This window comes from Nycticebus coucang, chromosome 17 (assembly GCF_027406575.1).
Source record: "Nycticebus coucang isolate mNycCou1 chromosome 17, mNycCou1.pri, whole genome shotgun sequence".
In the NCBI taxonomy this organism is placed as follows: Eukaryota; Metazoa; Chordata; class Mammalia; order Primates; family Lorisidae; genus Nycticebus; species Nycticebus coucang.
Window position 1 is genome coordinate 52,184,267 of NC_069796.1, and position 144,179 is coordinate 52,328,445.

Sequence of the window (144,179 nt, forward strand, 5' to 3'; positions counted from 1 at the left end):
TGGGGAAAACATTCATTCAGCAAATAATTCTGAAACAGAACTGGTTTGGTTTGAATTCTTGCTCCACCATTTACCTTTGGAAGAAGCTGGGCAGGTTGTTTGACTTTTCCGGTTCAGAGTTCCCCTATCTGTTGACAGAGAAGAAGTAATAATAGTAGCTACTTTATTAGAGTAGTTATTAGGAGTTAGTAGTGGAAAGTGCTTAGAACCAAGCTTGGCACATTGTAAACACTGAGGAAATGTTGGTTATGTTACTGCTATAGTACTATAATGGAGCAGAGGGTGGTGCTTGGGCACATGGACTGTGGGATCGTGGAACATGGAAAGCTCCTCTAAGAAAGTAGCTGTTGAGCTGAGACTTGCAGGGTGAGGAGGAGGTGGCCAGTGAAGAGGAAGAAGAGAGAAGAGAGCAGTTTAAGCAGAGAAAACAGTATGTGCAAAGGTCCTGAGGAAGGGAAGGTGCTTGGCACATGGTAAGAGCTGAAAGAAAGCCAATGTGGGTGAAGCTTAGCTAGTGGGCAGTGAGCAGCAGAAGATATGGGGCCTGAGTAATTGAAAAGGACTGTGTGGGGCAGGATTTCATAGGTCATTTGAAGATCATGTGGCTCTTGTAAGAGCAATGACCAGCCACTGAGAGGCATTAAGTTGTAGAGAAGCAAGAAAAATAATTGCCTTTTATAATCTCTCTGGTTATTTGATGGATTCCGAATACATGGAATTTTTTGAAATCATCTCTTTTAATTTGTACACATTATTCTTGTTAATACAAGGATCACATTTGCTCGTTAGGTGGTTTTATACAACCAGTGGGTCATATCCAGGGTCTCATTCCACAAGGCCTTGCTTTTACCTACTAGTCTTCGAACTCCCTAAAGAATTACACAGTAAAAGCTTAAAGTATTATCCCATACAGAGGAATGAAAATCCTTTAGGCTGGAGATCTTTAGATTACAAGAGCACAAACCCCAATAGCATGGTTTTGGGCATTGTAATAGCTTCAGGCCTGGGACCTACGAATAATCCGGAAATCCCAAGGCAGTCCCAGATTTCTGCTGTCTAGGCACAGACGCCCTGCCGTAACGTGCCATTTTGGCACACTCACAGAGTATAACAAGACCTTTAAACCAATACTTGGGTGGAGTGATTCTTTCTGAGGCATCATGTCCTCATTGCTTTCCTGGAAGCTAAAGTGCTGCTCTGAGTCTCTCCTCCTCTCTTTCATCCATGACACTAAAATAACAGGGCGAGAGTTAGGTGGATTGTGAGTGACCTGCTGACATCAGAGTGACAGATCAAATAATTGATTTTCTTCTAAATCCGGATTATGCCCGCTGTAGCTCCAAGGAACTATTTTTAGTGCCCATCAGTCTTATTCTAGTTGTGAGCCTTGGTTGGGGTGTGTACAGAAACACACATGCAAATGCAAGCAGATATGAGCGCTTATGAACAACCTCAGTAGTGGATGATGACATGTCCAGGTCCTCAACTCACAGTGTCTCAAGTTTACTTACAGACTCCTATACAGGTTTTTTCAGTTTTATAGAAGTATAATTAACAAATAAAAGTTGTATATATTTAAGGTATACAATGTGATGTTTTGATATATGTATACATTGTGAAATGAGCACCACAATCAAGCTAATTAGCATGTTCATCACCTTACATAGATTTTTTTTTTAGCAAATTTCAAGTATAGAACGCAGTATTGTTAGCTATAGTTACAGTGATGTACATTAGATCCCCAGAAGTTATTCGTCTTATGTAACAGAAGCTTTGACCAACATCTCATTTTCCCCTCTCCCCAGCCCTGGCAGCCACCATTCTACTCTGTTGGACTATCAGTTGGACTATTTTAGATTCCATACATGAGTGGGGTCATATAGGATTTGTCTTTCTGTGTCTCGTTTGTTCACTTCATATAATATCGTATAGGTTCATCCATGTTGTTGTAAATGGCAAGATTTCCTTTTAAGGCTGAAGAATAATCAGTTGCATATGCCACAAATTTATCCATTCATCAATTGACAGACATTTAGATTTCTATGTCTTGGCTATTGTGAATGGTACTGCAATTATGGGAGTACAAGTATCACTAAGATCCTGACTTCGTTTCCTTTGGATATACACCCAGAAGTGGGAATGCTGGATCACATTATAGTTCTACTTTTAATTTTTTGAGAACCCCCCCATACTGGTTTCCTCAAGGCTGTGCGGTTTACATTCCTACCACCACTGCAGATGGCTCCCTTTTCTCTACAAACTCACCAGCACTTGTTGTCTCTTGTCTTTTTGATGATAATTCTTCTAACATGGTCAGAAGCACTTCTAACACACCCTGTGCTTCAGGTATGGTCATTCTATGCTTTGCTTTCTTTTCTTTTCTTTCTTTCTTTTTTGAGACAGAATCTCACGATGTCACCCTTAGTAGAGTGCTGTGGTGTCACAGCTCACAGCAACCGCAAACTCTTGGGCTCAAGTGATCCTCTTGCCTTAGCCTTCTGAGTAACTGGGACTATAGGCACCTGCCACAATGTCCGGCTATTTTTAGAGAAGGGGTTTCACTCTTACTCTGACTGGTCTTGAACCCATGAGCTCAGGGCAATCCACCTGCCTCAGCCTCCTGGAGTGTTAGGATTACAGGCGTGAGCCACCATCCCAGCTTTGCTTTCTTTTGGTTCCTGGTTAATTGCTTGACAAGTACCCAAGATCTTGTTCTTGATGTCAGTGGACCACCAGCAGCATCACTAGGTTGGGGGTATGGTGGGGTGGGCTCCTAGAAATGCAGAATCTCTGGCCACAGCCCAGAATTCCTGATTTAAATCCTGACTTTTAACAAGAATCAGGTGATCTGTGCCTGTGTAGTCTAAGAAGCTCAGGTCTAATGTATTTGCCTCCCTTGGCAAACACAGAAGCACCTCCAACCTGAGGAGCTCTGTGTTTATGTTTCATGTTAATGGTTTCCACAGAGGATTTTACTGGAAGGAAGGGCTCCCTTGCTACGACAGTGTGTGAAAACTGCTGCACCACACTGTGCTGGCTTCCAGGCTTGGAGGGTCTGATGTCCTCTAGAACAATGTTTTCCAACCTTTTATTATCTCAGAACATGCTTGAACATGCAGTTAAACTTCCACGGCACACTTAAATTATGTTGATCAAAGAAAAGAATAAAAAAAGAATATACTTAACTATGCTTTGAACTTCTTTCAAAAATAGTTTAATTAATGATATTTACAAATTTTTGCAGCACATCTAAGATTCTCTCATGGCACACCAGTGAGCCTCGGCACTTCAGTGGAAAATCATGGCTTGAGCTCATGAGTTTGAGACCAGCTTGAGCAAGAGTGAGACCCCATCTCTAAAAAAAAAAAAAAAAAAAAAAACTAGCTTGGAGGGTGGAAAAAGATGGTGGCTGAGTAACAGCTTCCCTGAAACTGGGCATGGTGAGTCTGGGGAGATAAGACTCCAGGCATCTCTGGCTGGTGGGATCTGCCTGTAATTATCCCTTTGAGGATACAGGGAGTTAGCAAGGGACTTCTGGACCCCAAGAGGAGGACAAAAACAGTGGAAAACTGGCAAGTGGTTGCATGTGTCCAATCGACCTAATCACTCCGGCAAGCGTAAGTACAAGCGGCAGTGAGACTGCAAACCGGAAAGGCCTTACCTATGAACTGTTTTGGTGTTTTTGGACTTGGCACTGAGTTGAACTGCCTTGGGGAGAGCTTGAGCAGAAGTGCAGAGAACTTTGGGCATTGTCTAGGGCCCCAGATTGAGCTGCTGAGCTGGACGGAGCTAATAGTGTTCAGCTGTGGGCTGCAGGGAGTGATTCTGAGAAAACTGCCCCAGCAAGCTCTGCTGTCGGGGTCACAAAGCAAGGATCTGGAGGGATCTAGTAACCTAGTGACTGAGTAGCCTAAAGGTGGGGACTGAGCTGCCTTACAGCCTTAACCCTCAGGGGCAGAGTGAGACCAATTTTGGCACACTGGAGCCTCAGGCTGTTGCCCTGGGTAGAGTGCCGTGGTGTCACAGCTATAGGGTGATGTGTTATTTGGGTTGAGTTGTGCTGGTTGCTATAGCAACCTCAAACTCCTGGGCTTGGTGCCACCTAGACCTCCATAAGAGTGGTGCCACGACCCCCAACCCGCAACCCATTCCCTACAAAGATCAAGCAACAATAGAGTGATCCCGCTGGGGTCTAATCTTGGAGAGACACCTCCCCAACTCTGAGGATGGCCAGAGGCAACAGTGAAAAACAACTATGAGGAAAAATCAACAAAAACACTCTGGCAATAGAGTAGATCAACTCCCCCAGGGATCAATGGGGCAGACACAAAACAAGATCCCATGCACAAACAAATAGCTGAGATGTCAGAAATCGAATTCAGAATTTGGATAGCAAATAAGATCGAATTAGAATTCCAAGCAGTGACCCAAAAGATATCTCAAGAATTCAATGAATTCAAAGACCAAATGACCAAAGATTTTGACACATTGAGACAAGAAGTTGCAGCCCTCAAAGATCTGAGAAACACAGCAGAATCCCTCAGTAACAGAATGGAGCAAGCAGAAGAAAGGATTTCTGACATTGAAGACAAAGCTTTCGAACACTCCCAAACTCTCAAAGAGGAAGAGAAATGGAGGGCAAAAACAGATCACTTTCTCAGAGAGCTCTGCGATAATTCGAAGAAAACCAATATTCGTCTTATAAGGATCCCCAAAAGCGAAGAAGTGGCTTCATAAGGCACAGAGTTTCTTCTCCATGAGATTATGAAGGAGAACTTTCCAGACATGCCAAGATTCTGAAATTCAGATAGCAGACAGTTTCAGAACTCCAGCACAACTCAACCCAAATAACACATCACCCAGACACATTATAATCAATTTCACTAAAGTTAATATGAAGGAGAAAATTCTGAAAGCAGCCAGACAAAAGAAAACCATCACCCACAAGGGCAAGAATACTAGAATAACTTCAGATCTCTTTGCTGAAAACTTTTAAGCCAGAAGAGGATGGTCATCAACTTTTAATCTCCTAAAACAAAATAACTTTCAACCCAGGATCCTGTACCAGCTAAACTGAGTTTCATTTATGGTGGAGAAATTAAATATTTCAATGACATTCACATGTTGAAGAAATTTGCCATAACTAAACCAGCTCTTTAGGATATTCTCAAACCTATCCTCCATAAAGACCAGCGTAATCCTCCACCACAAAAGTAAACCCACCCAGAAAATTTTGATCAAATTCCAACTTCCATAATTGCAAAAGGATTAAAAATGTCCACCGGACTCTCAAAAAGTTTATCAATATTCTCAATTAATGTGAATGGTTTAAATTGTCCTCTAAAGAGGCACAGGTTGGCTGACTGGATACAAAAACTCAAGCCAGATATCTGCTACATACAAGAATCTCAATTTACATTAAAAGACAAATATAGATTCAAGGTGAAGGGATGGTCATCTATACTCCAGGCAAATGGAAAGCAGAAAAAAGCAGGCATTGCAATCCTATTCACAGACACAATAGGCTTTAAACCAACTGAAATAAGGAAGGATAAGGATGGACACTTCATATTTGTTAAAGGTAATACTCAATATGATGAGATTTCAATTATTAATATTTATGCACCAAACCAGAATGCACCTCAATTTATTTTTTTTCTCTTGTTTTATTTTTTTTTTATTAAATCATAACTGTATACATTGATATGATCATGGAGCATCATACACTCGCTTCATAGACCATTTGACACATTTTCATCACAATGGTTAACATAGCCTTCCTGGCATTATCTCAGTTACTGTGCCAAAACATTTACATTCTACATTTACCAAGTTTCACAAATACCCCTGTAAGATGCACCACAGGTATAATCCCACCCATCCCCCTCCCTCTACCCACCACCCCCCTCCCTGCCCTCCCTTTCCCTCTTCCCCCTATTGTTAGGTTGTAACTGGGTTATAGCTTTCATGTGAGAGACCCAAATTAGTTTCATATTAGGGCTGAGTACATTGGGTAGTTTTTCTTCCATTCTTGAGATACTTTACTAAGAAGAAGATGTTCCAGCTCCATCCATGTAAACATGAAAGAGGTAAAGTCTCCATCTTTCTTTAAGGCTGCATAATATTCCATAGTGTACATATACCACAATTTATTAATCCATTCGTGGATCCATGGGCACCTGGGCTTTTTCCATGACATAGCAATTATGAATTGGGCTGCAATAAACATTCTGGTACAAATATCTTTATTATGTTGTGATTTTTGGTCTTCTGGGTATATGCCCAGTAGAGGGATTACAGGATTGAATGGCAGATCTATTTTTAGATCTCTGAGTGTTCTCCATATATCTTTCCAAAAGGAATGTATTAATTTGCATTCCCACCCGCAGTGCAGAAGTGTTCCCTTTTCTCCACATCCACGCCAACATCTCTGGTCTTGAGATTTTGTGATGCAGGCTAGTCTCACTGGAGTTAGATAATATCTCAAAGTAGTTTTGATTTGCATTTCTCTGATGATTAAAGATGATGAGCATTTTTTCATATGTCTGAAGGCCATGCGCCTGAAACTCTAACAGACATGAGCAACTTGATTTCCTCCAGTTCCATAGTAGTCGGAGATTTTAACACCCCTTTAGAAGTGCTGGATAGATCCTCCAAAAAGAAGCTAAGCAAAGAAATTTTAGATTTAAATTCAACAATTCAACATCTGGACTTAACAGACATCTACAGAACATTTCATCCCAACAAAACTGAATACACATTCTTCTTATCAGCCCATGGAACATACTCCAAAATTGATCACATCCTAGGCCACAAATCTAACCTCAGCAAATTAAAAAAAAAATAGAAATTATTCCTGGCATCTTCTCAGACCATCATGGAATAAAAGTTGAACTCAATAACAACAGGAACCTGCATACCCATACAAAAACGTGGAAGCTAAGCAACCTTATGCTGAAGGACAGATGGGTTATAGATGAGATTAAGAAGAAAATCACCAAATTTTTGGAACAAAACAACAATCAAGACACAAATTACCAGAACCTCTGGGATACTGCAAAGGCAGTCCTAAGAGGGAAATTTATAGCACTGCAAGCCTTCCTAAAGAAAATGGAAAGAGGGGAAGTTAATAACTTCATGGGACATCTCACACAACTGAAGAAGGATGAGCACTCCAACCCCAAACCCAACAGAAGAAAAGAAATAACCAAAATCAGAGCGGAATTAAATGAAATTGAAAACAAAAGAATTATACAACAGATCAATAAATCCAAAAGTTGTTTTTTTTTTGAAAAGATCAATAAAATAGATAAAACTTTGGCCAACCTACCAGGAAAGGAAGAGTAAAATCTCTAATTTCATCAATCAGAAATGGTAACAATGAAATAACAACAGACTCCTCAGAAATTCAAAAAATCCTTAACGAATACTACAAGAAACTCTACTCTCAGAAATATGAAAATCTGAAAGAAATCAACCAATACCTGGAAGTATGCCACCTACCAAGACTTAGCCAGAATGATGTGGAAATGTTGAACAGGCCTATATCAAGTTCTGAAGTAGCATCAACTATACAAAATCTCCCTAAAAAGAAAAGCCCAGGACTGGATGGCTTTACATCAGAATTCTACCAAACCTTTATAGAAGAACTAGTACCTGTATTACTAAACCTCTTCCAAAATATAGAAAAAGAAGGAATACTACCCAACACATTCTATGAAGCAAACATCACCCTGATGCCCAAACCAGGGAAAGACCCAACAAGAAAAGAAAATTATAGACCAATATCACTAATGAATATCGATGCTAAAATACTCAATATGATCCTAACAGAATCCAACAACACATCAAAAAAATTATACACCACTACCAGGTGGGATTTATCCCAGGGTGTCAAGGCTGGTTCGATATACATAAATCTATAAATGTAATTAAGCACGTAAATAAACTAAAAAATAAGGAACATATGATTCTTTCAATTGATGCAGAAAAAGCTTTTGATAATATCCAGCATCCCTTCATGATCAGAACACTTAAGAAAATCAGTATAGAATTGACATTTCTTAAACTAATAGAGGCCATCTGCAGCAAACCCACAGCCAATATCGTATTGAATGGAGTTAAATTGAAATCATTTCCACTTACATCAGGAACCTGGCAAGGCTTCCCATTCTCTCCATTGCTCTTTAACATTGTAGTGGAAGTTTTAGCCATTGCAATTGGGGAAGAAAAGGCGATCAAGGGTATCCACATAGGGTCAGAAGAGATCAAACTTTCACTCTTTGCAGATGATATGATTGTATATCTGGAAAACACTAGGGATTCTACTACAAAACTTTTAGAAGTGATCAAGGAATATAGCAATGTCTCAGGCTACAAAATTAACACCCATATATCTGTAGCCTTTATATACACCAACAATAACCAAGCCAAAAATACACTCAAGGACTCTATTACTTTCACAGTAGTGCCAAAGAAGATGACATATTCGGGAGTATACCTAACAAAGGACGTGAAAGATCTCTACAAAAAGAACTATGAAACTTTAAGAAAAGAAATAGCTGAAAATGTTAACAAATGGAAAAACATACAATGCTCATTGCTGGGAAGAATCAACATTGTTAAAACGTCTGTACTACCCAAAGCAATATATAATTTTAATGCAATTCCTATTAAAGCTCCATTGTCATATTTTAAAGATCTTGGGGTGGTGCCTGTGGCTCAGTGAGTAGGGTGCTGGCCCCATATACCAAGGGTGGCGGGTTCAATCCCAGACCCGGCTGAACTGCAACCAAAAAATAGCCGGGCATTGTGGCAGGCACCTGTAATCCCAGCTGCTCTGGAGGCTGAGGCAGGAGAATCGTGGAAGCCCACGAGGTAGAGGTTGCTGTGAGTCCTGTGACATCATGGCACTCTACTGAAGGCGGTAAAGTGAGACTCTGTCTCTACAAAAAAGAAAAAAAATTAAAAAAAAATCTTGGAAAAATAATACTTCATTTTTTATGGAATCAGAAAAAACCTTGAATAGCCAAAACATTACTCAGCAATAAAAACACAGCAGGAGAAATCACGCTACCAGACCTGAGACTGCACTATAAATCGATAGTGATCAAAACAGCATGGTATTGGCACAAAAACAGAGAAGTAGATGTCTGGAACAGAATAGAGAACCAAGAGATGAACCCAGCTACTTGCCATTATTTGATTTTTGACAACCCAATTAAAAACATTCAGTGGGGAAAAGATTCCCTATTTAACATATGGTGCTGGGTGACCTAGCTGTCAACCTGTAGAAGATTGAAACTGGACCCATCCCTTTCACCATTAACTAAGATAGACTCTCACTGGATAAATGATTTAAACTTAAGACATAAAACTATAAAAATACTTGAAGAAAGTGCAGGGAAAACTCTTGAAGGAATCGGCCTGGGTGAATATTTTATGAGGAGGACTCCCCAGGCAATTGAAGCAGTATCAAAAATACACTACTGGGACCTGATCAAACTAAAAAGCTTCTGCACAGCCAAGAACATAGTAAATAAAGCAAGCAGACAGCCCTCATAATGGGAGAAAATATTTGCAGGTTATACCTCTGATAAAGGTCTAAAACCCAGAATCCACAGAGAACTCAAACGTATTAGCAAGAAAAGAACACGTGATCCCATCTTAGGGTGGGCAAGGGACTTGAAGAGAAACTTCTCTAAAGAAGACAGATGCACAATCTGCAAACACATGAAAAAAAGCTCATCATCCTTAATCATCAGAGAAATGCAAATCAAAACTACTTTGAGATATCACCTAACCCCAGTAAGAGTAGCCCACATAACAATTCCCAAAACCAGAAATGTTGGCGCGGATGTGGAGAAAAGGGCACACTTCTACACTGCTGGTGGGAATGCCCACTAATACGTTCCTTCTGGAAGGATGTTTGGAGAATACTTAGAGACCTAAAAATAGACCTGCCATTCGATCCTGTAATTCCTTTACTAGGTTTATACCTAGAAGACTGAAAAATCACAATATGACAAAGACATCTGTACCAGAATGTTTATTGCAGCCCAATTCACAATTGCTAAGTCATGGAAGAAGCCCAAGTGTCCATCAACCCACGAATGGACTAGCAAATTGTGGTACATGTATACCATGGAATATTATGCAGCCTTAAAGAAAGATGGAGACTTTACCTCTTTCATGTCTACATGGATGGAGCTGGAACATATTCTTCTTAGCAAAGTATCTCAGGAATGGAAGAAAAAGTATCCAATGTACTCAGCCCTGCTATGAAGCTAAATTATAGCTTTCACATGAAGGCTATAACCCAACAATAGCACAAGACTATGGGGAAAGGGCCAAGGATGGAGAAGGGAGGGGAGAGGTTAGGGTGGAGGGAAAGTAATGGGTGGGGCCATGCCTCTGGTGCATCTTAGAATGGGTACAGGCAAACTTACTACAGGCAGAATACAAATGTCTACATACAGTAACTAAGAAAATGCCATGAAGGCTACGTTGAACAGTTTGATGAGAATATTTCAGATTGTATATGAAACCACCACATTGTACCCTTTGATTGCACTAACGTACATAGCTATGATTTAACAATTAAAACAAATAAACAAAAAAAAACTAGCCGGGTGTTGTTGCAGGCACCTGTAGTCCCAGGTTCTTGGGAGGCTGAGGCAAGAGGATTCCTTGAGCCCAGGAGTTTGATATTGCTGTGAGCTATGATGCCATAGCACTCTACCCAGGGTGACAAAGTGAGACTGTCTGCATTAAAAGAAAAGAAAAATCACTGCCTTGGAGCCTTCTGTCTGGTTACGTTTTTTCTATCTAGACTCTTTTCATCTTGTTTGCTAGAACTTTCTTTCCCACCTCCCTCTCTTTGCCTGAAAAATGTTGTACAACTTTAGAGCTCTCTGAGTTCACAGGGAATGTCTCTTTCCTAAAGCTGAGCACAATTGGAATTACAGACTTCAGTAAGAGATTGTAAACTCTGTGAAGTATTGTTATCTGGCTCAGAGGATATTATCAATCTTGATTTTGTTCTTAATTTCCATGAGTAATTTCTCAGGCACAGATATTGATTTTTAAAGAATAAATCTTCATGCTTCAATCTCTCTTTTTAACAATGGTTTTCTATTTCAGTTTGTTTTGGGGGCAGGTTTCCTATTTTTTTCTTCTTCCCAGAGTTCATATGAAGAATAAATGCAAATATAAAGATAAAGCAGGAGCCTGAATAAGGAAGGCCTTTGATAAGCAGGGAAGTTTCTTCTTTTTCTCCTTCTGTCTATTCTGTCTTCTTGCTTCCTTTCTGCCCCCCTTCTCTCCTCCTTTTCTCCTTTTATAGGTGCTGGAAAGTCACAATAGTCTGTCTTTGCACATGTAGTGTGGCAAACTGACAAATAAGCCATCACAGCAATGTGGGAAATATGCTTGGATGGGAAAGGAAAGTTGCCCTGGGAGCACATAGCAGAGATATCTGCCCTACTGCATAATTGTGTGACTTCCTGGAGGAAGCAACCAGGAAGTTGAGAGCCAGGGGATGAATACGGGTTAGGAGGGATGACAGACTTGAGCCCAATGGGGTGGAAGAAAGGAGTGACTCTGAGTGGTTGGGCTGTTTCAGGTAGAATACAGCACGTGCAAAGACCCAGGGCACAGCTTACTGGGGGAACTCAGAGAAGAGGAGAGGGCAGGGTGTAGAGCTCAGGAGGAGAGATTGTGGTAGGGATGGGAGAGGAGGGGTTGGGGAGAGGCATTGACCTTATGTTGCAGGACTCTAAGTTATTTGGACTTGATCTTGGGCAAATGGGGAGCCAATAAAAAGCTGGGGAGTGACATGATCAGACTTGAATATTGGTAAGGTTGCTAAGTGGAGAGAATACTCCTGGGATGAGCCTGGAGGTAGGGAAACTAGTTCAGGGGCTGCTGCTGCTCAGGTTAAAGGTGATGGTGTTCTGCTTATCCTACTGAGCAATGCGGACTGTGTTTCTGGAGTCTGGCCTCAACAGTGCTGAAGGCCACCCTGAGCCTGGCCAACACTCAGCAGCCTTGGTGCTGTGCCTGTGCTGAGTGCTTCCTTATCTCACTTGATCTTTGTATAGTCTTGCCAAGTATGTTTTATCTCTAGCTGTCAAAAGGGGACAAAGAACCACACCTTGTGTTTCTCTTGGGGGGCGTCTAGTGACTACCAAAATGAGATGCTGTTTAGAAGAGGTTTCTGAAAAATGTAAGCTGTACACATAAGAATGATTATATCTGAGAAGTGAATTAATAATTTAACATGACTCTGGATCACACTGGAGGAGGTCCTGAAATAGGCATATTAGGGGTAGAGGATCTCAGAAGCCTCAGAATGGTTCTCTACTCCCAACTACTTTGCCTGTCACCCTCTAGATATCTAAAATTCTACCATTGAGCCCTTGGCTCAAATTCAAGTCCAAGTGAAACTCTACTATTAAGTTAAAGGATAATGAATGCGTTTGCATTGCATAAAAACTCTGTTCATACATGGCATGGCATTGATTCCTGCCTTGTTTTTATGGCCAGTAATACAATTTTTTATGTTTCCTCTCTCAGTGATGTACACTTCTTGTAAAACCCATCAGAGGTAGCTAGCGAGGTCTGAGAAGATTACTTTCATATAAGGTGAGGAAACAGAGAAAGGCTCTGGAAAGAAAGTGACTTGTTTGAGGCAAATGGCAGACCTAAGATTAGGACCCGGAATATTCTGATTAGAGACCATGAGGTTTAGATCTAAGCCCAGAGTTACCTGAGCCAACCTGAGACTGAAGGTGTGAGCAGAGGGCAGGAGAGGGAATGAGAGGAAGGGCACAGGCCTCCAGCAGGTGGGATGGCTTATGTCTGAAACTTTGTTGCAGGACTGTTAGTTACAACCTGCTGGAGGTGATGACTTCTCCTCCTAAACCAGGGAATTTCCTGGGGACTCATTAGTCAGATTTGCTTTTTCCTCTGCCAATGGGAAAAAGAAAGTCAAGAAGCTTTTGCTATAGGCTTTTATCTTACTCACTTGTTTTAGATGAGTGAATAAATCAAGGGGAGAGTGTGGGGCCAGGAGAGAGGGATACAGGGAATATCACTGAGATAATATTGGCAGAGTCTTCAAGAGGCTTTTAGTTAAACAGGGCCAATAATAACATCATTAAAAATCTTCTGGGTCATAGAAACACTTTATGGCTCACAAAATGCTTGCATCTCCTTTATCTCTCTCGACCCCTTTCTTGTACTTTCCTGGTAGATCTGTTGAGATAATGACATAAAGCAGGGAGTAGAATATCACAATGAATACTTGTCCTCTTCTTTCTCCTTTATGTTATTACATTAGCTATGATGTTTAGTGAAAACATTAAAAATTGCTTCCATTTATTGAGCACTTATTATGAGCTAAGCACTATGCTAAACTCTTTACAGGCCTTGCCCCATTTAATCTTCATAATGGTCCTCCAAAGAAAGGGAATATGACTCCTCTTTTATAGCTGACAGCATGAAGTTCAGAGAATATAATTGCTAGTTAAATAAGCAGTTACCACGTGGAAGGGCTGGATTCTGCGTCCGGGCTGTCTCCAAACTCCTTGCCAATAACTTTTCAGCCTCCTCTGAGTATTATTTCCTTTCTCACACACAGATCTGTCTAGGTTCCTTCTACTCACACCCTTTCCCCTAAAACAGGGGCTCTCAGCCTTGGCTATGCATCCCATTGTATTACCAGGAAAGCTTTCAGAGCACTGATGCTGGGGCTCTGGCCCAGAGGTTCTGGAGTAGTTGGTCTGAGGTGTGGCCTAGATCTTGGTATTTTTAAAATCTCCTCAGGTAATTCCAATGTCCAGCCAGGGCTAAGGCTCAAAGCTGGAAAGTGTTGATAATATATTTACCTTTCATACTTTTCACAGGGTCTCTGGGTTTTTGCTTAATCAAGGGAACTTAGATGCCTACAGGGATCAGGCAGTAATGTAAAAACAGTTTAGTAGTTAAAAAATAAACAATAGTGAAAGCATGTTAATAAAGGCAATTGGCTTCGACCTTAGAATTGGGAGGACATCAGGGACTGGTGGAGGGAATGGCAAATTTGAGAGCCCCTGGCCATCTGAAGAGGAGCCCCAAAACTCTAATCAGTTATTGCCACCTGGGGCCAGTATGGCCAAATCTTATTACATTTTCTTTCAAGAGAAGATGGAAATCAATATTTATTAAGGGAAATCTCTCAATTTTTATTTTCTTTCTTTTCTTTTTTCTTTCTTCAATTTTTAAATGTGGGAAATTACTTTTAAAATAATAAAATACCAGATGGATTAAAGATGTTTAGAATTCAAACGTACATTATAGGCCACGAATTCATGTTCTCTGTCTTAATTATTTATCTCTATAATCTTCTCAGAACCATGGTCATTTAGGGGTTATTTATCTAATTACCACAAACCACTGTATGTTATTAATTTACATTGACTAACATTATTTTTAAATTGATAAATATAATACACATGTTCATTATAGAAAATACAAAACATGTACTAAAAGAACACATAAAAATTGTCTACATCTTTTATAACCAGAAATAAATGTGTATATGCTTTTAGTATTTCTCTATCATCTACAGATCCCTGGGTTCCATTCTTGGGCTGATTCAGTAGATCTGGGGTGAGGTCTGGGACTCTGAATGTGTAACATGTTTTGAGATGATTATGATACACAATTGGAATTGAAATGCTCTTTTCTTAGAAAATAAGCTTTAAAGACAAGCTGTAATGAAACTTTTCTTACTACATTTAGTATTCTATATAATGCTTTTCTATTTCATCATTTGAATGTATTACAACACATCGTACATTATTGTTGGACGTTTACAGTCTGAACAGTGTTTTATATAATAATACTACAATGACCATCCTTCTAGTTTTATATATCTACTTCATTAAGATAAATTCCTACAAGTAAAATTATTGGATCAAAGACTATATACATTGTAGGCTTCTTATGTAAATGGCCAAATTGCCTTCCAGAAAGTATTAAAAAAAAAAAAAAAGCTACTGATTTATGAGTGTTGATTTTGTAACCTGAAATGCTGCTGTATTCCTTAATCACTTCTAAGAGTTTTGTAGTAGAATCCCTGGTGTTTTCCAGGTATACAATCATATCATCTGCAAAGACTGAAAATTTGATCTCTTCTGACCCTATGTGAATACCCTTGATCACCTTTTCTTCCCTAATTGCGATGGCTAAGACTTCCATTATAATGTTAAAGAGCAGTGGAGACAATGGGCAACCTTGCCTGATTCCTGATCTGAGTGGAAATTATTTCAATTTAACTCTATTCAATATGATATTGGCTGTGGGTTTGCTGTAGATGGCCTCTATCTGTTTAAGAAATGTTCCTTCTATACCAATTTTCTTAAGTGTTGTGATCATGACAGGATGCTGGATATTATCAAAAACTTTTTCTGCATTAATTGAGAGAATTATATGGTCTTTGTTTTTTAATTTGTTTATGTGATGAATTATATTTATATATTTACCTATATTGAACCAGCCTTCAGACCCTGGAATAAAACCCATTTTGTCATGGTATATAATTTGTTTCATGTTTTGCTGGATTCTATTTTCTAGGATCTTGTTGAGTATTTTTGCATCAATACTTATTAGTGATATTGGTCTATAATTTTCTTTTCTTGTTGGGTCTTTTCCTGGTTTGGGGATCAAGGTGATGTTTGCTTTATAGAATGTGTTGGGTAGTATTCCTTCTTTTTCTATATTTTGAAAAAAATTGAGTAATATAGGTACTAGTTCCTCTTTAAAGGTTTGGTAGAATTCTTATGTAAAGCCATCTGGTCCTGGGCTTTTCTTTTTAGGGAGATTTTGTATTATTTTAAAAGTAATCAAGAGATGAACCCAGCTACTTATTGTTATTTGATCTTTGACAAGCCAATTAAAAACATTCAGTGGGGAAAATATTCCCTATTTAACAAATGGTGCTGGGTGAACTGGCTGGCGACTTACAGAAGACTGAAACTGGATCCATACATTTTACTATTAACTAATCTCATTGGATTAAAGATTTAACCTTAACTATATTTTAACCTGAAACTATAAAAATACTAGAAGAAAGTGCAGGGAAAACACCTGAACAAAATAGGCCTGGGAAAATATTTTATGAGGAAGACCACCCGGGCAATTGAAGCAGCATCAAAAATAAACTACTGGGACCTGATCAAACTAAAAAGCTTCCACAGCCAAGAACACAGTAAGTAAAGCAAGCAGACAGCCCTCAGAATGGGAGAAGATATTTGCAGGTTATGTCTCCAACAGAGGTTTAATAACCTGAATCCACAGAGAACTCAAATGTATTAGCAAGAAAAGAACAAGTGATTCCATCTCAGGGTGGGCAAGGGACTTGAAGAGAAACTTCTCTGAAGAAGACAGGTGCATGGCCTATAGACATACAAAAAAAATGCTAATCATCCTTTATCATCAGAGAAATGCAAATCAAAACTACTTTGAGATATCATCTAACTCCCGTAAGATTAGCCCACATCACAAAATCCCCAAACCAGAGATGTTGGTGTGGATGTGGAGAAAAGGGAACACTTCTACACTGCTGGTGGGAATGCAAACTAATACATTCCATTTGGAAAGTTGTTTGGAGAACATTTAGAGATCTAAAAATAGACCTGCCATTCAATCCTACAATTCCTCTACTAGGTATATATCCAGAAGACCAAAAATCACATTATAACAAAGATATTTGTACCAGAATGTTTATTGCAGCTCAATTCATAATTGCTAAATCATGGAAGAAGCCCAAGTGCCCATCAACCCATGAATGGTTTAATAAAGGGTGGTATATGTACACCTTGGAATATTATGCAGCCTTAAAGAAAGATGGAGACTTTACCTCTTTCATGTTTACATGGATGGAGCTAGAACATATTGTTCTTAGCAAAATATCTCAAGAATGAAATAAAATTATGCAATGTACTCAACCCTGCTATGAAACTAATTTATAGCTTTCATATGAAAGCAATAACCCAATTATAGCCCAAGCATATGGGGAAAGGGGAAAAGGAAGGGAGGGGAGAGTATGGGTGGAAAGAGGGTAATTGGTGGGACCACACCTATGGTGCATCTTACACAGGTACATGTGAAACTTACTAAACGTAGAATATAAATGTCTTAACACAATAACTAAGAAAATGCCAGGAAGGCTATGTTAACCAGTGTGATGAAAATATTTCAAATTGTATATAAAACCAATGCATGGTACCCCATGATTGCATTAATGTACACAGCTGTGATTTCATTAAAAAAAAAAAAAACCTAAGCAATTTACATGTTTGTCTTTTGTAGAGAGCATCAACTTCTCTATAACTCTGTTAAAACTGGGAATTCTCATCTAATGTATTTGCTCAGTAAGAGCAAATTTGAATTTTGTTTACCACGTGCTGAGAAGGTGAACATTTTTGGTACATTTTAATTTTCATTAGTTATTGTCCATTTTTTACTTATTTTTATTTATATTAAAATATATCTTTTTCTGTTATGCATATTGAAATCATTTTTTCCCAACATTTAAATTTAATTTGTAGACATTTTTATAGTGAACTTCTGATACAGTGTAGTCAAGTCCATAGATTTTTTTCTTTTTACCTTTTTTGGATTCTGTATTTACTTATATGTATGAAGGTTTAGATCTCAAGTTGCAAAATTCACATACATTTTCTTCTACTTCTTTTAAGAACTAAATTTTAATTTAATTCTTTAAACTACTGTATATTAATCTTGGGATATGATGTAAGATGTAGGTCAAATTTTTATTTCTCTTTTTTTTTAAACATAACATTTAAATTTTTATTTCAATTCCTTCTTTGGCTATTTAAATAGATAAGTTTCCCTATGTCTGTTAATAAATTTTGTTAATTTATCTTTCCTACAAAAATTATTTCAATGAGATTATTGAAACTTATTGTCCTACAGTTGTGCACAGTGTTCTTTACAGTAAAAAAGAAAATCTTTATAATTTCTAAGATTTTTTATTTACTTTGGTGTTTTCTCTGTTAGACTTTTATAAAATATTTTTAAAAATTTAATGATTCCTTGGATAATTTATTTAAATTTATTAATCTTTGATTTTGGATACATTGCTTTTGAATCTTAGTTTATTCTTTTTCTAACATCTTGTCTTCAATGCTTAACCCAATTATTTCACTTTTTTGTGGGAGTAAGGAAGCACATGAAGTTATTAATTTTAATATGTATATAGCTTTGACTACATCTCATGCAACATGATATAGAGTAGGCTCAAATTTTATTCTTGAAATAATTTATGATAATGATCTTTATTTCTTTTTTTTTTAATTAAATCATAGCTGTGTACATTGATATGATCATGGGGCATCATTCACTAGCTTCACAGACCGTTTGACACACTTTCATCACACTGGTTAACATAGCCTTCCTGACATTCTCTCAGTTACTGTGCCAAGACACTTACATTCCATATTTACCAAGTTTCACATATACCCTTGTAAGATGCACTGCTGGTGTAATCCCACCAATCCCCTTCCCTCTACCCACCTCCCCCCTCCCTCCTCTCTCTTTCCCCCTATTCTTAGGTTGTAACTGGGTTATAGCTTTCATGTGAAAACCCTAAATTAGTTTCATAGTAGTGCTGAGTACATTGGGTACTTTTTCTTCCATTCTTGAGATACTTTACTAAGAAGAATATGTTCCAGCTCCATCCATGTAAACATGAAAGAGGTAAAGTCTCCATCTTTCTTTAAGGCTGCATAATATTCCATGGTGTACATATACCACAATTTATTAATCCATTCGTGGATCAATGGGCACTTGGGCTTCTTCCATGACTTAGCAATTATGAATTGGGCTGCAATAAACATTCTGGTACAAATATCTTTGTTATGATGTGCTTTTTGGTCTTCTGGGTATGTGCCCAGTAGAGGGATTACAGGATTGAATGGCAGATCTATTTTTAGATCTCTATTCAAAAAACCTCTCATTCAAACCTCTTTCCAAAAGGAATGTATTAATGTGCATTCCCACCAGTGGTGTAGAAGTGTTCCCTTTTCTCCACATCCACGCCAACATCTCTGGTCTTGGGATTTTGTGTTATGGGCTAATCTTACTGGAGTTAGATGATATCTCAAAGTAGTTTTGATTTGAATTTCTCTGATGATTAAAGATGATGAGCATTTTTCATATGTCTGTAGTCCATGTGCCTGTCTTCTTCAGAGAAGTTTCTCTTCAAGTCCCTTGCCAAGCCTGCGATGGGATCACTCGTTCTTTTCTTGCTTATATGTTTGAGTTCTCTGTGGATTCTGGTTTTTAAACCTTTTTCGGAGACATAACCTGCAAATATCTTCTCCCATTCTGAGGGCTGTTTACCTGCTTTACTTACTGTGTTCTTGGCTGTGCAGAAGCTGTTTAGTTTGATCAGGTCCCAGTAGTGTATTTTTGAAGCTTCTTCAATTGCCTGGGGAGTCCTCCTTATAAAATACTCTCCCAGACTGATTTCTTCAAGGGTTTTCCCTGCATTCTATTCTAGTATATTTATGGTTTCATGTGTTAAGTTTAAATCTTTCATCCAGTGAGAGTCTATATTAGTTAATGTTGAAAGGTGTGGGTCCAGTTTCAGTCTTCTATTTTTAGGTTGCCAGCCAGTTCACCCAGCACCATTTGTTAAATACGGAATCTTTTCCCCACTGAATGTTTTTAATTGGCTTGCCAAAGATTAAATATTGGTAAGTAGTTGGATTCATTTCTTGGTTCCCTACTTTGTTCCAGACATCTACTTCTCTGTTTTTGTGCCAGTACCATGATGTTTTGATCACTATCGATTTATAGTATAGTCTGAGGTCTGGTAGTGTGATTCCTACTGCTTTGTTTTTGTTGCTGAGTAATGTTTTGGCTATTTGAGTTTTTTCTGATTCCAGATAAAATTAAGTATTATTTTTTCAAGATCTTTAAAGTATGACAGTGGAGCGTTAATAGGGATTGCATTATAATTGTATATTGCTTTGGGTAGTATGGACATTTTAACAATGTGGATTCTTCCCAGCCATGAGCATGGTATGTTTTTCCTCATTTATATATTTGTAATGTATGTATTCTAATTTATTTTTGCAATATGAGTTATTTATTATAAGGCAAATTTTCTTTCTTTCTGTGAATAATATGGAAGAGTAATATTTGGAAAAATGAAATCAAGCCAGAGTTGTTGGGATTAATACATCAATGTATAAACCTTATTTCTAAGTATTAATAAGAATATTAATTTTCACAGTCTCTTGACATTTACTAGAATGATTGAATAATTTTTTATCTTTAAAATATATTTTTATTTTTTAATTAACTCATATGTATTTATGATGCACAGTGTGATATTTTGATACCTGTATATAATGTATAATGATCAGATCATGATAATTAGCATATCTGTCACTTTAAACACTTATCATTTTTTTTGTGCTTTGGTCACTCAAAAATTCTCTTTCATAGCTATTTGAAAATATTCAAGAAAGTATTTTTGACTGTAGTCACCCTATAATGCTGTAGAACACTAGCACTTATATCTCTCCTTTGTTATTGTTTTTAATCCACTAACTACCTTTCTTCTATTTCCCTCCAACCCACCCTTCCCAGTCTCTAGTAACCACTTTCATATTCTCCATTTCTATGAATTCAACTTTTTTTAGTTTCCACGTATGATTGAATATTTATTTTCCTGTGCCTGGATTATTTCACTTAATATGTTTTTCAGCTATGTTGTTACAAATATTGGGATTTCATTCTTTTTTCTTTTAGTAGCTGATTTTTATTGTTCATTAAGATGTTGATGGACACAGGTTGATTTCCCATCTTGGCTATTGTGAGCAGGCAGTGCTGCAGTAAACATGGGAGGGCAGATGTCTCTTTGGCATAGTCCTTTTCTTTACTTCAGATATATTCTCAGTAGTAGTAGGGTTGCTTCATTATATGGTAGTTCTATTTTAGTTTTTGAGGAACCTTCATACTGTTATACATAATGGCTATACTAATTTATATTCCCCCCAGTAATTACCCTTTCTGTACATCTTCACTAGCATTTATTGATTTGTTTTTCCTTTTGATAATAGCCACTCTAACCAGGATGAGATGATATCTCATTGTAGTTTTAATTTTCATTTCCATGATGATCAGTGATGTTGAGCATTTTGTCATATATTTATTGGCCTTTTGTATGTTTTCCTTTGAGAAATGTCTATTTAGATCATTTGCCTCGTTTTAAATCAAATTATTTGTTTTTCTACTGTTGTTTGAGCTCCTTGTATATTCTGGATATTAATTCTTTGTTGGATAGGTAGTTTGTGGTGAAAATTTTTTCTCATTCTGCTGGTTGTCTCTTCATTCTATTGTTTCCTTTGCTGTGAAGAGCATTTTTAGTTTGATACAGTCTCATTTTTGCTTTTGTTGCCTGTACTTTGAAGTCTTCTCCACAAAATCTTTGCCCAGACCAATGTCCTGAAGTATTTTCCCTATGTTATCTTCTATGGATTTTATAGTTTTTGTTCTTACATTTAAGTCTTTAGTTCATTTTATATTGATTTTTGTATCTGGTGAGAGATATGGGTCTAGTTTCATTCTTCTGTGTATGGTTATCCACTTTTCCTATTTATTAAAGAGACTTTCTTTTCCCCAATGTATAGTCTTGGTGCCTTGTAGATTATCAGTTGGCCGTACTGTATGTCTGGTTTCTTTATTCTGTTCCATAGGTCCAATATGTCTATTTTGTTGTTGTTGTTGCTAGAACAACTCAGCAAAATAAAATTCTAGTTTATTGTTGGACAACATTACTTCACACATACTTTGAACAAGCCAAAAATAAATTAATAAATAAACAGCAACTTCATAGACAAAAAGAAAAATAAATCTTTTATCTTTGGCCTTTTTAACTATCTCATACAAACCAACTACTTATATAGTACACCTAAATACATGTACAAAAAAAGTTACTGAAATGCTCGGAATAAGATTGTTTTTTGTTGTTGTTTTTGCTTTTTTTTTTTTTTACAAGGGTTTTTCTCCTTTGAGATTATAATGAACATGGTCACACCACAAATAAAGTCAGGGTCAGAAGTAGGACAGAGACCACTCTGAAGGCTGGTTTGGTCATCCGAGATCATTAAAAATGGCTGACCCCTAACAATATATACAAAAATATACAATATAGATAAAAAATACAAATTTCCTTTTTAAGTACTTTTAAGAAAAAAAGCAGAGCTTTGGAAGTTTTGGTTCTTTTCCCCCTGACTGTTGCAAATTCTCGAGGTTTTGGCTGGGTGGTGAATAGCGAGTGTTACCTGCAGGTGGCGCTGCCTGCAGCGGGGAACCCAGCAGATCTCTCAGCAGGTGACCGTGGTTAGAGTCTGAGATGCGAGGTGGAGGGTGAATAGCTCACGGTGGCAGTTTTTTTGGTTTTGAGTTTAACTTTTCCTTTTTTGCGGTCTAATCATCCTCCTCAGTCTTCTGCTTCTTGGTATCAAAATCATCATCCTCATCATCTTCAGCTCCCTGTTTGCCCATGGTGGCCTCAGCTTCCTGATCTTCATCTCTATCTTCTTCTTCACCATCACTTTCCTCTTCCTCTTTCTCCCTGCCTTCTTCCTCTTCTTCATCTACTTCCTTGTCAGCCTCCTGCTCCCCATTAACGTTCCCATTAGCAGGGGCATCTCTTCCATTCTCTGCCTCGTCCACAACTTCCTTCTCCTTTAAATCCTTGGTGGTGATCTTGAAGCTGGTGTCCACCACTGCGTCTGATCTGGTGGGACACGTTGGTGATCAGACTGGGGAGATGGAAAAGAAAGTGGGAGTTTGGGGACTCTGGCTATAAAGCTGTGGAGTCCGCAGTGGTAGCAGTTATGACCAGGAGTAACCCGACCCAGGAGCAATGCAAAGATGGCTTTTCAGAACCGTCAGTCCCATATGTCTATTTTAATGCTAGTACCATGCTATTTTGCTTACTATGACTTGGTAATATATTTTGAAGTAAAGTAATATGATACTTATAGCTTTATTCTTTTTGCTCAGAATTGATTTGACTATGTGAGACCTTTTGTGGTTCTATGAGAATTTTAGGATTGTTTTTTCTAATTCTGTGAAAAATGTCTTTGGAATTTTGATAAGGATTGCATGGAATCTGTAGATTACTTTGGATTATATGTTAATTTAACAATATTCTTCTAATCCATGAACATATCTTTCCATTTATCGTGTCCTCTTCAATTTCTTCTATCAGTGTTTCATAGTTTTTATTATAAAGATCATTCACCTTATTGGTTAAGTTTATTTTATTTATTTATTTTTTTTAAGTTTTTTTTTTTTATTGTTGGGGATTCATTGAGGGTACAATAAGCCAGGTTACACTGATTGCAATTGTTAGGTAAAGTCCCTCTTGCAATCATGTCTTGCCCCAATAAAGTGTGACACACACCAAGGCCCCACCCCCCTCCCTCCGTCCCTCTTTCTGCTTTCCCCCCCATAACCTTAATTGTCATTAATTGTCCTCATATCAAAATTAAGTACATAGGATTCATGCTTCTCCATTCTTGTGATGCTTTGCTAAGAATAATGTCTTCCACTTCCATCCAGGTTAATACGAAGGATGTAAAGTCTCCATTTTTTTTAATGGCTGAATAGTATTCCATGGTATACATATACCACAGCTTCTTAATCCCTTCCTGGGTTGGTGGGCATTTAGGCTGTTTCCACATTTTGGCGATTGTAAATTGAGCTGCAATAAACAGTCTAGTACAAGTGTCCTTATGATAAAAGGATTTTTTTCCTTCTGGGTGGATGCCCAGTAATGGGATTGCAGGATCAAATGGGAGGTCTAGCTTGAGTGCTTTGAGGTTTCTCCATACTTCCTTCCAGAAAGGTTGTACTAGTTTGCAGTCCCACCAGCAGTGTAAAAGTGTTCCCTTCTCTCCACATCCACGCCAGCATCTGCAGTTTTGAGATTTTGAGATGTGGGCCATTCTCACTGAGGTTAGATGATATCTCAGGGTTGTTTTGATTTGCATTTCTCTAATATATAGAGATGATGAACATTTTTTCATGTGTTTGTTAGCCATTCGTCTGTCATCTTTAGAGAAAGTTCTATTCATGTCTCTTGCCCATTGATATATGGGACTGTTGGCTTTTTTTTTTTTTTTCTATTGTTGGGGATTCATTGAGGGTACAATAAGCCAGGTTACACTGATTGCAATTGTTAGGTAAAGTCCCTCTTGCAATCATTTCTTGCCCCCATAAAGTGTGACACACACCAAGGCCCCACCCACCTCCCTCCTTCCCTCTTTCTGCTTCTCCCCCATAACCATAATTGTCATTAATTGTCCTCATATCAAAATTGAGTACATAGGATTCATGCTTCTCCATTCTTGTGATGCTTTGCTAAGAATAATGTCTTCCACCTTCCACGTCCATCCAGGTTAATACGAAGGATGTAAAGTTTCCATTTTTTTTAATGGCTGAATAGTATTCCATGGTATACATATACAACAGCTTGTTAATCCATTCCTGGGTTGGTGGGCATTAAGGCTGTTTCTATATTTTGGTGATTGTAAATTGAGCTGCAATAAACAGTCTAATACAAGTGTCCTTATGATAAAAGGATTTTTTTCCTTCTGGGTAGATGCCCAGTAATGGGATTGCAGGATCAAATGGGAGGTCTAGCTTGAGTGCTTTGAGGTTTCTCCATACTTCCTTCCAGAAAGGTTGTACTAGTTTGCATTCCCACCAGCAGTGTAAAAGTGTTCCCTTCTCTCCACATCCACGCCAGCATCTGCAGTTTTGAGATTTTGTGATGTGGGCCATTCTCACTGGGGTTAGATGATATCTCAGAGTTGTTTTGATTTGCATTTCTCTAATATATAGAGATGGTGAACATTTTTTCATGTGTTTGTTAGCCATTCATCTGTCATCTTTAGGGAAAGTTCTATTCATGTCTCTTGCCCATTGATATATGGAATTGTTGGCTTTTTTCATGTGGATTAATTTGAGTTCTCTATAGATCCTAGTTATCAAGCTTTTGTCTGATTGAAAATATGCAAATATCCTTTCCCATTGTGTAGGTTGTCTCTTTGCTTTGGTTATTGTCTCCTTAGCTGTACAGAAGCTTTTCAGTTTAATGAAGTCCCATTTGTTTATTTTTGTTGTTGTTGCAATTGCCATGGCAGTCTTCTTCATGAAGTCTATCCCCAGGCAAATATCGTCCAGTGTTTTTCCTATGCTGTCTTGGAGGATTTTTATTGTTTCATGCCTTAAATTTAAGTCCTTTATCCATCTTGAATCAATTTTTGTGAGTGGGGAAAGGTGTGGGTCCAGTTTCAGTCTTTTACATGTAGACATCCAGTTCTCCCAACACCATTTATTGAATAGGGAGTCTTTCCCCCAAGGTATGTTCTTGTTTGGTTTATTGAAGATTAGGTGGTTGTAAGATGTTAGTTTCATTTCTTGGTTTTCAATTCGATTCCAAGTGTCTATGTCTCTGTTTTTGTGCCAGTACCATGCTGTTGAGCACTATGGCTTTGTAGTACAGACTAAAATCTGGTATGCTGATGCCCCCAGCTTTATTTTTGTTACAGAGAACTGCCTTAGCTATACGGGGTTTTTCCCAGTTCCATACAATACGCAGAATCATTTTTTCCAAATCTTGAAAGTACGATGTTGGTATTTTGATAGGAATGGCATTGAATAGGTAGATTGCTTTGGGAAGTATAGACATTTTAACAATGTTGATTCTTCCCGTCCATGAGCATGGTATGTTCTTCCATTTGTTAATATCCTCTGCTATTTCCTTTCTGAGGATTTCATAGTTTTCTTTATACAGGTCCTTCACCTCCTTCATTAGGTATATTCCTAGGTATTTCATTTTCTTTGAAACTATGGTGAAGGGAGTTGTGTCCTTAATTGGCTTCTCATCTTGACTGTTATTGGTGTACACAAAGGCTACTGACTTGTGGACATTGATTTTTATATCCTGAAACATTACTGTATTTTTTGATGACTTCTAGGAGTCTTGTGGTGGAATCTTTGGGGTTCTCTAAGTATAAGATCATGTCATCAGCAAAGAGGGAGTGTTTGACCTCCTCTGCTCCCATTTGGATTCCCTTTATTTCCTTGTCTTGCCTAATTGTATTGGCTAGAACTTCCAGCACTACGTTGAATAGTAAAGGTGACAGAGGACAACCTTGTCTGATTCCTGTTCTAAGAGGAAAAGCTTTCAGTTTTACTCCATTCAGTAAAATGTTGGCTGTGGGTGTGTCATAGTTAGCTTCAGTCAGTTTTAGAAATGTGCCACCTATGCCTATACTCTTCAGTGTTCTAATTAGAAAAGGATGCTGGATTTTATCAAATGCTTTTTCTGCATCTATTGAGAGGATCATGTGATCTTTATTTTTGCCTCTGTTAATATGGTGGATAACGTTTATAGACTTGTGTATGTTAAACCAGCCTTGCATCCCTGAGATGAAGCCCACGTGATCATGATGAATGACTTTTTTGATGATAAGCTGTAATCTATTGGCTAGGATTTTGTGGAGAATTTTTCCATCTATATTCATGAGTGAGATTGGTCTGAAATTCTCCTTTTTGTTTGGGTCTTTTCCTGGTTTAGGTATCAGGGTGATGTTTGCTTCATAGAATGTGTTGGGGAAGATTCCTTCTTCCTCAATTTTTTGGAATAATTTCTGCAGTACAGGAATAAGCTCTTCCTTGAAGGTTTGATAGAATTCTGGAGTGAAGCCATCTGGACCAGGGCATTTTTTGGTTGGAAGCTTTTTTATTGTTTCTTTGATCTCAGTGCTTGAAATTGGTCTGTTCAGGAGCTCTATTTCTTCCTGGCTGAGTCTAGGAAGAGGGTGTGATTTCAAATATTGATCAATTTCCTTCATATTGTGAAGTATCTGGGTGTAGAGTTTCTGGTAGTATTCAGAGATGATCTCTTGTATCTGTGTGGGAGCAGTTGTTATTTCCCCTTTATCATTTCTGATTGAGGTTACTAGAGATTTTACTTTTCTCTTCCTCGTTAGTCTGGCCAATGGTTTATCTATTTTATTTATTTTTTCAAAAAACCAACTCCTTGTTTCCTTAATTTTCTGAATGATTCTTTTGTTTTCAATTTCATTGATCTCTGATTTGATTTTAGGTATTTCTTTTCATCCACTGAGTTTAGGCTTAGATTGTTCTTCTTTTTTCAATTCCATAAGATCTCTTGTGAGATTGTTGATGTGCTCTCTTTCTGTTTTTCGAATGTAGCAATCTAAAGTGATGAATTTTCCTCTCAAAACTGCTTTTGCAGTGTCCCACAGGTTTTGGTAGCTTGTGTCTTCATTGTTGTTATGCTCAAGGAAGTTAATGATTTCCTGTTTTATTTCCTCCTGCACCCATCTGTTATTCAACAGAAGATTGTTTAATTTCCATGTCTTTGGGTGAGTTCGAGCTTTTTTGTTAGAGTTGAGTTCCACCTTTAGTGCCTTATGTTCTGAGAAAATACAAGGTAAAATTTCAATTCTTTTGATTCTGTTGATATTTGTTTTGTGTCTCAGGATATGGTCAATTTTGGAGAATGTTCCATGGGGTGATGAGAAGAATGTATATTCTTTATCTTTGGGGTGGAGTGTTCTATATGCGTCTGTCAAGCACAGTTGTTCTAGGGTCTCATTTAAATCTCTTTATTTAATTTCTGTTTAGAGGATCTGTCCAGCTCTGTAAGAGGATTGTTAAAGTCCCCTGTTATGATGGTATTATCAGATATCATATTGCTCAGACTGAGTAAGGTCTGTTTCAAGAATCTGGGAGCATTCAAATTGGGTGCATAGATATTTAGAATTGAAATGTCTTCTTGTTGTAGTTTTCCCTTGACCAATGTAAAGTGACCATCTTTGTCTTTTTTGACTTTAGTTGCTTTAAATCCACATGTATCTGAAAATAAGATTGCAAATCCTCGTTTCTTCTGAATTCCATTTGCCTGAAAAATTGTCTTCCAACCCTTGACTCGGAGCTTTAATTTGTCTTTTGAAGCCAGGTGTGTTTTTTGCAGACAGCAAATGGATGGCTTGTGTTTTTTAATGCAGTCAGCCAATCTATGTCTCTTCATTGGGGAATTCAAGCCATTAACATTTATTGAGATAATTGATAAGTGTGGTAGTATTCTATTTGTCTTATTTGGTGAGAGTCCATTGCTTAGTTTTATCTTTTGCATCAGTGCGGAGGTTAGGTTCTGACCTTTAATTTCTGAGTTCTTACTTTGCTGCTGATCCATTGTGGTGGTCAGTGTGCAGAACAGGTTGAAGTATTTCCTGTAGAGCTGGTCTTGTTGTGGCGAATTTCCTCAATGTTTGTATATCCGTAAATGATTTGATTTCTCCGTCAATTTTGAAGCTTAGCTTAGCAGGGTACAGAATTCTGGGCTGGAAATTGTTCTGTTTAAGTAGATTAAAGGTAGATGACCATTGTCTTCTTGCTTGGAAAGTTTCATTAGAGAAGTCTGCGGTCACTCTGATGGATTTGCCCCTGTAGGCCAACTGGCGCTTACTCCTGGCAGCTTGCAGAATCTTTTCTTTTGTCTTGACTTTGGACAGGTTCATCACAATGTGTCTTGGAGAAGCTTGGTTAGAGTTGAGGCGAACTGGGGTCCGATATCCCTCTGAAAGCAGTGTGTCAGAATCTTTGATGATATTTGGGAAATTTTCTTTTATGTATTCTCTAGCATGGCTTCCATTCCTCTGGGGCATTCTTCTTCCCCTTCTGGAATTCCTCTAACTCGTATGTTGAAACGCTTCATAAAGTCCCGTAATTCTGACAGTGAACGTTCTGCTTTCTCTCTCTTCTTTTCTGCCTCTTTTACTATCTGAGTTATCTCAAGAACTTTGTCTTCCACCTCTGAAATTCTTTCTTCTGCATGGTCCAACCTGTTGCTGATACTTTCCATTGCATCTTTAAGTTCCCTAATTGACTGTTTCAGTTCCTTCAGGTCTGCTATATCCTTTTTATATTCTTCATATCGTTCATCTCTTATTTGATTCTGTTTTTGGATTTCCTTTTGGTTATTTTCCACTTTATTAGCAGTTTCCTTCATTGTTTCCATCATTTCTTTCATTGTTTTCAACATGTGTATTCTAAATTCCTTTTCTGTCATTCCTAACATTTCTGTATAGGTGGAATCCTCTGCAGTAGCTACCTCATGGTCCCTTGGCGGTGTTGTTCTGGACTGGTTCTTCATGTTGCCTGGAGTTTTCTGCTGATTCTTCCTCATGGGTGATTTCTTTTATCTGTTTCCTTGCCCTAATTTTCCTTTCACTTCCTCTTGCTCTTTAAGTTCTCGTGCCTGTGGACTAAGGGTTACAGGACCAGAGGTGTGAGAAGGTTGAAGAGCAAAAAAGGGATGAAAGAAAGGAGGACCGAGTGATAAGAAAAAAAAGTACAATAGAGAAAGGAGAGGGGTTGGGTAAAAGGAATATTGACAAAAAGAAGAGAGGCACAGAAAGAGGGAGACAGAACAATATAGGTGTACAGTAGGGTACTTTGACAGAACCTTAAAAAAACCCCACCTTCTGGGGGTGCCCAGTTGGGTGGTTCCCTTGAGGTCAGCAGTTTTTGCTAACCTGATCAGACACAGTACCCCACCTCCACCCAGTAGGGAGGAAAGACAAAAATGTTATAAATCAAACCAAAAGAAGCAAACAGAAAACTTTACGGGATAAAATTGGGTGTAAAACCAGATAATAGCAGTAGAAACACTAGCAAAAATGAAGTTCTTTTTTTTTTTTTTATTAAATCATAACTGTATACAATGATATGATTATGGGGCATCATATACTCACTTCATAAACCATTTGACACATTTTTATCACAGTGGTTAACATAGCCTTTCCGGCGTTATCTCAGTTACTGTGCCAAAACATTTACATTCTACATTTACCAAGTTTCGCAAATACCCCTGTAATATGCACCACAGGTGTGATCCCACCGATTCCCCTCCCTCTACCCACCCCCCCTTTCCCACTTCTCCCTATTGTTAAGTTGTAGCTGGGTTATAGCTTTCATGTGAGAGTCCCAAATTAGTTTCATAGTACGGCTGTGTACATTGGGTATTTTTTCTTCCATTCTTGGGATACTTTACTAAGAAGAATATGTTCCAGCTCCATCCATGTAAACATGAAAGAGGTAAAGTCTCCATCTTTCTTTAAGGCTGCATAGTATTCCATGGTATACATATACCACAATTTATTAATCCATTCGTGGATCGATGGGCACTTGGGCTTTTTCCATGACTTAGCTATTATGAATTGGGCTGCAATAAACATTCTGGTACAAATATCTTTGTTATGTTGTGATTTTTGGTCTTCTGGGTATATGCCCAGCAGAGGAATTACAGGATTGAATGGCAGATCTATTTTTAGATCTCTGAGTGTTCTCCATATATCTTTCCAAAAGGAATGAATTAATTTGCATTCCCACCAGCAGTGCAGAAGTGTTCCCTTTTCTCCGCATCCACGCCAACATCTCTGGTCTTGAGATTTTGTGATATAGGCTAGTCTCATTGGAGTTAGATGATATCTCAAAGTAGTTTTGATTTGCATTTCTCTGATGATTAAAGATGATGAGCATTTTTTCATATGTCTGAAGGCCGTGCGCCTGTCTTCTTCAGAGAAGTTTCTCTTCAAATCCCTTGCCCAGCCTGCGATGGGATCCCTTGTTTTTTTCTTGCTGATGCGTTTGAGTTCTCTGTGGATTCTGGTTATTAAACCTTTGTCAGAGATGTACCCTGCAAATATCTTCTCCCATTCTGAGGGCTGTCTGCTTGCTCTGCTTACTGTGTTCTTAGCTGTGCAGAAGCTTTTTAGTTTGATCAAGTCCCAGTAGTGTATTTTTGAAGCTGCTTCAATTGCCCGCGGGGTTCTCCTCATGAAATACTCACCCAGACCAATTTCTTCAAGGGTTTTCCCTGCATTCTCCTCTAGTATTTTTATAGTTTCATGTCTTAAGTTTAAATCTTTAATCCAATGAGAGTCTATCTTCGTTAATGGTGAAAGGTGTGGGTCCAATTTCAGTCTTCTGCAGGTTGCCAGCCAGTTCACCCAGCACCATTTGTTAAATAGGGAATCTTTTCTCCACTGAATGTTTTTAATTGGCTTGTCAAAAATCAAATAGCGGTAAGTAGCTGGATTCATCTCTTAGTTCTCTATTCTGTTCCAGATATCTACTTATCTGTTTTTGTGCCAATACCATGCTGTTTTGATCACTATCGATTTGTAGTAAAGTCTGAGGTCTGGTAGTGTGATTCCTCCTGTTTTGTTTTTATTTCTGAGTAATGTCTTGGCTATTCGAGGTTTTTTCTGATTCCATATAAAACGAAGTAATGTTTTTTCAAGATCTTTAAAATATGACAGTGGAGCTTTAATAGGGAGTGCGTTGAAATTATATATTGCTTTGGGTAGTATGGACATTTTGATAATGTTGATTCTTCCTAGCCATGAGCATGGTATGTTTTTCCATTTGTTAACATTTTCAGCTATTTCTTTTCTTAGAGTTTCATAGTTCTCTTTATAGAGATCTTTCACGTCTTTTGTTAGGTAAATTCCCAAATATTTCATCTTCTTTGGCGCTACTGTGAATGGGATAGAGTCCTTAACTGCTTTTTCAATTTGACTGTTGTTGGTGTATATAAAGGCTACCGATTTATGAATGTTGATTTTGTAACCTGAGACGCTGCTGTATTCCTTGATCACTTCTAGGAGTTTTGTAGTAGAGTCCCTAGTGTTTTCCAGATACACAATCATATCATCTGCGAAGAGCGAGAGTTTGATCTCTTCTGACCCTATATGGATACCCTTGATCGCCTTTTCTTCCCTAATTGCGGTGGCTAAAACTTCCATTACAATGTTGAAAAGCAATGGAGACAATGGGCAGCCTTGTCTGGTTCCTGATCTGAGTGGAAATGATTCCAATTTAACTCCATTCAATATGATATTGGCTGTGGGTTTGCTGTAGATAGCCTCTATCAGTTTAAGAAAAGTCCCTTCTCGACCAATTTTCTTGAGTGTTCTGATCATGAAGGGATGCTGGATATTATCAAAAGCTTTTTCTGCATCAATTGAGAGAATCATATGGTCTTTGTTTTTTAATTTGTTTATGTGCTGAATTACATTTATAGATTTACGTATATTGAACCAGCCTTGAGACCCTGGGATAAAACCAACTTGGTCATGATGTATAATTTGTTTGATGTGTTGCTGGATTCTGTTTGTTAGGATCTTGTTGAATATTTTTGCATCTATATTCATTAGTGATATTGGTCTATAATTTTCTTTTCTTGTTGGGTCTTTTCCTGGTTTGGGGATCAGGGTGATGTTTGCTTCATAGAACGTGTTGGGTAGTCTTCCTTCTTTTTCTACATTTTGGAACAGGTTGAGTAATATAGGTACTAATTCCTCTTTAAAGGTTTGGTAGAATTCTGACGTGAAACCATCTGGTCCCGGGCTTTTCTTTTTAGGGAGGTTTTGTATAGTTGATGCTATTTCTGAACTTGATATGGGTCTGTTCAACATTTCCACTTGATTCTGGTTAAGTCTTGGAAGGTGGCGTGCTTCCAAGTATCGGTCTATTTCCTTCAGATTTTCATATTTCTGAGAATAAAGTTTCTTGTAATATTCATTAAGGATTTTTTGGATTTCTGATGAGTCTGTGGTTATTTCGTCTTTGTTGTTTCTGATTGATGATATTTGGGATTTTACTCTTTTTTTCCTGATTAGGTTGGCCAGAGGTTTATCTATTTTATTGACCTTTTCAAAAAACCAGCTTTTTGATTTATTGATCTGTTGTATTATTCTTTTGTTTTCAATTTCATTTAATTCTGCTCTAATTTTGGTTATTTCTTTTCTTCTACTGGCTTTGGGGTTGGAATGTTCTTCCTTTTCCAGTTGCGTGAGATGTCCCTTTAAGTTGTTAACTTCCTCTCTTTCCGTTCTCTTGAGGAAGGCTTGCAGTGCTATAAATTTCCCTCTTAGAACTGCCTTTGCAGTGTCCCAGAGGTTCTGATAGTTTGTGTCTTCATTGTCATTTTGTTCCAAAAAATTGGTGATTTCTTTCTTAATCTCATCTCTGACCCAGCTATCATTCAGCATAAGGTTATTTAACTTCCATGTTTTTGTATGGGTATGCAGATTCCTGTTGTTACTCAATTCAAGTTTTATTCCATGATGGTCCGAGAAGATGCATGGAATAATTTCTATTCCTTTAAATTTACTGAGGTTAGACTTGTGACCTAAAATGTGGTCAATTTTGGAGTAAGTTCCGTGGGCTGATGAGAAGTATGTGTATTCAGTTTTGTTGGGATGAAATGTTCTGCAGATGTCTGCTAAATCTAAATATTGGATGGTTAGGTTTAAATCTAAGATTTCTTTGCTCAGCTTCTTTCTGGAGGATTGATCCAACACTGCCAAGGGAGTGTTGAAATCTCCAATGATTATGGAGCTGGAGGAAATCAAGTTACTCATGTCTGTTAGAGTTTCTCTTATAAATTGAGGTGCATTCTGGTTGGGTGCATAGATATTAATAATTGAGATCTCATCATATTGAGTATTACCCTTAACAAATATGAAGTGACCATTCTTGTCCTTCCTTACTTTTGATGGTTTAAAGCCTACTGTATCTGCAAATAAAATTGCAACACCTGCTTTTTTCTGATTACCATTTGCCTGAAATATGGATGACCATCCTTTCACCCTGAGTCTGTATTTGTCTTTTAAGTTGAGATGTGACTCTTGTATGCAACAAATATCTGGCTTGAGTTTTTGTATCCAGTCAGCTAACCTATGCCTCTTTAGAGGACAGTTTAAGCCATTCACATTGATGGAGAGTATTGATAAGTCTGGTGGAATTTTGGGTGTCGAGTTTTTCAAAGGTCCAGTGGACATTTTTAATCCTTTCGCCAGTGTGGAAGTTGGAGTTTGATGCGAAGTTTCTGGGTGATTTTACTTTTGTGGTATAGTATTGGGTTGGTCATTGTGGAGGATAGGTCTGAGAACATCCTGAAGAGCTGGTTTACTTATGGCAAATTTTTTCAACATATGAATGTCATTGAAGTATTTAATTTCTCCATCATAGATGAAACTCAATTTAGCTGGATACAAGATCCTGGGTTGAAAGTTTTTTTGCTTTAGGAGATTAAAAGTTGATGACCAGCCTCTTCTTGCTTGAAAAGTTTCAGCAGAGAGATCTGCAGTAATTCTAATATTCTTACCTTTGTACGTTATAGTTTTCTTTCGCCGGGTTGCTTTGAGAATCTTCTCTTTCATGTTAACTTTAGTGAAGCTAATTATGATATGTCTGGGAGATGGCTTATTGGGGTTGAATCGTGCTGGGGTTCTGAAGCTGTCTGCTATCTGAATTTCAGATTCTCTGGGCATGTCTGGAAAATTTTCTTTCATAATTTCATGTAGAAGGGCCTCTGTGCCCTTGGCAGCCACTTCATCGTTCTCCGGAATTCCTATAACCCTTACGTTGTTTTTTTTCGAATTATCTGAGAGTTCTCTGAGTGAGTGATCCGTTTTTGCTCTCCATTTCTGTTCCTCTTTGAGAGATTGGGAGCGTTCGAAGACTTTATCTTCAATGTCAGAAATCCTTTCTTCTGCTTGCTCCATTCTGTTACTGAGGGATTCTACTGTATTTTTCATATCTTTGAGGGCTGTAAGTTCTTGTTTCAGTGTGTCTAAGTCTTTGGTGGTTTTGTCTTTAAATTCGTTAAATTCTTGAGACAATTTTTGAATTTCTCCTCGAATTCCTAATTCTATTTTATTGATCTTGTCTGCAAACCAAATTCTGAATTCGACTTCTGACATCTCAGCCAGTTGTTTATGGATGGGATCTTCAATCACATCTGCCGTATCTTTTCTTGGGGGGGTTGATCTATTCTGGTTATTCATGTTACCAGAGTTTTTCCGCTGATTCCGCCCCATGGTTTACTCCCTTTGGTTTTTCCCCTGGGGTTTTATCGAGGGCCCGTACAGTGTTGTGGGCTGAGAAACTGGGGCCCTGTCTGGTGTGGTGGAGCAAAGTGGTTCTGTCTTGTTTTCAGCTGGTTTCTGTTCGATCCTATTGCAACTTCTACTCTGGCTTGAAGTCTCAGCTGTGTGGAAAAATCAGCAATTAAGTCACCCCGCCTGCCCACCTCTGGCCCCAGTTGGAAAAGGAGAATCAAACCTTCCTACAATCGCACACCCAGGGCACCGCCTGAAAAGTCCTCAGTCTATTAGCCCAGTTCAAAAGGTCCGAATCAACTGTCTCAATCGGCACTTGTCTTGGGTGGAAGGGTTCAAGAGGTCTCTGGGAACTGGATCACAGGGGCCTGGTGACTCCTCTGACACAGTTCACCCCAGTGCAGCGTGGAGTCAGGAGGAGCCACCCAGCAAACAGAGCAGTCTAGGAAGGTTGACGTCTCCTTCCCCACTTTGCCCCTCCGTCGGACCCAGTCACTGGTATCTCTGCAGATGGCTAACCCAGTTGCCTGCAGTGAACAGACACTCCAGGGATTTGCACCTGCCTGAATCGCAAGGAAGTCTGCCAGGCCCCCGCAGACTGCCGCTATCTAGCAGGAGGAGATGGGGCCTGACATCTTTGAGTGTTTGATGCAGGTGATGGGAAGGAGGTGTTCACTCAGGCTTAGCCCCGTCCCTGATGGATGCTGCTAACAGAACAGAACAGAACAGACAACTTTGTGAGGTTCTGTCTCTGTTCCTGTCGTCGCCTACAGAAGACGGGCTGTTTTGAGTTCAAACGTCTTTGCTGCTGGAGAATTGCGTCTGAACACCTCTCTGGGTCGGCCCCGCCCTGGAAGCTTCCCGGGTTTGTGAGCCGCGTCACCCGGTGGCCTCCTCTGGTTGCCCAGGGAGACAGGGGGTGTGGCCTCAGAATATCCAGAAGTGAGCGTTCTGCCGTTAAAGAAAAAACGGCTGTTGATCTACCTCCAGGGAACTGCTGCTCTGGTGTGGGCACTCAGGCGACCCTTTTCTCCTCTGTCCCGCACCCCAGAGTCAGCACTGAGTGGCCGCAGTTTGTGCTGGGTTCACACCCCTTAAGAGATCCCCCAAGAATCAGAACTCTTGGGGGATGGGCCCCCAGACCCCGATTGGGAGTGGGGCGGGGGGAAGCTAGAGTTTCATTCAGTTTTACGCAATACTTCGGTCCGGGGAGGGCTCCTGCACTGCACCGCAGGGAAGTGCCACCAAGGCTTGATTTCCCCTCAGCAGAGTGCCCTCTCCTCGCTCACGTATCCCAGAGTCAGCGCTGACCTGACGCAGCTCAGGCACTGTGCTCTCCCCTCGAGAAATCACCCAAGGAGCCGAACTCCTGGGGGATAGGCCCTCAGACCCTGAGTGAGAGTAGGGGTTCTCAGCTCTCAGCGGGGAGGCCAGAGTCTTATTCAGTCTTGGGCCCGTATGCCCGGGGAGGGTTGCCGTACTGCACTGCAGGGAAGTGCCGCGAGGCGTGACTCCCCCTCAGCCCGGTCCCCTCTCCTCACTCGCGCGCCTCAGAGTCAATGCTGACCAGTCGCAACTCGGGGACTGTCCACTCCCCTTGAGAAATCACCCAAGGATTCGAACTCCTGGGGGATAGTCCCTCAGACCCCGAGTGAGAGTAGGGGCTCTCAGCTCTCAGCGGGGAGGCTAGAGTCTTATTCAGTCTTGTGCCCGGGGAGGGTTGGTGCACTGCACCGCAGGGAAGTGCCGCGAGGCGTGACTCCCCCTCAGCCCCGTGCCCTCTCCTCACTCGCGCGCCTCAGAGTCAATGCTGACCAGTCGCAACTCGGGGACTGTCCACTCCCCTTGAGAAATCACCCAAGGATCCGAAGTCCTAGGGGACAGGCCTGCAGACCTAGTGGGCGGGAGGGGAGCGCCGGGGATTCAGGGTTGCCGGCAAAGGATTCCCAAAGTTTTATTCAGCCCTATGTCCGGCAGGAGAACGCCACGGCACCCCAGTAGGGGAGGTAGGTCCAGTTTTTAGAAGGTCTCTCCCGTGGAGTGTAGTGGGAGGGCCTTTAATTTCTGCCCGCTTGTTCAATTTTGGGGCTCTTGAGCCGGTCTCGTGGGGGAGGGGGACTCCTGTCCGCTTGGTGGTGGATTTTGTACCTTTTGTTTGCGTCCTTGTGATCACAGCTTGCCTCAGCGGTGTTGATGTGCGTTCTTCAGCCTTCTCTCTTGGTGAGGCTCAAGTCCACCAGGATACTTACTAAATTCCTGTCCCTTAACTCTCCTTCTGGACGGGAGCCTTTGTTGAAAGCTGGCTTCAGTCCGCCATCTTGTCTCCCCTCCAAAAATGAAGTTCTAATTATTGAAAAAGACAGCAATGGGAAATTATAATTAAACTAGAAAAATTGAGAAAGAAAAAGGATCTGTATGGAAAAGGTTGAATTTATAAAACAAAATAACATCAACAACATCAAAATAAACAAAAAAAACAACCAAACCAAAAAAAGAAAAAAAAAAAGAAAGAAAAAAAGACAACCAAAAACAAAGCAGTATGTATATGTTATTGAATATTGTCTGGGCAACACGTGGTGTTCTGGGGTATGAGATGTTAATCACAGTTCTGGTACGACTGGAGGGTGGTGATTTCTCAAACCCCAGCAGGTAGACACCCTAAATCTCTCTTCGGCCCACTTAAAAGGCACTTTGAACTTGTTCACTTGCTGAGCAGAAGCTCTCCCAGGAAAGTGCTTTTCCCTGGAATCACTGCTGAAGTGGCTATCCACTTACCCAGCGTGACAAAACTGGTTTCACTCTGCCCCTGAGGGTTAAGGCTGCAAGGCAGCTCAGACTCCGCCCTTAGGCTACTTGGTTGCTGGGTTAGCAGCTCCCACCTAATTCTAGCTCTGCAACCCTGAGGGCGGAGATTGCCGGGGCAGATCGCTCACAATGGCTCCCTGTGACCCAACGCCAAACACCATTAGCTCCATCTGGCTCAGCGGCTCAGACTTGGGCCCTAGAAAACGGCCAAATTTCTCCACACTCCCACTCAGGCTCTCCCCAAGGCAGTTCAACTGAGTGCCAAGTTCAAAGACACCAAAACAGTTCAAAGGTAAGGCCTTTCTGGTTTGCAGTCTCGCTGCTGCTGAACTTACAGTTGCGGGCGGGTTTAGACGGATTGAACACACGCGACCACTTGCCATTTTTCCACTGTTTTAGTCCTCCTCTTGGGGTCCAGAAGTCTCTCGCTGACTCCCTGTATCCTCTCAGGGGTGATGATAGGCAGATCCCACCAGCCAGAGATGCCTGGAGTTCTATCTCCCCAGACTCACGGTGCCCAGATGCAAGAAAGCTGTTACTCGGCTGCTATCTTGCTCCGCCTCCCAGTTAAGTTTTTTTAGGCATTTTATTTTTGTAGTAGCTATTGTAAATAGGATTGCTTTCTTGATTTCTTTTTATCAGTTAGTTATTGATGTATAGAGATACTGGGGTGAGGTGACATCTCAAGGTGATTTTGATTTGCATTTCTGTGATGCTTAGGGATGATGAGCATTTTTCCATGTTTGTTAGTCATTTGTCTGTCTTCCTCAGAGAAGGTTCATGTCTCTTGCCTAGTGATAGATGGGATTGTCTGCTCTTCTTTTGTTGATTAATTTGAGTTTCCTCTTGTTTACTTCCTTATCCTACTTTTTCCTTCTCACTACCTCCTTCACTTTAAATTACCTTGTCTCAGAGCATAGGTGTTGAAGTTAAGAGAAGAGTAAAGATCTAGAAGAAAGAAAGAAGAGAAGAAAAAATAAAGAAAGGGGTGAAAGAAAAGAAAAAGAACAACAGGAGAAATGGTGTTGTTTTTTGCTGGGTGCTATGTCCACATTGGCAACTCTAGCAATTTGTGGTGCTAGACTGGCAGGAGCCAGTGTCAGGAGCTCCTTACCAGCCTGGACAAAAGTGAGACCCCACTTCTGCCAAATATGGAAAGAGAAAAAACATTCAGCATTATGTCACAGTGGAGACCTGCCAATACTGTCTTTACAAAGACCAAAGCTAGAAGGACACCCTAGACTGTGAGCTAATGACCTCCTTGAGCCAGACCTATGCTGTGACTCCTTAGCACTCAAAGAAAATAAAAATAGAGAAAGGAAATTAAAAATACAATCATAAAATACATCTTTATAAGATAAAGAAAAAAATAGAGGGATATCTTAGCTGTTGTATGAGAAATTTGTGTGGGAAAATTGAAGAAAGTAAAGAAATCTCTACCAAAAGGGAGAAAAGGGGAGAGAAATAAAAAAGAAAGAGAATAAAAGGGGCTGAAAAACTGTAACAAAAATTGAGGAGCCATTGCTATTGAAGAAAGTAAAAACGAAAAAATAAAAATACAATTAATCAAGCAAGAAAACAACCCCCCCAAGAAATACACACATATACAAATATATATCTGTATATATATGTATAAATATATTTATATATGTATAAATATGTATATATGTATATATTACCTGGACACCAGGTGGTGCTGTGTGTTAGGAGATGGAGAACATAGCTGATTTGCTGTGAGAAATTAGGGCTGGAAGCCACCCTTTAGTTGCAGAGTAGATTGGGTCCTGCCCTCCTGATTTAGTTGCCCTGAGGGCTTGCTTTCTCAGCATTAAGTTCCTGTGGGATTGGGTCCAAAAGTTTTCACTAGATTCCTTAGTAGACACATCACACAGTGCTCCTTGATAATTGGAGCCGGGAGTGGATGCCCGATCTCAACAAGTGCACCAGAACAGCTGTGCACTAGGACCCTGCATGCTGTTTCTCACACATGGCCTTCCCAGAATGGCAGTGACCACCTAGCAGCCACAACAATGGGAGATCCACTCCATGCGGTATTTAATCCTGGCTGCTGGATACTGTTTGAGTCCACCCACTTTTTTAAAAGTCTTCCCAACCAGCTCCAGTGAGCAGTTTAGCTCAAAATGGGAAAAACAAACAAAAAACCCCTGTAAGACAGCCTCTTCCTGACCCCAGTACTCCTCAGGTGGGCTGGCCGGCCATTCCTTGCCCATTCTCTAGCACTTGCCTTCTGCGCTGGTTTTCCTTAGCTCCAGACTGCTTTGCTGGATCCTGTAGTCTACCGCTGCTTCACTGTGCCCCCAGAATGATGTCCCTGCATAGGTTCCCCCAGACAGAGGTGGTTGGAGTTTTCTTTTTTCTCCTTCGTCACGGGTGTCTGCAAAGGCGATGTTTCTAGTCTGATATCTTGCTCTGCCTCCCTGTATTTCTTGTATACCTAATTTGTTGAAAGTTTTTGACATGAGATGTTGAATTTCATCAAGTGCTTTTTCTTCATGTATGAGACCATTGTATGGTTTTGTCCTTCATTCTATTGATGTGATTGATATATTATATTTATTGATTTTCATATGCTAAGCCATTCTTGCATCCTTAGGATAGATCCTACTTGATTATGGTGTGTAATTTTTTTAATGTGCTGTTTGATTTGTTTTACTACTTTTTTTTTTTTTGGAGGATTTTTTGTCTATGTTCATCATGGATATTGCCTACTGCAGGCGTCCTCAAACTTTTTAAACAGGGGGCCAATTCACTGTCCTTCAGAGCGTTGGAGGGCCAGACTATAGTTGAAAAAAAAAAAAAGACTATGACCAAATTCATATGCACACTGCACATATCTTATTTTGAAGTAAAAAAAACAAAATGGGAACAAATACAATCACACCATCTCATGTGGCTTGTGGGCCACAGTTTGAGGACCCCTGGCCTACAGTTTTCTTTTTTTTTCTTGTTTACCTGTCTGATTTTCATGTCTGGATAATGCTGGCATTGTAGAATGAGGTTGGAGGAATTTCCTTTCCTTCAATTTTTCTAGAATAGTTTGAGAAGAATTGGTATTACTTGTTCTTTGAATGTTTGGTAGAATTTAGCAGTGAAGCCATCTGATTCTGGGCTTTACTTTATTGGGAATCTTATTATTATTATATTTTATTACTTAAAAAATTTTTTTAGGTTTCTCTTTTTTTCTTATTCAATCTGGGTAGGTTGTATGAGTCCAGGATTTTTTCCGTTTCCTCTAGATCTATCATCTGTATTTCTGTGGTTTCAGTTATAGCATTTCTTCTTTTTGTTTTTGATTTCATCTATTTGTATCTTGTCTCTTATTTCTCTTTATTTAGTCTAGCTAAAGTTTTTTTTTGAGTCTCACTATGTTGCCCTTGGTAGAGTGCTGAGGTTGCTCACAGCAACCTCAAACTCTTGGGCTTAAGTGATTCTCTTGCCTCAGACTCCCAAGTAGCTGGGACTACAGGCTCCTTTCACAATGCCCAGCTATTTTTTTTTTTTTATTTTTTTGGTTGCAGTTGTCATTGTTGTTTGGCAGGCCCAGGCTGGGCTCAAACCTACACCTGCCAGTCTTGGTGTATGTGGCTGGTGCCCTACTCACTGAGCTACAGGCTCTGAGCCTAGCTAAAGTTCATTTTATTGAACTTTTATATTTTTTAAGACTCTGATGTTTATTATTTCTTTTCTTCTTCTAACTTTGGATTTGGTTTTTCTTACTCTTCTAGTTCCTTGAGGTGCATATTTAGGTTGTTTATTTGAAATATTCTAATTTTTTGACGTAGATGTTTATTGCTATAAAATTCCCTCTTGGAACTGCTTTTGCTATATTCCATAGGTTTTTTTTTTAAGACCTAATGATCATTTATTTAATAAAATGATAGTAAAGAAACAAATGATTGAAAATTCTGTTTAGGTTTTTAGGAAGTCCAGCTGCTTTCAAGATTAATATCTCCACACTCCTAAGAGGAGACACTGGCAAATCTAATTTCCTTATTTAAGACACATATTTATTCATATTCTTCCCAAATGTGATGAAGTATAATAGTTTTGTAGTAGTCACATGATAATGACAAAAATGGAGTTTTCATTTCCTTTCAGTTTTGAAAAATTAAATTGTATCCCCAAGCCCTAAATACTCATTTTAAGAAAGTGTCCTTTTCTCTACCATCACTATTTAATCTATCTATCACCATTATTTAATCTTTTTCTTTTCTTTCTTTGAGGAAGAATTTCACTCTGTTGCCCCACGCTGGAGTGCCCTAGCATCACCCCAGCTCACAGAAACCTCAAACTCCTGGGTTCATGTGAGTTTCCTGCCACAGCCTTCCAAGTAGCTAGGACTATAGGTGTCCACCACAATGCCTGGCTAATTTTTCTATTTTTTGTAGAGATGAGGTCTCACTCTTGATCAGGCTGTTCTCAAACTCCTGAGCTCAGTATCCTTCTGCCTGAGCCTCTCGGGGTGTTAGAATTATAGACATAAGCCCCTGTGCCTGGCCTGTTTTGTTTTTTCTTATTTTATTCAATTTATTAAACTTTCTCTTCTCTAGGCTAAAATGAATGATTGCCAGTTCTTTACCAACTGTAGCTTTATCTCTGCTCTATAGATTTGAGGCACTGGTTGGGTAATTTGGTCTACTAAAGTAGGGGCTGACTAGGGTGAGTGCTGTCAGAAAGCTGGGGGGAAGTCCTTTGATTTATCATATCCCTAGGTTTTGTTATGTTGTGTTTCTGTTTTCACTTGTTTTGAGAAATTTTATTTTATGTTATTTTTTAAAATTTCAGATGGGACGTTTGAGGGTACAAATGTTTAGATCACATTGTTTTTGCTGCTAAGGTAAAGTTCAAGTTGCAGTTGAGCCTTTCACCCAGGGGATGTGCTATATATCCTTACATTGTGCACATTAGATGAGAATTTGCCAATCAGCCTCACTCTTGTTTTGAGAAATTAAAAATTTTTCTTCTTTGCAAAAAGAAATTAAAAAATTTCTTCATTGAACCATTGATTTGTTCAGGAGCATGTATAATTTCCTTGTATTTGTATACTTTTCAAAATATTCTCTTGTTGATTTTTAGTTTTATTTCTTTATGGTCTGAAAATATAGTTGATATAATTTTGATATTTTAAATTTGTTGAGGTTTGTTTTGTGGTCTAACATGTGGTCTACTTTGTGGAATGTTCCATGAGCTTGTGAGAAGAAAGTGTATTCTACAGTTTTTTTTTTATTTATTGTTAAATCATAGCTGTGTACATTAATGCAATCATGGGGCACCATACATTGGTTTTATATGCCATTTTACATATTTTCATCACACTGGTTAACAGCCTTCATTCTACAGTTTTTGAATGAAGTGTTCTGTAAATGTCTGTTAGGTCCATTTGGTATGTAGCACAATTTAAATCAGATGTTTCTTTGTTGACATTTTTCTAGAAATAAACTTTCCAATGCTGAGAGTGGGGTGTTGAAACTCCCAACTTTTATTATATTGGAATTTTTCTCTCTCTCTTTAGAGTTAATAGTATTTACTTTATATATCCAGGTTCTCTGATGTTAGGTGCATATATATTTACAATTGTTATGTCCTATTGCTGAAGTGATCCATTTATCATAGAATTATCTTCTTTGTCTCTTGTTACTGGTTTTGACTGGATGTGTCCATTTCATCTAATATAAATATACCTATCCCTACTCATTTTTGGTTTCTACTTACATCAGATGTCTTTTCATCTCTTCACTTTTACTATATATGTATCTTTACAAGTGAAGTGACTCTGTTATAGGCAGCATATAGTTGGATCTTGGTTTTTATTCATTGAGACAGTCTTTGTCTTTTAATTGGGGGATTTAATTGGGGAGTTTACATTCAAGATTATTATGAGTAGGTTAAGACTTACTCCTGTCACATTTTAGTTGTTTTCTGGTTATTTTACATATCCTTTCTTTCTTCTTATCTTATTATTTATTTTTGAAGTTTGATAGTTTTCTGAAGTGATGTGATTTTATTCCTTTCTTTGTCTAATTTGTGTGTCTAGTTTACCACTGAGTTTTATGCTTTTGTGTGTTTTCATAATGGTAGACATTGTCCTTTTACTTCCAGATATGGAACTCCCTTGATCGTTTCTTTTAAAGGCTGGTCTAATGGTGATAAATTTTCTCCATTTTTGTTTGTCTGGAAAAGACTTTATTTTCCCTTCATTTCTGAAGGATAGCTTCTGGGCTCACAGGCCTTTTTGTTTTCTTTTAGCGTTTTGAGTATGTAATTTCATTCTTTTCTGGCCTATAAGGTTTCTACTGAAAAATCTGTTGTTGGTCTAGTGGAGATTCCTTTATATGTCACATAACACCTTTTTCTTGCTACTTTTAGGATTCTGTCTTTTTACAGTTGGACTATAATTTGCCACATAGAGGGCATTTGGGGTTGAATCTACTTGGGGAGTTTTGTGTTTTCTGTGTCTGGATGTTCATATTTCTTTCATCCTTGGGAAATTTTCAGCTATTATTTTATTAAGTAGGTTTTCTGTACTTTTTCTTGCCTTCTGGAATTTTCATAATGTTAAAATTTGTTTGCTTAATTATGTCCTATAAGTACCATAGATTGTCTTCATTTTTTATGCTTTTGGTATGACTGGGTTATTTCAAAACTCTGTCTCCAAGTTCAAAATTCTTTCTTTTGCTTGATCTAGTCTGTTGACAAAATTCTCAATTGTATTTTGTATTTCATTCATTGAATTTTTCAACTTTAAGATTTGTTTAGTTATTATTATTTTTTCAATTTCTGGCCAGGGCTGGGCTTGAACCCACCACCTCTGGCATATGGGACCACGGCCCTACTCCTTTAAGCCACAGGCACCACCCTGTTTAGTTATTTTAGATAATATCTCTGTTGAATTTCTCATTTAGGTTATAAATTATATTTCTGATTTTATTGAATTATCTATCTGTATTCTCTTGTATCTCACTGAGTTTCTGTAAAATCATTATTTTGAATTCCTTTTCAGGTATTTTACAGATTTCCCTTTCTTTGGGGTCTGCTACTATGTTCAGTTGGTGGCATAATGTTTCCTTGCTTTTTGATGTTTCTTGTGTCATTACATTGATATCTGCATGTCCGGTTGAACAGCCACCTCTCCCAATTTTATGGAGTCACTTTTACAGGGATAGGCTATTTCTTATAGATGTATCCTATCCTGTTGATTGAGTAGAATGCTTTGGCTTTGATTCTGAGTATGCACAATAGCGTAGTCATTGAGTGATTTCTTTGACGATTGTGTCTGTGTCGTCTATGAATGCTTCTTTGGCCTAGACTGTGGGTGGTTGTGAAGGCAGTTGTGTGACTTTGCTATGAGCAGGGACTTCCAAGGGGAGCAGTTCTCAGGTCCTTGGGGTGTGTATACTGGGTTGTGGCAGTTTTTATAGCTGTAGCAAGTGCTAGGTGGGCCAGTCTTTGGGCCTAGATGGTGACTATGGTGTGTGGCAGCTCTAATGTGGTGGGATTGCTGGTGGCAATCAGAGATGGGCATGATGGTCTTTTGACCCTGAAGGGTGCATATGGGAGCTCTTCTGGTTAAGAGAACAGTATTCCCCTATTTGTGAGTTTTGGGTGAGCCAGTTCTTGGACCCTGGGTAGTGGATACGTTTGTCTTTCCCATTTTGGAGTGACCTCCCTCCACTCTCCAGGACCACCTAGTTCTTGGAGCTCATCAGGGTGCCGAGTGGGGTTGGATGCCAGGTCACAGTTATACCTCCTGGTCTAGCCATGTTTGTGTCATTGCAGCCCTTTAGGTGGATTTGATGGGAGAATGTTGAGGCCTCTGAAATGTGGAGAATGTGGGTTATTGGTCCTCAGGTAGAACACACTCTAATAGTGGGTCTACTCTCAAAATGGTGCTGGACCATAATAGCTTGGGTCCCAGAGAGTAAGGAGAACCAGTGTGAGTTTCTTCTCTGGAGCAATGTCATTGCATTGATGTGGTTTGGATGTATGGTCCCTCCAAATCTCATGCTGAAATTTGATCCCTAGTATTGAATGTGGGATCTGGTGGGAGGTGTTTAGATTATGAAGGTGGATCCTTCATGGTTGGTTTCACAGCTTCCCTGTGATAATGAGTTAGTTCTTGCTTTTCTGGTTCACACAATAGCTGGTTGTTTAAAAGCACCCAGCACCACCACCTTCTCCTCTTCTTGCTCCTTTTCTCATCATACCTGGTTCATCTATGTCTTCTTTCTTGATTTGGAGCTCCATGAAACTCTCACCAGAAGCACATTCTAGTGCTATGCTCCTTGTTAAGTCTTGAGAGTCAAAGAAACATCTTTTCTTTATAAATTACCTGGTTTTATACACTACTGGGACCTGATCAAATTAAAAAGCTTCTGCACAGCCAAGAACACAGTAAGTAAAGCAAGCAAACAGCCATCAGAATGGGAGAAGATATTTGCAGGTTATGTCTCCGACAAAGTTTTAATAACCAGAATCCACAGAGAACTCAAACATATAAGCAAGGAAAGAACAAGTGATCCCATGGCATGCTGGGCAAGGGACTTGAAGAGAAACTTCTCTGAGGAAAATAGGGCACGGCCTACAGACATATGCAAAAATGCTCATCATCTTTAATCATCAGAGAAATGCAAATCAAAACTACTTTGAGATATTATCTAACTCCAGTAAGATTAGCCCATATCACAAAATCCCAAGACCAGAGATGCTGGCGTGGATGTGGAGAAAAGGGAACACTTCTACACTGCTGGTGGGAATGCAAATTAAGACATTCCTTTTGGAAAGATGTTTGGAGAACACTTAGACATCTAAAAATAGATCTGCCATTCAATCTTGTAATTCCTCTAGTAGGCATATACCCAGAAGACCAAAAATCACAACATAACAAAGATATTTGTCCCAGAATGTTTATTGCAGCCCGATTCATAATTGCTAAGTCATGGAAAAAGCCCAAGTGCCCATCGATCCACGAATGGATTAATAAATTGTGGTATATGTATGCCATGGAATATTATGCAGCCTTAAAGAAACATGGAGACTTTACCTCTTTCATGTTTACATGGATGGAGCTGGAACATATTCTTCTTTGTAAGAATGGAAAAATCTCAAGAATGGAAGAAAAAGTATCCAATGTACTCAGCCCTATTATGAAACTAATTTATGGCTTTCACATGAAAGCTATAACCCAGTTATAACCTAAGAATAGGGGGAAGGAGGAAAAGGAGGGGAGGGAGAGGGGAGGTGAGCAGAAGGAGGGTGATTAGTGGGGTTACATCTGTGGTGCATCTTACAAGGGTATATGAGAAACTTAGCAAATACAGAATGTAAATGTCTTAACACAATAACTAAGAAAATGCCAGGAAGGCTGTGTTAACCAGTGTGATGAAAATATGCCAAACGGTCTATAAAACCAGTGTATGGTGCCCCATGATCACATTAATGTACACAACTATGATTAAAAAAAAAGATAAAAAAATAGTAATGCAAAACTGACTAATACATACATGGACTTTAGGCAGCTTCCTTTAGGACTTAGGGTCCATGACGACTGTGGAATTCTTCTGCAGCTAGGATTTTAGGTGTCCATGGTGGTAATGGGGATTGCTGGGGATCTCCCACTTAACTTTTAAACACATGGAAAGTCCCTCTTAGCTCTGAGTTAATCACAACTGGATGCTTTGTGTCCTCTCTAAGATGGCATCCCTAGTTTCTATGCCTTAGAGGGTTTTCATCACTTTATTGATGAATCTTAGTGTTCTCCCTTAGATACTACATTTGACATATAATTATTTATTCTTTGTTTTGGTCTCTCCCCATGGAGAAAAGAATTGGGTTCATCTAGTCAGTCATTTTGATAATATCTAGATTATTTTGTGTCATTTTATACTTTTTGATTTTATTGCTGGGTTTTATGGAGCATATTTATTTTTTCCTGGCATTTTGAATAGTTATATTCTATTTGTGATTACTTCAAATGTTTTGGAGAATCACATTTCATCTATATATATCTAATTTTCAGTCAAGAGCAAAATTGTATTTACTTTAAAACGGTTAGTGCACTTCAGGTAAACTTATTTCCTGCATGAATTTTTGAAACATTCTATTTAATAATATTTTTCACATTATCTTATTCAGTTATAATTATTGAAATTTGTTTCTGTGTAACCTGATTTTAGTGTTGACCCTCAATATTTTTATATCATCAATCTTCTATTTCTGATATATTTCTTTTATTTTAGTTTCATTTCTTTGCTCTATGGGGGTATACTTTTAAATCATTTTTAAAAGTCAATATGAATAGCATGTTTTCTTACCTAGTATGAATTGGGTTAGTATATAATTTTTGGGTTATAACTCATTTCAGAGGAAAAATATAAGACCTGCTTGTTTTTTGTTCCTTCACAGAAATTCTATTTTTCTTTATTATATTTTTTAATTAATTAATTAATTTTTGAGACAGAGTCTTTGTTACCCTGAGTAGAGTGCTGTGGCATCACAGCTTACAGCAACCTCAAATTCCTGGGTTCCAGTGATCCTCTTGCGTCAGCCTCCTGAGTAGCTGGGACTACAGGCATGCACCACTACACTTGGCTAGGTTTTTCTATTTTTAGTAGAGACAGGGTCTCACTATTGCTAGTCTTGAATTCCCGAGTTCAGACAATCCACCTGCCTTAGCCTCCCAGAGTACTAGATCAAAGGCGTGAGCCACTGTGCCCAGCCATATTTTTCGTTCTTTTAAAAATATCTTTGTGCATGTTGAAATTATTTTATTTATATAATTTTTAAAAAGATCATGTTATTTTTGTATAAGGATGGATTTTAATTGAATTGATCTGAAAACCCTTGGGCCCTTTCTCTGTGTGTATGCATGTCTTTTTCATCTGGGTATATTTTGTTTTTAGTTATTGCTTCTGTTTCTTTTTGTTCTAGTGACATTTGTAGAAATGTTAACTATCTACATATTATCATTTTATTTTCTTTCAATATTCTCTTATGGTTTTCTCTTTTCCTTTTCCCTTTGCAGGCTGGGAGAGCTTCTCACATTAATGTTGTGATATTTTGTTTATTTACTGCTTCTCTTGTGTATTTAATGATTGTATTTTTGGTTTTCATTAAATATTAAAAATGTTCACTTTTATTACATTATTATTTTTTCATTTTTTATTTTTTATTGTTGGGGATTTATTTTTCATTGAAGGTACAATAAACCAGATTATACTGATTGCATTTGTTAGGCAAAGTCCCTCTTACAATCGTGTCTTGCCCCCCAAAGGTGTGGCACACAGCAAGGCCCTAACCCCCTCCCTCCTTCCCTTTCTCTGCTCTTCCTTTCTCCACACCTTCCTCCTTCTTTCTCTCTCTGCTCTCACCTACCCCCACTGTAACCTTAATTGTCCTCATATCAAAATTGAGTACATAGGATTCATGCTTCTCCATTCTTGTGATGCTTTACTAAGAATAATGTCTTCCACTTCCATCCAGGTTAATACGAAGGATGTAAAGTCTCCATTTTTTAAATAAGTGAATAGTATTCCATGGTGTACATATACCACAGCTTGTTAATCCATTCCTGGGTCGGTGGGCATTTAGGCTGTTTCCACATTTTGGTGATTGTAAATTGAGCTGCAATAAACAGTCTAGTACAAGTGTCCTTATGATAAAAGGATTTTTTTCCTTCTGAGTAGATGCCCAGTAATGGGATTGCAGGATCAAATGGGAGGTCTAGCTTGAGTGCTTTGAGGTTTGTCCATACTTCCTTCCAAAAAGGTTGTACTAGTTTGCAGTCCCACCAGCAGTGTAGAAGTGTTCCCTTCTCTCCACATCCATGCTAGCAGATGCAGTTTTTTTTTTTTTTTTTTTTTTTGTAGAGACAGAGTCTCACTTTATGGCCCTCGGTAGAGTGCCGTGGCCTCACACAGCTCACAGCAACCTCCAACTCCTGGGCTTAAGCGATTCTCTTGCCTCAGCCTCCCAAGTAGCTGGGACTACAGGCGCCCGCCACAACGCCCGGCTAGCAGATGCAGTTTTGAGATTTTGTGATGTGGGCCATTCTCACTGGGGTTAGATGGTATCTCAGGGTTGTTTTGATTTGCATTTCTCTAATAGATAGGGATGATGAACATTTTTTTTCATATGTTTGTTAGCCATTTGTCTGTCTTCTTTAGAGAAGTTTCTGTTCATTTCTCTTGAATATATCAATATTCACCATTGATGTATGAGATTCTTGGCTTTTTTCATGTGGATTAATTTGAGTTCTCTATAGATCCTAGTTATCAAGCTTTTGTCTAATTCAAAATATGCAAATATCCTTTCCTATTGTATAGGTTGTCTGTTTGCTCTGGTTGTTGTCTCCTTTTTTTTTTTCGACATGTAAAAATTTTTAATGTAATGAAAGAAAAATTTGTAAAAGCTTTATAACAGACCAACTACAGATTCATTCTGAAATTCTTAATAAACCTAGCATATTCTTTATTGAAAATATTTAATATTTAAACCATCAATTCTAAAATTCCTTTTGACTTTAGCAAAGAATATTCAGCCACATAAAAAATTCTAAGCTTAGGTTTTAGAGTTTCCCTAGAAGGTTCGTTATTAAACTAAACACTTGATTCCTTACTCTCGAAGACCTCACAAGCTAATAAATTATCACTGAAATGGTTTGGATTTATTCCCACAAAACATAAAGCAGTGTCACTGGGGTAGTAGAGGACTCACATCTTTCCTATTTATTTTATTTTAAAAACCACATTTATATAGTCAATGGACAAAGAAGTAAGGCAGTGAATTGAATTGTGGTAAGAGGAATCACTGACAAGGAGGATGGGGATTAAGACTAAAGTGGATCATAGGGGAAAATCAGTTTTTCAAAAAGAACCACAAATAAAACAGAAACAAGCAAAATTATAAAATCATTTACTTTATGCTTTTCCCTAAGATATGGGCAAGTGTTTTTCACAGTGAATACAAATGCCTGATATAGGGAAAACCTTTGTCAGTGATTCCTGCATGGCTCAAGGACTTTGCCAACATCATTCCAATCTCGCTTTTCTAAATCTCATCTCTCTTCCTACATTACAGCGTGTACTTTTATATTGCCTGGTCCTGGTTGGTTCCCTTCCTCACAAATCTCTATCTTATTTCCTTCTCTTCCTGCAGATGTGTATTTATTTTTCTGTACCTGGCTCTAACCTCACCTTTCCCCCAAAATGTTCATGACCAGTGTCTGAAAATTTTTCATGACTGAGAATTAACTGATTCTTCATTGTCTCTTAACTCTTAACTCCATACCTTTCTTACAGCATTTATTATGTTGAATGACAGTAAGTTGTTTATGTTTCCCAAGCTGGACTATGTGTTCCTCAAAGACAATGACAGTGACTGTGTTTTAATAATATTTTATTCCTAGAACTAAAAACATGCAAATATACAATAAAAACATCACTGACTTCCTGGGTGTTTTGCACTAGAGTGGCTGCAACATATCCTAGATCTTGTAAAAACAATAAAAAAATGTGGAGGTGATCATAGCTTTCTGCAGACTTCTCTTCTGCTCTAGCTCCGTCCATTCTATTCAACTGTGAGAATCTTTGAGAAAACAACTGCAACAGCAACTACCATCACCCCCAGAACCACTACCAAATAAGATTTTCCTAATGCATTTCATCTCTTTCTTCTTTTCTTTTCTTTTCTTTTCTTTTTTTTTTTTTTTTTTTTATTGTTGGGGATTCATTGAGGGTACAATAAGCCAGTTACACTGATTGCAATTGTTAGGTAAAGTCCCTCTTGCAATCATGTCTTGCCCCCATAAAGTGTGACACACACTAAGGCCCCACCCTCCTCCCTCCATCCCTCTTTCTGCTTCCCCCCCCATAAACTTAATTGTCATTAATTGTCCTCATATCAAGATTGAGTACATAGGATTCATACTTCTCCATTCTTGTGATGCTTTACTAAGAATAATGTCTTCCAGTTCCATCCAGGTTAATACGAAGGATGTAAAGTCTCCATTTTTTTTAATAGCTGAATAGTATTCCATGGTATACATATACCACAGCTTGTTAATCCATTCCTGGGTTGGTGGGCATTTAGGCTGTTTCCACATTTTGGCAATGGTAAATTGAGCTGCCATAAACAGTCTAGTACAAGTGTCCTTATGATAAAAGGATTTTTTTCCTTCTGGGTAGATGCCCAGTAATGGGATTGCAGGATCGAATGGGAGGTCTAGGTTGAGTGCTTTGAGGTTTCTCCATACTTCCTTCCAGAAAGGTTGTACTAGTTTGCAGTCCCACCAGCAGTGTAAAAGTGTTCCCTTCTCTCCACATCCACGCCAGCATCTGCAGTTTTGAGATTTTGTGATGTGGGCCATTCTCACTGGGGTTAGATGATATCTGAGGGTTGTTTTGATTTGCATTTCTCTAATATATAGAGATGATGAACATTTTTTCATATGTTTGTTAGCCATTCGTCTGTCATCTTTAGAGAAAGTTCTATTCATGTCTCTTGCCCATTGATATAAGGGATTGTTGGCTTTTTTCATGTGGATTAATTTGAGTTCTCTATAGATCCTGGTTATCAAGCTTTTGTCTGATTGAAAATATGCAAATATCCTTTCCCATTGTGTAGGTTGTCTCTTTGCTTTGGTTATTGTGTCCTTAGCTGTACAGAAGCTTTTCAGTTTAATGAAGTCCCATTTGTTTATTTTTGATGTTGTTGCAATTGCCATGGCAGTCTTCTTCATGAAGTCTTCCCCCAGGCCAATATCTTCCAGTGTTTTTCTTATGCTTTCTTTGAGGATTTTTATTGTTTCATGCCTTAAATTTAAGTCCTTTATCCATCTTGAATCAATTTTTGTGAGTGGGGAAAGGTGTGGGTCCAGTTTCAGTCTTTTACATGTAGACATCCAGTTCTCCCAACACCATTTATTGAATAGGGAGTCTTTCCCCCAAGGTAAGTTCTTGTTTGGTTTATCAAAGATTAGGTGGTTGTAAGATGTTAGTTTCATTTCTTGGTGTTCAATTCGATTCCAAGTGTCTATGTCTCTGTTTTTGTGCCAGTACCATGCTGTCTTGACCACTATGGCTTTGTAGTACAGACTAAAATCTGGTATACTGATGCCCCCAGCTTTATTTTTGTTACTAAGAACTGCCTTAGCTATACGGGGTTTTTTCCGGTTCCATACAAAACGCAGAATCATTTTTTCCAAATCTTGAAAGTACGATGTAGATACTTTGATAGGAATGGCATTGAATAGGTAGATAGCTTTGGGAAGTATAGACATTTTCACAATGTTGATTCTTCCCATCCATGAGCATGGTATGTTCTTCCATTTGTTAATATCCTCTGCTATTTCCTTTCTGAGGATTTCATAGTTTTCTTTATAGAGGTCCTTCACCTCCTTCGTTAGGTATATTCCTAGGTATTTCATTTTCTTTGAAACTATGGTGAAGGGAGTTGTGTCCTTAATTAGCTTCTCATCTTGACTGTTATTGGTGTATACAAAAGCTACTGACTTGTGGACATTGATTTTATATCCTGAAACATTACTGTATTTTTTGATGACTTCTAGGAGTCTTGTGGTTGAGTCTTTGGGGTTCTCTAAGTATAAGATCATGTCGTCAGCAAAGAGGGAGAGTATGACCTCCTCTGCTCCCATTTGGATTCCCTTTATTTCCTTGTCTTGCCTAATTGTATTGGCTAGAACTTCCAGCCCTACGTTGAATAGTAAAGGTGACAGAGGACAACCTTGTCTGGTTCCAGTTCTAAGAGGAAAAGCTTTCAGTTTTACTCCATTCAGTAAAATATTGGCTGTGGGTTTGTCATAGATAGCTTCAATCAGTTTTAGAAATGTGCCACCTATGCCTATACTCTTCAGAGTTCTAATTAGAAAAGGATGCTGGATTTTATCAAATGCTTTTTCTGCATCTATTGAGAGGATCATGTGATCTTTATTTTTGCCTCTGTTAATATGGTGGATAACGTTTATAGACTTGCGTATGTTAAACCAGCCTTGCATCCCTGGGATGAAGCCTACTTGATCATGATGAATGACTTTTTTGATGATAAGCTGTAGTCTATTGGCGAGGATTTTGTTGAGAATTTTTGCGTCTATGTTCATGAGTGAGATTGGTCTGAAATTCTCCTTTTTGTTTGGGTCTTTTCCTGGTTTTGGTATCAGGGTGATGTTTGCTTCATAGAATGTGTTGGGGAAGATTCCTTCTTCCTCAGTTTTTTGGAATAATTTCTGCAGTACAGGAATAAGCTCTTCCTTGAAGGTTTGATAGAATTCTGGAGTGAAGCCATCTGGACCAGGGCATTTTTTAGTTGGAAGCTTTTTTATTGTTTCTTTGATCTCAGTGCTTGAAATTGGTCTGTTCAGGAGGTCTATTTCTTCCTGGCTAAGTCTAGGGAGAGGGTGTGATTCCAAATATTGATCCATTTCCTTCACATTGTCAAATTTCTGGGCATAGAGTTTCTGGTAGTATTCAGAGATGATCTCTTGTATCTCTGTGGGATCAGTTGTTATTTCCCCTTTATCGTTTCTGATTGAGGTTATTAGAGATTTTACTTTTCTATTTCTAGTTAGTCTGGCTAATGGTTTATCTATTTTATTTATTTTTTCAAAAAACCAACTCCTTGTTTCATTAATTTTCTGAATGATTCTTTTGTTTTCAATTTCATTGATCTCTGATTTGATTTTGGATATTTCTTTTCTTCTACTGAGTTTAGGCTTAGATTGTTCTTCTTTTTCCAATTCCATAAGATCTCTTGTGAGATTGTTGATGTGCTCTCTTTCTGTTTTTCGAATGTAGGCATCTAAAGCGATGAATTTTCCTCTCAAAACTGCTTTTGCAGTATCCCACAGGTTTTAGTAGCTTGTGTCTTCATTGTTGTTATGCTCAAGGAAGTTAATGATTTCCTGTTTTATTTCTTCCTTCACCCATCTGTTATTCAACAGAAGATTGTTTAATTTCCATGCCTTTGGGTGGGCTTGAGCATTTTTGTTAGAGTTGAGTTCCACCTTTAGTGCCTTATGGTCTGAAAAGATACAAGGTAAAATTTCAATTCTTCTGATTCTGTTGATATTTGTTTTGTGTCCCAGGATATGATCAATTTTGGAGAATGTTCCATGGGGTGATGAGAAGAATGTATATTCTTTATCTTTGGGGTGGAGTGTTCTATACGCATCTATCAAGCATAGTTGTTCTAGGGTCTCATTTAAATCTCTTACATCTTTGTTTAATTTCTGTTTAGAGGATCTGTCCAGCTCTGTAAGAGGTGTGTTAAAGTCCCTTGTTATGATGGTATTATCAGATATCATATTGCTCAGACTGAATAAGGTCTGCTTCAAGAATCTGGGAGCATTTAAATTGGGTGCATAAATATTTAGAATTGAAATGTCTTCTTGTTGTAGTTTTCCCTTGACCAATATAAAGTGACCATCTTTGTCTTTTTTGACTTTAGTTGCTTTAAATCCACATGTATCTGAAAATAAGATTGCAACTCCTCTTTTCTTCTGAATTCCGTTTGCCTGAAAAATTGTCTTCCAACCCTTGACTCGGAGCTTTAATTTGTCTTTTGAGGCCAGGTGTGTTTCTTGCAGACAGCAAATGGATGGCTTGTGTTTTTTAATCCAGTCCGCCAATCTATGTCTCTTCAGTGGGGAATTCAAGCCATTAACATTTATTGAGATAATTGATAAGTGTGGTAGTATTCTATTCGTCTTATTTGGTGAGAGTCCATTGCTTAATTTTATCTTTTGCATCAGTGTGGAGGTTAGGTTTTGTCCTTTGATTTCTGAGTTCTTACTTTGCTGCTGATCCATTGTGGTGGTCAGTGCGCAGAACAGGTTGAAGTATTTCCTGTAGAGCTGGTCTTGTTGTGGCGAATTTCCTCAATGTTTGTATATCCGTAAATGATTTGATTTCTCCGTCAATTCTGAAGCTTAGCTTAGCAGGGTACAGAATTCTGGGCTGAAAATTGTTCTGTTTAAGTAGATTAAAGGTAGATGACCATTGTCTTCTTGCTTGGAAAGTTTCATTAGAGAAGTCTGCGGTCACTCTGATGGATTTGCCCCTGTAGGTCAACTGGCGCTTACTCCTGGCAGCTTGCAGAATCTTTTCTTTTGTCTTGACTTTGGACAGGTTCATCACAATGTGTCTTGGAGAAGCTCGGTTAGAGTTGAGGCGACCTGGGGTCCGATATCCCTCTGAAAGCAGTGTGTCAGACTCTTTGGTGATGTTTGGGAAATTTTCTTTTATAATATTCTCTAGTATGGCTTCCATTCCTCTGGGGCATTCTTCTTCCCCTTCTGGAATTCCTATAACTCGTATGTTGGAACGCTTCATAAAGTCCCATAATTCTGACAGTGAACGTTCTGCTTTCTCTCTCTTCTTTTCTGCCTCTTTTACTGTCTGAGTTATCTCAAGAACTTTGTCTTCTACCTCTGAAATTCTTTCTTCTGCATGGTCTAACCTGTTGCTGATACTTTCCATTGTATCTTTAAGTTCCCTAATTGACTGTTTCAGTTCCTTCAGGTCTGCTATATCCTTTTTATATTCTTCATATCGTTCATCTCTTATTTGATTCTGTTTTTGGATTTCCTTTTGGTTATTTTCCACTTTATTAGCAATTTCCTTCATTGTTTCCATCATTTCTTTCATTGTTTTCAACATGTGTATTCTAAATTCCCTTTCTGTCATTCCTAACATTTCTATACTGGTGGAATCATCTGCAGTAGCTACCTCATGGTCCCTTGGTGGGGTTGTTCTAGACTGGTTCTTCATGTTGCCTGGAGTTTTCTGCTGATTCTTCCTCATGAGTGATTTCTTTTATCTGTTTCCTTGCCCTAATTTTCCTTTCACTTCCTCTTGCTCTTTAAGTTCTTGGGCCTGTGGACTAAGGGTTATAGGACCAGAAGGGTGAGAAGGTTGAAGAGCAAAAAAAGGGGATGAAAGAAAGGAGGACCGAGTGATAAGAAAAAAAGAAAGATAGAGAAAGGAGAGGGGGTGGGTATAAGGAATATTGACAAAAAGAAGAGAGGCACAGAAAGAGGGAGAGAGGGCAATATAGGTGTACAGTAGGGTACTTTGACACAACCTTAAAAAACCCCACCTTCTGGGGGTGCCCAGTTGCGTGGTTCCCTTGAGGTCAGCAGCTCTTTGCTAACCTGATCAGACACAGTACCCCACCTCCACCAAGTAGAGAGGAAAGACAAAAATGCTTTAAATCAAACCAAAAGAAGCAAACAGAAAACTTTACAGGGATAAAATTGGGTGAAAAACCAAATTATATCGGTAGAAACACTAGCAGAAATGAAGTTGAAGTTATTAAAAAAGGCAGCAATGGGAAATTATAATTAAACTAGGAAAATTGAGAAAGAAAAAGGGATCTGTGTGGAAAAGATTGAAATTAAAAAAACAAAAGAACATCAGCAACGTCAAAATAAACAAACAAAAAAAACAACCAAACCAAAAAAAAAAAAAGAAGAAAAAAATACACAACCAAAAACAAAGCAGTTTGTATATGTTATTGAATATTGTCTGGGCAACACGTGGTCTTCTGGGGTATGAGATGTTAGTCACAGTTCTGATACGACTGGAGGCTGCTGATTTCTCAAACCCCAGCAGGTAGACACCCTAAATCTCTCTTCAGCCTACTTAAAAGGCACTTTGAACTTGTAAACTTGCTGAGCAGAAGCTTTCCCAGCTTTCTCGCTGGAATCGCTGCTGAAGTGGCTATGCACTTACTCAGTGTGCCAAAACCGATCTCACTCTGCCCCTGAGGGTTAGGGCTGCAAGACGGCTCAGACCCCACCCTTAGGCTACTTGGTTGCTGGGTTACCAGCTCCCACCCGTTTCTAGCTCTGCGACCCTTAGGGCAGAGCTTGCCGGGGCAGATCACTGACAATGGATCCGTGTGACCCACCGCCAAACACTATCAGCTCCGTCTGGTTCAGTGGCTCAGACTGGGGCCCTAGACAACGGCCAAAGTTCTCCGCACTCCCGCTCAGGCCTTCCCCAAGGCAGTTCAACTCAGTGCCAAGTCCAAGGACATCAAAACAGTTCACAGGTAAGGCCTTTCTGGTTTGCAGTCTCGCTGCTACTGAACTTACAGTTGTGGGCGGGTTTAGACGGATTGAACACACGCGACCACTTGCCGGCTTTCCACTGTTTTAGTCCTCCTCTTGGGGTCCAGAAGTCTCTCGCTGACTCCCTGTATTTTCATAGGAGTGATGATAGGCAGTTCCCACCAGCCAGAGATGCCTGGAGTCCTATCTCCCCAGACTCACGGTGCCCAGATGCAAGGAAGCTGTTACTCGGCTGCCATCTTGCTCCGCCTCCCTGGTTGTTGTCTCCTTAGCTGTACAGAAGCTTTTCAGTTTAATGAAGTCCCATTTATTTATTTTTGTTGTTGTTGCAATTGCCATCGCCGTCTTCTTCATGAAGTCTTTCCTCAGGCTGATATCTTCCAGCGTTTTTCCTAAGCTTTCTTTGAGGATTTTTATTGTTTCATGCCTTAAATTTAAGTTCTTCATCCATCTTGAATCAATTTTTGTGAGTGGAGAAAGGTGTGAGTTCAGTTTCGTCTTTTACATGTGGATATCCAGTTCTCCCAACAAAATTTACTGAATCAGGAGTCTTTCCCTCAAGGAGGTATATTCTTCTTTGGTTTATCAAGATTAGGTGGTTGTAAGATGTTAGTTTCATTTCCTGGTTTTCTATTTGATTCCAAGTGTCCATGTCTCTACTTTTGTGCCAGTACCATGCTATCTTGACCACTATGGCTTTCGAGTACAGCCTAAAATCTGGTATGCTGATGCTCCCAGCTTTATTTTTATTACTAAGAACTGCTTTAGCTATACGGATTTTTATCTGGTTCCATACAAAACGCAGAATCATTTTTTCCAAATCTTGAAAATACAATGTTGGTATATATATATATATTTTTTATTGTTGGGGATTCATTGAGGGTACAATAAGCCAGGTTACACTGATTGCAATTGTTAGGTAAAGTCCCTCTTGCAATCATGTCTTGCCCCCATAAAGTGTTACGCACACCGAGGCCCCACCCCCGTCCCTCCATCCCTCTTTCTGCTTCCCCCCCATAAACTTAATTGTCATTAATTGTCCTCATATCAAAATTGAGTACATAGGATTCATGCTTCTCCATTCTTGTGATGCTTTACTAAGAATAATGTCTTCCACTTCCATCCAGGTTAATACGAAGGATGTAAAGTCTCCATTTTTTTTAATGGCTGAATAGTATTCCATGGTATACATATACCACAGCTTGTTAATCCATTCCTGGGTTGGTGGGCATTTAGGCTGTTTCCACATTTTGGTGATTGTAAATTGAACTGCAATAAACAGTCTAGTACAAGTGTCCTTATGATAAAAGGATTTTTTTCCTTCTGGGTGGATGCCCAGTAATGGGATTGCAGGATCAAATGGGAGGTCTAGCTTGAGTGCTTTGAGGTTTCTCCATACTTCCTTCCAGAAAGGTTGTACTAGTTTGCAGTCCCACCAGCAGTGTAGAAGTGTTCCCTTCTCTCCACATCCACGCCAGCATGTGTAGTTTTGAGATTTTGTGATGTGGGCCATTCTCACTGGGGTTAGATGATATCTCAGGGTTGTTTTGATTTGCATTTCTCTAATATATAGAGAAGATGAACATTTTTTCATGTGTTTGTTAGCCATTCGTCTGTCATCTTTAGAGAAAGTTCTATTCATGTCTCTTGCCCATTGATATATGGGATTGTTGGCTTTTTTCATGTGGATTAATTTGAGTTCTCTATAGATCCTAGTTATCAAGCTTTTGTCTGATTGAAAATATGCAAATATCCTTTCCCATTGTGTGGGTTGTCTGTTTGCTTTGGTTATTGTCTCCTTAGCTGTACAGAAGCTTTTCAGTTTAATGAAGTCCCATTTGTTTATTTTTGTTGTTGTTGCAATTGCCATTACAGTCTTCTTCATGAAGTCTTTCCCCAGGCCAATATCTTCCAGTGTTTTTCCTATGCTTTCTTGGAGGATTTTTATTGTTTCATGCCTTAAATTTAAGTCCTTTATCCATCTTGAATCAATTTTTGTGAGTGGGGAAAGGTGTGGGTCCAGTTTCAGTCTTTTACATGTAGACATCCAGTTTTCCCAACACCATTTATTGAATAGGGAGTCTTTCCCCCAAGGTATGTTCTTGTTTGGTTTATTGAAGATTAGGTGGTTGTAAGATGTTAGTTTCATTTCTTGGTGTTCAATTCGATTCCAAGTGTCTATGTCTCTGTTTTTGTGCCAGTGCCATGCTGTCTTGAGCACTATGGCTTTGTAGTACAGACTAAAATCTGGTATGCTGATGCCCCCAGCTTTATTTTTATTACTAAGAGCTGCCTTAGCTATATGGGGTTTTTTCCGGTTCCATACAAAACGCAGAATCATTTTTTTCCAAATCTTCAAAGTACAATGTTGGTATTTTGATAGGAATGGCATTGAATAGGTAGATTGCTTTGGGAAGTATAGACATTTTATCAATGTTGATTCTTCCCATCCATGAGCATGGTATGCTCTTCCATTTGTTAATATCCTCTACTATTTCTTTTCTGAGGATTTCATAATTTTCTTTATAGAGTTCCTTCACCTCCTTTGTTAGGTATATTCCTAGGTATTTCATTTTCTTTGAATCTATGCTGAAGTGAGTTGTGTCCTTAATCAGCCTCTCATCTTGACTGTTATTGGCGTATACAAAGACTACTGACTTGTGGACATTGATTTTATATCCTGAGACATTACTGTATTTTTTTTATGACTTCCAGGACTCTTGTGGTTGAGTCTTTGGGATTCTCTATGAATAAGATCATGTTGTCAGCAAAGAGGGAGAGTTTGACCTTCTCTGCTCCCATTTGGATTCCCTTTATTTTCTTGTCTTGCTAATTGTATTGGCTAAAACTTCCAGCACTATGGTGAATAGTAAAGGTGACAGAGGACAACCTTGTCTAGTTCCAATTCTAAGGGAAAAGCTTTCAGTTTTACTCCATTCAGTAAAATATTAGCTGTGGGTTTGTCATAGATAGTTTCAATTAGTTTCAGAAATGTGCCACCTATGCCTATACTCTTCAGTGTTCTAATTAGAAAAGGATGCTGGATTTTATTGAATGCTTTTTCTGCATCTATTGAGAGGATCACATGGTCTTTATTTTTGCTTCTGTTAATATGGTGGATAACGTTTATGGACTTGCGTATGTTAAACCAGCCTTGCATCCCTGGGATAAAACTTACTTGATCATGATGCATGACTTTTTTGATGATGAGCTGTAATCTATTGGCTAGGATATTGTTGAGAATTTTTGCATCTATATTCATTAACGAAATTGGTCTGAAATTCTCCTTTTTGTTTGGGTCTTTTCCTGGTTTTGGTATCAGGGTGATGTTTGCTTTGTAGAAGGTGCTGGGGAAGATTCCTTCCTCCTTAATTTTTTGGAATAATTTCTGCAGTACAGGAATAAGCTCTTCCTTGAAGGTTTGATAGAATTCTGGTGTGAAGCCATCCGGACCAGGGCATTTTTTTGTTGGAAGATTTTTTATTGTTTGTTTTTAATCTCAGTGCTTGAAACTGGTCTGTTCAGGAGCTTTATTTCTTCCTGGCTAAGTCTAGGGAGAGGGTGCAATTCCAAATATTGATCCATTTCCTTCACAGTGTCAAATTTCTGAGCATAGAGTTTCTGGTAGTATTCAGTGATGATCTCTTGTATCTCTTTGGCATCAGTTGTTATTTCCTTTTTAGCATTTCTGATTGAGGTTACTAGAGATTTTACTTTTCTTTTTCTAGTTAGTCTCAACAAAGGTTTATCTATTTTATTAATTTTTTAAAAAACCCAACTCCTTGTTTCATTAATTTTCTGAATGATTCTTTTGTTTTCAATTTCATTGATTTCTGATTTGATTTTGGATATTTCTTTTCTTCTCTTGGGTTTAGGCTTAGAGTGTTGATGCACTCTCTTTCTGTTTTTCATATGTAGGCATCTGAAGTGATAATTTTTCCTCTCAAATCTGCTTTTGCAGTATCCCACAGGTTTTGGTAGCTTGTGTCTTCATTGTTGTTATGCTCAAGGAAGTTAATGATTTCCTGTTTTATTTCTTCCTGCACCCATCTTTCATTCAACAGAAAGTTGTTTAATTTCCATGCCTTTGTGTGGGGTTGAACGTTTTTGTTAGAGTTGCGTTCCACCTTTAGTGCCTTATAGTATGAGAAGATACAAGGTAAAATTTTAATTCTTTTGATTCTGTTGAGGTTTGTTTTGTGGCCCAGGATATGATCAATTTTGGAGAATGTTCCATGGGGTGATGAGAAGAATGTATATTCTTTATCTTTGGGATAGAGTGTTCTATATGTGTCTGTCAAGCACAGTTGTTTTAGGGTCTCATTTAAATCTCTTATATCTTTATTTAATTTCTGTTTAGAGGATCTGTCCAGCTGTGTAAGCGGAGTGTTAAAGTCCCCTGTTATGGTTATCAAATGTCATATTGCTCAGTCTGAGTAAGGTCTATTTCAATAATCTGGGAGCATTTAAGTTGGGTGCATAAATATTTATAATTGAAACGTCTTCTTGTTGTATTTTTCCCTTGACCAATATAAAGTGACCATCTTTGTCTTTTTTTGGCTTTAGTTGCTTTAAATCCACATGTATCTGAAAATAAGATTGCATTTCCTCTTTTCTTCTGAATCCCATTTGCCTGAAAAATTGTCTTCCCATCCTTGCCTTGGAGTTTTAATTTGTCTTTTGAAGCCAGGTGTGTTTCCTTCAGATATTAAATGGATGGCTTGTGTTTTTTAATCAAGGTAGCCAATCTATGCCTCTTCAGGAAGTTAGCCAATCTATGCCTCTTCAGGGGAGAATTCAAGCCATTAACATTTATTGAGGTAATTGATAAGTTCATCTTATTTTGTGAGAGTTCATTGCTTAGTTTTATCTTTTGCATTAGTGTGGAAGTTAGGTTCTGTCCTTTATTTTCTGAGTTCTTACTTTGCTGCTGATCCATTGTGATGGTCAGTGTGTAGAACAGGTTGAAGTATTTCCTGTAGAGCTGGTCTTGTTGTGGCAAATTTCCTCAATGTTCGTTTATTCGTAGATGATTTGATTTTTTCATCAATTTTAAAGCTTAGCTTAGCAGGATATAGAATTCTTGGCTGGAAATTGTTCTGCTTAAGTAGCTTAAAGGTAGAAGACCATTGTCTTCTTGCTTGGAAAGTTTCATTAGAGAAGTCTGCAGTCACTCTGATGGATTTGCCCATCTAGGTCAACTGGCACTTACTCCTGGCAGCTTGCAGAATCTTTTCTTTTGTCTTGACTTTGGACAGGTTCATCACAATGTGTCTTGGAGAAGCTCAGTTAGAGTTGAAGTGACCTGGGATCCGATATCCCTCTGAAAGGAGTTTGTCAGAATCTTTAGTGATATTTGGGAAATTTTCATTTATAATATTCTCTAGTATGGCTTCCATCCCCCTGGGGTATTCTTCTTCCCCTTCTGGGATTCCTATAACTCATATGTTTGAATGCTTCATAAAGTCCCATAATTCTGTCAGTGAATGTCCTGCTTTCTCTCTCTTCTTTTCTGACTTTTTAACTATCTGAGTTATCTCAAGAGCTTTGTCCTCTACCTCAGAAATTTTTCTGCATGATCTAACCTGTTGCTGATACTTTCTATTGCATCTTTCAGTTCTCTAATTGAGTGCTTCAGCTCCTTCAGCTCTGCTATATCCTTTCTATATTGTTCATATTGTTTATCTCTTATTTGATTCTGTTTTGGATTTCCTTTTGGTTATTTTCCACTTTGTCAGCAGTTTCCTTCATTATTTTCATCATTTCTTTCATTGTTTTCATCATGTGTAGTCCAAATTCCCTTTATGTCATTTCTAACATATCTTTATAGGTGGGATCCTGTGTAGTAGCTATGTCACAGTCCCTTGGAGGGTTTGCTCTGGACTGGTTCTTCATGTTTCCTGGAGTTTTCTGCTGATTCTTCCTCATGAGTGATTTCTTTTATCTGTTTCCTGCCCTAATTTTCCTTTCACTTCCTTTTGCCATACCTGTGGATTAGGGTTTTGAGGAGTCCTTTAGCTATAGGACCAGAAGGATGAAAATGTTGAAAAGCAAGAAAAGATAAAAGAAAGAACAAAAAGAAAGAAAGAAAGAAAAGAAAAAAGAGAAAGGAGAGGGGATGGGTAAAAGGGAATATTGACAAAAAGAAGAGAGGCACAGAAAGAGGGAGACAGAGCAATAGAGGTGTACAGTAGGGTACTATGACACAACCTTAAAAAAACCCCAACCTCTGGGGGTGCCATGTTGAGTGGTTCCCTTGAGGTTAGCATCTTTTTGCCAGCCTGTGTGCACACAGTACCCCACCTCCACCAAGTAGAGAGGAAAGACAAAAAGGCTATAAATCAAACAAAACAAGCAAGCAGAAAACTTTATGGTATAAAACTGGGGGGAAAAAACAAATAATAGGGGTAGAAACAGTAGCAAAAATAGAGTTGTAATTATTGAAAAAGATAGCAATGGGGAATTGTATTTAAACTAGAAAAATGGAGAAAGAAAAGAAAGAAAAAAAAGAAAAGAAAAATCTATAGGGAAAAGGTTGAAATTAAGAAACAAAACAACAACAACAAAAACAATCCAAACCAAAATATAGCTATATATATATATATATATATATATATATATATATATATCTTGTTGAATATTGTCTTGGCAACAGATGATCTTCTGGGGTATGAGATGTGAATCAGAATGCTGATACGACTGGAGGCCTCTGCTGATTTCTCAAACCCTGCAGGGTGGAGACCCTAAACCTCTCCTCAGCCCTCTTAAAAGGCATAAATGTCTAAACTTGGCTAAGCAGAAGCTTTCCCAGGAAAGCGCTTGTCACTGGGATCACTGCTGAAGTGGCTATCCACTTACCCAGTGTGCCAAAACAGGTCTCACTCTGCCCCTGAGGGTTAAGGTTGTAAGGTGGCTCAGTCCCCACCTTTAGGCTGCTCAGTCACTAGATTACTAGGTCCCACCTGATCCTTGTTCTGTGACCCTGAGGGCAGATCTTGCTGGGGCAGTTCTCTCACAATGGCTCCCTGTGGTCCACAGCTGAACACTATTAGCTCTGCCAGCTCAGAGGCTCTGTCTGGGGTCCTAGACAATGCCCAAAGTCTCCTGCACTCCTGCCCAAGCTCTACCAATGCAATTCAACTGAGTACCAACTCCAAAAACACCAAAACAGCTCATAGGTAAGACCTTTCTGGTTTGCAGTCTTGCTGCTGTTGTACTTACAGCTGCTGGTGGGATTAGACCAAACAAACACATGCAACCATTTGCCATTTTTCCACTGCTTTTGTCCTCCTCTTGGGGTCCAGATGTCTATCGTTGATTCCCTGTGTCCTCAAAGGAATGATTGTAGGCAGATCCCACCATCCAGAGATGCCTGGAGTCTTGTCTCCCCAGACTCACCGTGCCCAGTTGCAAAGAAGCTGTTATTTGATTGCCATCTTGCTCTGGTCTCAGCCTTATTACATTATTTTATCTCACTGATTCATATATTTGTCATGTTTTCCTATTGGCTATTTGCCCTAATAGCTTCCTGCTCATTTCATGGGTGTCAGATTTTTTTGCTGTCTTTGGAGAATGTACAACAATTTTCTGAAGTTTTCTTTTGTATCTTACAGTAGATAATTTCTGTAATTTTTAATTTTCCTTTTCTGTTCTACATTTTCCTCCCTAAAGCCCACACTAGCTATACATCAAAACCTTAGGTATCTCAAAATCTTCAGTTTGTCAGAATTCAAGAATATGGCCTTCCCTCAGCTTTTGCTCAAGTGTCTTTGTGTGGTGATGGGTCAGCTTTACAACCAGGGGGCAAAGTAATGTGAATAGCTCACCTATAATTTCCAGTTTCCTAAGCATTTATCTATAGCAGTGGTTCTCAAATGGGGCAAAATATTCTCCCAAGGGATATTTTATAATGAGTAAAGATGTTTTTGGTTGTCACAACTTGGAGAGGGGTATATAAGCTGCTGGTATCTAGTGGATAGAGGCCAGGGATGCTGGTAAGTATTTTATAATTCATGGGACATTCCCTGATAAAAGAAAAATTATGCCGCCCAAAATGTTAATCATGCTAAACTTGAGAAACTGATCTATAACATTCTATTTTGCTAAGGTAGCATTTCATCTTAGTCTCTTTGTATTCTTTATTATGTGTGTACTCCAATCAATGGAACACATGAAAATCCAATTTTCAGCATATATTACTAACAGAAAGTCTTTTTTTAATTTTTTTTTTTTTTTTTTACTTTCCCAGATAAAACTGCTTTGTATATAAGAATGAAAAATTCCAGGATGCAATTTTCCATGTCTACCCTGTTTTAGTCTGTTTAGTGTTGCAATAACAGACTCCCTGAAACTGGGTGGTTTATAAAGAAAAGAAACTTATTTGGCTCATGAATCTGGTGGTTACAAAGTTCAAAACTGGCCATCTGCATTTGGTGAGGACCTCAGGCTGCTTCAATTCATTACATAAGGCAGAAAGATAGCTGGTGAGTGCAAAGAGATCACACAGTAAGAGAGGAAGCAAGAGAGAAACTGAGGAAGCCAGACTCTTACAACCTACTACCCTAGGAACCAATTCATTCATATGAGTGCAAGAACTCATCCTGAGAGAGGGCATTATATGAGGGATTACCTCCATGACCTAAACACCTCCCATGTTGTCACATTGGGGATCAAATTTCTTTCTTTCTTTTTTTTTATTGAGTCATAAACACATAGGTTATGTATACATTAATGCATTTATGAGGTACAATGTGCTGATTTTAAATACAATTTTGAATGCTTATATCAAATTAGTTAATGTAGCCTTCACCTCATTTACTTAATTATTGTGTTACGACATTAACTTCAATTCTTAATAGAATAGAAATTTCAACATATGTTTTGGTGGCGGCAAAGAAATCATCGTGTGCAGAGAATTATTGTCTCTCCAAGAATGTAGAAAGAGCAGCATAACAATGGATAGATAATAAAAACTTGTTGAGTTGTTCAGTAAGATTTCAAGTATTGATTAGTGTGAATCATGTTACAGCCCCCTCACTGTCAGGGAGAAATTTCATAGGGTTTCATGAAATGAAATCTGGGTATCTTGAAACAAGGCTTTGGTCAGTCTCTTTTTAGCAACACCAGCTGATTCACAATTGGCAACATTCCCAGTAGACCCTTCTTTCTTTTTCATTATGAGCTTTTCATTTTCCTTTGTCTTCTGGATATTTTAGTTAAAGTTGACAAAGGCTGCATTAAGGGCTACTAAGCAGATATACTTTAGAGTTCTGCTTTGTTTCTAATAAGTACATATTATGTCTCCCCTACGTTTGGCCATGATTTGTTAAATAATTAGATTTTATCTGCATTCATAACATAAAGACTAGAGACAATTTAGCACATATCTCTTTGGAATTTACACTGTGGCTGGAGTAAGGGTTAGTTAGTGGTGGGGTTGATAGACAACCTAAGTAGTGATGCCTGTAGATCTACTGTGAACATTTTGAAAGTCGTCTCATTTTAAAGTGTTTCTCCCAGCATCATCAGCAGAAAAGTCCTATGAGGGCCAACAGCAGTGGAAGTTATAGCTATTTCCTTTTTGCATTGTACTGTATAAAAATATATTAACCCCAGGACTGTCTGGCCAATAAGAAGAAGCCAAGGCAGGCACCATAAAAGTGGGGATAGATTTTTTTTTTAAATAACTACAGAGTAATCTTTCACTTTGCTTCTTAGCTATTTCCGGGATTCCTCTTTTTGGATGAGTCCTGCAGCAATTATCCCAATGACATGGATGTTTGGGGTACCTCAGGGATGCATGTTGTGTTGACATTACATAATGCAATGGCTAGACAATCTTTAGGGCATGTCTGCAAAGTACTTAAGCAGGGAGGGTGAAGGGCAGAAAACATCTCACCCAGATGAAGAAGAAATTATTATATATCAAATAATTCCCAGCAACATTTTCCTGTTCATTTCCCTCTAATAGGAACTGTTTTCAGGGCCTTCCGGGTTACTTCTTTGAGCTGTAGTTTCCATTTCTAGGTACCTGGCCTCATAAATATGAACTTGAGTTTAAATGTAGACGTCTTGTCCTGACTGGCATCCATCAGCTGTGTGATGTTGAATAAGTATCTTTACCTCTCTGGGCCTCATTTGACTTATGTATAAGTTATAATTCTAATTCTGTGATATAGGTGGCATTTCTTATCCTTATATAGAAATAGGTTTTAAGTGAACAACTTTGGCAGGGCTGTTGAGAGCTTGGTCATGCTGGTAAGGTAGGGTCAAACCAGCTGCTGAATATATGTACTAGAACAAAGCTGCTGCTTTGGCTTTTTGTCTTCCTCTTTTCAACTCCTTTCCCCCCTTATCCCCTAGAAGATTGTGCATATGACCAATTCCACCTACTGTCTCTTAAGCACTGCCGTGCAATTCACTGAAAGTCCCAAGCACGCTGTAGTCCCAACCTGATTGCTTTGATTTTTAGACACTAGAGTCATCCTCACTTAGTGGGGTATCAGAGGCAGCCACCATCATAAAGATAATACTAGAAGCATGATATTATGTACACTATTATATGTTTGGACATTACATGGTGCACTTATTATGTACCAAGAATGGTACTAAGGGCTTTATTTAAATAATGACATGAATAATACTTATGCATATTGTACCATATGCTACTGCCAGCTACTGTTATACTTTACATAGGTTTTAGATCACTGAAGACTTGCACCTTCCAGTCACAGTAGATACTGTTATTATTAGCATTTTATAGAGAATGAAACTGAAGCACAGAAAGGTTAAGTGACTTTTCCCAGGTCACACAGCTAGTAAATAATAGAACTTACCTAAACCCACATATTCTCACTACAGAGAATATGTGGTTTTAAGCACATGTAATACAAAGGCCATTGTCTTTTTTAGTTCTCTCAACCCTGACAAGTATTTAAAATGTAATTAGCCTGGTATTACAGATAGGGAAGCCGAGGTGTTTTTTTTTTGTAGAGACCAAGTCTCACTTTACTGTCCTCGGTAGAGTGCCATGACCTCACAGGACTCACAGCAACCTCCAGCTCTTGGGCTTCCGTGATTCTCCTGCCTCAGCCTCCTGAGCAGCTGGGACTACAGGCACCCGCCACAACGCCCGGCTATTTTTTTGTTGCAGTTTGGCCAGGGCTGGGTTTGAACCCGCCACCCTCGGTATATGGGGCCAGTGCCCTACTCACTGAGCCACAGGCGCCACCCGTAAGCTGAGTTTTAAAGAGGGTAGGTGACTTGCTTTAGGTTGCATAGCTAGAACTAGGATTTAAACTCAGGTATGGGTGATTTTAAGCCTAGGTTTTTAATCACTGAATCTTGTCAGCAAATGCTTCTTCTCTCTGATGAAATAGCCTGGTAAGATAGCTCCATCAGATCTTATCACATCTACTTGTCAGATGAGGCTCAGAGAAGTGAAGTATCTCACTTAAGATCCCACAGGTCTCTGTACTTGCTTTTTCAGCCCCTGCTAATTCATCCACACCTCCATCCAAAAATTGGCTATCTTTGGTACCCACATTCAGAGGCAGGGCTAGCCATGGAAATCTCTACTGCAGAGAAAACATAGTGACTGGCATCCTCACTCAGGTGAAAGGGAGAGATATGAGATGTGTTTTTCTAAAAGCAGCCTTCCATAAGGGAGATGAGGACAATATGAAGACATAAAGTCTCTGGGAGGGAGGAGGAGGCATGATGGATTGCGGAGAGTTTGTGCAGAGGCGGGAGGCTGAAGTCGTTGACGTCAAACTCAAACCTCCAGCTGCACAATTTTAACTGGCTCGGTTTAATGCACACCTTTCCCGCATTGAATCAATTTTCTCTGTACAGTTGGGCTTCCTGCAGCGCAGATACATTTCTATCCCTGCCCCATTGTCAAGAGTCCAGTTCCCATCCAGGGAAGGGGGGTGGGAGTTGGATCTTAACACATCTCACTGTGGGCTGTACAGCAGCCCCACACGAAAGCCGAGACCCACGCAAACATGTGCGAGAAGAAATGCACCACCTGGGTGGCTGGGGATACAGCAGATGGGGGGTGCCGGGTTTCAGCTGGGGCCCGAGTGGAGAGCTGAGCCCCCTTACACTATGTCTGCCACCTCCACCACCTTCTTCAGCATTTCCTGGCAGCCCTGTTGCCTTTGGTCTAGGCAGAAGAGCGCTCTGCAGTGATTCTCCTAGCAATGAGACCAAGTGCAGAGTGTGGGAGCGGGGAGCGAGAGACGACCGCCGCAATGCGGAGACGGCTAAGGCAGTTCTCTGGGCTCTCAGGCTGGGGGCGGAGAAAGGCAAAACAGAACGGGTGGGTGACCTTTCCAAAGCTGGACAACTGGTCAGCAGTGGCGCTCTTTAAGCCTATTTTCTTTTATGGGATGGGGTGGACAGATCTGTTATTCCCGTAGATCTGGGACGATTCAGAATGAGGCAGAGGTCAGGGATCAGGCAAGAGCTGGGGATGTCAGAAATGGGTGACCTCCATGACTCCAGTCATTAGGGTATTTCCAAATCACCATAGAGACCCTGAGGTATTTTGGACTGAGAGGTTGAGAGAGAGGGATGCTGGGGACATAAAATAAATGCCTAAGAGCTAAATTTGGGTTTGAGAAAATGGAGCTTTCCTTCTTGCTGATGCATAATTTGCTGTGTGATCTGTGTGAATTATGTCACGTGCCTGGGCCATCTCTGGGGCACTAGCTGCTCTGCTGCCTTTGCAGGGCTGGCACAGGGATCAAAGTATGTCACAAGTAGAGATTTTCCATAACATCACCAAGATGGCAAAGCCCTCATCCTGTTCTTTGTGGAGACCTGTAGTGTGACAAATAGTGAGGGGGCTGAGGTCAGAGACATTTCACATCTCTCCCAACTTGGAATTCACCTTGCCCCTCTCTAGGCACGGTGAGGGAGGTCTTACATAGGTAATGAAGCACACAGAGCCCAGTGAGTTCTCCAAGGTCACACAGTGGGATGGGCAGCAATAAGAACCTCTACTTCTTGGTGGCCGGATTGTACCTACTTGATATAGTTTGGATATTTGTCCTCTCCAAACCTGATGTTGAAATTTGATCCTAGTTTTAGAGGTGCGGCCTAGTTTGAGGTGTCTGGGTAATGGAAGCAGATCTTTCATGAATGGTTTTGCTGTCCTTGCAGTAATAAGTTCTTGCTCTATTAGTTACGACAAGATCTGATTGTTTAAAAGAGCCTGGTACCTCCTTCCTCTCTCTTGTACCCTCTCTTGCCATGGACACACCTGGTCCCCCTTCTAATCTTCTGTCAAGATTGGAAGCTTCCTGAGGTCCTCACCAGAAGCAGATGCTGGCTCCATGCTTCTTGTACAGCCTGCAGAACCGTGAGCCAAATAAACCTCTTCTCTTTATAAGTTACCTAGCCTCAGGTATTTCTTTATAGCACTGCACATATATTAAGACTCAACTAGTCGGTATTGCCTTACAAAACTCTTGGACAATTGTGAGATTTTCTATGCTGGGGCAAAAGTTTCCTTAATACCCCTGGACACCTAAACATTGGTTACATTTACTGTCTGAGCATGTGAATGATTCTCTGTGACACTTGATGGGCATCCCTAATCAACAAATGTGATTGACCGCAAATTGGGCAGTAGACTCAGAGAAGAATGGAGTTGTTGGCCCAATACCTTCGTTTTATTATGATACCAGCTTCTGTTTATTCATCACTTACTATGCACCTATGCTGTTTGAATCCTTTATATGGATCATCTCATGTAATTCTGTAAGGTAGGGACCTTGATATTACCTTTGTAAGTGATGATATTGAGTCATAAAGAGGTAAAGTAAGGACCAGGATCATATAGCTAGGAGTGGAAGAGCCAGAATTTGAGCCCAGGTAGGGGAAGCTATTGGCCAAGGATACTTATCAAGTGGCAAGCTGGGTCTGGAAGCACAGTATTTCAGAGCTATACAAATGTGTAGGTTTCTCAGCATTAATCTCTTTCTTGCGCAGATGAAGATGTTGTGCTTGAAGATGTAGATAGCTTGAAGCCTGCCCAGAAGTTCCCTAGTGATTCCCTGGCAGAACTGGTATGCAAATGCATGTCTTCTAATTACCCGCTAATGCCCTTTCTGTTACTTAGGCTTCTTAAGTCCAGGTAAGATTCAGTGACTTCATTATTCATTCACCTCTTTAAGAAACTAGAGAAAGAAAGAGCTGGCACATTCTCTCTTCTGAGGACCCCAATGAGACAGCTTTTGAAACTGACTCTTAAAAACAGGTGAGTTTTTGGGCTAATATCAATAATCATGTGGGAAGAAACTCACGGTCAACTTTACAGATACAGAACCATGCCTAGCAAAAACAACAGATGCATGGGAAAACAACAATTTAAGTAGAAAAAGCTATTTTACTTACTTTTCCGTCCTATGATGGAATGTTCCAGGGTAAACATGGGATGGGAAGATGTGAAGGCATGAATGCAGTTGGTCTTGATTTCTATGGTTTCTCTTAGTGTGAACATTTCTCCATTCTGAGTGGTTTGCCATTGTTTAAAGTTTTGAATTTTAGCTGGTGTGGTTGAGTAAACTTGTAGTACCAGCTGCTTGGAAGGCTGAGGCAGGAGGACTGTTTGAGCCTGGTAGTTTGAGGCTGTAGTGTGCCATGTATAGCTATTGGACTCCAGCCTGGGCAACATAGTGAGACTCTGTCACTTAAGTTTGTTTTTGAATTTTTGTACATTACATGGTTGATATTTATACCTATGGCCATCTGTTGTTAATACAAAATATCATGTTTACTGTTTTCTGTTTACTGTTTTTACTGTTTACTCTTGTGAGAGACTTACGGGATTTTCAAAGTTAATTTTGATCAGACATTGTTTTCACCCTCTGCTCTAATTTTGGGAACAAATTCTATCTGTGAGTGTTCCTGAAAGGCTTCCCCTGCTGTACAAATGGCTCCTACGCCAGTTTTCTGCAGTGTCTGATACTCCCACATGATGCACTTGTTTAAAGCAATGAAGACTTGTGGGAAGACAAACCTTAGTAAGTCAATAATACTTTAGCATGGACTGCTAAAGCCTGAGGGGATATGTTATGGTACAGATATATTTTGATTATGGGAGATAAATGAAGAAAGGGATGAGGAATATGGAAGACTAGATTAAGGCTAGCGAGCTAACAGAGATGAGATAAGGCAAAGCCAATATTTTTCATCTCATAGTTTTCTTCAGAGCAACCCTATCACTGCTTCCTTACCCAAACATTTTTGTTTATTTGTTTTTCCTTCTGTCTCTAAAGTTAGCATCCACTATTTGGGTCTGGATTCTTTTTGCCATTCCTTCTGCTTTGAGACCTGAATTGCTCCCTGTTGTAGGCAGTGATTCTTAATTTCATTATCTGTTCCAATAAGTACATAATGAAAACTGTGCAGCCTCTTTTGGGAAGTATGTACATATTTCTGAAGTTTTACCCAGAAATCCAGGAGTCCTTTGACCCTCAAAGTTAGAAGCCACTATTCAGCCTAGTGAAATGTATAATGAATGTGGAGTTAGGTGGATTAGGTCCTAGCTCTGGTTTTTACCAATAGCTCACTGTATTATTTTGGGGGAAACGGGGGGAAATTCTATCATGAATTTTTTCATTGATAGAATCAGAGAGATGACCCAAGATGATGTGGGTTTCAAACTCTCATCTTCAGTGAAAGCCTGGAAGAAGGAATTGGGGATGGGGGAGCAGATGAACAGCTCTGCTGGTGGGACTTCTCCCTATTTTTGAATCTGAGCATTCTCTAGGCCCTGAATATTCTGTTTAGTTACCACTGGGAATCTCAAGCAGTCAGTGTTATCTGGCCAGTCTTCTTAGCTCTTCATGGAGTGGGAGGGAGTGGTGAGCCTTCCCTTTGGGTTAAGTGACTCTCAGAGTCTCTGAACATGCTTGAATATTCATGTGCTGTCTTTTGCCTTCCTGCATTGTTCAGTCTTTCCAGCTGGCCTGTCTCCTGGGTCTGAGCCTCTAGCTCTTTTAGGAGGTCAGGCTCTATTCTGCTGTGTGGGACAGGTCAGTTTTGTTTGACTTTTTGAGAAGAATAGTGCCCAGGTTGAAGAGGCAGGGGGCAGGGAGAGACAGGGGAGGGGACTCTAGTTCAGATGTGGCCCTTTTGAGAGATGAAAGGAAGATTTATGATGACATTTGTCAACTAGAAGATGGATGGAGATGCTCAGACTGTGAACTCTGTGTTTGATGTAGAAGGTTATGGTAATAAATAGTGTTCATGGAGATGTTGCCATTGGTGGTGGGGATCATCTCTCCTAATAGAGATGGTTCCCAAGACCCCTCCTCTCTCTCTCTCCTTTAATAGGCATCCTTTGTTCCTCTGTTCAGTCTGTCAATCTGTTTTGGGTATAGCAAACTAGTGATTGATTATCTTTGTTCATGAAGGGGTAAGTCATGATGCTGAGAAGAAACATTTCATGTCAATGTCTTGGATAAATGAAACAATGGAAAATGGAAAAACAGTTTATTTTGGCTTCAGAATTTTCATGCTTTGAGCTATTTGGAACAGCTTATATTCATATGATTGCCTCTTATTTTATATCTAATCTTGATTTCTCCTCATTTAGCACTACCTAGCCTGGAGCTAGAGGACACTGAAGAGTCTGAAAATTCTCCCAAAGAATGTCCCAAAGACTGCTAGTGAGCTATTCCCACTGGGGAAAGTCTATGCAAACAAAACTGTATAATCTAATATTTTTGGTAAATACTGTATATACATCATGGTTTTACTGCATGTGAAAAGGTTTTAAAAGTCCTACAGTAAAAAATCTGGTTAAAAATTTCCCATCCTGTTTTGATTGCAAATGATTTTTTTTGTTTTTTTTGCATCTTGCTAACTAACCCCCTGCAGGCTTAGCACTATTCAGAACTTACTTAGGGATGCCCTTTATGGGTATAAGGGGAATTGGCAATGACTAGTGTCCAAGCCAACCCTGTCCTCCCAGTGGAGTGGGAGGACACTTCTTAGCTCACCACTGGTGCAGATTTGATGTGTGACTTTTAAAAATGTTCTGTATCTTGTTTTTTTTTTTTTTTTTTTTTTTAAATAATCCTGCTATGTATAGGGTTTATCCTGTTTAAAATGGGCTGGAGAGTGGTTATAAATGGATCTGCTGTGGTAACACTTTGTTTTAAAACCAACAATAAAAAAAATAAAAAACTAAAACCTCTTCACTGAAGTATAATCAACATACAATAAACTGCACATACTTTGAGTGTACAATTTGGTACATTTTGGCATAAACATCATCTGTAAAACATTCTCTCTCTTTTTTTATTAAATCATAGCTGTGTACATGAATGCGATCATGGGGCACCATACACTGGTTCTATAGACCATTTGACATGTTTTCATCACACTGGTTAACATAGCCTTCCTGGCATTTTCTTAGTTATTGTGTTAAGACATTTATATTCTACATTTAGTAAGTTTCACATGTACCCTTGTAAGATGCACCCTAGGTGTTATCCCACGAATCACCCTCCTTCCACCCATCCTTCCCCCTCCCTCCCATCCCTCTTTCCCTGTAAAACATTCTTATGAACACAATAACAAGCATATCTATCACCCTCAAAGTTTCCTCAGGTCCCTTATGTCCCTTTTAAATCTCTTCCTTCTGCCCTGCCCATTCTTGTGCTGTCTCTCCCTTTCCTCATCCACAGGCAACCATTGATCTGCTTCTTGGCAATGGATTCATTAGCATTTTCTGGAATTTTGCATATGTGGAATTATAAAGTGCAGTATGTAACTTTTCCTTTTGGATTGGCTTCTTTCAGCATTATTTTGTGATTCATCTATGTTGGTATGTATATAATATTAATATAAATATAATTCATTCTGATTGCTGAGTAGTATCCCATAACATGGAATTTGTTTATTTATTCCCTTGTTGGACCTTCTAACTTTTAGCTATCATATATAAAACTGCTGTGAATATTTGTTTACTCCAAGTCTTTGGATGGACATATGCTTTTATTCCTGGGACACATTTTACTTGATGATATGCTAATCTTTTTTATATATTCTTGGCTTCAGTGGCTAAAATTGTGCTCAGAATTTTTGCATCAGTGTTCACATTGGTAGTTTTCTTTCCTATTATGTCTTTGTCTGGTTTTGGTATTACAGTAATGCTGGCTTCACAAAACAAAATGGGAAGTATTCTTTCCTATTTAGTTTTATGAGTTTGTAGAGAATTGGTACAGTTTCTTAACTATTGGTAACATTTACCATTGAAGCCATCCATGCCTGGAGTTTTCTTTGTGGGAAGATTTTTTTTTTATTTTATTGTTGGGGATTCATTGAGGGTACAAGAAACCAGGTTATGCTGATTGCATTTGTTAGGTAAAGTCCCTCTTATAATCGTGTCTTGCCCCCCAAAGGTGTGACACACCAAGACCCCACCCCCACTTCCCTCTCTCTGTTCTTCCTTTCCCCCATCCCTCCCTCCTTCTTTCTCTCTCTGCTCTCCTCTTCCCCAACCATGTCATTAATTGACACTAATTGTCCTCATATCAAAATTTAGTACATAGGATTCATGCTTCTCCATTCTTCTGATACTTTACTAGGAATAATGTGTTCCACTTCCATCCAGGTTAGTACAAAGGCTGTAAAGTCTCCATTTTTTTTTTTTTTAATGGTTGAATAGTATTTGATGGTGTATGTATACCACAGATTTTGAATCCATTCCTGGGTTGGTGGGCATTTAGGCTGTTTTCACATTTTGGTGATTGTAAATTGAGCTGCAATAAACAGTCTAGTGCAAGTGTCCTTATGATAAAAGGGTTTTTTTCTTTCTGGGTAGATGCCCAATAATGGGATTGCAGGATCAAATAGGAGGTCTAGCTTGAGTTCTTTGAGGATTCTCCATACTTCCTTCCAGAAAGGTTGTACTAGTTTGCAGTCCCACCAGCCGTGTAAAAATGTTCCCTTCTCTCCATATCCATGCCAGCATCTGCAGTTTTGAGATTTTGAGATGTGGGCCATTCTCACGGGGGTTAGATGGTATCTCAGGGTGGTTTTGATTTGTATTTCTGTAATAATTAGGGATGATGAGCATTTTTTTTTCATATGTTTGTTAGCCATTTGTCTGTCTTCTTTAGAGAAGGTTCTATTCATGTCTCTTGCCCGTTGACACATGGGATTGTTGGTTTTGTTCATGTGGATTAATTTGAGTTCTGTATAGATCCAAGTTATCAAGATTTTGTCTGATTCAAAATATTCAAATATCCTTTCCCATTGTGTAGGTTGTCTGTTTGCTTTGGTTGTTGTCTCCTTAGCTGTACAGAAGCTTTTCAGTTTAATTAAGTCCCATTTGTTTATTTTTTTTTTTTATGATTATAGCATTTCTTTTTTTTATATTTCTTTCTTTCTTTTTTTTTTTATTGTTGGGGATTCATTGAGGGTACAATAAGCCAGGTTACACTGATTGCAATTGTTAGGTAAAGTCCCTCTTGCAATCATGTCTTGCCCCATAAAGTGTGACACACACCAAGGCCCCACCCCCCTCCCTCCGTCCCTCTTTCTGCTTCCCCTCCGATAACCTTAATTGTCATTAATTGTCCTCATATCAAAATTAAGTACATAGGATTCATGCTTCTCCATTCTTGTGATGCTTTGTTAAGAATAATGTCTTCCACTTCCATCCAGGTTAATACAAAGGATGTAAAGTCTCCATTTTTCTTAATGGCTGAATAGTATTCCATGGTATACATATACCACAGCTTGTTAATCCATTCCTGGGTTGGTGGGCATTTAGGCTGTTTCCACATTTTGGCGATTGTAAATTGAGCTGCAATGAACAGTTTAGTACAAGTGTCCTTATGATAAAAGGATTTTTTTCCTTCTGGGTAGATGCCCAGTAATGGGATTGCAGGATCAAATGGGAGGTCTAACTTGAATGCTTTGAGGTTTCTCCATACTTCCTTCCAGAAAGGTTGTACTAGTTTGCATTCCCACCAGCAGTGTAAAAGTGTTCCCTTCTCTCCACATCCACGCCAGCATCTGCAGTTTTGAGATTTTGTGATGTGGGCCATTCTCCCTGGGGTTAGATGACATCTCAGGGTTGTTTTGATTTGCATTTCTCTAATATATAGAGATGATGAACTTTTTTATGTGTTTGTTAGCCATTCGTCTGTCATCTTTAGAGAAAGTTTTATTCATGTCTCTTGCCCATTGATATATGGGATTATTGGCTTTCTTCATGTGGATTAATTTGAGTTCTCTATAGATCCTAGTTATCAAGCTTTTGTCTGACTGAAAATATGCAAATATCCTTTCCCATAGTATAGGTTGTCTCTTTCCTTTGGTTATTGTCTCCTTAGCTGTACAGAAGCTTTTCAGTTTAATGAAGTCCCATTTGTTTATTTTTGTTGTTGTTGCAATTGCCATGGCAGTCTTCTTCATGAAGTCTTTCCCCAGGCCAATATCTTCCAGCGTTTTTCTTATGCTTTCTTGGAGGATTTTTATTGTTTCATGCCTTAAATTTAAGTCCTTTATCCATCTTGAATCAATTTTTGTGAGTGGGGAAAGGTGTGGGTCCAGTTTCAGTCTTTTACATGTAGACATCCAGTTTTCCCAACACCATTTATTGAATAGGGAGTCTTTCCCCCAAGGTATGTTCTTGTTTGGTTTATTGAAGATTAGGTGGTTGTAAGATGTTAGTTTCACTTCTTGGTTTTCAATTCCATTCCGAGTGTCTATGTCTCTGTTTTTGTGCCAGTACCATGCTGTCTTGAGCACTATGGCTTTGTAGTACAGACTAAAATCTGGTATGCTGATGCCCCCAGCTTTATTTTTATTACTAAGAAGTGCCTTAGCTATACGGGTTTTGTTCCAGTTCCATACAAAACACAGAATCATTTTTTCCAAATCTTGAAAGTACGATGTTGGTATTTTGATAGGAATGGCATTGAATAGGTAGATTGCTTTGGGAAGTATAGACATTTTAACAATGTTGATTCTTCCCGTCCATGAGCATGGTATGTTCTTCCATTTGTTAATATCCTCTGCTATTTCCTTTCTGAGGATTTCATAGTTTTCTTTATAGAGGTCCTTCACCTCCTTTGTTAGGTATATTCCTAGGTATTTCATTTTCTTTGAAACTATGGTGAAGGGAGTTGTGTCCTTAATTAGCTTCTCATCTTGACTGTTATTGGTGTATACAAAGGCTACTGACTTGTGGACATTGATTTTATATTCTGAAACATTACTGTATTTTTTGATGATTTCTAGGAGTCTTGTGGTTGAATCTTTGGGGTTCTCTAAGTATAAGATCATGTCATCAGCAAAGAGGGAGAGTTTGACCTCCTCTGCTCCCATTTGGATTCCCTTTATTTCCTTGTCTTGCCTAACTGTATTGGCTAGAACTTCCAGCACTATGTTGAATAGTAAAGGTGACAGAGGACAACCTTGTCTGGTTCCAGTTCTAAGAGGAAAAGCTTTCAGTTTTACTCCATTCAGTAAAATATTGGCTGTGAGTTTGTCATAGATAGCTTCAATCAGTTTTAGAAATGTGCCACCTGTGCCTATACTGTTCAGTGTTCTAATTAGAAAAGAATGCTGGATTTTATCAAATGCTTTTTCTGCATCTATTGAGAGGATCATGTGATCTTTATTTTTGCGTCTGTTAATATGGTGGATAACGTTTATAGACTTGCGTATGTTAAACCAGCCTTGCATCCCTGGGATGAAGCCTACTTGATCATGATGAATGACTTTTTTGATGATAAGCTGTAATCTATTGGCTAGGATTTTGTTGAGAATTTTTGCGTCTATGTTCATGAGTGAGATTGGTCTGAAATTCTCCTTTTTGTTTGGGTCTTTTCCTGGTTTTGGTGTCAGGGTGATGTTTGCTTCATAGAATGTGTTGGGGAAGATTCCTTCTTCCTCAATTTTTTGGAATAATTTCTGCAGTACAGGAATAAGCTCTTCCTTGAAGGTTTGATAGAATTCTGGAGTGAAGCTATCTGGACCAGGGCATTTTTTGGTTGCAAGCTTTTTTATTGTTTCTTTGATCTCAGTGCTTGAAATTGGTCTGTTCAGGAGCTCTATTTCTTCCTGGCTGAGTCTAGGGAGAGGGTGTGATTCCAAATATTGATCCATTTCTTTCACATTGTCAAATTTCTGGGCATAGAGTTTCTGGTAGTATTCAGAGATGATCTCTTGTATCTCTGTAGGATCAGTTGTTATTTCCCCTTTATCATTTCTGATTGAGGTTACTAGAGATTTTACTTTTCTATTTCTCGTTAGTCTGGCCAATGGTTTATCTATTTTATTTATTTTTTCAGAAAACCAACTCCTTGTTTCATTAATTTTCTGAATGATTCTTTTGTTTTCAATTTCATCGATCTCTGTTTTGATTTTGGATATTTCTTTTCTTCTACTGAGTTTAGGCTTAGATTGTTCTTCTTTTTCCAATTCCATAAGATCTCTTGTGAGATTGTTGATGTGCTCTCTTTCTGTTTTTTGAATGTAGGCATCTAAAGCGATGAATTTTCCTCTCAAAACTGCTTTTGCAGTATCCCACAGGTTTTAGTAGCTTGTGTCTTCATTGTTGTTATGCTCAAGGAAGTTAATGATTTCCTGTTTTATTTCTTCCTTCACCCATCTGTTATTCAACAGAAGATTGTTTAATTTCCATGCCTTTGGGTGGGGTCGAGCATTTTTGTTAGAGTTGAGTTCCACCTTTAGTGCCTTATGGTCTGAGAAAATACAAGGTAAAATTTCAATTCTTTTGATTCTGTTGATATTTGTTTTGTGTCCCAGGATATGATCAATTTTGGAGAATGTTCCATGGGGTGATGAGAAGAATATATATTCTTTATCTTTGGGATGGAGTGTTCTATATGCGTCTATCAAGCACAGTTGTTTTAGGGTCTCATTTAAGTCTCTTATATCCTTGTTTAATTTCTGTTTAGAGGATCTGTCCAGCTCTGTAAGAGGAATGTTAAGGTCCCCTGTTATTATGGTATTATCAGATATCATATTGCTCAGACTGAGTAAGGTCTGTTTCAAGAATCTGGCAGCATTTAAATTGGGTGCATAGATATTTAGAATTGAAATGTCTTCTTGTTGTATTTTTCCCTTGACCAATATAAAGTGACCATCTTTGTCTTTTTTGACTTTAGTTGCTTTAAATCCACATGTATCTGAAAATAAGATTGCAACTCCCCTTTTCTTATGAATTCCATTTGCCTGAAAAATTGTCTTCCAACCCTTGACTCAGAGCTTTAATTTGTCTTTTGAAGCCAGGTGTGTTTCTTGCAGACTGCAAATGGATGGCTTGTGTTTTTTAATCCAGTCAACCAATCTATGTCTCTTCAGTGGGGAATTCAAGCCATTAACATTTATTGAGATAATTGATAAGTGCGGTAGTATTCTATTCGTCTTATTTTGTGAGAGTCCATTGCTTAGTTTTATCTTTTGCATCAGTGTGGAGGTTTGGTTCTGTCCTTTAATTTCTGAGTTCTTACTTTGCTGCTGATCCATTGTGGTGGTCAGTGTGCAGAACAGGTTGAAGTATTTCCTGTAGAGCTGGTCTTGTTGTGGCGAATTTCCTCAATGTTTGTATACCTGTAAATGATTTGATTTCTCCATCAATTTTGAAGCTTAGCTTAGCAGGGTACAGAATTCTGGGCTGGAAATTTTCTGTTTAAGTAGATTAAAGGGAGATGACCATTGTCTTCTTGCTTGGAAAGTTTCATTGGAGAAGTCTGCGGTCACTCTGATGGATTTGCCCCTGTAGGTCAACTGGCGCTTACTCCTGGCAGCTTGCAGAATCTTTTCTTTTGTCTTGACTTGGGACAGGTTCATCACAATGTGTCTTGGAGAAGCTCGGTTAGAGTTGAGGTGACCTGGGGTCCGATAGCCCTCCGAAAGCAGTGTGTCAGAATCTTTGGTGATATTTGGGAAATTTTCTTTTATAATATTCTCTAGTATGGCTTCCATTCCTCTGGGGCATTCTTCTTCCCCTTCTGGAATTCCTATAACTCGTATGTTGGAAGGCTTCATAAAGTCCCGTAATTCTGAGAGTGAATGTTCTGCTTTCTCTCTCTTCTTTTCTGCCTCTTTTACTATCTGAGTTATCTCAAGAACTTTGTCTTCTACCACTGAAATTCTTTCTTCTGCATGGTCTAACCTGTTGCTAATACTTTCCATTGCATCTTTAAGTTCCCTAATTGACTGTTTCAATTCCTTCAACTCTGCTATGTCCTTTTTATATTCTTAATATCATTTATCTCTTATTTGATTCTGTTTTTGGATTTCCTTTTGGTTATTTTCCACTTTATTAGCAGTTTCCTTCATTGTTTCCATCATTTCTTTCATTGTTTTCAACATGTGTATTCTAAATTCCTTTTCTGTCATTCCTAACATTTCTGTATAGGTGGAATCCTCTGCAGTAGCTACCTCATGGTCCCTTGGCGGTATTGTTCTGGACTGGTTCTTCATGTTGCCTGGAGTTTTCTTCTGATTCTTCCTCATGAGTGATTTCTTTTATCTGTTTCCTTGCCCTAATTTTCCTTTCACTTCCTCTTGTTCTTTAAGTTCTCGTGCCTGTGGACTAAGGGTTACAAGACCAGAAGGGTGAGAAGGTTGAAGAGCAAAAAAGGGATGAAAGAAAGGAGGACCGAGTGATAAGAAAAAAAAAGAGAAATAGAGAAAGGAGAGGGGTTGGGTAAAAGGAATATTGACAAAAATAAGAGAGGCACAGAAAGAAGGAGACAGAGCAATATAGGTGTACAGTAGGGTACTTTGACACAACCTTAAAAAAACCCTGCCTTCTAGGGGTACCCAGTTGGGTGATTCCCTTGAGGTCAGCAGCTCTTTGCTAACCTGATCAGACACAGTACCCCACCTCCACCAGGTAGAGAGGAAAGACAAAAATGCTATAAATTAAACCAAAACAAGCAAAGAGAAAACTTTATGGGATAAAATTGGGTGAAAAACCAGATAATAGCGGTAGAAACACTAGCAAAAACTGAAGTTCTAGTTATTGAAAAAGGCAGCAATGGGAAATTATAATTAAACTAGAAAAATTGAGAAAGAAAAAGGATCTGTATGGAAAAGGTTAAAATTAAAAAACAAAACAACATAAACAACATGAAAATAAACAAACAAAGAAAAAAACAACCGAACAACAACAACAACAAAAAAACACAACCAAAAACAAAGCAGTATGTATATGTTATTGAATATCGTCTGAGCAACATGTGGTCTTCTGGGGTGTGAGATGTTAATCACAGTTCTGATATGACTGGAGGCTGCTGATTTCTCAAACCCCAGCAGGTAGACACCCTAAATCTCTCTTCAGCCCACTTAAAAGGCACTTTGAACTTGTAAACTTGCTGAGCAGAAGACTTCCCAGGAAAGTGCTTGTCCCTGGAATCACTGCTGAAGTGGCCATCCACTTACCCAGTGTGCCAAAACCGGTCTCACTCTGCCCCTGAGGGTTAGGGCTGCAAGGCGGCTCAGACCCCACCCTTAGGCTACTTGGTCACTGGGTTACCAGCTCCCACCTGATTGTAGCTCTGCGACCCTGAGGGTAGAGCTTGCTGGGGCAGATAGCTCACAATGGCTCCCTGTGGCCCACAGCCAAACACTATTAGCTCCATCTGGCTCAGTGGCTCAGACTGGGGCCCTAGACAGTGGCCAACATTCTCCACACTCCCGCTCAGGCTCTCCCCAAGGCAGTTCAACCGAGTGCCACGTCTGAAGACACCAAAACAGTTCACAGGTAAGGCCTTTCTGGTTTGCAGTCTCACTGGTACTGAACTTACAGTTGCGGGCGGGTTTAGACGGATTGAACACACATGACACCTTGCCGTTTTTCCACTGTTTTAGTCCTCCTCTTGGGGTCCAGAAGTCTCTCGCTGACTCCCTGTATCCTCGCAGGGGTGATGATAGGCAGATCCCACCAGCCAGAGATGCCTGGAGTCCTATCTCCCCAGACTTATGGTGCCCAGATGCAGGGAAGCTGTTACTCGGCTGCCATCTTGCTCCGCCTCCCATTTGTTTATTTTTGATTTTGCAATTGCCACAGCAATCTTCTTCATGAAGTCTTTCCCCAGGCTGATATCTTCCAGTGTTTTTCCTATGCTTTCTTTGAGGATTTTTATTGTTTCATGCCTTAAATTTAAGTTCTTTATCCATCTTGAATCAATTTTTGTGAGTGGAGAAAGGTGTGGGTCCAGTTTCACTCTTTTACATGTGGATATCCAGTTCTCCCAGCACCATTTATTGAATAGGGACTCTTTTACCCCAGGGTATGTTTTTGTTTGAAGATTAGATGGTTGTAAGATGTTATTATTTCCTGGTTTTCTATTCGATTCCAAATATCTATATCTCTATTTATGTGCCAGCACCATGCTGTCTTGAGCACTATGGCTTTGTAGTACAGCCTAAAATCTGGTATGGTGATGCCCCCAGCTTTTTTTTATTACTAAGAACTGCTTTAGCTATATGGGATTTTTTCTGTTTCTGTACAAAAAATGGAGAATCATTTTTTCCAAGTCTTGAAAATATGATGTTGGTATTTTCATAGGGATGGCATTGAATCTGTATAGACATTTTAACAATGTTGATTCTTCCCAGCCATGAGCATGGTATGTTCTTACATTTGTTAATATCCTCTGCTATTTCCTTTCTTAGGATTTCATAATTTTCTTTATAGAGTTCCTTCACCTCTTTTGTTAGGTATATTCCTAGGTATTTCATTTTCTTTGAAGCTACAGTGAAGGGAATTGTGTCCTTAATTAGCCTCTCATATTGATTGTTTTTGCTGTATAGAAAGGCTACTGACTTGTGGACATTGATTTTATATCTTGAGACATTACCGTATTTTTTTTATGACTTCTAGGAGTCTTATAGTTGAATCTTTGGGCTTCTCTATGTATAAGATCATGTCAGCAGCAAAGAGGGAGAATTTTACCTCCTCTCCTCCCATTTGGATTCCCTTTATTTCCTTGTCTTTTCTAATTGTATTGGCTAGAACTTCCAGCACTATGTTGAATAGGAATTTTAACAGAGGACAACCTTGTCTGGTCCAGTTCTAAAAGAAAAAGCTTTTTTAATTTTACTGAAAGTTTTACTTCATTCAGTAAAATATTAGCTGTGGGTTTGTCATAGATAGCTTTGATCAGTTTAAGAAATGTGCTACTATGCCTATAGTGTTCAGTGTTCTAATTAGAAAAGGATGCTGGACTTTATCCACTGTTTTTCTGCATCTATTGAGAGGATCATATAGTCTTTGTTTTTGCTTCTGTTAATACAGTGGATAACATTTATGGACTTGTGTGTGTTAAACCAGCCTTGCATCCCTGGGATGAAATCTGCTTAATCATAATGTATGACTTTTTTGATGATAAGCTGTAATCTATTGGCTAGGATTTTATTGAGAATTTTTGCAGCTATATCCTTAGTGAAATTAGTCTGAAATTTTACTTTTTAGTTGGGTCTTTTCCTGGTTTTGGTATTAGGGTGATGTTTTCTTCATAGAACATGTTGAGGAAGATTACATCGTTGTAAATTTTTTGGAATAATTTTTGCAGTATGGGAATAAGCTCTTCCTTGAAGGTTTGATAGAATTCTGGTGTGAAGTCATCCAGACCAGGGCATTTTTTTGTTGGAAGACTTTTTATTGTTTCTTTAATCTCAGTGCTTGAAATTGGTCTATTTCTTCCTGGCTAAGTCTAGGGAGAGGGTGTGATTCCAAATGTTGATCCATTTCCTTTACATTGTCAAATTTCTGGGCATAGAGTTTCTGGTATTATTCAGAGATGAGCTCTTGTATTTCTGTGGGATCAGTTGTTATTTCCCCTTTATCATTTCTGATTGAGGTTACTAGAGATTTTACTTTTCTATTTCTAGTTAGTCTGGCCAAAGGTTTATCAATTGTATTTATTTTTTAAAAAAACCAACTCCTTGTTTCATCGATTTTCTGATTCTTTTGTTTTCAATTTCATTGATCTCTGATTTAATTTTGAATATTTCTTTTCTTCTGTTGGGTTTAGGCTTAGATTGTTCTTCTTTTTCTAATTCCATAAGATGGCTTGTAAGTTTGTTGATGCACTCTCTTTCTGTTTTTCGAATGTAGGCATCTAAAGTGATAAGTTTTCCTCTCAGAACTGCTTTTGCAGTATCCCACAGGTTTTGGTAGTTTGTGTCTTCATTGTTGTTGTGGTCAAGGAAGTTAATGATTTCCTGTTTTATTTCTTCCTGCACCCAACTGTCATTCAATAGAAGGTTGTTTAATTTCCAGGCCTTTGTTTAGGGTTGAACGTTTTTTTTGGAGTTGAGTTCCACCTTTAGTGCCTTGTGGTTTGAGAAGACACAAGGTAAAATTTCAATTATTTTGATTCTGTTGAGGTTCTTTGTGGGAAGATTTTTAACTATAAATTAAATTTCTTTAATAAATACATCATAGTGTAGTCTCTCTATTGTTTTGTGAACAAACCTTGGTACCTTGTATCTCCCAACGTATTTAACCATTTCATCAAATGATTACATTTGTTAACATAAAGCTTTTACAATAGTTCTCTATTTTCCTTTTGATATCTGTGGTGTGACTGTATAGGGATATCACTTCTTCAAGATGTTGGCAATTTGTATCTTCTCTCTTTTTTCTTTGATTAGTCTGACTAAGAGTTTGTCAATTTTATTGTGATGAACAGGTCTTTGGTTTTATTAATTTTTCTCTATTGTTTCCTATTTCATTGATTTCTGCTTTGGACCTTATTTCAAGGAAATTATTTTCTCCTTTTCTAATATAGATATTTAGTATTATATGTTTTCCTCTAAATATTGCTTTAGTTGCATTTTATAAATGCATGTTTGATGTGTTGTGGTTTCAATTTCATTAACTTGAAAATTTATAACTTCATATGTAATAGCTAATTTCCATTTTGATTTCTTCTTTGGAACCTGGGTCATTTAGAATCATATTAATTACTTTTTAGATATTTAAGTATTTTTCAGTTACCTTTGTGTTATTGAATTCTAATTTGATTCTGTTGTGATCAGAAGACAGACCTTATATGAAATGAATCCTTTCAAATTTATTGTGACTTGCTTAATGGACCAGCATCTGTTCTATCTTATGAAACATTCTCTGTGCACTTAAAAATAACATGTAGTCCACTGTTTTGGGGTGGTGGAATGTTTTATAAATGTCAGGTAGAACAAGTTGTTTGATAGTTTTGTTCACATATTTTACATCCTCATTGATTTTTGGTTTACTTGTTCTACCAAATATTTGGTAACTTTAGTAAGGGTATTGAAATCTCTTAGTATCATTGGAGATTTATTTATTCCTCCTTAAAATTCTGTCAGTCTCTGCTTCATGCATTTTGGGGATGTATTATTAAGTGCATAAATGTTTAAGATTGTTATTTTATCTTGATAGATCTACCATTTAATTATTTTGAAGTAAATTTCTTTATCCCTAGTGACATTCTTTGCTCTGGAATATATTTTATCTGATATTAATATAACCATACCAGATTTCTTTTGATTAGTTGTTAGCATAGTATGTATTTCTTTTTACTATTTTATTTTTCTTATGATTAGTAATTTATTTATTTATTATTGTTGGGATTCATTGAGGGTACAAAGAATTAGGATACACTTATTGCATTTGTTAGGTACAGTCCCTCTTATAATGGTGTCCTGTCCCAGGAGGCACCACACACTGTAACCTCCTATCCCCCTTCATACTCCTCTCTTCCCACTCCCTCATTCCCCTACCCCCCACCTTGTATTAAATCATCTACTACTGCCTTCATATTAGAATTGAGTACATTGAATTCTTGCTTCTCCATTCTTGTTATGCTTTACTAGGAAGAATGCATTCCAACTTCATCTAGGTTAATACAAAAGATATAAAGTGTCCATCTTTCTTTTATTTCTTTCTTTCTCTCTCTCTCCCCCCCCTTTTTTTTTTGAGACAGAGTCTCAGTGTGTTACCCTTGGTAGAGGGCCATGGCATCACAGTTTACAGCAACCTCAAACTCTTGGGCTTAAATGATTCTCTTGCCTTAGCCTCCCAAGCAGCTAGGACTACAGTTGCTTACCCCAACACCTGGCTATTCTTTTTGTTGTAGTTGTCATTGTTGTTTAGCTGGCCCATGTCAGGTTTGAACCCGCCAGCCTTGGTATATGTGGCTGGTGCCATAACCACTGTGCTACAGGCGCCAAGCCAGTCTCCACCTTTTTTAATGGTTGAACAGTATTCTATGGTATACATATACCACAGCTTGTTAATCCATTTCTGTGTCGGTGAGTATTTAGGCTGTTTCCACATTTTGGTGATTATCAATTGAGCTGCAATAAACAGTCTAGCATAAATGTCCTTATGATAAAAGGATTTTTTTTTCTTCTGGGTAGATACCTAGTAATGGGATTGCAGGATCAAATGGGAGGACTTTGAGGATTCTTCATACTTCCTTCCAAAAATGTTGTATTCACATCCACACCAGCATCTGCAGCTTTGAGACTTTGTGATGTGGGCTATTCTCACTTAGTATAGGTGATATCTCAGGAAGGTCTTGATTTGCATTTCTCTGATAATCAGGGACAATGAGCATTTTTCAAATGTTCATTAGACATTTGTCTGTCTTTGTTAGAGAAGTTTCTGTTTGTATCTCTTGCCTAATGGTAGATGGGATTGTTTACTCTTTTTCTGTTGATTAATTTGAGTTCTCTATAGATTCCAGTTAACCCTTTGTCAGATTTGTATCATGCAAACATCTTTTCCCATTCTGACTGTTGTCTTTTTGCTTTACTTGTTGTGTCTTTGGCAGTGCAGAAGCTTTACACTTTAATTAAGTCCTATTTGTTCATTTTTCTTGTGATGTGATGGCTGCTGAAGCCTTTGTCATAAAATTTTTCCCCAGTCCCTGCACTTTCTTCTAAGATTTCTATTGTTTTGTGTCTTAGATTTAAGTCCTTTTTCCACCTTGAGTCAATTTTTTGTAGTTGGTGAAAGGTGTGGGTTGAGTTTCAGTCTTTTACATGTGGTTATCCAGTTCTCTCAGCACCATTTGTTGAATAGGGATTATTTTCCTCACTGTTTGGTTTTTCAAAGATCAGATGGCAAGTAAAGACTGGTTTCATCTCTTGGTTTTCTAATTCTGTCCCATATGTTTATGTCTCTGTTTGTATGCCAACCATGCTGTTTTGATTAATGTGGACTTGTAATATAGCCTGAAGTCTGGTAGGTAATACCTCAGGATTTGTTTTTATTACTAAGAATAGCCTTAGCTATAAGTTTGTTTGTTTTTTTTTCCTCTGGTTCCATACAAAATGAAGTTCTATTTTTTATAGTTCTTCAAAATATGATGTTGGTATTTTAATGGTTATTGCATTGAATCTGTAGTTTGATTTGGGTAGGATAGACATTTTAATGATGTTGATTACTCCCAGCCAAGAGCATGGTATGTTCTTTCCATTTGTTAGTGTCTTCTGCAATTTCTTTTCTTAGGGTTTTATCATTGTCTTTGAAAGGATCTTTCACCTCTTTAGTTAGTATATGCCTAGGTATTTCATTTTCTTTGAATATACTGTGAAGGGAATTGTGTCCTTGATTTGCTTCTCAACTTGGCTGTTATTGTCATATACAAAGGCTACTGATTTGTGGACATTGATTTTATGTCCTGAGATGTACTGTATTTCCTGATCACTTCTAGGGGTTTTTTGATTGCATTTCTGGGGTTTTCTAAGTATAAAACCTTATCATCAGCAAAGAGGTAATTTTGACCTCCTCTGCCCCTGTTTGGATGCCTTTTATATTCTTCTGTTGCTTGATTGCTTTGGCTAGAAGTTTTGGCACAATGTTGAATAATAGTAGACGTCCTTGGCTTGTTCCAGTTCTAAGTGGAAAAGCTTTCAGTTTTACTCCATTTAGTATGATGTTAGCTGTGGGTTTGTCAGACATGGCTTCAATCAGCTTAAGAAATGTGCCACCTATGCCTGTTTTCTTATGTTTTTTTTTGGAAAAAGATGCTTATTTTGTCAAATGCTTTTTCTGCATATATTAAGAGCATCATATGGTCATTGTTTTTGCTTCTATTGATATGATATATTACATTTATGGATTTGCATATGTTAAACCAGGCTTGCATCCCTTGGATGAAGCCTACTTGATCATGATGTATAATTTTTTTAATGTGTAGCTGCAATCTATTAGCTAAGATTTTGTTGAGTATTTTTGCATTAATATTTATCTGTGGAATTGGTCTGTAGTTCTCTTTTTAGTTGGGTTCTTTCCTGGTTTTGGAATCAAGGTGATGTTTGCTTCATAGAAAGTGTTGGGGATTTGGATTAAAGATGGTGGCCGAGTAACAGCTTCCCTGCAACTGGGCACAGTGATTCTGGGGAGATAAGACTCCAGGTTTCTCTAGCTGGTGGGATCTGCCTATAAGGAGTCAGCAAGGGACTTCTGGACCCCAAGAGGAGGACAAAAAACAGTGGAAAACTGGCAGGTGGTTGCATGTGTTCAATTGACCTAATCCCACCGGCAACAATAAGTACAAGCAGCAGTGAGACTGCAAACTGGAAAGGCCTTACCTGTGAACAGTTTTGATGTTTTTGGACTTGGCACTGAGTTGAACTGCCTTGGGGAGAGCTTGAGAAGGAGTGCAGAGAACTTTGGGCATTGTTTGGGCCCCAGACTGAGCCACTGAACTGGGCCGCAGGGAGCCACTGTAGGGAACTGCCCTGGCAAGCTCCGCCCTCAGGGTCCCAGAGCAAGGATCGGGTGGGACATAGTAACCTAGTGACTGAGCAGCCTAAAGGCAGGGACAGAGCTGTCTTATGGCCTTAACCATTAGGGGCAGAGTGAGAAGGTTTGGACACACTGGATACTCAGGCTGTTGCCCTGGGTAGAGTGCCATGGCATCACAGCTCATAGCAACCTCAAACTCTTGGGCCTGGTGCTGCCCGGACCTCCATAAGAGCTGTGCCACAAACCCCGACCTGTGACCCACACCCACCGGGCCTCCACATGCCCTGACCAGGAACTGCGGGAGCCGCACAACCCTGCATCCTCCCTCCTGTGTCATCCAGGCTTCCACACTGGCCCGCTCATTTGGCCAGGGATACTGGTAGCTGTGTGCCCTCTGGAGCCTTCCCTGCCTCTGCGCAGAGCCCTTCTCCTGGCCACAGACTACTGAAGACTTAGGCTGTCGATGCCAAAATCACTTAGGCTGTCGATGCCAAACAATGCCAGGCACTCCCAGAACCATGCACAGCACCTCCTGCCTGTTGCTGAATCCGGGTGTGTCACATGCCGGAGCTGCTTCTACAACCAGAACTCCCTAGATGGGGCAGCCCCAGAGGAACTACACAGGGTCACTCCCTATAAAGATCCAGCAACAATACAGTGATCCCGCTGGGGTCTAATCTTGGAGAGACACTTCCCCAACTCTGAGGATGGCCAGAGTCAATGGGGAAAAACACTCATGAGGCGAAATCAGTAGAAAAACTCTGGCAATATGAATAATCAGAGTAGATCAACTCCTCCAAGGATCAATGGGGCAGACACAGCACAAGATCCCGTGCACAAACAAATAGCTGAGATGTCAGAAATCAAATTCAGAATCTGGATAGCAAATAAGATCGAATTAGAAATCCAAGCAGTAACCCAAAAGAAATCTCAAGAATTCAACAAATTCAAAGACCAAATGACCAAAGATTTTGACACATTGAGACAAGAAGTTGCAGCCCTCAAAGATCTGAGAAACACAGAAGAATCCCGCAGTAACAGAATGGAGCAAGCAGAAGAAAGGATTTCTGACATTGAAGACAAAGCTTTTGAATGCTCCGAAACTCTCAAAGAGGAAGAGAAATGGAGGGCAAAAACAGATCACTTTCTCAGACAGCTCTGGGATAATTTGAAGAAAACTAATATTCATTTTATAGGGATCCCCAAAAGAGATGAAGTGGCTTCACAAGGCACAGAGTTTCTTCTCCATGAGATTATGAGAGAGTACTTTCCAGACATGACAAGAGATTCTGAAATTCAGATAGTAGACAGTTTCACAACTCCAGCATGACTCAACCCAAATAAAACATCCCCCAGACACATCATAATCAATTTCACTAAAGTTAATATTTTGGAGAAAATTCTGAAAGCTGCAAGACGAAAGAAAACCGTTACCTACAAGGGGAAGAATATTAGAATAACTGAAGATCTCTCTGCTGAAACCTTTCAAGCTAGAAGAGGATGGTCATGGACTTTTAATATCCTAAAACAAAATAACTTTCAAGCCAAGATCCTGTACCCAGCTAAACTGAGTTTCATTTATGATGGAGAAATTAAATACTTTAATGACATTCACATGTTGAAGAAATTTGCCATAACTACACCAGCTCCCCAGGATATTCTCAGACCTATCCTCCAGAAAGACCAGCGTAATCCTCCACAACAAAAGTAAACCTACCCAGAAAATTTTGATCAAATTCTAACTTCCACAATCGCAAAAGGATTCAAAATGTTCACTGGACTCTTGAAAGGCTTATCAATATTCTCAATTAATGTGAATGGTTTAAATTGTGCTCTAAAGAGGCGCAAGTTGGCTGACTGGATACAAAAACTCAATCCAGATATCTGCTGCATACAAGAATCTCACCTTACATTAAAAAACAAATATAGACTCAAGGTGAAGGGATGGTCATCTATATTACATGCATTTGGAAAGCAGAAAAAAGCAGGTGTTGCAATCATATTCACAGATGCAATAGGCTTTAAAGCAGCCAAAATAATTAAGGATAAGGATGGACACTTCATATTTGTTAAAGGTAATACTCAATAGGATGAGATCTCAATTATTAATATTTATGCAACCAACCGGAATGCACCTCAATTTATAAGAGAAACTCTAACAGACATGAGCAACTCTATTTCCTCAACTTCCATAGTAGTTGAAGATTTTAACACCCCTTTAGCAGTGCTGGATAGATCCTCCAAAAAGAAGCTAAGCAAACAAATTTTAGATTTAAACTCAACCATTTAACATCTGGACTTAACAGACATCTACAGAACATTTCATCCCAATAAAACTGAATACACATTCTTCTCATCAGCCTATGGAACATACTCTAAAATCAACCACATCCTAGGCCACAAATCTAAACTCAGCAAATTTAAAAAAATAGACATTATTCCTTGCATCTTCTCAGACTATCATGGAATAAAAGTTGAACTCAATAACAACAGGAACCTGCATAACTGTACAAAAACATGGAAGCTAAACAACCTTATGCTGAAGGATAGATAAGTTATAGATGAGATTAAGAAGGAAATTACCAAATTTTTGGAACAAAACAACAATCAAGATATGAATAACCAGAACCTCTGGGATATTGCAAAGGCACTCCTAAGAGGGAAATTTATAGCACTGCAAGCCTTCCTCAAGAAAATGGAAAGAGAGGAACTTAATAACTTAATGAGACACCTCAAGCAACTGGAGAAGGAAGAACACTCCAATACCAAACCCAACATTAGACAAGAAATAACCAAAATCAGAGAACTAAACAAAATTGAAAACAAAAGAATTATACAACAGATCAATAAATCCAAAATTTTGTTTTTTGAAAAGATCAATAAAATAGATAAACCTTTGGCCAACCTAACCAGGAAAAGAAGAGTAAAATCTCTAATTTCATCAATCAGAAATGGTAATGATGAAATAACAACAGACCCCTCAGAAATTGAAAAAATCCTTAACGAATACTACAAGAAACTCTACTCTCAGAAATATGAAAATCTGAAAGAAATCGACCAACACCTGGAAGTACGCCACCTACTACGATTTAGCCAGAATGAAGTGGAAATTTTGAACAGGCCTGTATCAAGTTCTGAAACAGCATCAACTGTACAAAATCTCTCTAAAAAGAAAATCCCAGGACCAGATGGCTTTACGTCAGAATTCTACCAAACTTTTAAAGAAGAGCTAGTACCTATATTACTAAACCTCTTCCAAAATATAGAAAATGAAGGAATATTACCCAACACATTCTACGAAGCAAACATCCCCAAACCAGGTAAAGATACAAGAAGAAAAGAAAATTATAGACCAATATCACTAATGAATATAGATGCTAAAATACTCAATAAGATCCTAACAAACAGAATCCAACAACACATCAAAAAAATTATACACCACAACCAAGTGGGATTTATCCCAGGGTCTCAAGGCTGGTTCAATATACGTAAATCTATAAATGTAATTCAGCACATAAACAAACTAAAAAATAAGGACCATATGGTTCTTTCAAATGATGCAAAGAAAAAAGCTTTGATAATATCCAGCATCCATTCATGATCAGAACACTTATGAAAATTGGTATAGAAGGGACATTTCTTAACCTAATAGAGGCAATCTACAGCAAACCCACAGCTAATATCATATTGAAGGGAGTTAAATTGAAATCATTTCCACTTAGATCAGGAACTAGGCAAGGTTGCCCATTGTCTCCATTGCTCTTTAACATTGTAGAGGAAGTTTTAGCTATTGTAATTAGGGAAGAAAAGGTGATCAAGGGTATCCACATAGGGTCAGAAGAGATCAAACTTTCACTCTTCACAGATGATATGATCGTATATCTGGAAAACACTAGGGATTCTACTACAAAACTTTTAGAAGTGATCAAGGAATACAGCAATGTCTCAGGCTACAAAATTGACACCTATAAATCTGTAGCCTTCATATATATCAACAATAGCCAAGCTGAAAAACAGTCAGGGACTTTTCACAGTAGTGCCAAAGAAGATGAAATATTTGGGAGTATACCCAACAAAGGATGTGAAAGATCTATACAAAGAGAACTATGAAACTCAAAGAAAAGAAATAGCTGAAGATGTTAACAATGGAAAAACATACCATACTCATTGCTGGGAAGAATCAACATTGTTAAAATGTCCATACTACCCAAAGCAGTATACAATTTTAATGCAATCCCTATTAAAACTCCACTGTCATACTTTAAAGATCTCAAAAAAATAATACTTCATTTTATATGCAATCAGAAAAAACCTCGAATAGCCAAGATATTACTCAGAAATACAAACAAAGCAGGAGGAAACATGCTAACAGACCTCAGACTATACTATTAATCAATGGTGATCAAAACAGCCTGATACTGGCACAAAAAAAGAGAAGTAGATGTCTGGAACAGAATAGAGAACCAAGAGATGAATCCAGCTACTTACCATTATTTAATCTTTGACAAGCCAATTAAAAACATTCAGTGGGGAAAAGATTCCCTATTTAACAAATGGTGCTGGGTGAACTTGCTGGCAACCTGTAGAAGATTGAAACTGAACCCACACCTTTCACCATTAACTAAGGTAGACTCTCACTGCATAAAAGATTTAAACTTAAGACATGAAAATATAAAAATACAGGAAGAGAGTGCAGGGAAAACCCTTGAAGCAATTGGTCTGCGTGAATGTTTTTTGAGGACCCCTGGGGAATTGAAGAAGCTTCAAAAATACACTATTGGGACCTGATCAAACTAAAAAGCTTCTGCAGAGCCAAGAACACGGTAAGTAAAGCAGGTAAACAGCCCTCAGAATGGGAGAAGATATTTGCAGTTTATGTCTCCAACAAAGGTTTAATAATCAGAATCCACAGAGAACTCAAACGTATAAGCAAGAAAAGAACAAGTGATCCCATTGCAGTCTGGGCAAGGGACTTGAAGAGAAACTTCTCTGAGGAAGACAGGCGCACGGCCTACAGACATATGAAAAAATGCTCATCATCTTTAATCATCAGAGAAATGCAAATCAAAACTACTTTGAGATATCATCTAACTCCAGTAAGATTAGCTTACATCACAAAATTCCAAAACCAGAGGTGTTGGCGTGGATGTGGAGAAAAGGGAACACTTCTACACTGCTGGTGGGAATGCACATTAATACATTCCTTTTGGAAAGATGTTTGGAGAACACTTAGAGATCTAAAAATAGATCTGCCATTCAATCCTATAATTCCTCTACTAGGTATATACCCAGAAGACCAAATATCACATCATAACAAAGATATTTGTACCATAATGTTTATTGCAGCCCAATTCATAATTGCTAAGTCATGGAAAAAGCCCAAGTGCCCACCAATCATGAATGGATTCATAAATTGTGGTGTATGTACACCATGGAATATTATGCAGCCTTAAGGATAGATGGAGACTTTACTTCTTTCATTTTAACATGGATGTTGCTGGAACATATTTTTGTTAGTAAAGTATCTGAAGAATGGAAGAAAAAGTGTACAATGTACTCAGCCCTGCTATGAAACTAATTTATGACTTTCACATGAAAACTTTAACCCAGTTATAACCTAAGGATAGGGGGAAGGGGGAGAGGGAGGAGAGGGAAGGCAGAGGATGGGCAGAGGGAGGGTGATTGGTGGGATTACACCTGTGGTGCATCCTAAAAGGGTACATATGAAACTTTGTAAATGTGGAATATAAATGTCTTAACACAATAACTAAGAAAATGCCAGGAGTCTATGTTAACCAGTGTAATGAAAATGTGTCAAACGGTCTATAAAACTAGTGTATGTTGCCCCATGATCGCATTTATGTACACAGCTGTGATTTGATAATTGAAAAAAAATAGATGACATTTTCTGCCTTGATCAGAAGAAGATCAATAATTCCTTTCAGACCTTTCCTTGGTGATCTATGTGTTTATGATTTAATAAACAAAATTTAAAAAATAATATAAAAAATTAATTATTGATATTGGGCTATAATTTTCTTTTCTTTTTGGGTCTTTCACTGGTTTAGGGCTCAAGGTTATGTTTGCTTCATAGTATGTATTGGGTAGTATTCCTTCTTTTTCTATATTTTGGAAGAGGTATTGTAATATAGGCACTAGTTCTTTAAAGGTTTGGTAGAATTCTGATGTGAAGCCATCTGGTCCTGGACTTTTCTTTTTAGGGAGATTTTGTATGGTTGATGCTGTTTCAGAACTTGATGTAGGCCTGTTCAATATTTCCACTTCATTCTGGCTACAACTTTGTAGGTGACATGCTTCTAAGTATTGGTGAATTTCCTTCAGATTTTCATATTTCTGAGAGTAAAGTTTCTTGTAATATTCGTTAAGGATTTTTTGAATTTCGGAGGGGTCTGTTGTTATTTCCTCTTTACCATTTCTGATTGTTGAAATTAGAGATTTTACTCTTTTTTTCCTGGTTAGGTTAGCCAAAGGTTTATCTATTTTTTTGACCTGTTCAGAAAACCAACTTTTTGATTTATTGGTCTGTTGTATAATTCTTTTGTTTTCAATTTCATTTGCTTCAGCTCTAATTTTGGTTATTTCTTTTCTTCTACTGGGTTTCAGGTTGGAATGTTCTTCCTTCTCCATTTGCTTGAGATGTCCCATTAAGTTGTTACCTTCCTCTCTTTACATTTTCTTGAGGAAGTCTTGCAGGGCTATAAATTTCCCTCTTAGGACTGCCTTTGCAGTATCCCAGAGATTCTGATAATTCATGTCTTCATTGTTGTTTTGTTCCAAAAATTTGGTAATTTCCTTCTTAATCTCATCTATGACCCAACTTTCCTTCAGCATAAAGTTATTTAGCTTCCACGTTTTTCTATGAGTATGCAGATTCCTGTTGTTATTGAGTTCAACATTTATTCCATGGTGGTCCAAGAAGATGCAAGGAATAATTTCTATTTTTTAAATTTGCTGACTTTAGACTTATGACCTAGGATGTGGTCCATTTTGGTGTATGTTCCATGGGCTGATGAGAAGAATGTGTATTCAGTTTTATTGGGATGAAATGTTCTGTAGATGTCTATTAGATCCAGACATTGGATGGTTGAGTTTAAATCTAAAATTTCTTTGGTTAACTTCTTTTTGGAGGATCTATTCAACACTGCTAAAGGGGTATTAAAATCTCCAACTACTATGGAACTGGAGGAAATCAAGTTTGTCATGTCTCTTAGAGTTTCTCTTATAAATTGAGGTGCATTCTTATTGGGCGCATAAATATTAATAATTGTAATCTCATCATATTGAGTATTACATTTAACAAATATGAAGTGTCCATCCTTATCCTTCCTTATTTTGGTTGGTTTTAAACCTATTGTATATGCGGATAGGATTGCAATGCCTGCTTTTTTCTGCTTTCCATTTGCCTGGAATATAGATGACCATCCCCTCACCTTGAGTCTATATTTATCTTTTAAGGTAAGATGAGATATTGTATGCAGCAGATATCTGGCCTGAGTTTTTGTATCCAGTCAGCCAACCTGTGCCTCTTTAGAGGACAATTTAAACCATTCAAATTAATTGAGAATATTGATAAGCCTTTTGAAAGTCTGGTGGAAATTTTTAATCCTTTTGTGAGTGTGGAAGTTGGAATTTGATCAAAAGTTTCTGGATGAGTTTACTTTTGTGGTGAAGGATTACGCTGGTCTTTATGGAGGAGAGGTCTGAGAATATCCTGGAGTGCTGGTTTAGTTATGGCAAATTTCTTCAACATGTGAATGTCATTAAAGTATTTAATTTCTCCATTAAAAATGGAACTCAGTTTAGCTGGATACAGGATCCTGGGTTGAAAGTTATTTTGTTTTAGGAGATGAAAAGTCTATGACCATCCTCTTCTAGCTTGAAAGGTTTCAGCAGAGAGATTTGCAGTTATTCTAATATTCTTCGCTTTTAGGTTATAGTTTTCTTACATCTGGCTGCTTTCAAAATTTCCCCTTCGTATTAACTTTAGTGAAATTGATTATGATGTGTCCGGGGTATGTCTTATTCGGGTTGAGTTACGCTGGAGTCTGAAACTGTCTGCTATCTGAATTTCAGAATCTCTTAGCATGTCTGAAAAGTTCTCTTTCCTAATCTCATGAAAAAGGGACTCTGCCTTGTGAAGCCACTTCATTGCTTTCTGGGATCCTATAAGGTAAATATTGATTTTCTTTGAATTATCCCAGAGCTCTCTGAGGGAGTGATCAGTTTTTGCCCTCCATTTCTTTTCCTCTTTGAATGTTTGGGAGCATTTGAAAGCTTTGTCTTCAATGTCAGAAATCCTTTCATCTGCTTGCTCCATTCTGTTACTGAGGGATTCTACTGTATTTCTGAGATCTTTGAGGGCTGCAACTTCTTGTCTCAGTGTGTCAAAATCTTTTGTCATTTTGTCTTTGAATTCATTAAATTGTTGAGATATCTTTTGGATTGCTGTTTGAAATTCTAATTTAATCTTATTTGCTATCCAAATTCTGAATTCAATTTCTGACATCTCAGCATTTTTTTTTATGCATGGGATCTTGTACTGTGTCTGCTTTATTGTTGTTTGGGGAAGTTCATCTAGTCGATTATTCACTTTGCTAGAGTTTTTTCTGTTGATTCTGCCCCATTATTGTTTTTCACTGTTTCCTCTTGCTGTTCTCAGAGTTGCTGAGGGGTCTCTCCAAGATTAGAGCCCAGTGGAATTACTCTATTGTTGCTGGATCTTTGTAGGGAGTGAACCTGTGTAGTTCCTCTGGGATTGCCCCAGCCAGGAAGTTCTGGCTGTGGGAGCAGCTCCAGAGAGTGGCACACCCGGATCCAGCAACAGGGTGGGGAATGATGCACATGGTTCTAGGAGTACCTGGCGCCTGGTGATTTTGGCACAGAGAGCCCATGGCTCCAGCAGTCTCTGGCCATGAGGAGGGCTGTGCACAGAGGCAGGGAGGGCTTTGGAGGGAGGGCGTGGGTTGTGGGGCTTCCAGAATCCCTGGCCATACAGGCAGGGCCAGTGTGGTGGCAGGGAGGGTATGGGAGCAAGGATGCGGTTTCATGGTTCCCAGGGTTCCTGGCCAAAGTGGGCAGAGGCCCAGTGGGTGTGGGGATGAGGCTGCGTGGTTACCCGCAGAGTCCCTGGCTGTGGCAGGCATGTGGAGGCCTGGCAGATGCTGGGCACAGACGTGCGTGGTTGCCGGTGAATTCCCTGGCCAGGTTGAGTGTGTGGAGGCCTGGTGGGCACTAGGCATGGTGGCATGCATTTGCTGGTGGAGTCCCTGTTCTGGGTGGGCATGTGGAGGCCTGGTGGGGCTGCGCAGTTGCCAGCGGAGTTTCTGGAGGGGGAGGTGAGGGAGGCCAGGCAGGCGTGGGGCTCAGGGCCATGCAGTTGCCGGGCCAGTCCTTGGCCAGGGTCAGCCTGCAGAGTCCTGACAGGCATGGGGTGCAGGGCTGGGCAGTTGCTGGCGGAGTCCCTGGCCGGGGTGGGCATGGGGTACTGAGCTTGTGGTTGTCGGTGGAGTCCTTGGCCGGGGCAGGCGTGCAGAGGCCTGGCAGGTGCTGGGAACAAGCCTGGGCGGTTGCCAGTGGAGTTGGTGGCTGGTGTGGGCATGCGGAGGCCTGGGGGCATGGGGCCATGCGTTTGCCGGCAGAGCCCCTGGCTGTGGCAGGCGCGGGTCACTGGGTGGTGTTGTTGCTGGCAGAGTCCCTGGCAGGGCATTGAGGGAGGCTCAGCATGGGACCTGGAGTCTCTTGGCAGTGAGGTGCTTGGTTTGACAGACAGTCCTCCCTCAGTTTCAGCAGGGGTTAGGTCTGGTTTGTCAGGTAAAGGGGTAAGGTTGTACTGGGAGTTCAGAATGGCAGGGAAGACTTTAGATCAATTTTTCTGCCTAGCAAGAGAGTGTTCAGAGTCATAGCAGGGTCCCTCTGAGGAAGAAGTCCCCACTTCCCACAGCATTCACTGTTAGGGTGAGACAAGTGGTCCACAGTTCACCGCTTGTCTGTAGAAAACCTGCATGAGTAAACAAAGAGAAAAAAATAAACGAGACAGAAAAACAAAAAAACCACAGCATTCTTGGGGGAGGGGACAGATACTTTTCTTTTCAGATGAATTTTATACCTAAAGGTTGGTTTCTTGGAGTCACAGCTTGTCTCAGCAGTGGTGACCTGCAGTTATCATTTCTCTCAGCTAGGTTTCCAGTCTTCAGCTTAATTGGGCTGTTTCTGGACGTTATCTTTCCTTTTGGATAACAGCCTCTTTCAGAAGCTGTTTCCAGTAACCATCTTGCCCCTCCTGATTTGTTTTTATTTCTGAGTAATGTCTTGGCTATTCAAGGTTTTTTATGATTCCGTATAAAATGAAGTACTATTTTTTCCAGATCTTTAAAGTATGACAGTGGTGCTTTAATAGGGACTGCATTGTATATTGCTTTGGGTAGTATGAACATTTAAACAATTTTGATTCTTCCCAGTCATGATACTATAGGCATTAGGCCAAATCTTTTCTTCTGAAAAAGAAAATCAATTCAGTTTTCACCCTTATTTTCCATCAATCATTTACTTCAGTTCCTTTAACATTGCTTAAATTGAAAAGGAAAAATAAAAACCCTTCCATAATTTACTGCTGTCCAATTTGGGAATGATCATGAGAATTATTGGGATACTATTAGCTCACATTAAGTCTTCTGAAGTTGAGGTGTATTAGAGTTAGAGATAGGGAAGGGAGGATTTGCATTTATCTCTCCTCCCCTGCTGTATATAGGTCTGGAGACTACTGGTGCCTTTTATACTTTTATCAATTTTGTTTGGTAAATTGTGTGTACTTACCAGTGTTGGGGGAGAGAGTCTGTGAACTCTTTTTTTGTTATATCCTCTTAGACTTCTTGGTTGTTAATATACAAATAAGTTAAACATTAAAAAAAGTTTTTATGGTCCAATTATTTCAGAATAAGCTTATATTACTTTTGTAAGTAGAAAAAATTGCAAATTTTACTGTCTATTTCTTCTTTAAGCTCTGCTTCAATTGTCACTTCTTCCAAGAAATCTTGTCTGAAATCTTTAGTCAAAATAACTTCTCTTTCTACCAAACTTTTGTAATATCTTTCTAGTTATATAAAATAATTTTTTTTTTTGAGACAGAGCCTCAAGCTGTCATCCTAGGCAGAATGCTGCAGCATCACAGCTCACAGCAACCTTCAACTCCTGAGCTCAAGTGAGTTTCCTGCCTCTACCTCTCAAGTAGCTGGGACTACAGGTGCCCATCACAACACGTGGCTATTTTTTGGTTGTAGCCATCATTGTTGTTTGGCGGGCCCGGGCTGGATTCAAACACTGGCTCAGGTGTACATGGCTGGCACCTTAGCTGCTTGAGCCACAGGCACCAATCCATAAAATAATTTTGTTAACCGCTATCATGGGCCAGGCACATTTCCAAGTGCTGGGAATATAATATTAATGTATAAGATATATGACTTCTGTCTTCATGATGCTGCTGTTTCAGTGATTAGAGGTAAGAGAGAATTGAACTATGCACATGTCATCTATCTCAACTACTTGGTTCTATACAGTTTAGCTTATAAAGATAGAATGAGTATTTTATTCACTGATGTATTCCCCACACAAGCTCATGTAACTTATAGCACAAAATAGAAGCTAATAAATGTCTGTTGAATTAATGAAGCCAAAATGAATGTCTTATTAGCTGAGATGTGGAAAGACAATGTTTAACATAATGAGATAGAAAGGAAGAGGCCATAGCTTCCAGGTAAGATTTCAAGTCTATTTTGCTGAGAGGACGCTTGCAGAGGCAATTTTAAAGTCTCTTGGTGGTACAAGCATGTATAAATAACAAAGCTGAGCTCATGTGTATGGTCAAGGCTAAGAAATGATGGGTGCAGAAAATATCAAGCATTCTTGGAGCATGTGTAGCCAGCACTAGTAGCACTAAAAAGGTCCCTGGAAGGTGTTGTGGGAAGGTGAACCATTTTTCAGTGTTCTACCCCCCTTAAAGGTATGAGCTTTTGCCCACATTACCTACCTCAAAAAGAGCAAAATCATTTGCTATTCACTCTCAGGGGGAAAATCCTGAATGCCCAGAGACTAAGAAGAGTTGAATTCTCATAATTAATTTCATTCTGGAAAGGATAATGTGGGAACTATTTCCTTTTCTTATTGTAAAACCTCCACATGGCTACTTTTTGGCAAGATGGGGTTGACATTTTCCAAAAATCAGGATCTTCACAGGCATCTTATTTAGAGCATTAAGTAATGAAACATCATTCTTTGTAATTATATGACCAAGAGCTAAAAAGAACCAGGCATGGGAACTAAAGAAACTCAGGAAGCTAAGCTTAAAAAAGTCTTTCTTCCTCTCTTTCCCCCCTTTCCCCCCTTTCCTCTCTCTCTCTTTTCTCCCATCTCTCTCTTTCTTTCCTCACTCCTCCTTGGTGTTGTCCTGCAACATCCCCCCTTCACCAATAAAGACCTTTTGTACAAGCAAAAAAAAAAAAAAAAAGTCTTTCTTTATGTTATGCTTTTTGAAAGAATTACACTTCAGGTAAAATATTTTATATGGAGCCTAACATGTAGTGTTCCATAAGTTATTGAGCCCTGTTATTCCTTATTGTAAAGGGAAATGAATATTTCAATGGTAGGGATTTGTCAAGAAAAAAAAAAACACCCAAAAGTTCTAGGGATAAAGGAAAGAACATGAACAAAGGCACAAAAATAAAAGGGGAAATCTATCTGAGGCCTTTGGAATAAATGGAATTTTGAGTAAGCTCATATATGTATTTTGAAGATTATTTGATCATAGATATTTACATTTGAAAGAAAAATGTGATTTTAGCTAATGTGGAATATAATTTTCCTAATTGTGTGTATATTTTGGAGTGTACTGGGGGGGGGGAAACAATCAATTCCAAACTTATTTATATGGGAAAATAAGATAATGTAAAGGAATATATTGAATGAATAATGGTACTGACAAAAATTTACAATTGGTTCTTGACTTGCATGTAACAATCTGATATAGACCAAAGTCAAGTTCAGTGTAAGAATATAGTAAGCAGAGAGTAAAGTGGCATGGGTAGGTGAGAGGGTGCTCTTTTCTTCACAATGTACCAGTGGTTCTCAACCTGTGGGTCATGACCCACAGGAACTGGGACCATAGCATTAGGAAGGTTGAGAACCACTGCAATAGACTATCTCATTATTAGACAAGTTCAGTCCTTGATTGAGTATCATATTTGTGAATTTCTTTTTAGGACTATGCTTATAAAAGGTAAGAAGGGAGCCTCTCTGGCTGATAGGGGTGACCAGAAACCTATAGAGCCATGGTTCTCAACTTCCTAATGCTGTGACCCTTTAATACAGTTCCTCATTTGGTGACTCCGACCATAAAATTATTTCCATTGCTACTTCATAAGTGTAATTTTGCTACTGTTATAAGTCATAATGTAAATATCTAATATGCAGGATATATTTAGGTGACCCCTATGAAAGGGTCATTCGACACTCAAAAGTGTTGTGGGTTGTGACCCACAGGTTGAGAACTGCTGCTATAGAGCCTTGGAAATTAATTTCTATTCCCCAACAGGGGGATTTTCCTGGGAATTCTATGGTTCTGTTGAACACAGTCTGAAAAACAACTAGTTTCAATGATTTTTGGTGGCTTCAAACAATTATTATCTCCTTTCTGTGTGTATGTGTATGTGTGTGTGTGTGTGTGTGTACTTGATTCAGCTGAATAGTTCTTTCTTGAGGTGTCTCAAAGTTGTGTTCAGATGGCCTATAAGGCTAGGGTCATTGAGAGACTTCCTTACTCTCATATCTCCTGACTGAACAAGGATGTCTGGAAGAACTGGGGGTTAACTGGGCATTTCTTTTTAGTTGGCCTTTCCATATGAATAGCTTGGGTTTCCTCACATCATGGTACTCTTGCCTTGCATGGTAGCTTCCTCTCTCCAGAGTGAACATTCCTGAAGACTGAGACTGAAGCTGCCAGGCTTCTAATGGCCTATCCTTGGAAATCATGCAATATTAATTTCACCATTTGTGTTTGTCAAAGATCTTATAAACCAGTCTAAATTCAAGGGAATAGAGAAATATATTCCACCTGTCAATGGGGGAAATGTATGGGGAGAAAAGGTGTTGTGGTATTGAAATAAGGTACCACAGGTAACATTAAGTCCAAAGAGACCACAGTCTTAACACAAGACCAGAAAGACAACAGTGGCAAGTCAGGATTATTGCCCAAACCTTGGAAAATGAAACCTACCTTCTAAGAAAGTCTCAGTCCAAAAATCTTCCAACCCAATACTGAAAATTAAAAGTCAATTCTGCTGATTATAGATCAAGCAGGCTTTACATTGAGAATGTCATTTTTGATTGGCAGAAATTTCGATTAAAAAATAACAAGGTGAGGGGGCGGAGGCAAGATGTCTGACTGAAGCCAGCTTTCCACAGAGGCTCCTGTCCAGAAGGAGAGTTAAAGGAAAGAAATTTAGCAAGTAAATTGGTGGATTAGAGCTGCACCAAGAGAGAAGGCTGAAGAACGCACATCAACCCTGCTGAGGTGAGGTGTGATCCCAAAGATACAAACAAAAGGTACAAAATCCATCGCCAAGCAGACGGGAGTCCCCTCCCCAATGAGAATGACTCAGAATACTCCATACAAACAAACGAACAGAATTCAAAACTCCTCCATTATATCCCATGGAAGAGACCCTCTAAAAACTGGACCTACTTCCCCTATGAGGGTACCATGGTGCTCTCCTGCCAGGCATAAAACTGTATAAAACTGTATATATTCTCTACGTGCAATTCTGAACTCCCAGCACTCCCCTTTGCTCTCACTCTGAGGTCTGGAGGCCTGTCCCCCATGATCCAGATTCTTGAGTATTTTCTCGAGAGGTGTGGACAGGGCATGGACTGCTGCTGGTTAGTGCTAATTCTCCAGCATGGGAGTAAGGAGAGGATGGCTGGCTGAGAGGGAACCATACAAGAGTGGTGGTGCCCTGGGGCACAGAGCAGCAGCCACAGCGGCAACTATAGGGCTCACCCCTGGGTATTCCAGAGTCACACCCCCTGTCTCTCCGGGCAATCAGAGGAGGCTGGGCATCTTCTCTGGTGGCAGCCACTGGTGGAACAGAGCTGGGATGGAAACACAGGCCCCATGAGTAAAGGGTTTGCCTGAGGCAGTACCGGCCTCGGTGGAGCAGGAGCACTAGAATACGCATGTGCAGAGCCAGCAGATTCCTAGGGTGGGGCTGACCCAGAGGACAGCTTTACTAAGCCTGGGAAGCACATGGCCCTCAGGGGATAATTAGCAGACACAAAGGAGGGTAGGCAGAGGCTGGAACTGACAGCTAACCATGCTGCTGGAATATGAACTGCAGCCGGGCAGTGGCACAAACAGGGCCTGAGATGCAGATTCTGTGAACTCAATGAGTGTCTCTTCTGCAGGGAATATAGCCAGGACAGAAACAAATTCTGCGAAGTCATCCTGTTCTGTCAGTAACATCAATCAGGGGCGGGGCTGGCACTGAGTGAACAGCCCCAGCCTTCATTAAGCACTTGAGGTTGTCAGGTCACCTCCCCGTACCGGATAGTGGCAGATAGCAGCGTCCTAGCTAAGAAAACAAAGATCTACCTGTGATTCAGGCAGGTGCAACCCCCTGGAGCATCTGCTCATTGGAGGTGACTGGGTCATAGCCCTGTGGGGTTATCAGTGACTGGGTGTGACAGAGGTGCAAGGTGGGGAAAGAGGCATCAAACTTCCCAGACTAATCTATTTGCTGGGTGGGTCCTCCTGACCTCATGAAGCACTGTGAGTCATATTTGAGTGGTCAGCAGACCCCTGCGATCTAATTGCCAGAGACCTTTTAAACTCTCCCAACTGAAACAGGTGTTGACTGAGACAATTGATTTGGACTTCTTGAACTGGGCCAATCACCTGAGGACTATCAAAGTGGTATGCTGGGAGTGTGGTTGTGGGAAGGTTTGATTTTCTTTTTCCAATTGTTGCCTGGGGGTGGGGTGGGGTGACTTAATTGCTCGTATTTCTCCACAGCTAAGACTTCAACCCTGAGTAACTGATTCACTAGGGTGGGACAGAGACCAGCTGAAAACAAGACAGAGCCATTTAGTCCCACCACACCAAGCAGGTCCCAGTTTCTCAGCCTATAGCACTGTATGGGTCCTTGGCAAAGCTCCAGTGGAAAAGGTACAGACACCAGTCCCAGCTTTGGGGTAGAGGGCTGGTTAATCATTATTCCTGGAGGCCCCCAACCCAACTTCTCTTTATCTGCTCATCTAGTCAAATGGTGTAAAATAATCATGGGGCAAAATCAGTGGAAAAACTTCAGAATATGAATAACCAGTGTAAATCAATCCCCCCAAGGAAAGATATGGCAGATTCAATTGAAGATTCCATTCATAAACAGATGGCTGAGATGTCAAAAATCGAATTCAAAATTTGGATTGCAAACAAGATTAATAGAATGGAGGAAAAGTTGGAATTAGAAATTCTAGAAGCAATTCAAAAGTTGTCTCAAGAATTCAATGAATTTAAAGGCAAAATCACCAAAGATTTTGACACATTGAGAGAAGAATTTGCAGCCCTCAAAGATCTGAAAAATACAGTAGAAACACTCAGTAAAAGAGTGGAAAAAGTAGAAGAAGGGATTTCTGACATTGAAGACAAAGCTTTGAACATTCCCAAACTCTCAGAGAGGAAGAGAAATGGAGAGCAAAAATGGATCATTCTCTCAGAGAGCTCTGGGATAATTCAAAGAAAGCTAAAATTCACCTCATAGGAATCCCTGAAAGTGAAGAATTGGCTTCGCAAGAAACAGAGGCACTTCTCCATGAAATTATGAAAGAGAATTTGCCAGACATGCCAAGAGATTCTGAAATTCAGATAGCAGACAGTTTCAGAACTCCAGCATGACTCAACCCAAGTAAGATATCCCCCAGGCACATCATAATTAACTTCACTAAAGTTAATGTGAAGGAAAAAATTCAGAAAGCAGCCAGAGGTAAGAAAACCATCACCTACAAAGGGAAGAATGGGAGAACATATGTGCAGGTTATGTCTCTGACAAAGGTGTAATAACCAGAATCCACAGAGAACTGAAACGTATAAGCAAGAAAAGAACAAGCGATCCCATCTCTGAAGAAGACAGGTGCACGGCCTACAGAAATAAGAAAAAATGATCATCATATTTAACCATCAGAGAAATGTAAATCAAAACTACTTTGAGATATCATCTAACTCCAGTAAGACTAGCCTATATCACAAAAATCCCAAGACCAGAGATGTTGGCGTGAATGTGGAAAAAAGGGAACACTTCTACACTACTAGTGGGAATGCAAATTAATACATTCATTTTGGAAAGATGTATGGAGAACACTTAGAGATCTAAAAATAGATTTGCCATTCAATCCTATAATTCCTCTACTAGGCATATACCCAGAAGACCAAAAATCACATCACAACAAAGATATTTTTACCATAATGTTTATTGCAGCCCAATTCATAAATGCTAAGTTATGGAAAAAGCCCAAGTGCCCATCGATCCATGAATGGATTAATAAATTCTAGTATATGTACACCATGAAATATTATGCAGCCATAAAGAAAGATGGAGACTTTACCTCTTTCATGTTTTTTTAATTAATGAATTTTTTTATTAAATCATAGCTGTGTACATTGATATATTAATGGGGCATCATTCACTAGGTTCACAGACCGTTTACCAGCTATCATTCAGCATGAGGTTATTTAATTTCCATGTTATTGTATGAGTATGCAGATTCCTGTTGTTACTCAGCTCAAGTTTTATTCCATGGTGGTCCGAGAAGATGCATGGAATAATTTCTATTCCTTTAAATTGACTGAGGTTAGACTTGTGACCTAAGATGTGATCGATTTTGGCGTAAGTTCCGTGGGCTGATGAGAAGTATATATATTCAGTTTTGTTGGGATGAAATATTCTGTAGATGTCTGCTAAATCCAAATGTTGGATGGTTAGGTTTAAATCTAAGATTTCTTTGCTCAGCTTCTTGTTGGAGGATCGATCCAACACTGCCAAAGGAGTGTTGAAATCTCCGACTATTATGGAGCTGGAGGAAATCAAGGTGCTCATGTCTGTTAGAGTTTCTCTTATAAATTGAGGTACATTCTGGTTGGGTGCATAGATATTAATAATTGAGATCTCATCATATTGAGTATTACCCTTAACAAATATGAAGTGACCATTCTTGTCCTTCCTTACTTTTGTTGGTTTAAAGCCTATTGTATCTGCAAATAAAATTGCAACCCCTGCTTTTTTCTGATTACCATTTGCCTAAAATATGGATGACCATCCTTTCACCCTGAGTCTGTATTTGTCTTTTAAGTTAAGATGTGACTCTTGTATGCAACAAATATCTGGCCTGAGTTTTTGTATCCAGTCAGCTAACCTATGCCTCTTTAGAGGACAGGTTAAGCTGTTCACATTAATGGAGAATATTGATAAGTCTGGTGAAGTTTTGGGTTTCGAGTTTTTCAAATGTCCAGTGGGCATTTTTAATCCTTTCACCAGTGTGGAAATTGGAGTTAGATCCGAAGTTTCTGATGAGTTTACTTTTGTGGTATAGGATTGGGTTAGTCTTTATGGAGGATAGGTCTGAGAATATCCTGAAGAGCTGGTTTGGTTATGGCAAATTTCTTCAACATATGAATGTCATTAAAGTATTTAATTTCTCCATCATAAATGAAACTCAGTTTAGGTGAATATAAGATCCGGGGTTGAAAGTTATTTTGCTTTAGGAGATTAAAAGTCGGTGACCACTCTCTTCTGGCTTGAAAAGTATCAGCAGAGAGATCTGCAGTCATTCTAATATTCTTCCCTTTGAAGGTAATGGTTTTCTTTCTCCTGGCAGCTTTGAGGATTTTCTCCTTCATATTAACTTTAGTGAAGTTAATTATGATATGCCTGGGGGATGTCTTATTGGGGTTGAGTCGTACTGGGGTTCTGAAGATGTCCGTTATCTGAATTGCAGGATTTCCCGGCATATCTGGAAAATTCTCCTTCATAATTTCATGCAGAATGGCCTCTGTGCCCACCGAGGCCACGTCATCTGTTTCTGGACCTCCAATGATTCGGATATTTGCCTTCTTCAAATTATCCCAGAGCTCTCGGAGAGAATGATACATTTTTGCTCTCCATTTCTCTTCCTCATTGAGAGTTTGGGAGCATTCAAAGGCTTTATCTTCAATGTCAGAAATCCTTTCTTCTGCTTGTTCCATTCTGTTGTTGAGGGATTCTACTGTATTTTTCCTATCTTTGAGGGCTGCAAATTCTGCTTCAGTGTGTCTAAGTCTTTGGTGGTTTTGTCTTTAAATTCATTAAATTCTTGAGACAACTTTTGAAATTCTCCTCAAATTCCTAATTCCACTTTGTTAATCTTATCTGCAATCCAAATTCTGAATTCGATTTCTGACATCTCAGCCAGTTGTTTATGAATAGGATCTTCAATTACATCTGCCATATCTTTCCTTGGGGGGTTTGATCTATTCTGGTTATTCATGTTACCAGAGTTTTTCCACTGATTCCACCCCATGTTTGTTTTACTCCCTTTCATTTTTTCCCCTGGGGCTTTGTTGAGGGCCCGTACAGTGTTGTGGCCTGAGAAACTGGGGCCCTGTCTGGTGTGGTGAGGCTAAGTGGTTCTGCCTTGTTTTCAGCTGGTTTCTGTTCCACCCTGGTGAAACAGATACTCTGGATTGAAGTCTTAGCTGTGGAGAAATATCAGCAATTAAGTAACCCCACCCCCCACTTACAAACAATTGGAAAAGAAAAATCAAACCTTCCTACCACCGTGCACCCAGGGCACCACCTGATTTGTCCTCAGGCGATTAGTTCAGTTCAAAAAGTCCAAATCAGTTGTCTCAGTCTACACCTGTCTCAGGTGAGAGAGTTTAAGAGGTCTCTGGGAACTGAATCACAGGGGTCTGGTGACTACTCTGGTGTGGCTTGCTCCAGTGCTGCGTGGAGTCAGGAGGAGCAACCCAGCCAATCAATCTGTCTGGGAAGGTTGCTGCCTCCTTCCCCACCTTGCACCACTGTCACACCCAGTCACTGATAGGCCTGTAGTTGGCTGACCCAGTTGCCTGTAGTGAATCGGTACTCTAGGAGTTTGCACCTGCCTGAATCACAAGGTAGTCTGCCAGGCCACTGCACTCTGCCTCTCTAGCAGGAGGAGGTGAGGCCTGACAACCTTGGGTGCTCGATGAAGGTTGGGGGGGTGTTTCACTCAGGTCCAGTCTTGCCCCTGATTAATGTTACTGACAGAACAGAAGAACTGTGCGGTTACCCTGCAGAAGAGAAGCTGAACTGAGTTCCAAATCAGCTTGTCTTTGCTCTTGTATTGTCTATAGGCTGACGATCCCCTGATGGCCAGGTGCGTCTTAGGTTTAGTAAAGCGGACCTCTGGGTCAGCCCCTCCCTGGGAGTTTCCCTGGTTTGCAAGTTGGTGTTGCCTCAGGCAAATCCTATACTCAGAGTCTCTGGTTGCCCAGGGAGACAGGGGGTGAGGCTTCAGAATATTCAGTAGTAAGCCGTATTGCTAGCAAAAGAGGGCTGCTGTTTTATGGCTCAGGCAACCACTGCTTTGGTGTAGCTCCCTTCCGGTGCTCCCGTACCCCAGAGTCTGCACCGATCAGCTGCAGCCCAGCACTGTCTACACCCCTCGAGCAATCACCCAAGAGTCTGGACCCCTGGGGGACAGGCCTCCAGACCTTGGAGTGAGACCAGAGGGGATCACGGGGAGCGCTGGGAGCCTGGGGTTGCGGGCAGAAACAGACACAGCTTTATACAGTTTTATGCCTGGCCGTATTGTCACCAAAAGACAGCTGTTGCACTGTGCCTCAGGGAACTGCCACTCGGGTGCGGTCCCCTCTCTGCCGACTGGGACTGGCCTCCAGACCTCAGTGTGAGTGAAGGGGAGCGCTGGGAGCTCAGAATTCCAGGTAGAGACTATATACAGTTTATACAGTTTTGTGCCTGGCAGAAGGATGCCGTGGCACCCTAGTAAGGGAGGTAGGTCCAGTTTTTAGAGGGTCTCTCCATGGAGTGTAGTGGGAGGACCTTTGAACTCTGCCCGGTTGTTTGTGGGGCACTCTGAGCCGTTCTCCTGGGGGAGGGGACTCCCATCTGCTTGGTGATGGATTTTGTACCTTTTGTTTGTATCCTTGTGGTCGCAGCTCACCTCAGCAGGGTTGACGTGCATTCTTCAAACTTCTCTCTTAGTGCAGCTCAAATCCACCAGGTTACTTGCTGAATTTTTGTCCTTTAACTCTCCTACTGGACGGGAGCCTCTGTGGAAGGCTGGCTTCAGTCAGCCATCTTGTCTCCTCCCACTTAAGAAGATGTTATCTAAATCCTTCCAGGTAAATACAAAAGATGTAAAGTCTCCATCTTTCTTTATGGCTGAACAGTATTCCGTGGTATACATGCACCATAGTTTATTAATCGATTCATGAGTTGATGGACACTTGGGTTATTTCCACATCTTGTGAATTGAGCTGCTATAAACATTCAAGTGCAAATGGCCTTATCATAAAATGACTTTTGGGGGCTAGGGGGCAGATACCTTGTAATGGGATTGTGGTACCAAACAGAAGGTCTACTTTTAGCTCCTTGAGGACTCTCATACTTCTTTCCCAAAGGGCTGTGTTAGTTTGCAATCCCACCAACAGTGTATAAGCATTCCCTTTTCTTTGCACTCACATTAGCATTTGCAGCTTTGAGATTTTGTGATGTGGGCTATTCTTATTGGGTTAATGGTTATGATTCACATTTCTGTAAGGATTAGGAACAATGAGCATTTTTTTCATGTGTTTCTTGGCTATTCCTCTGTCTTCTTGGGAGAAAATTCTGTTAATCCAGTTTATTTTTAAAAGTATTACTCAAACTCAGTACTATTTGACATCTGAACTAAGCTTTTGAACTTATCAAACACAAATATTACAGTTTGCATCTTGAATTTGTTTTGGCATTTTAAATTTTAAACCCAAATAAAATCTTTTAGTGATCACTTAGAATGACAGAACTGAATTATCTCAAGTTCTGTTTTCCCTTCTTAACAATCACTGTGCTTGGTGGCATCTGTGGCTCAATGAGTAGGGCATCAGCCCCACATACCCAGGTTGGTGGGTTCAAACCCAGCCCTGGCCAAACTGCAACAAAAAGTAGCTGGGCATTGTGGTGGGTGCCTATAGTCCCTGCTACTAGGGAGGCTGAAGCAAGAGAATTGCCTAAGCCCAGGAGCTGAAGGTTGCTGTGAGCCGTGACGCCATGGTACTCTACTGAGGGCGACAAAGTGAGACTCTGTCTCTCAAAAAACAAACAAACAAACAAAAAAAAACCAAAAACAAAAACAAAAATCAAGCAAAAAAAATTGCTGTTCTATCATTGTTTATTTTAAATCTACTGTTTACATGCAGGAATATGTGATACAAGAGAGGCTGGAAACAGGGAATTGTGCCTGATCTGACCCCAAATGATTTCAAACTGCCACATGTTTTTCTCTTGAAGTTAATGTGTGGGGCTGGGGCTGAGCCTACACATACTTATTTATGTATTGTTAAAATTCAACAATAGCCTCAGCAATTGTTTTAAATTTAGACCAACCAAAGATTTTTGGGGGAGGAGACACGTATATTTTATCATTGGCATTGCTTACAATTTTAAGTATGTGGTGATAATAAAAAGCAGACTGACTTTTCTGACTTTTTCATCACTTTGAAAATTATTATTGGTTTAAAATTCTCTACAGATAATGCATGTTCTTCTTGCCTTTTCCTCCTCATCTGACTCTGGTTACTAACTGAGTATAAACTTTGCTGGGCCGGGAGTCAGATTTCTGGGTCTTGGTCTTATCCCTGTAATTTTCAGATCCTACCCAGGCAATTCTTCTTATTTCTTCTCTAGGCCTCAGTTTTCCTAACTGTAAATTAAGAGGGTTGAACTGGCTCATCTCTAAAATTTCTTTTCTGCTCTAAACTCTGCTTTGAGGAATCATCTTTCACCAGAAAGTTGTAGACTGGAAAACACATTTGAAATCTGAATCTTCTCTTTTCAGGGAGCTACCCTGATTTATGGGGACGAGCCAGTGAAGGGAAATCATCTGCCTTTGATTTATACCAGAGGCACCACATGCTCTGAGGAGCTAGGAATAAAGTAGAGTAAGTTTCAGACTTGGCTGTCCTAGGGAGAAAGAGAAGGAAGCTATGTCCTGGTGCCGGTGGTGATGATGGTACTAGCAAACTGTCATTGAGCACTTACTATATGCTACGCACAAAGAATTTATCACATCATCTTGATGAAGATACAGATATTTGTCCTCAGTTTATGCATGAAGAAACTGGAGCTGTGCTCAAGGTCACCCAGCCAGTAAATGGCAGCTGTGGGATTTGAATCCAGTTGTCCAACTTCAGACTCTGTATTGTAATCACTGTGGAAGGTTAGAGCTGAGGATCCGTTGAAGAAGAGTTTGGCTTTGTTTCAGCTATTTCCAGTTTCTGGCACATTGTAGAACTACTAATTGTTAGTGTGCCAAGGGGGCTTTAAATCCCACATCTACCTTCCTCCTCTTAGAGGTTAGAGAGACTGAAGCTCCAAGGAGGGTGAATGACCTATTTAAAGTCACCCAGATTTTAGGGCAGGGATGGAAACAAAATCTCAATGACTTGTCCTGCATTGATGGGTAAAGTCTAGCCTGGGTTATTCCCATGTCATTAACCTTGACCTTGGTGTTCCCAGGCCACATTTTTCTAGGAATCATCCAAACCTGTGTCCTGACATGGCATTCAGTTATCTTCACTGTTAAGTGTCGGGTAAAACAGAGATAGTATTCAACTCCTTTCCATCCCACCCCAGGGAACTTTGAAATTTAATTATACTACAAAGCAATATTTCTATTTCTAAATAACCTAAAAAGATTACATTACACATTATTATTCTATTCATTCAGCAAATATTTGAGTGCTAATTCTATTCTTTCCAGGCATTGGAGTCATACACAGACATAGTCCCTGCCTTCAGGAAGCTTATATTCTAGTGGAGGGCAAATATTTAATAAGCCACAAAGTATTTAATTACTCTTGTCATTATTTAATTTACATTTACATCCAATGACGTGGAAAATTTTTTTCTAAGTGATATAGGCAGTCTAAAAAGAACTAGGAGCTCTTTTCTAATGTTAGCTTTTCCCCACGAAATCTTTTTTTTTTTATTGTTAAATCATAGCTGTGTACATTAGTGCAATCGCCTGTACCCATTCTAAGATGCACCATAGATGCGGCTCCACCCATTACCCTCCCTCCACCAAAACCTTCCCCCTCTCTTCCCCTTCCTTGGCCCTTTCCCCATAGTCTTGTGCTATAGTTGGGTTATAGTCTTCATGTGAAAGCTATAATTTAGCTTCATAGTAGGGCTGAGTACATTGGATAATTTTTCTTCCATTCCTGTGATACTTTGCTAAGAAGAATATGTTCCAGCTCCATCCATGTAAACATGAAAGAGGTAAAGTCTCCATCTTTCTTTAAGGCTGCATAGTATTCCATGGTATACATGTACCACAACTTGCTAGTCCATTCGTGGGTCGATGGGCACTTGGGCTTCTTCCATGACTTAGCAATTATGAATTGGGCTGCAATAAACATTCTGGTACAGATGTCTTTGTTATATTGTGACTTTTGGTCTTCTGGGTATAAACCTAGTAAAGGAATTATAGGATCGAATGGCAGGTCTATTTTTAGGTCTCTAAGTGTTCTCCAAACATCCTTCCAGAAGGAATGTATTAGTGGGCATTCCCACCAGCAGTGTAGAAGTGTGCCCTTTCCTCCACATGCACGCCAACATTTCTGGTTTTGGGATTTTGTTATGTGGGCTACCATTACTGGGGTTAGGTGATATCTCAAAGTAGTTTTGATTTGCATTTCTCTGATGATTAAGGATGATGAGCTTTTTTTCATGTGTTTGTATATTTTGCATCAGTCTTCTTTAGAGAAGTTTCCCTTCAAGTCCCTTGCCCACCCTGAGATGGGATCACGTGTTCTTTTCTTGTTAATACATTTGAGTTCTCTGTGGATTCCGGTTATTAGACCTTTATCAGAGGTACAACCTGCAAATATTTTCTCCCATTCTGAGGGCTGTCTGCTTGCTTTACTCACTATGTTCTTGGCTGTGCAGAAGCTTTTTAGTTTGATCAGGTCCCAATAGTGTATTTTTGATACTGCTTCAATTGCCTGGGGAGTCCTCCTCATAAAATATTCACCCAGGCTGATTCCTTCAAGAGTTTTCTCTGCACTTTCTTCAAGTATTTTTATAGTTTCATGTCTTAAGTGTAAATCTTTTATCCAGTGAGAGTCTATCTTAGTTAATGGTGAAAGGCGTGGGTCCAGTTTCAATCTTCTACAGGTTGCCAGCCAGTTTACCCAGCACCATTTGTTAAATAGGGAATCTTTTCCCCACTGAATGTTTTTAATTGGCTTGTCAAAGATCAAATAACGGTAAGTAGCTGGATCCATCTCTTGGTTCTCTATTCTGTTCCAGACATCTACTTCTCTGCTTTTGTGCCAGTACCATGCTGTTTTGATCACTATGGATTTATAGTACAGTCTCAGGTCTGGTAGCATGATTCCTCCTGCTTTGTTTTTATTGCTCAGTAATGTTTTGGCTATTCGAGGTTTTTTCTGATTCCATATAAAGCGAAGTATTATTTTTTCAAGATCTTTAAAGTATGACAATGGAGCTTTAATAGGAATTGCATTAAAATTATATATTGCTTTGGGCAGTATGGACATTTTAACAATGTTGATTCTTCCCAGCCATAAGCATGGTATGTTTTTCCATTTGTTAACTTCTTCGGCTATTTCTGTTCTTTGAGTTTCATAGTTCTCTTTGTAGAGATCTTTCGCGTCCTTTGTTGGGTATACTCCCAAATATTTCATCTTCTTTGGCACTACTGTGAAAGGAATAGAGTCCTTGACTGTTTTTTCAGCTTGGTTATTGTTGGTATATATAAAGGCTACAGATTTATGGGTGTTGATTTTGTAGCCTGAGACATTGCTATATTCCTTGATCACTTCTAAAAGTTTTGTAGTAGAATCCCTAGTGTTTTCCAGATATATGATCATATCATCTGTGAAGAGTGAAAGTTTGATCTCTTCTGACCCTATGTGGATACCCTTGATCACCTTTTCTTCCCTAATTGCAATGGCTAAAACTTCCATTACAATGTTAAAGAGCAATGGAGGCAATGGGCAACCTTGCCTGGTTCCTGATCTAAGTGGAAATGATTTCCATTTAACTCCATTCAATACAATATTGGCTGTGGGTTTGCTGTAGATGGCCTCTATTAGTTTCAGAAATGTCCCTTCTATACCAATTTTCTTAAGTGTCTGATCATGAAGGGACGCTGGATATTATCAAAGGCTTTTTCTGCATCAATTGAAAGAATCATATGGTCCTTATTTTTAAGTTTGTTTATGTGTTGAATGACATTTATAGTTTTACGTATATTGAACCAGCCTTGAGACCCTGGGATAAATCCGACTTGGTCATGGTGTATAATTTTTTTGATGTATTGTTGGATTCTGTTTGTTAGGATCTTATTGAGTATTTTAGCATCTATATTCATTAGTGATATTGGTCAATAATTTTCTTTTCTTGTTGGATCTTTCCCTGGTTTGGGGATCAAGTTGATGTTTGCTTTGTAGAATGTGCTGGGTAATATTCCTTCTTTTTCTATATTTTGGAAGAGGTTTAGTAGTATAGGTACTAGTTCTTCTTTAAATGTTTGGTAGAATTCTGACGTAAAGCCATCTGGAGATTTTGTATAGTTGATGCTATTTCAGAACTTGACATAGGCCTGTTCAACATTTCGACTTCGTTCTGGCTAAGTCTTGGTAGGTGGCATGCTTCCAGGTATTGGTCGATTTCTTTCAGATTTTCATATTTGTGAGAGTAGAGTTTCTTGTAGTATTCGTTAAGGATTTTTTCAATTTCTGAGCGGTCTGTTGTTATTTCATCATTACCATTTCTGATTGACGAAATTAGAGATTTTACTCTTTTTTTCCTGGTTAGGTTGGCCAAAGGTTTATCTATTTTATTGATCTTTTCAAAAAAACCAGCTTTTGGATTTATTGATATGTTGTATAATTCTTTTGTTTTAAATTTCATTTAATTCTGCTCTGATTTTGGTTATTTCTTTTCTTCTGCTGCGTTTGGGGTTGAAGTGTTCTTCTTTCTCCAGTTGCTTGAGATGTTCCATTAAGTTATTGACTTCCTCTGTTTCCGTTTTCTTGAGGAAGGCTTGCAGTGCTATAAATTTCCCTGTTAGGACTGCCTTTGCAGTATCCCGGAGGTTCTGGTAATTCATGTTTTGATTGTTGTTTTGTTTCAAAAATATGATGATTTCCTTCTTAATCTCATCTCTCACCCATGTATCCGTCAGCATAAGGTTGTTTAGCGTCCATGTTTTTGTATGGGTATGCATGTTCCTGTTGTTATTGAGTTCAACTTTTATTCCATGGTTGTCTGAGAATATGAAAGGAACAATTTCTATTTTTTTAAATTTGCAGAGGTTAGATTTGTGGCCTAGGATGTGGTCGATTTTGGAGTATGTTCTGTGGGCTGATGAGAAGAATGTGTATTCAGTTTTTTGGGCATGAAATGTTCTGTAGATGTCTGTTAAGTCCAGATGTTGAATGGTTGTGTTTAAATCTAAAATTTCTTTGCTTAGCTTCTTTTTGGAGGATCTATCCAGGACTGCTAAAGGGGTGTTAAAATCTCCAACTACTATGGAAGTGGTGGAAATCAAGTTGCTCATGTCTGTTAGAGTTTCTCTTATAAATTGAGGCACATTGTGGTTGGGTGCATAAATATTAATAATTGAGATCTCATCATATTGAGTATTACCTTTAACAAATATGAAGTGTCCATCCTTATTCTTAATTATTTTGGTTGGTTTAAAGCCTATTGCGTCTGTGAACAGGATTGCAATGCCTGCTTTTTTCTGCTTTCCATTTGCCTGGAATATAGATGACCATCCCTTCACCTTGAGTCTATATCTGTCTTTTAATGTAAGATGTGATTCTTGGATGCAGCAGATATCTGGCTGAGTTTTTGTATCCAGTCCGCCAACCTATGCCTGTTTAGAGGACAATTTAAACCATTCACATTAATTGAGAGTATTGATAAGCCTTTCGAGAGACCGGTGGACATTTTTAATCCTTTTGCGACTGTGGAAGTTGGAATTTGATCAAAAATTTTTGGGGTGGGTTTACTTTTGTGGTGGAGAATTATGCTGGTCTTTATGGAGGATAGGTCTAAGAATGTCCTGGAGAGCTGGTTTAGTTGTGGCAAATTTCTTCAACATGTGAATGTCATTGAAGTATTTAATTTCTCCGTCATAAATGAAGCTCAGTTTAGCTGGGTAGAGGATCCTGGGTTGAAAGTTATTTTGTTTTAGGAGATTAAAAGTTGATGACCATCCTCTTCTAGCTTGAAAGGTTTCAGCAGAGAGGCCTGCAGTTAATCTGACATTCTTCCCCTTGTAGGTAATGGTTTTCTTTCTTTTGGCAGCTTTCAGAATTTTCTCCTTCATATTAACTTTAGTGAAATTGATTATGATGTGTCTGGGGGATGTCTTATTTGGGTTGAGTTGTGCTGGAGTTCTGAAACTGTCTGCTATCTGAATTTTGGAATCTCTTGGCATGTCTGGAAAGTTCTCCTTCATAATCTCATGGAGAAGAGACTCTGTGCCTTGTGAAGCCACTTTGTCACTTTCGGGGATCCCTATAAGACGAATATTGGTTTTCTTCAAATTATCTGAGAGCTCTCTGAGAGAGTGGTCTGTTTTTGCTCTCCATTTCTCTTCTTCTTTGAGGGTTTGGGAGCATTCGAAAGCTTTGTCTTCAGTGTCAGAAATCCTTTCTTCTGCTTACTCCATTCTGTTACTGAGGGATTCTACTGTGTTTCTCAGATCTTTGTGGGATGCATCTTCTTGTCTCAATGTGTCGAAATCTTTGGTCATTTGGTCTTTGAATCCGTTGAATTCTTGAGATAACTTTTGGAATTCTAATTTGATCTTATTTGCTATCCAGATCCTGAATTCAATTTCTGACATCTCAGCTATTTGTTTGTACATGGGGTCTTGTGCTGTTTCTGCCCCGTTGATCCTTGGGGGTGTTGATCTACTCTGATTATTCATATTGCCAGAGATTTTCTGTTGATTTTGCCTCATGATTGTTTTTCATCATTGCCTCTGGCTGCTCTCAGAGTTGGGGAGGTGTCTCTCCAAGATTAGACTCCAGCGGGATCACTCTATTGTTGCTGGATCTTTGTAGGGAGTGACCCTGTGTAGTTCCTCTGGGGCTGCTCTAGCTAGAGAGTTCTGGTTGTGGAAGCAGCTCCAGTTTGTGACATACCCAGATCCAGCAACAGGGCTGGGGGCAGTGCACATGGTTCTGAGAGTGTCAGGAGCCCAGTGACTTTGGCACAGAGAGCCCAAGGCTCCAGCAGTCTCTGGCTAGGAGAAGACCTCTGCGCAGGGGCAGGGAGGGCTCCAAAGGGCATGCAGCTACCAGAGTCTCTGTCCAGATGAACGGGCTAGTGTGGAAGCTGGGAGGACGCAGGGTTGCATGGCTCCCGCAGTTCCTGGTCAGGGAATGTGAAGGCCCGGTGGGTGCGGGTCATGGGTCAGGGGTCGCTGCACAGCTCTTACTGAGGTCTGGGCAGCACCAAGCCCAGGAGTTTGAGGTTGCTATGAGCTTTGACGTCACGGCACTCTATCCAGGGCAACAGCCCAAGGCTCTAGTGTGCCAAAACCGTCTCACTCTGCCCCTAAGTATTCAGGCTGTAAGGCAGCTCAGTCCCTGCCTTTAGGTTGCTCAGTCAGTAGGTTACTTTGACCCGCCAAATCCTTGCTCTGAGACCCTGAGGGCAGAGCTTGCCGGGGCAGTTCTTTCACAATGGCTTCCTGCGCCCAGCTCAGTGGCTCAGTCTGGGGCCCCAGACAATGCCCAAAGTTCTCCACACTCCTGCTCAAGCTCTCCCCAGGGCAGTTCAACTGAGTGCCAAGTCCAAGAATACCGAAACAGTTCACAGGTAAGGCCTTTCCAGTTTGCAGTCTCACTGCTGCTTGTACTTACGGTTGCCGGCGTGATTAGGTCGATCGAACACACGCAACCACTTGCCAGTTTTCCACAGCTTTTTCATCCTGTTGGGGTCCAGAAGTCCCTTTCTGGCTCCCTGTATCCTCAAAGGGATGATTATAGGAAGATCCCACTGGCCAGAGATGCCTGGATTCTTGTCTCTCCAGACTCGCTGTTCCCAGTTGCCCCACGAAATCTTATATTTCATTTTTATTATATCTCATTTTGTTTAAAAAATGTGGCATATTTTACAGTACATTGTCAAAAATGTCACATTGTTCTTTAGCTAAAACAAATGAAGTTTACCTTGTAACCAAGTCTCTCTTTCTGAAATAGTTACAGATATGAATAGAAAACAATGGAAGGTAATACATCTTCCATTGTGATTGCCTTAACATTCATCATCTTTCCTCAATATTTTTGTATTAAAAAAACTAAAGATTAGAAAGTCCATCTTGTTTATATTTCAGTCAAAGTTCGTTGAAGGTTGCAACAAACTAGGAGCTCCCTGATATTCACATAATAATTTGTTATTCCTTGTTTTTTTTTTTTATTTTTTTATTTTTATTTTTATTTATTTATTTATTTATTTATTTATTTTTTTTTATTAAATCATAACTGTATACAATGATATGATTATGGGGCATCATACACTCACTTCATAAACCATTTGACACATTTTTATCACAGTGGTTAACATAGCCTTTCCGGCGTTATCTCAGTTACTGTGCCAAAACATTTACATTCTGCATTTACCAAGTTTCGCAGATACCCCTGTAATATGCACCACAGGTGTGATCCCACCGATTCCCCTCCCTCTACCCACCCCCCCTTTCCCACTTCCCCCTATTGTTAAGTTGTAGCTGGGTTATAGCTTTCATGTGAGAGTCCCAAATTAGTTTCATAGTAGGGCTGTGTACATTGGGTATTTTTTCTTCCATTCTTGGGATACTTTACTAAGAAGAATATGTTCCAGCTCCATCCATGTAAACATGAAAGAGGTAAAGTCTCCATCTTTCTTTAAGGCTGCATAGTATTCCATGGTATACATATACCACAATTTATTAATCCATTCGTGGATCGATGGGCACTTGGGCTTTTTCCATGACTTAGCTATTATGAATTGGGCTGCAATAAACATTCTGGTACAAATATCTTTGTTATGTTGTGATTTTTGGTCTTCTGGGTATATGCCCAGCAGAGGAATTACAGGATTGAATGGCAGATCTATTTTTAGATCTCTGAGTGTTCTCCATATATCTTTCCAAAAGGAATGAATTAATTTGCATTCCCACCAGCAGTGCAGAAGTGTTCCCTTTTCTCCGCATCCACGCCAACATCTCTGGTCTTGAGATTTTGTGATATAGGCTAGTCTCATTGGAGTTAGATGATATCTCAAAGTAGTTTTGATTTGCATTTCTCTGATGATTAAAGATGATGAGCATTTTTTCATATGTCTGAAGGCCGTGCGCCTGTCTTCTTCAGAGAAGTTTCTCTTCAAATCCCTTGCCCAGCCTGCGATGGGATCCCTTGTTTTTTTCTTGCTGATGCGTTTGAGTTCTCTGTGGATTCTGGTTATTAAACCTTTGTCAGAGATGTACCCTGCAAATATCTTCTCCCATTCTGAGGGCTGTCTGCTTGCTCTGCTTACTGTGTTCTTAGCTGTGCAGAAGCTTTTTAGTTTGATCAAGTCCCAGTAGTGTATTTTTGAAGCTGCTTCAATTGCCCGGGGGGTTCTCCTCATGAAATACTCACCCAGACCAATTTCTTCAAGGGTTTTCCCTGCATTCTCCTCTAGTATTTTTATAGTTTCATGTCTTAAGTTTAAATCTTTAATCCAATGAGAGTCTATCTTCGTTAATGGTGAAAGGTGTGGGTCCAATTTCAGTCTTCTGCAGTTTGCCAGCCAGTTCACCCAGCACCATTTGTTAAATAGGGAATCTTTTCCCCACTGAATGTTTTTAATTGGCTTGTCAAAAATCAAATAGCGGTAAGTAGCTGGATTCATCTCTTGGTTCTCTATTCTGTTCCAGATATCTACTTCTCTGTTTTTGTGCCAATACCATGCTGTTTTGATCACTATCGATTTGTAGTAAAGTCTGAGGTCTGGTAGTGTGATTCCTCCTGTTTTGTTTTTATTTCTGAGTAATGTCTTGGCTATTCGAGGTTTTTTCTGATTCCATATAAAACGAAGTAATGTTTTTTCAAGATCTTTAAAATATGACAGTGGAGCTTTAATAGGGAGTGCGTTGAAATTATATATTGCTTTGGGTAGTATGGACATTTTGATAATGTTGATTCTTCCTAGCCATGAGCATAGTATGTTTTTCCATTTGTTAACATTTTCAGCTATTTCTTTTCTTAGAGTTTCATAGTTCTCTTTATAGAGATCTTTCACGTCTTTTGTTAGGTAAATTCCCAAATATTTCATCTTCTTTGGCGCTACTGTGAATGGGATAGAGTCCTTAACTGCTTTTTCAATTTGACTGTTGTTGGTGTATATAAAGGCTACCAATTTATGAATGTTGATTTTGTAACCTGAGACGCTGCTGTATTCCTTGATCACTTCTAGGACTTTTGTAGTAGAGTCCCTAGTGTTTTCCAGATACACAATCATATCATCTGCAAAGAGCGAGAGTTTGATCTCTTCTGACCCTATATGGATACCCTTGATCGCCTTTTCTTCCCTAATTGCGGTGGCTAAAACTTCCATTACAATGTTGAAAAGCAATGGAGACAATGGGCAGCCTTGTCTGGTTCCTGATCTGAGTGGAAATGATTCCAATTTAACTCCATTCAATATGATATTGGCTGTGGGTTTGCTGTAGATAGCCTCTATCAGTTTAAGAAAAGTCCCTTCTCGACCAATTTTCTTGAGTGTTCTGATCATGAAGGGATGCTGGATATTATCAAAAGCTTTTTCTGCATCAATTGAGAGAATCATATGGTCTTTGTTTTTTAATTTGTTTATGTGCTGAATTACATTTATAGATTTACGTATATTGAACCAGCCTTGAGACCCTGGGATAAAACCAACTTGGTCATGATGTATAATTTGTTTGATGTGTTGCTGGATTCTGTTTGTTAGGATCTTGTTGAATATTTTTGCATCTATATTCATTAGTGATATTGGTCTATAATTTTCTTTTCTTGTTGGGTCTTTTCCTGGTTTGGGGATCAGGGTGATGTTTGCTTCATAGAACGTGTTGGGTAGTCTTCCTTCTTTTTCTACATTTTGGAACAGGTTGAGTAATATAGGTACTAATTCCTCTTTAAAGGTTTGGTAGAATTCTGACGTGAAACCATCTGGTCCCGGGCTTTTCTTTTTAGGGAGGTTTTGTATAGTTGATGCTATTTCTGAACTTGATATGGGTCTGTTCAACATTTCCACTTGATTCTGGTTAAGTCTTGGAAGGTGGCGTGCTTCCAAGTATCGGTCAATTTCCTTCAGATTTTCATATTTCTGAGAATAAAGTTTCTTGTAATATTCATTAAGGATTTTTTGGATTTCTGATGAGTCTGTGGTTATTTCGTCTTTGTTGTTTCTGATTGATGATATTAGGGATTTTACTCTTTTTTTCCTGATTAGGTTGGCCAGAGGTTTATCTATTTTATTGACCTTTTCAAAAAACCAGCTTTTTGATTTATTGATCTGTTGTATTATTCTTTTGTTTTCAATTTCATTTAATTCTGCTCTAATTTTGGTTATTTCTTTTCTTCTACTGGGTTTGGGGTTGGAATGTTCTTCCTTTTCCAATTGCGTGAGATGTCCCATTAAGTTGTTAACTTCCTCTCTTTCCGTTCTCTTGAGGAAGGCTTGCAGTGCTATAAATTTCCCTCTTAGAACTGCCTTTGCAGTGTCCCAGAGGTTCTGATAGTTTGTGTCTTCATTGTCATTTTGTTCCAAAAAATTGGTGATTTCTTTCTTAATCTCATCTCTGACCCAGCTATCATTCAGCATAAGGTTATTTAACTTCCATGTTTTTGTATGGGTATGCAGATTCCTGTTGTTACTCAATTCAAGTTTTATTCCATGATGGTCTGAGAAGATGCATGGAATAATTTCTATTCCTTTAAATTGACTGAGGTTAGACTTGTGACCTAAAATGTGATCAATTTTGGAGTAAGTTCCGTGGGCTGATGAGAAGTATGTGTATTCAGTTTTGTTGGGATGAAATGTTCTGTAGATGTCTGCTAAATCTAAATATTGGATGGTTAGGTTTAAATCTAAGATTTCTTTGCTCAGCTTCTTTCTGGAGGATCGATCCAACACTGCCAAGGGAGTGTTGAAATCTCCAATGATTATGGAGCTGGAGGAAATCAAGTTACTCATGTCTGTTAGAGTTTCTCTTGTAAATTGAGGTGCATTCTGGTTGGGTGCATAGATATTTATAATTGAGATCTCGTCATATTGAGTATTACCCTTAACAAATATGAAGTGACCATTCTTGTCCTTCCTTACTTTTGATGGTTTAAAGCCTACTGTATCTGCAAATAAAATTGCAACACCTGCTTTTTTCTGATTACCATTTGCCTGAAATATGGATGACCATCCTTTCACCCTGAGTCTGTATTTGTCTTTTAAGTTGAGATGTGACTCTTGTATGCAACAAATATCTGGCTTGAGTTTTTGTATCCAGTCAGCTAACCTATGCCTCTTTAGAGGACAGTTTAAGCCATTCACATTGATGGAGAGTATTGATAAGTCTGGTGGAATTTTGGGTGTCGAGTTTTTCAAAGGTCCAGTGGACATTTTTAATCCTTTCGCCAGTGTGGAAGTTGGAGTTTGATCCGAAGTTTCTGGGTGATTTTACTTTTGTGGTATAGGATTGGGTTGGTCATTGTGGAGGATAGGTCTGAGAACATCCTGAAGAGCTGGTTTACTTTTGGCAAATTTTTTCAACATATGAATGTCATTGAAGTATTTAATTTCTCCATCATAGATGAAACTCAATTTAGGTGGATACAAGATCCTGGGTTGAAAGTTTTTTTGCTTTAGGAGATTAAAAGTTGATGACCAGCCTCTTCTTGCTTGAAAAGTTTCAGCAGAGAGATCTGCAGTAATTCTAATATTCTTACCTTTGTACGTTATAGTTTTCTTTCGCCGGGTTGCTTTGAGAATCTTCTCTTTCATGTTAACTTTAGTGAAGCTAATTATGATATGTCTGGGAGATGGCTTATTGGGGTTGAATCGTGCTGGGGTTCTGAAGCTGTCTGCTATCTGAATTTCAGATTCGCTGGGCATGTCTGGAAAATTTTCTTTCATAATTTCATGTAGAAGGGCCTCTGTGCCCTTGGCAGCCACTTCATCGTTCTCCGGAATTCCTATAACCCTTACGTTGTTTTTTTTCGAATTATCTGAGAGTTCTCTGAGTGAGTGATCCGTTTTTGCTCTCCATTTCTCTTCCTCTTTGAGAGATTGGGAGCGTTCAAAGACTTTATCTTCAATGTTAGAAATCCTTTCTTCTGCTTGCTCCATTCTGTTACTGAGGGATTCTACTGTATTTTTCATATCTTTGAGGGCTGTAAGTTCTTGTTTCAGTGTGTCTAAATCTTTGGTGGTTTTGTCTTTAAATTCGTTAAATTCTTGAGACAATTTTTGAATTTCTCCTCGAATTCCTAATTCCATTTTATTGATCTTGTCTGCAAACCAAATTCTGAATTCGACTTCTGACATCTCAGCCAGTTGTTTATGAATGGGATCTTCAATCACATCTGCCGTATCTTTTCTTGGGGGGGTTGATCTATTCTGGTTATTCATGTTACCAGAGTTTTTCCGCTGATTCCGCCCCATGGTTTACTCCCTTTGGTTTTTCCCCTGGGGTTTTATCGAGGGCCCGTATAGTGTTGTGGCCTGAGAAACTGGGGCCCTGTCTGGTGTGGTGGAGCACAGTGGTTCTGTCTTGTTTTCAGCTGGTTTCTGTTCGATCCTATTGCAACTTCTACTCTGGCTTGAAGTCTCAACTGTGTGGAAAAATCAGCAATTAAGTCACCCCGCCTGCCCACCTCTGGCCCCAGTTGGAAAAGGAGAATCAAACCTTCCTACAATCGCACACCCAGGGCACCGCCTGAAAAGTCCTCAGTCTATTAGCCCAGTTCAAAAGGTCCGAATCAACTGTCTCAATCGGCACTTGTCTTGGGTGGAAGGGTTCAAGAGGTCTCTGGGAACTGGATCACAGGGGCCTGGTGACTCCTCTGACACAGTTCACCCCAGTGCAGCGTGGAGTCAGGAGGAGCCACCCAGCAAACAGAGCAGTCTAGGAAGGTTGACGTCTCCTTCCCCACTTTGCCCCTCCGTCGGACCCAGTCACTGGTATCTCTGCAGATGGCTAATCCAGTTGCCTGCAGTGAACAGACACTCCAGGGATTTGCACCTGCCTGAATCGCAAGGAAGTCTGCCAGGCCCCCGCAGACTGCCGCTATCTAGCAGGAGGAGATGGGGCCTGACATCTTTGAGTGTTTGATGCAGGTGATGGGAAGGAGGTGTTCACTCAGGCTTAGCCCCGTCCCTGATGGATGCTGCTGACAGAACAGAACAGAACAGACAACTTTGTGAGGTTCTGTCTCTGTTCCTGTCGTCGCCTACAGGAGACGGGCTGTTTTGAGTTCAAACATCTTTGCTGCTGGAGAATTGCGTCTGAACACCTCTCTGGGTCGGCCCCGCCCTGGAAGCTTCCCGGGTTTGTGAGCCGTGTCACCCGGTGGCCTCCTCTGGTTGCCCAGGGAGACAGGGGGTGTGGCCTCAGAATATCCAGAAGTGAGCGTTCTGCCGTTAAAGAAAAAACGGCTGTTGATCTACCTCCAGGGAACTGCTGCTCTGGTGTGGGCACTCAGGCGACCCTTTTCTCCTCTGTCCCGCGCCCCAGTGTCAGCACTGAGCGGCCGCAGTTTGTGCTGGGTTCACACCCCTTAAGAGATCCCCCAAGAATCAGAACTCTTGGGGGATGGGCCCCCAGACCCCGATTGGGAGTGGGGCGGGGGGAAGCTAGAGTTTCATTCAGTTTTACGCAATACTACGGTCCGGGGAGGGCTCCTGCACTGCACCGCAGGGAAGTGCCGCCAAGGCTTGATTTCCCCTCAGCAGAGTGCCCTCTCCTCGCTCACGTGTCCCAGAGTCAGCGCTGACCTGACGCAGCTCAGGCACTGTGCACTCCCCTCGAGAAATCACCCAAGGATCCGAACTCCGGGGGGATAGGCCCTCAGCCCCCGAGTGAGAGTAGGGGCTCTCAGCTCTCAGCGGGGAGGCCAGAGTCTGATTCAGTCTTGGGCCCCGTATGCCCGGGGAGGGTTGCTGTACTGCACCGCAGGGAAGTGCCGCCAAGGCTTGATTTCCCCTCAGCAGAGTGCCCTCTCCTCGCTCACGTATCCCAGAGTCAGCGCTGACCTGACGCAGCTCAGGCACTGTGCTCTCCCCTCGAGAAATCACCCAAGGAGCCGAACTCCTGGGGGATAGGCCCTCAGACCCCGAGTGAGAGTAGGGGTTCTCAGCTCTCAGCGGGGAGGCCAGAGTCTTATTCAGTCTTGGGCCCGTATGCCCGGGGAGGGTTGCTGTACTGCACCGCAGGGAAGTGCCGCGAGGCGTGACTCCCCCTCAGCCCGGTGCCCTCTCCTCACTCGCGCGCCTCAGGGTCAATGCTGACCAGTCGCAACTCGGGGACTGTCCACTCCCCTTGAGAAATCACCCAAGGATTCGAACTCCTGGGGGATAGTCCCTCAGACCCCGAGTGAGAGTAGGGGCTCTCAGCTCTCAGCGGGGAGGCTAGAGTCTTATTCAGTCTTGTGCCCGGGGAGGGTTGGTGCACTGCACCGCAGGGAAGTGCCGCGAGGCGTGACTCCCCCTCAGCCCCGTGCCCTCTCCTCACTCGCGCGCCTCAGAGTCAATGCTGACCAGTCGCAACTCGGGGACTGTCCACTCCCCTTGAGAAATCACCCAAGGATCCGAAGTCCTAGGGGACAGGCCTCCAGACCTCAGTGGGCGGGAGGGGAGCGCCGGGGATTCAGGGTTGCCGGCAAAGGATTCCCAAAGTTTTATTCAGCCCTATGTCCGGCAGGAGAACGCCACGGCACCCCAGTAGGGGAGGTAGGTCCAGTTTTTAGAAGGTCTCTCCTGTGGAGTGTAGTGGGAGGGCCTTTAATTTCTGCCCGCTTGTTCAATTTTGGGGCTCTTGAGCCGGTCTCGTGGGGGAGGGGGACTCCCGTCCGCTTGGTGGTGGATTTTGTACCTTTTGTTTGCGTCCTTGTGATCACAGCTTGCCTCAGCGGTGTTGATGTGCGTTCTTCAGCCTTCTCTCTTGGTGAGGCTCAAGTCCACCAGGATACTTACTAAATTCCTGTCCCTTAACTCTCCTTCTGGACGGGAGCCTTTGTTGAAAGCTGGCTTCAGTCCACCATCTTGTCTCCCCAATTTCCTGTTATTCCTTGTTTTGTATTTTATCTCGATGTTTCAGTTGTGGCACAATTATCTAACTGAGCCTCAAGTTTACCATCATAATCCCATTTTACAGGGCAACATGGGGGAGATGACTTTCTTGTATAACCCAATAAAGAACAGAGTTACTGACTGTAGGTTGGGAATCTTCTTACAGGCAATATTTAGTCTTCTAAAACCTAGAGCTGAGTCAGAACCATACCATCTGTACTTTAATTCATCCATCCAATGACTATTTATTATTTTTATACATCATTCACCATCCTGGGAACACTACTAGATGCTGAGAATACCCTGAGATACAGAACTGGTCAAGTCTCGGTTTTCATGGGGGCTTATATACTAGTGGGGTCAACTCCTATAAGTAAGTCCATTAAAAAAACAAGTTAACTTCCAATTGTGGTGAGGGCAGTGAAATGAAATAGTGAGGTTATGAAAATGAGGCTAATTTGGTGGTGGTGAGGGTCATAGCTTTTCTGATAAAAAGACATTTGAGTCTCCAAAGAAAAGAGGAAATCAGACAGGTAGGAAGTGGAGTGAGAGTATCACAGAACACGTGAAGGCTGTGAGGCAGGAATCAGTGTGGTATGTTAGTAAAACTGGATAAAAGCAAGGTATTTGGAATCCAGGGAGCAGAGGTGGTTTTGGGGAGACTTTTGGAATGTGAAGCTGCAGAGGAAACAGCATCAGACCATTTGTGGCCTTTAGGGCAAAGCTAAGAAGTCTGAACTTTATTCTAAGTGGAATTGGGAAGCCAGTGAAGGATTAATAAGGGAGTGATAATTACGTTTCAGGAAGATCACTCAATAGGATAAATTAAGGAGAGGAGAGTTGAAAGAAATGATGTATTTGGAGGCTGTCACAATAATTCAGGGCAGGTAAGAGATGATGGTAGCCTGGCTTGCAATGATGGAATGGAAATGGAGAGATAGAAAGTTTCAAGGTACATTTGGGGTTGGGGAAAGGGAAAGAGAATTAAATCCATCTCTTTTATGTCTGGCTTGTGCATTTTATTAGTTGTGTGGCCTTGGCAAAGCTTCTGTCTGACCCTGAGGATCTGATGTGAGATTCTGGGCAGAGACTAAAAATGTCCAGGTGAGATTAACCCAGGGGCAGGAGAACAATGTCTCTGTGGTGTCTCTGTGGCGAGTTGGATTTTTTTCCACCAAGAGTCATAAAGTGTCATTACCCAAAGAAATCTGAGATATCAATAGTATTAATAGTTCAAGGAAAATGACCATGATTTATATTGATTCTGCTTATACCCACAATACCTAGTTAATAGAAATTGAATAAGTACTTTCTTACTGAGTAAAATATATGTTATTTAAGACTTTTTGGGTTACAAGTAAAATAAATATAGCTTGAACTGGTCAAAACAAAAGAAAAAATGGCACACATAATAAAAAGACAAGAGGGTGGAACTGCACTTCAGGTTTGGTGAGACCTAGATCCTCCCATGTCAGTTTCTGAGTACAGGATCTGCCTTCTTTTGTGCTGGCTTTTTTTTTTTTTTTTTTGGCAAGTTTTCTAGACAGAGTAGCTGAAATGGCAACCCTAACTACAGGCTGCCATGTTAGCAATTCCAACAGAAAGTAAGCATCTGTTCCTAATAGTTGCAACATTAAATCCAGGGGTAGGTCCTCTTTGACCTGACTTAGATTGCAGCCTCATCCTTGATACAGTCTCCGTGATCAAAGGGTAGAATATGTGGATGGGCCAAGGTCTGGCTGTATTAATAAGGAAATGAATGATTACTAAAGGAAAACTGAGCTGCTGTTGCTAAAAGATATAACACGTGCATGAGAAGGCAAAGATAACGGACCCCAAAGAATCCTCCTAATTTCCCATCCAGACTCCCATCTGCCAAGCAGATAAACCCTCATATCCATATTTATTCACTGGAATAAAACTACAGGGACTGGATTCAAGATCTTGAGTTCCTTGGAGGTAGAGAATATAGGGAAGTATACAATTTGACAACTTGGAGGCAGGAGAAGGGATTTTCCTATTACTGTGGCTTTAAACCTGGATAATATGGAAAGCAAGTCAGGGACAGGAACCTTTGGCATTAAGAGTTGGGTGACTCTATTTCTTTTGTGTGTTGGGGGGAAGATAGAGGTAAATGGTACTGAGACAACTTTACTCCTCCCCTTCCCTCCCCTCCCTCTCTTCTCAACAGAGTCTCATTCTTTGTTCCCCAGGCTGGGGTGCAGTTGCATCATCATAGCTCACTACAATATCAAACTCCTGGGCTCAAGCAATCCTCTTCTCTTAGCCTCCTGAGTAGCTGGGATTACAGGCAAACACCACCATACCTGGCTAATTTTTATATTTTTTGTACAGAATGGAGTCTTGCTCTTGCTCAGGGTGGTCTCAAACTCTTGACCTCATGTGATCCTCTTGCCTTGGCCTCCTAAAGTATTAAGGTGATAGGTGTGAGCCACCATTCTTTGCCCCAAACAGGCATTTTTGAAATCTTCCAAATACTTATCAGATTCTTTAGAAAGCATTTTAATCACAGTATCATACATTGTCAGAGCTGGAAGGCAACTCAGAAATCTTTCTGTCCAAACTGGTCTCTATTTAGATAAGAAGACTGAGGCCTACAGTAGTGAAGTTGGAGAAAGATCTTGATTTTTCAAGGCCTATGATTTTATTCTTATAAATAGTGTGTTAGATTTCCTGTTGCTTCCTTTGGTGAATTTGCTTCACATATAAGCTGTCTTTTCTCTTTTTCCTTATAGAGAATGTCTGGTTAGTTTCCTATGGGAAATGGTCTTGGCCCAGATTTCACATCATTTTCTAATTCTTGAGTTTAAAAGTCCCTCTGAGAACTAAGTGTTCTTTGGAAGATGATGGTTAAATGGCATAAGTACCCCGTGATTTATTTACTTTGCACCCAAAAAACATATGACCATGAATAGGCCTCCTGGTTCTTTCACAAACTCAGTCTGCTTGATTCCTTGGTTCCGCAGATAGATTTTGATCTGAGGCTCTGAAACAAAGTGTCTCCTTAAGAATCATCCCATGCACATGCCTGATGACAGAGCATCTCCTGTACGAGGAGTTATCAGGTTGGATGAAAAACCAGAATATGTATCCTGATTAATATCTCGAAAGTTGGACTCAAATATCTTTGCACATGAATTCAGACTCTAACATTTATAAATTGTGTGACCTTAACTAAATTATTCAATGTTGCTGAGTCTCAGATTTAAAGTGGAGACATTCACGCAGTCCTACCTCCTGAGGTTGTTGACAGGATGAGATGTAACTGATGCCTAAAGTACTCAGCATACTGCCTGAGAGATTCTAAGTGCTCAATGGATGTGTTGACTGGGGTGTTGGTGGTCATTCTAGGTAACACTGGAGGAGACCTTGAAATACTGTGTAACTGACTTGAGATAACTGGTGATTCAGAGTGGAATATATGTGATATGGATTTATTGAAAGATTAATCCATACTACTAAAAAAGTAGTCCATACTACTTTCAATTTATTGAAAGATTAACTCTTCTTGTCTGTCCCTCCTTGGAGTCTCTAAAATGTTTGACATGCTGCAGTTTCTGCCAGAAGATGCCCTTATTTTATCACACAATCTTGATGACTTGTACTTGTTCCCTTGAATTCATTGACTATCCCTGGTATCTTTCTTTCAATGCAATAGAGTCTTCCCCTGATCAATACTTCTCAGTCAATAAGGATTCAGTGAAATAATGCACATGAAGCACTTAGCTCATAGGCTGGCACACGGTAACTGTTCAATAACATGTTAGCTGTTAATATGACTCTCATGACCACTCCTGGAATTGTTACCAAGTACCTGGCATGGTGGTGGATATAAGATTGAGAGTGATGACAGTAAGAGACTTCCAGGGGCACCAAGACACACTTCCTAGTTTTTATAAAAAGGCTAAGCTTATTTACATTTATCAACCTATTTTTTTTTTATTCTGGCAAGATAAATAATTTATTAGGTCAACTTCTTCTCATCCTTTTTTAAGGTGAATTAATGTCAATTTTTTGAGAAAACTTTTCTCATGGATCCCATTCATTACCTGCTGTTCCCAATCATTTCCTCTTCACTGATCTGGTTTGATGCTGGAAATAGATCTGAGAGGCCTAAAGTCATCCATCAGAGAGACAAGATTTCCCACCTATAAGTTTGATTCCATCATCATAAGTTTGCAGGGCATGTTCTCAAACATCTTACCATTTAATCCTCAAAACAGCCCAGGATGTAAGCAAGTTGCTGTCCCTGTTTTTCAGGGATATCAGGGTACAGTTAAGTAACTTGTCTAGTGCCAAAGAAGAGTATTTTATCTTTGGATGGAAATCTGTTCCTCTGTATCACAAAGGCCCTCATTAGGTTTGGGGTAAGTTGTCTCTTAAAATGGGCTGGCCTTGGGACAAAGTCATTGCATCTATTTTTTGAATTTCCCAGGGAACTAATATAGGGAGGAAACAGGGCAGAGATACTGGCATTCACCAGAGGCTGAGCATGTGGGCTGGACCATTAATTGTAGGAGTTTAGTTGGCATCTTTTACTATTACCCTCAAGGGTGTTTCCACTGGCAAAATTCACTGACTTTAGTTGTCAGGTTTAGTACTTGTTCTTCTGAGTCATAATTGTAATGAGTGTAGAGAGGGAAAACCAAGGCAAGTATTTTTGAAATCAGATATATGTAGGGTTGAAGCCAGCCATTTACTAGCTATGTGAGCTTGGGCAAATAAAATATTTTCTAAACCCCAATTCTGCATTTGTAAAGAAGAGACAAGAATACATGGGCACAACATAAATATCACAGGGGGAAGAGTAAGGCTAGATAAATGTAGCTGACCATAATCACTGCTTTTATTGGATTTTAAAGGAGAGCCCTGAAGCATGAGAGTTAAATAGGGGAATGCCAAGTTCTGCAAACCCAACCATGAGCCCTCACTTTTCATTTGTGTGATCTTGTTATTGGCTTCAGATTCAATTCAATTCATTATAACTAATAATTTCAAATATGTATGTTGATCCCAGATATGAATATGCAACTGCTTAATTAATATGTCTTCTTGGGTGTTTCAAATATACTGAAAATTCACTGAGTCTAAAGCAGGAGTTACAACTGACTTTCAAACCTGATCATGTCCAGATTTTTCTCTCCCAGTGAAGAGTTCCTCTGTCTGGCCCATTTTTCATGCTAAGAAACACCTTCTCTGATCTGGTCCATCAGAAAGTCCTGTAAGTTCTGTCTCTTCAATAAACATCAAATTTGTCCAGTTATTGCAATGCCCAGCACCTCCAAATCTAGCATCATGTCCTGCCTGGACTTTAACAGTTACCCTGCTGCACCTACTCTAGCCTCTTCCAGAATTGCCAGAGTGGATTTTGGGGTAGGCAATGATCCTTTTTCCATCCTCTTTAACCCCACTCCTACCCCTGAGAACCTCTTCAGTGGTTTCTCTTTGATTTTAGGGTTAAGACATGCTCAAGAACATGGCCTGTAAGGCCCTTAGTTTCTGGCCCTGGTCTGTGTCTCAGTTTACCTTCCCTCCAGTTATTCCTCATGTTTTCTCTTCTCAGACTTGCTGACCATCTTGTACTTCCTGCTCACTGTGTTTCTACCATAGGCACTTTGTCCGATGGTTGTCTTCATGGCACTTGGCACAAGTGCAATTTTACATTTGCCTGTGTGATTTTTGTTTTATTAGTCCCTCTTTCCAGACTAGACCAGAGTCTCTCTCTGTTTTGCTCATCACTGTTTTCTATGACCCAGCACAGACCCCTGACACAGAACAGGTGGTCAATGAATATTTTCCGGTGAATGAGAATCTTCCAAGAGGATTCATATTTTGTATCACATTTAAGCAGCAGTTCATGTGTCATCAGCTATTAAGTGACAAAGCTGGGATTTGAACCCAGGCTTTCTGTATGACAAGCATCTCAAGAGTCAAACTTGAAGTCTTACTGCTCAAAGCACTCCCCCCTGAATCTTGTTCAAGAGAGGAAGGGTAGGGTGAACAGAGTCTCTGCTCTTGCTCAAAGCAAGAACATTGAGTCTCTTGAACCAGACTCAGTGATCTAGAGCTATAGGTTTGGAGAAGGGGATGGGTAAATGATTCATTGGGAAATGGCTCAGAGCCATCTTAAAAACTTGGGAAACACTCTTTTCTACCCCTGGCTGGTCATGCATAGAACTTAGAAATGAATGTTAACAGAATGTATTTTCTACTCTTGATCAACATCACCTGAGTTTCAGTAAAATGTAATCTTCTATAAAGGAAGGAAATAGAGTTTAAAGTGCCAGGCAGAGTCTGACCTCCTCCTGTTTCTTCCACTGCCCCAGATTTATATCCCCACCTGCTTATTAACTTTTGTCTGGATAGAACCTGCATTCATATGTTTCTGTGATTTATCTCTTCTATGGCATTCTCATTGTCACCATCACAAGATCCTTGTCATCTTGGGGGTTGTTCCTGATTTGAGTGCTGATAGTATTTGGATTAGTGGATCCCGTTCTCCTTCAGCCTATTTAATTCTCACCTCAATCTGAGTAGTGTCCTTATACAGATAAACTCAAGAACCTACAGGGAGCTCCTAATTACCTGCAACATCAGCTTGCGGCTCTTCTCTGTCTTCAAGTGGCATCTTAATGTTTTTCCATTTGTCTTCAGCTCCATTCACTCCTTAGCATGTGCCATCAGAATGATTCCCCCCCGTTGTCTATCAGTTAATTACTTATATTAAAAAATACTCACTGAGCCCTACTGTGTGCTAGGCACTGTGTCACATAGTGCAGCAGTAGCAAGATAGCCTCTGCACCTTTCCTCCCAAACCTATGTTCTATAAGAAGAGACAGACATATAAGTAACTCCATTCATCATTGCTTGTTTGATTAAATAGGTGCTACAAAGAAAGAGATGCCCAAGATGTGTCACAGGGAACTTCATTTAGTAAGGAGAATCAGGGAAGGCTTCTTTGGGAGGAAATGACACTGTTGAATCTGAGAGAATTCCCTGTATTCATTCCCATTTTATACCTGGCCTTGTGGTTTTTTACTTCCTAGGAAAAGCATTATTTTTCACCCTCTCCCTAGATAAATGCTTCCCCATTCCTTCACTTGTAACTGGTTTGGTGAGTTGGCTAAGACCAATGCTGGTTAAAATCTCAGAAGCTTGAATCAGACAGAGTTGAATTCAAATGCCAGCCTCACTATTTCTTGGTTTGTTGTCTTTAAGGAAATTATTCACTCACTGTGCCATAATTTGCTCAACTGTCAGATGGGATTGTAATGAATTCCCATCAGGGTTAGCACAGTGTTGGCACTTAGTAAATCCTCAATTAATAATGGGTGAGATTATACTAATGATTAAGTACTGGGTGATTGCCAGGGCCCACTTTCTTTTCTTTTTTTCTTTAATCATTCTATAAACACTGGCTGGATAGTGTGCCAGGTCTTAGAGAGGCATTAATAAATACAATGGCTCTGCCCTCAGCCCTGACAGGTTCTCTTTCTTCTCAGCTCTACTGTCATTCTGAGGGTCAAGCCCACTGTCAGGTTTGGGAGTGAGATCAGCTCAGGCCTTGGAGAGGTGTGACTTGGCAGCTATTCTCGTACCTGCTTTAGAGACTTGGCTCTGAACCTGACACTCTGCCTGGTGCACTGTGCCCAGGGTTACTTGCCTCTGCCTGGGTTTTTCCCAGGTCTGGTGGCAGGGTTTTGCTTCCTGGAACCTCCTTTCCACGTCACCCCCAATGCCTGACTGTGCCCACGGAAGGTGCCCAGGAAGGCTGGTGCACCGTGTTGAGAGCTCCAGAACTGGCCTGCTCTCAAGCAGTGTTGTCCTCTGGTATGTGAGGTTTTTACCAAGCAGTTCATGCTGACTTTGTAGCTTTCACTCCCCTGGCTGGGACGCTGGGAACACTGGCATCTTGGTTAGACAAAACTCAGAAGGCTCTGCTGTCCCCAGTTCTTGTGTTTGGGCCTCCTGATCATCCACTGATGAGAACTAGCTTTCTGAACATGGGCCTGAATATTCCTTTACGGGGGTGACTCCCGTATAGCCTGACATAATGTTCTCAGAGTGGGGCTGATGCATGCTGTGTGAGAACCAGCTTGGGGTAGTGCAGAAATGTTTACACCTTACTCAACAGCATGTCTTCCCCCCCTCTTTTTTTTTGGTTAACAAACTTTTGATGGAAAAGTCAAAATGTACAATAAAGGGATGCTACTCCGAGGAGGCTGGGAGTGGCCAGGAGTATGGAGTATAGACTAGGAGTGTGGTTTACCTGTCCTTATCCACCTGTCCTCCTCCACTATAGGCCTAGATCTGAGAACCATCTTTGACATACGGTATCTTAGGACTTTGGGAAAACATTTCCCCCTTTTTGACCTAAGGCTCCTCACCTGTGTGGATTCATTCATTTAACCACATCCTTATCACCTGATAAGTACCAAGTGCTATTCTGGGAATACTGTGACTCACAAAACGGACATGGGGCTTACTCAGGTGAGGGGGACAGAGCTATGAAAATTAAACTTGTGACAAATGCAAGGAAGGGGAGTTTTACTGTCCTGAGAGAGGTGTGATGTGGTAAGGGTGGGTCTGAGCAGAGCAGGCCTCGTGTGCTGGGGTAAGAGTCTTTATCCTAACAGCACAAATAGGTATTCTAACTTTACAGATATTGATTGTGTTGCTAAATGAGATAATTTGGGAACTCTTGGATTTCAGACACATGTAAAATCTACTCCTCAAATGGCACTTTCTCAATATAGTAGTTCCTCATTCTATACAATCTAATGGGGCATGGCTCTCCTCCAATCCTGCACTTTTTCTTTGTGCTCTTAATTATAGTTGATTAGTTAGTTATTTATTCAGCATCTGCTTCCTCTCCTAGGCCAGCAGGATGGGGATTTTGTCTATCATCTTCATCTGTCTAACCCAGCCCTGAATATATATGAGTAGATGTTCAATAAGTATCTACTGAATGAATCAATAAAGTGATTAGCAATGACACTGAGATCCAGTATGTTATTTGGAAAATCACAGTATTCTACAGATTTGTGAAATTCCTCAGTTGGAGATTTGGAGGCCATTGGATCAATCTCCTCTTATGGATGAGGAAAACAAGTCCCAGAGAGGGGAGGTAACATGACCACATACGCAGTGAGTCATGGGCTGAGTTCAGGTTAGTTTGGGGTTCTTTTTCCTTACAGCTCTGGCTGTTTTTATCAGAAGTGAAGTAAGCTTTTAGAGTTGTCTCTCAAGGTCCAGGCCTTTGGCTCTGTGTTAGGACTCAGGGCCAGTAGAGGAGCCACCCTTGGACGTCCCTCTCCCCTCGCCTGCTGTTAGTGCCTGGAACCCACCACCAGGGATACACCTTGCTGTGATCAGTTTTGCCCTCTACAACTGTCTGTGGAGGCCTGTGTGACAGGAGAGGTGGCCAAAATCTCATTTGGCAAAATGTATATCTAAGTGATCTGCTGCTTAGAATGCAGAATTAATATTAATGTGAATGTTTAGACAAAGCTGGCCTGTACAGAGAGCAGCATACAGAAAGGATAACCATTAGGTAAGGTGAAGGCTTGGGAGCCTGTGAACTCAGTAGGCTGTAGGAGGGGGGTGCCACAAAGATGGGAAGAACTGAAGGGAAACAATTGTAGGAATGGAACCTTGGCAGGTAACATGGTTGCTTCAAGTAGCAAACACCGTGCTACATGGAGGGAAAGTATGGCACTGATGAATGAGAGGTGCCTCGGCCACTTCAGTTTGTTCTTCCCACACTGTGATTGCACGCTGCAAGGTACCTAAGCCCTGTGCCAGCGCTAGGAGTCCGGGAAGAGCAGAGAGAGATGGTGGTGCCTGTAGAGTGGAGCAAATAATTATGATAATGAATAAATATTTTAATATAAACTGAGATGATTGCACTGAAGGAATGGAATGTGGTCCCATGGAATTAAATAGTGAGGAAACCCCCTCAGATTGTGTGTGGTGGGGAAGCGGAGGGGTCGGGGTGTGTGGGGAGGGGCCAGGCTTTCCTGAAGAAATGACAAGTGAGCTGAAACCTGAAGGACGAGTTGCAGCTGACCAACTGGATGAGAAGAGAGTTGTAGATAGAGGGAATAGCATGTTAAAAAGCTACATAGCAGAAGAAAGCAGGTGGCAGGAACCCGCGGCCACCAAGGGAGTCAGGGGGCCATTCCAGCGACAAGAGGCTGGAGTTGCTGGGGCTTGGGAAGGCAGGGAGGGGTATGGGCCTGGCTGATCCGAGATGCCCAGGGCTGCTTAGAATGGTCTGTGCACTGGGACTGCTCCCCCACTGTGAATCACAGATCTCTAAGGAGTCAGGCACAGATGGAGAGTAAGATTTCATTACCACTGGACAGAGGAATTTCATGTCTGTTGAATCTTGCATTATGTATGTCTTTTCTATTTATTTTATTTTTTTTAGTATGTGATTCTTTTATTATGAACAATACATATTTTAATATGTTTTGAAGAGTAAAGTATTTTGTATTATTTTTCTATGAACTTTCCATATCTTTTTTTTTTTTAACATAGCCTTTCTGTCATTTTCTTAGTTATTGTGTTAAGACATTTATATTCTACATTTACTAAGTTTCACATGTATCCTTGTAAGATGCACCACAGGTGTAATCACACCAATCACCATCACTTCGCCCATCCTCTCCAAGTTCTCTAAAGAGTGAAGTTCACATGAAAGTGTATATGTGATGATGTACATTTCTTTTCTATTTTTATTATTAAATCATAGCTGTGTACATTAATGCGATCATGGGTCACCATACACTGGTTTTATAGACCATTTGACACGTTTTTATCACACTGGTTAACATAGCCTTCCTGGCATTTTCTTAGTTATTGTGTTAAGACATTTACCTTCTACATTTACTAAGTTTCACATGTACTCTTGTAAGATGCACCGCAGGTGTAATCCCACTAATCACCCTCCCTCCGTCCATCCTCCCCCCTCCCTCCCCTCCATCTCCCCCTTCCCCATATTCTTAGGTTATAACTGGGTTATAGCTTTCATATGAAAGCCATAAGTTAGTTTCACAGTAGGGCTGACTACATTGAATACTTTTTCTTCCATTCTTGAGATACTTCACTAAGAAGAATATGTTCCAGCTCCATCCATGTAAACATGAAAGAGGTAAAGTCTCCATCTTTCTCTAAGGCTGCATAATATTCCATGGTGTACATATACCACAATTTATTAATCCAGTCGTGGATCGATGGGCACTTGGGCTTTTTCCATGACTTAGCAATTATGAATTGGGCTGCAATAAACATTCTGGTAGAAATATCTTTGTTATGATGTGATTTTTGGTCTTCTGGGTATATACCTAGTAAAGGAATTATAGGATTGAATGGCAGATCTATTTTTAGATCTCTAAGTGTTCTCCAAACATCTTTCCAAAAGGAATGTATTAATTTGCATTCCCACCAGCAGTATAGAAGTGTTCCCTTTTCTCCACATTCGCGCCAACATCTCTGGTCTTGGGATTTAGTGATATGGGCTAACTTTACTGAAGTCAGATGATATCTCAAAGTAGTTTTGATTTGCATTTCTCTGATGATTAAAGATGATGAGCATTTTTTCATATGTCTGTAGGCCGTGCACCTGTCTTCTTCAGAGAAGTTTCTCTTCAAGTCCGTTGCCCAGCCTGCGATGGGATCACTTGTTCTTTTCTTGCTTATATGTTTGAGTTCTCTGTGGATTCTGGTTATTAAACCTTTGTTGGAGACATAACCTGCAAATATCTTCTCCCATTCTGATGGCTGTTTGCTTGCTTTACTTACTGTGTTCTTGGCTGTGCAGAAGCTTTTTAGTTTGATCAGGTCTCAGTAGTGTATTTTTGAAGCTGCTTCAATTGCCCGGGGGATCCTCCTCATAAAGTACTCACCCAGACCGATTTCTTCAAGGGTTTTTCCTGCACTCTCTTCTAGTATTTTTATATTTTCATGTCTTAATTTTAAATCTTTAATCCAGTGAGAGTCTATCTTAGTTAATGGTGAGAGGTGCGGGTCCAGTTTCAGTCTTCTACAGGTTGCCAGCCAGTTCACCCGGCACCATTTGTTAAATAGGGAATCATTCCCCCCACTAAATGTTTTTAATTGGCCTGTCAAAGATCAAATAACCATAAGTAGCTGGATTCATCTCTTGGTTCTCTATTCTGTTCCAGACATCTTCTCTGTTTGTGCCAGTACCATGCTGTTTTGATCACTATCGATTTATAGTATAATCTGAGGTCTGGTAGTGTGATTCCTCCTGCTTTGTTTTTATTTTTGAGTAATGTCTTGGCTATTCAAGGTTTTTTCTGATTCCATATAAAATGAAGTATTATTTTTTTCAAGATTTTTAAAGTATGACAGTGGAGCTTTAATAGGGATTGCATTAAAATTGTATATTGTTTTGGGTAGTATGGACATTTTAACAATGTTGATTCTTCCCAGCCATGAGCATGGAATGTTTTTCCATTTGTTAACATTTTCAGCTATTTCTTTTCTTAGAGTTTCATAGTTCTCTTTATAGAGATCTTTCAAGTCCTTTGTTAGATAAACTCCTAAATATTTTATCTTCTTTGGCACTACTGTGAATGAAATAGAGTCCTTAACTGTTTTTTTAGCTTGGCTATTGTTGGTATATATAAAGGCTACTGATTTATGAATGTTGATTTTGTAACCTGAGATGCTGCTGTATTCCTTGATCACTTCTAAGAGTTTTGTAGTAGAATCCCTGGTGTTTCCAGATATACAATCATACCATCTGCGAAGAGCGAAAGTTTGATCTCTTCTGATCCTGTATGGATACCCTTGATCACCTTTTCTTCCCTAATTGCGATGACTAAAACTTGCATTACAATGTTAAAGAGCAGTGGAGACAATGGGCAGCCTTGTCTGGTTCCTAATCTGAGTGGAAATGATTTCAGTTTAACTGCCACTTGGTGATGGATTTTGTACCTTTTGTTTGTATCCTTGGGGTCGCAGCTCGCCTCAGCAGGGTTGATGTGCGTTCTTCAACCTTCTCTCTTGGTGCAGCTCTTATCCACCAGGTTACTTGCTAAGTTTCTGTCCTTTAACTCTCCTTCTGGATGGGAGCCTCTGTGGAAAGCTGGCTTCAGTCAGCCATCTTGTCTCCTCCATATCTTTTTTCTACTGTGTTTTGATCATTTTCCTCTTTGTATGTATTTGATTAGACCTTCGTCTCTTTGTTATGAGAACAGCATGCATCTACTAAGAAGCCTGCTCTTTCAGCCTGCATTCTAGACTGAAGATGACACAGGAAGCAGAGGTGCAGCTGACCTACAGCCCAACAAATCAGAGAAAATAACAGCTGCCTCACGGGATTACCGGGCGGTCGAATGGGATAAGCTGAGTGGCACACTAAACAGCGTCCCTGGACGTTGACAGCTTCTCCACAGATGCTCCATTTGGCGTTGGTCAGAGCCCAGTCTTTTCTATTTATTTTTAAAAGCAACTTATTATTACTATATTTTATAATTTTTCAATCTTTTCAATGGATTAGGGTGGAGGAAACCCTATTTGTTCATGTCAGAACGTTAATCTTCATCTAAAATCTGCTGAATAATTTTGAATAGGGGCATAACAGAATCTGATGCTCACTTTTGCAAGGATACCCCTGGCTGCTGTGGGGAGCTTGGAAGGGAGAGGGCAGAGGAGGAGGCTGACAGGCAGCAAGGGGGCTGACCCAGGGGTTTGGGAGAGAGGAGACTATAGCTCAGGCCAGGGTGGTGGCTATGAGAATGGAAAAACAGGGCTAAAACTAGGATTAGGCAGAACTTTGAAATTCAGGCTGGAAATTCACTGGCAGCAGTTTTATTTGCTAAGGCAGACAGACAAGAACAGAAAAGAAGGCTTTGTTTGGAGAGAGTCTGTTGAGTTGGGAGCACAGTGGGGCTTAAATTTCCCATAAAGAAAGGTCCTCACTCCTCAGTGCCCAGGAGAGTGGGGAGAACTTGTGTGGTTGGGCTGGAAGCAGGTGAATTACCACCCCAGAGCCCACCCATGAAAGCTGGGGTAGAAATGGGCTGAGGGAAGGTCTGCCCGCTGACGGTGATCATGATCTCAGTGATCAAACCCAGCCCAGCCAAAAACTGCAAAAAAAAAAAAAAAAAGAATAGGCTGCTGGGGTAAAGGGCCCACTCTACCCTGTCCTTGCCTAGAAAGCACAAACATTTTGACCTTTATTTTGGATCCCAGTTGTTGTCTAGCTGTGGTCTAATCAGGGGCTCAGGAATAGTTTGGCAGAGGAGGTGAAAAATGGTGGGGTGCATCTGAGTGAGCCTCACTGGCCTGATGTGGGCTCTTTGAGGTCTTCTAGAGACTGGCTTCTCTAAATCCTTCTCCACGAAGCATTGGGCCTTCTGCAGCTTCTACTGCATTTGGGATATTTTATATATCAGGCACATTGCTACAATAAATCAGATTTAGTTCTGCTCATAATCTTCACAGAGGCAGTTGGAAACACGAATCAGGTTTTGTCAATGTGATCTGACATGAGTTCTGATGAAGGCAAGGCCAAGAGGGTGACAGACTCACAGGCCATCTTCAGAATAGAGGGTGCTGGTCCTGTCGGGGGGGGGGGGAGGAATTAGAGGAGTTTAGGGGAAGCATGATCCTCTGCCCACACTTTCCCTGTTCACAATGCCTTGACTCCCAAAAGGGCATGTAGATTTAAGATTATAGAATCATGTATTATCAGAGTGTAAAGATATCTTTTTTTTTTTGGCCGGGGCTAGGTTTGAACCCACCACCTCCGGCATATGGGACCGGTGCCCTGCTCCTTGAGC

At 39.7% G+C, this 144,179-nt stretch overlaps 1 protein-coding gene across 1 annotated transcript; it reads right to left on the reverse strand.

Annotated features, from left to right (window-relative positions):
• Window positions 1–22,509: 22,509 nt before the first annotated feature.
• Window positions 22,510–69,830, reverse strand: LOC128568548 (prothymosin alpha-like). The gene is made up of 2 exons (XM_053566214.1): window positions 69,772–69,830; window positions 22,510–22,822 (listed from the first exon to the last, which is right to left on the reverse strand). Exons 1-2 carry the CDS (start codon window positions 69,828–69,830, stop codon window positions 22,510–22,512), a joined length of 372 nt encoding a protein of 123 aa, XP_053422189.1.
• Window positions 69,831–144,179: the final 74,349 nt, after the last annotated feature.

Bases quoted from the DNA above. Each gene is read 5' to 3' on its own strand.
- LOC128568548 (XM_053566214.1), bottom strand. From the start codon at position 69,830: ATGTATCTGCGCTGCAGGAAGCCCAACTGTACAGAGAAAATTGATTCA. The intron at 22,823-69,771 runs GTGTGCATTAAA...GTGTCCCACCAG, and splicing joins ATTGATTCAATGCGGGAAAG to ATCAGACGCAGTGGTGGACA.